Raw genomic sequence first — 144,179 nt, 5'->3', positions numbered from 1 at the left:
AGGCCGCTTCATAAATGTGACCAATTATTCATCTGGGTGTTATGTTATATATGCATGCAGAGCATAGACCCTCTACTTGTTTTCATCTGTAATATTTGTGTGAAGCAGAGCTGGGCAAGTGTGTTCAAGAGAAAGGTCTACAGTCATTCTCACTGGATCTTTAAAATATTCATGAACAATTATGATGTTACCTTTAATTTTTCCTTTATTTCTTTCTTACCAAGGCTGCTATGTCTAATTCTGGGTATCAATCCTACTTTAATCTTCTCTTCCCTCTGTTTGTCTCAAATTATGAATGCCACTCCATTCCAACAAATTGTCCTAATTACTGTAAAGGGGGTTTATTCAGGTGTCTATGGAAACAGAAAAAAGAATCCAAATTTGGTCAAGTCAGGTGGGGTGTCAAGGAAGGCTTTGAGAAAAAAGTGACAACCCTTGTGTTCATTTTGAAATATAAGTGACCACTAGAGAGGAACCAAGGAGGGGCTCCGGTGTTCTGCAAAGGCCCTGGGACAGAAAAGCTCGTGCAGCCCCTGGTAGCTCATGCCATGTGCAGTGAAGAGCACAATATGAAAGGATGTCAGCTGGGACTGGCAATAGTTGGGACTAAATTTTGAAAGATTCTTGAACCTATGCTAAGGGAAGTGAACTTTATCTAGAAAGCAAGAGTGGAGTGAGCCCCTGAGGGTTTGAAGCAGGGGGCTTGCATGATCATATTTGCATTCTTTTTTTTTAATTTTATCGAGGTCATGTTGGTATATAACACTGTGTAAATTTCAGGTATGCGTCATTATATTTCAACTTCTGTATACGCTGCATCATGTCCACCACCGAAAGTCTACTTTCCATCCATCACCACTCATATATGCCCCTTTACCTCTTCTGCCCTCCCCCTACCTCCTTCCCCTTTGGTAATCACCAATCTGTTCTCCGTATCTATATGTTTGTTTGTTTGTTTACCTTCCACATAAGAGTGAAATCATATGATATTTATCTTTCTCTGTCTGACTTATTTCACTTAGCTTAATACTCCCAGGTCCATCCATGTTGTCACAAATGGCACAATTTCATCTTCTTTAATGGCCGAGTAGTATTTCATTGTGTATATATATACCACATCTTCTTTATCCATTCATCTGTTGATAGGCACTTGGGTTGCTTCCAATTTGCATTCTCAAAGAATCACCCTGTCAGTGGCACTGGTCATAGATTAGAGAAGTGACAGACTGACAGTGGGGAACCACAAATTAAGCAGCCCCGCTGTTCTATAATGGCCTTATTCACCAACATCTTGCAATTTCTGAGTAATCGACACTCATGAAATAACAGATAAGTAACCACATATTCCAGATTAAGTTTGATTGGGAGTGGGTAAATAGGCAAGGGTGAGAGAAGAGTAAAGTGTGATTGGCAGATCTTGCCATCCATTGCCCTACTAATTGGCTATTCACATCTTGCTAGTTTTATGGGCATTTCCCATTTGAGAACAAATCTAAAGCTTGATTTATCCCCTAATTATCAGTGAGAGAGGAAAACAAACATAAAACAAAGACCTCACTTGAATTGTTTATTTCTTTTAACTACCTAAAGATTATAGCCACAGGCTTTTCACTAACTTATAGGAAAGGAAATACAATAAATAGACAGGTGAAGACTACTCCTCTAGGGGGTGTTGTGAAAGCAATCTAAAGCAATGAGTGTGTTGTGGAGACATTCAATATGCATCCATCTGCATATCTAATGAGTACCATATAATCAGCTTCCGGTACTAAAGGCACATTTCTGAAGCTCTCTTCCACTGTTCAGTTTGCAGACTGTCATGAAACCCCATCACATAGGACAGTCTTGGATAAAGGGGAGATGGCTTTAGTATTTAAGGAATTATAATGTATATGGGTGTTTAACCATACTGGTAAGTGATTAAAAAAATACTGAAATATAAAATAATTATAATAATATAAAAAATAATTAAAATATAAATGATATGCATATCTTGATTTTTAAAAATTATCTAATGATGAGTATTTACCAGGTGCCAGGCACTGGGATAAGTACTTTGCACTCATTATATCATTTAATATTTAAAGAAGATACTATCACTCCCATTATATAGATGAGGAAACTGGAGGTAGAGGAATTGTCCAAAGTCATCTCTGTCATTGGAAAATGACAGAATGTGGTTTCAAGTTCAGGTAAGAGACCCTTCTCTTAACTGTTGCTTAATATGGCCCTGAGTATGGGACCCTATACAGTCTGGATCCACTTAGCTTTCCACAATCTCCTGATGCAAACTTCTCTCCTCTCAAGAAGGTTTTGCATTCTATTCCTTGCTACTTCCATGTAATAAATTCTCTTTCTGGACTTCCCTTGCTGCTTCTTCATTCATCTGGTGATCCTCTCTTCTTATTTCAATATTCAGTTCAGATTTTATTTATCTCAGAGGCAGGAGTTCTTTACAAAAAATGACTAACTAAATAAATGAACTAATTAACCAAATTATTCCCTCTTCCACTTCTCAAATCACAAGTTAAATCATGGTTGGCATCATGTCTAGGACAACTGAATAAATATATATGGGTATAGAAATTAAATTTGTATATTGATTAACATAATAAAAATGCTAATAGATACTCCAGCCATTACTTAAATTAAAATTTTATGAGGAGTTTACAGCTGAAAAATGTGTTTCAAGAGTTGATATTTGCAGTCTGATGGTTCAGAAACGTAAAAATCCACAGAACAACCAAAGATGGGTGAAACTATTAAAATCACTCTTCCAGATGAAATATTGGCTTTATTTTAGGCTTTCCTTCAAAATCTGGATATATCCATTTATCATTTAATATTGTTGTGTAAAGATGAAAAAAAATTCAGTTATTTTCATATGTTTTCAAGAACGGATCAACAAATATTCCAGGAGACCCAAATATACCAGTCTGAAATGAGAATTGTAGATACGCTACTCAAATCCTAAATTAAGAAAGAACTCGTTGTCCAGGTGCAAGCACTGTGATGAGCCAGCAGCCTCCAGCTCTTAGCTTCATCAAGGTCATATGGGCTTTAGGTCAAGGTCCTACTCTTCCGCAAGCATCTCCTCGCCAAGGCCTGAGCAAAGCTGTAGTATAATGGCCTAACCATTTCTAACCTCTGTTCTGGAGCTCCAGGTGTTACTCCACAAAACGCTTTTTGTACTCCTTACTCTGTCTTGTCTTGTTTCCCAGAGAACCCAACCTGTACCTATTAGACACACAGACACACACACACAGACACACACACACAGACACACATACACACATTAGACCAGTAGACAGGGATGCCAAGATGGAAATCCAGGTTCTGCTTTCCTCCTCTCCTCACAAGAGACTATCTTTCTTGTCCTCATCACAGCTAGAAATGTGGATAAAAATATTTCACTTTGAATTGTTGTCCTGTGATCTGTTTACTTACTTTGCCCCCCAATTCCTTGTCTGTATTAAAGCAACACCAATAAAAAAAACCCCGCTAATTCCCAGCTCACGTAAATTACCAAAAGCTAGGCTGGCATCTAGCATGCACTTAATACAAATTAGCTCCATTTTTCCTGGAGGAATTACTCTCATTTCATCATTTATTGCTCAGATATTTCTATTAAGTAATAATAATTTTCATAGTATCAAAAGTATCACATTCTATACTTCCTCCTTCTCAACTCTAGGTATGGGATCTATTTCGATAATATCTGTGAGTTATCCAGTTTTTAATGAAATTGATGTAAGCTAATGGGATCTACTTTGCTCCCCAGAGACCAATACTGGCTACTTACAAAAACCTCCCAGATAACTCACATTAGCGGAGTTTTTTTATGTACACATGGAGAAAATAGAAATAGCTGAATAGCTGAATGTGCTAGTTGTAGTCTTATCACCGAGATCCTTCCGTTCCTTTCTCTTTGGGGACCCTGATTCAGCAGCGAGGAAAGATGAGAGCTGTCCTGGAGCAGGAGCAGAGTCATCTTTCTGCCCAATGATAGCCCTTTGATTGAACGCCCAGCAGTTGGAGGTAGCCAACTGGCTACTTACAAAAACCTCCCAGTTTTTCTCATCTTTCCTCCCTGCTATTTTCTCTCATTTGTTCATTCCTAATTCTATTCCTTCAACAAAACATTTTTGAGACTCTACACATGCCAGGCTGAGTGGTGGATACTGAGTATTCAGAATTTTTAGAGTCCTTGCCCGCTTTGAGTTCACACTTTAGAGAAGATGATGGTCTTATTCTCCATGTTGAACTAAAGAAAAGAAACTTTATTTATTTTTAAATATGTCCCAGTGTCTTCCCACATGTTGTATTTAAAAACTTTTACTCTACTGAAAATCTAGCATTTAAACTTTGACAAAATTTAAACAATGTAAGAAAAAAAGGAAAGTTTTCTCCTTCACTCACCTCCTAGCCTCACTCCCCAGGGCAGTCACTGAAGGAATTTGATATGTACGTGTGTCCATGAATATGTGTACATATGTGTACATACGTGTGACAAAAGATGGATCCATATATTTTTACACTCAGGAATATATTACGAATGTCCTTTTGTATTAGTATATGTTTACTCAATTTAATTGTACAGCAACATTTTGAGGTAAAATTTATTTCTCATCTCCATCCCCCAGCCTCTCCTCTCGCTCAACCTGACGCTTTCGTCTGTAATAGGTTTTCCTCTGTGTTAGCCTTCTATTTCCCCTTTGGCCAAAGAATCAAGTAATCATGACCTTAGGGGTAATTTTGCCAGAGAGAGAGAGAGAATATCCAATAGTCCTCTTTGCTATGTCCTTAGGTTTTTCTTTTTAAAAATTGTGTCTGAAGTCCAACTTCTGTTCCTAGAGTTTTTGCTTCAATTGTACTCTTGGGGCCAGAAATCATAATGTCATCTCTCACAAGCACCTCACACAAGAGCAGGAAAATTTGTCAGCAGGGCAGATTTGTATCCCCTTCTGACTCCGCACCTTTGCGTCGGCCATATTTCCACCTTCCCTGATCTAAGGATGTGACTGACACAGATGTCTTCGGTCCTGAGCTGGCCAGTTCAGGCTATACTTGAAATTGGTGCTTGTCCTCATTTCAGCTCAGCTGCTCCCTGAAAACGGGGCCCATCCTCTACTGGGACACTGCAAAGAGTTTACAGTCCTAACCTCAGCTGTAGCTCCTCCTCCTTATTAACAAGGAAAAACAAAACGAGCAATGAGGAAGAGAAAGGGACACCTTTATTTTCTTTTCAGGGCCTCTGGAGGTTCACAGGGCTATTTAAAAAAAAAAAGAAAAAGAAAAAAGAAAGAGTATGGCTTTTAACTCTGAAAATATTCACCTTTTAACACAAGGACTCTGCCCTTGAACTTCAAAACTGTGTCCTGCCTAAAAGACCAAAGGGTTTTTAAGGTAGACTTGGCCTAATGGTTTCTGAGCACTTTTCCCGTCGATTTACTATTCTCATCTTTACATTTTTTTTCTGAGTGATCTATAGAAAGGATTGAACTGAAAGATAAGGAGCGCTTATAACAGATATTCAGAGGCATTTAAGAGGGAAACCCTCTGACACAGATCTGACATTCTCTCCATTTATACAATTGAGAAAACAAAGTACATGAAGGTAAGAAGCCTGTATCAAGCTTGGTTTCCAGCCTGCCCACCAGTGGGATAAAACCCAGCTTTCTGGTTGGTTACAGATGTGTGGGTGTCTTCTTTTCTGGTTATTAGTGTTCAAGTATATTGTGAGGTTATTGACACAGCATCAGACTGTGTAACATGCATAGTTTTGTTAATAATTGATATCGTGGATATTAAAAAAAGATCATTTCAAAAACTAATTCGGTAAAAAATACTGCAATTATGATCCAAAAAAAAAAATCCCAGAAAAGAAGCAGTATGACAGATGTTTCCAGGCACCAGGAATGTACTACTTAATGTAGTTGAGGCCTGAAAAGTACAGAGGTTCGCTATTGCTGTTATATCATAGCTGCAGATTGATGGTTGGTAATTAATCACTCATTTAAGTCAAGTTAAGTCATTAAGTCATTCTAAGACTTCACTAATTATAGAAACATTGCACTAGAATCTCATTTAGAGCGTATCCAGTCTTAAAATGTTTACTCTACCATGCCATTTCACAACCGAGGGGCCTAACACCCAAAGACAGTCGATGATTTGCTAGACATCTTTGGGAACATTTGAGAATTAACAGGTGGCAGTGTGCTGACACATCCACATCCCAGCTTAACTCACCTTGTAATTCTATATATCTACATAAAAGCGTATTTATGCAAAAGTACGTTGGGAATACAATACACTGCTTAAGAGCAATGACATTGATGATTCGGTCCAGCATTGATAACACCTCTAGGGCTCACTCGCTTCGTGGTCTTAAGCAAGTTAGTCACACACACACACTGGCTTCGTTTACTCATCTGTTAAATGGAGATGTTAAGTTAGCCTTACAGACTCGATGTGCTGAACTGCTCCATTCCATTCACATGGACCCCATATGGAAACGAGGCCTCGGGAAGTTCACCCACCTGACCTGCTTGCATGTGGCCAGTGTCATCATTAACTCTGCAACAAGGCGCACAATTGTAAACTCTTCAAAGTTGAAACTCGGAAGGGCAGGTAAGAGTCCTCTCTCCCACTGATCACTGTGAGCATAATCCACCATTATGGTATCAAGCTGCTGTACTGTTGGGCAAAGCACTTGCATTGTCTGCATCTGGAAACCTGTGCTAGTGACTTGGAACCTAAAGATCTGGGATATAACTCACTGTAAGCTACCAGTTTTGTGACCTAGAACAAGTCATTTTTTCTTACCTTCAATCTCCACTTATGATAACAGGTGATATTACCTGCCTAGTAGAAAGCTTGGGACAGAATAGGTGATCACTTATGAAATAAAAGCCCAAATTGACTGTTTCTATATACCACTGCAAGGAGTGCTTCGCATGTGCTGTTTCATCTCATCTTCACAACAATATGGGGTAGGTATGGTTTGTTTCCTGATCTATAAAATGGGGATAATGAGGCTCAGAAACGTTAAGTAATTTCCCCAAGGTCACACAGCAGCTTAGACTTCTTAGACTTCAGCTCCAAGAACTTCAAACTCTGAGCTTTTATTTACCATAATATACTTCTGTGGCTAACTAAATAAAAGAAAAAATGAGCTCTCCATGCAACAAGGTTTTTGGGTGAAAAAAATATTTCTTTTATTTAAAAGAACTTCATAAATGGAAGGCGTTATTATTATTATTACCTATCTGTTGGGACAAAAAACGAAAGTGTTTGGTGAGTGAAGTAAATGCCTACATTCCCTAGGCAGTGTTGGACCTGCCTGAAACTTCTTAAACTAAGGAAAAGGATAAGTTTGATTGCAAGGCATCCCGAGCTCAGAAACACTGACCGCATGACCGACGGGTCATTTCTATTTGATGTCAGATGGAGGTGTTTAAATTCTCAGTTTCAAGATTGATTGAAAATCAGATCATATCATCCTGTCTGCCAAATCTCAACTTTCAGCTATTATTCTCCTCTTAACTTTTTTTTAAACTTTCTCCTACAACAAAAGGAGAGATCTATTCTCTTATTCTTCAATTTTCAACAGCTCTTTTCTGGGATCATAAGCAATTGACTAAAGAAACAGATATATTTTTTTATAACGTGGTTTCCTCCTAAAATATGTGCTCTGTTGAGCAGTTTAGGACAAATCATAACACTATCATTTTTCAAATATTTAACCAAAGCATCCAAGGAATTATTTTCAATGCTTTTCTGACCTGAGATGTTTGGCCAGATTATACTATTTCAGTTTATAAAAACTATGACCAGACAGTAAAAAATAGCCAATTTACTGACCACTTTTATCTATCTCGAGGGAAAGGACCCTGGATTAAAGAAAAGTCCTTCACTTTCCACTTCAGAAATGACTATCTTAAATGGCACTTGCTTCACTTTAAATTGACGTTGTCTTTTTATTGCTGATATCCATGAGTTTTATTTGGCTCATCTCACAATTTAATCTTTATCCTCTTTGAACAATGTGTGATTGCTGGGTGGAAAGGTGGTTCTTCCTCACTCCAGAAGCTCTGTTCCATGTGTTGGGAGCTCTTCCAGCTTCTCTCCTCCTGCCCTTGACTGGGTCCTTCTCTTGTAGATAAAGAGGAAACTCTTGATGTGGGAGTTTGGGAAGACGAACTATGTGTGCATAATTTATCCCCTGGCTCTTTCCTGTCTTCCTTCTGGGCTCAAGCTCCCAGCAGAATTCATATATTATACTCTCGCCTTCTGGGCTTGGGGCTTGTCTCAGACCAGTGTTGTGTGGGACTGGATGATAAATTTGTTTAATTTTAGGTTTTACTATTTGAAGGACATTCTTCTGGAGACATTCTCTATATTCTTTAATATCAGCTTGCATTCATGGTAAAGATATTTTTGTCCCTATCTATCTTATTCCTTCTTCTTGGCACACCTTCAGTTGGCACGAAGCTGCAATGAGGTAGGGGGCTTCTATATATGAGACCACTCAACAAACCTCAACAGGGCCATCCCTGGTGGCCTAGTGGTTAAGTTCTCTGTGCTCTGCTTCCGTGTCCTGGGTTCAGTTCCCGGGCATGGATGTTAGTGGCCATGCTGTGGCAGCAGCTCACATACAAAAAAAGAAGGAGATTGGCAGCAGATGTTAGCTCAGGGCAAATCTTCCTCAGCACACACACTCAAAAAAAAACCCCAAAACAAACACCTAAACAGAGAAACAAGTGTTCACAACCAAAATAGGAGAATTTCCTCTTTGTATAAGCATCAGAATTCCAGAAAGAGTTCAATGGAAAAGGAAAATATAGGTCAGTAATCTCACGAGAAAAGAAAATAAACATTTGTCCCAATGTATTTTGGAACACCTGTCTCTAATCTACCCCCCAAAAATTGATCTCTAATAGTGGGGGAGTGGGGGAGTGAGCATGGGGGCTTAGAGAATAAAGGTTATAATAAGATAAAAGAAAAAGAACTCCTCAAGTCCAAAAGGGGAGGAAAGGCTATAGATTTTCCATATTTTATGTTCAAAGTTGTCAATACATCACAAACAATGGTACAGTAAATGAGAATATTTGCTCTGAAGCCATGATGGCTAGACCCAAATCCTGGCTCTTCTACTATGTGTTTGGTCTTGGGCTTTTCATATCACCTGTCTGAGCTTTAACTTCCTCTCTTGAATAGGACATAGTATCTACTATATAGAGTAGTTGAGGAAGTTTAATGAAATATACGCAATCAAGCATCACGCGTGAACATACTAGGGACTTCTTAAGTGTTGCATAGCAGTATTGTTACATTACAGGGTAGGATGGGTTTGTTGGTGGTTGTTTATTGGAAGTGAAGATGAAAAGATGATTGATGCAATGTTTGGTCTTTCTTATCATTTGGATAAGATGGTCATGATAAATCCATGACCAAAACCAATAATGAACTCAACACATAAAGCACACCGAGAAATTTACCCACAATGTTGCAATCCCAACTTTTTAAAACGATATTGCAATCCCATTTTTCCCTGTTTTATTGAGAAATAATTGATATACATCACTGTATAAGTTTAAGGAGTACAGGATGATGGTTTGATTTGCACGTATTGTGAAATGATTACCACAATAGGCTCAGCTAACATCCATTTTCTCATACAGATGCAATAAAAAGAAAAGAGGAAAAAATTTTCTCCTTGTGATGAGAACTCGTAGGATTTACTCTCTTAATAACGTTCCTATATATCACACAGTACTGTCAGCCATAGTCATCATGTTGTACATTACATCCCTAGTACTTTTTTATCCTATAACTGGAAGTGTATACCTTTTGACTACCTTCTTCCAATTCCCTCTCCCCCCACACTCCACCTCTGGTAACCACAAGTCTAACCTCTTTTTCTATGAGTTTGGATTATTTTTTTTTTAGATTCCACATATAAGTGAGATCATACAGTATTTGTCTTTCTCCGTCTGACTTCTTTAACTTAGCATAATTCCTTCAGGTTCCATCGGTCTTGTCACAATGGTAGTATTTCCTCATTTTTTATGGCCGAGTAATATTCCATTGTATATATATACCACAACTTCTTTATCCACACATCCATTGATGGACACTTACATTGTTTCCATGTCTTGGCTGTTGGAAGTAATGATGTTCTGAACATGGGGGTGCATGTATCTTCTTGAGTTAGTGTTTTCATTTCCATTGAATATATTCACAGAAGTGGAATTGCTGGATCATATGGTAATTCTATTTTTAATATTTTGAGGACCCTCCATACTGTTTTCTGTAGTGGCTGCATCAATTTACATTCCCACTAACAGTGCACAAGTGTTCTTTTTTCTCCACATCCCCACACCAGCATTTGTTATCTCTTGTCTTTTTGATGATGGCCATTCTAACAGGAGTGAGGTGATATCTCTTTGTAGTTTTAATTTGCATTTCCCTAATGGCTGCTGCTATTGATCTTCTTTTCACTTACCTGTTGGCTTTTCAGTTTTCTTCTTTGGAGAAATGTCTATTCACATCCTTTGCTCATTTTTTAATTGGGCTATTTGCTTTTTTGTTGTTGAGTTGTATGAATTCTTTATACATTTTGGATGTTAGCTCTCTATCAGATATATGATTTACAAGTATTTTTTCCGTTCCATAGGTTGTCTTTTCACTTTTTAATACATTCTTTTGCTGTGCAGAAGCTCTTTAGTTTGATATAGTCCCACTTATTTATTCTTTATTTTGTTGTTTGTGTTTTAGGTGCATATCCAAAAAGTCGTTACCAAGACCCATGTCAAGGAGTTTCATTCCCACGTTTTCTTCTAGGAGTTTCATGGTTTCAGGTCTTACATTTAAGTCTTTCATCCATTTTGAGTTAATTTTTGTGAGCGGTGTAAGATAGGGGTCGAGTTTCATTCTCTTGTATGTGAATATCCAATTATCACAGCATCATTTATTGAAAAGACTGTCTTTTCTCCACCGAGTATTCTTGCCTCTCTTGTCAAATATTAGTTAACCATATATGCTTGGGTCTATTTCCGGGTTCTCAATACTGTTCCACTGGTCTATTTGTCTGTTTCTATGCCAGTATCATACTGTTTTGATGACTATAGCTTTAAAGTATAGCTTAAAATCAGGAAGTGTGATGACTCCCAATTTGTTCTTCTTGCTCAGGATTTCTTTGGATATTCAGAGTCTTTTGTGGTTCCATGTAAATTTCAAGAGTATTTTTTCTACTTTTGTAAAAAATGCCATTGGAATCTTGATAGGGATGCAATCCTAATTTTTTTAAATGAAGTAGTTACATTTAGATTAAGAGAATGTATTAGACAATATGATGGTATTTCATATCCCTGCAACTTTGCTTGCCCTCTCCACTTCTGCCTGGAATGTCTTCTTTTCACTTTATGATCTGCTGTATGAGACCAAGGTCCACAAACATCTTTTCTCTGAAGCCTGGCCTGATATAATTAGGGATTAAATTACAAATTGTTAAAGAAAATACAAAGCAGAAAATAATGAAAACGATATTCTTTAAAGAAGAATATGTATTATAGGTATCGTTTTCAAATTCTTTTTTTAAATTCCTCATTAGATTTTCTTTATACCACCAGCAGCAGTTGTGAAAACTTAAGTTGTTTCTCCGTAAGTGATAGATACTTTGGGAAATGCATCTGATAAAGACTTTGAAGCTCAATTATGACTGGAAAGCCAAATATATAGAACATGTCGTGCATGCTCTTACCTATTTAGACAAGACAAAAATGTGCTCTGGAAACCATCAGGTTATGAAATAAATAAAACTTTCTTATTTTCCCACAATATGGATTATTACAGCACTGCATGTGTCTGTTCTATTTTTGTGTTGCTTCATTCTGGTTCCTATTAATTCTTCAGATCCAAAGACTTCCTCTAAGAAGGATAAAAATACAATCTCTCCCAACAGATGTGTAGAATAAGTGCTTGTTCCATTGACTCCTAGAAGAGTCCTTTAATTCCAACCAGAAACCCTTCTAAATAATTGTTAGACTTTGAGAATGCTTGAGGAAGCAAGTTATACTGAGAAAAAGAAGTTGGAGTACATGACTTTTTTTATTACACAAATGGATATGCAGTTAACGATTCTGGTTGCTTCCTGTATTTTGGCAAGCTTGGATCCTAGGCCCTCAAAGATCTTCTAATATAGAGGAATTGTAACTGGAGTCTGTAGATCTGTAGAGGGTTGATAGATGGGCTTCAGATGGCCTATTTTTCCTTCAAAGAATATTTGATGTTTTATGTGTTTGTATGACTGCATTTATGAATTTTTCTGGGAATATTTTGTCAGGAAATTGGCATATACTGCAAAATTAAACAAACAAATGTACATAAAAATACATAAAGAAGTTAAGTACCACTGAATTATGAGTCCACTGAGCCCACTGCTACTGAGCCCACTAGATCTAAGTGATGAAGTCCCACAAAATATTAAGAAATCCAAATTATTTGATAAATCACATGAGATGAACCTGCAAATCAGTAGTGGGAGAATTCATATTGAAAGGGAAATACTAATAGTATTGATTTTTATCTATAAACAAGTTTTTCCTATGTTCATAAAAGTTCTGTATTATATCTACAGGGTGAGCTGGAACTGTTTAACCTCATAATTCCAAAACAGAATCACGTGTTTCTCGTCTTTGATTCCATCAGGTAGCTGGCTGTGGTTGGAGAATTAAATAGCAGTTACTAAACACATCTTTGGATTTGGGATAATTATTTAAACGTTAATCATGAAAATTAAGAATCCAAGTGTCTCAACTATGGGTTGCAGATTTGGCATGCAAGCTTCTCCATAGGTTTGAGGATTTGCTTGGGGTAGAGTACAATTGCCCAATATTCCAAGAATATAGACTTGAAAGGGTAGCTTTTTTCTCTCCCAGGAAAGCAGTGTCTGGTGTAAACACTCCTCTAAGCTTCAGTGAGAATAGAACTAAAAAGGAAGTGAGCTTCAAATCCCAGGCTTCTGGTTGTAACAGCAACACTCTACTTTCCTTCTATAAATAACAATTCGTGTAAAACAGCAGGACTGTGCTTGGCACACAGAACATAACCAATGTGCAATAAATGGTAGCTTTTCTTGTCATTGTTCTATCATTCTCACAATAATTCCATTGACTATTTAGCATTATTCTAATTTTACAGATGAAGAAACTGAAATTTAGGACTCTCAGGTAACTTTAAATAAAGCACAAAACTAAAAAGTGTCAAAGTTATGATATGAACCTAGACTGAAAGAGAAGTAGCTTTAAGAGGAAGAGAAGTGGAGATTGAGGTTTGAATACGTGAAGTTGGAGATGGCTGTTGGATATCCAGGTATGGATATTGAGTAGGTGATTGGGCCTGGAATTGTTACTGAACACAAATGCAGGTTTGTTTACCCGCTGCACAGGAGGGCTAAAAACTGGAGATGCCAAGCTTGTGGCAAAGAAAGAGGTTTATTATCAAAAGGCAGACAGGTGAGGAGATGGGAGTTAAAACTCACATCCACCTCCTCAAAGGGAACATGGTAGGGGTGTTTATCTGGGGTTTTAGGTAGGGGAGGGGAGCATGTGCTGGGGTTTTAGGTGGGGGAAGGGAGCATGTGCTGTGGTTCTAGGTAAGGGAGGGGTGGGTGTGTTGGGTTTTAGGTAGGGGAGGGGAACATATGCTGGGTTTTAGGTGGTGGAGGGGAGCATGTGGACCTGCTGGTTGGCACCTTCCCACCAGCCTGCATTTGGCCTTGAAGACTGAATTTCTTTTCCCTTGACTGGCTGGAATTTTCTGATTAGTTCTCATCTTCAGCCTGAGTTTGGCCTTGAGGCTGAATCTTGATGTCTGGACCTTGACTTCCTGGGAAAGACAGCTCACTCACATACTAAGGAGGGACAGAAAGACCTGGTTAGTTTTAAACAACAGTTGATTGTGCTGAATATGCACAATTGTAGTTAGCAAGGCTCATCCCAAAGGTTTTGCTCTCGGGCAGATTTTGTAACTTCCTCATTCATGGTTTCAGAATTTAGGAGATTAAGTTGGAGGCACAGACTCAGGAAATATTTGCATGTAGGTTGTAGTGAAAGTAAGGGAAATGGTTGAAATGGAGAAGGGTTAAAAAGGAGAATGCGGAGAATGCAGAGATTAAGAGAAGATGATCCATAACAGTATTGGCAGATGCCAACATTTAAAATACTAGCAGAAGAGTATCTCAGAAACTGCTTCAAATAAGAAAAAAAATCAGAGAGGGAGGAGAGAAAACAAGAGAACCTAATATCAGAGATGCCAAAGGAAATGATAGTTTCAAGAAAGGACTCAACAGCATCCAGTGCTACAGAGAAGTCAAATAAAAGAGAACTGAATTGAGTCAGTTGAAGTTGGCAAACAGAAGACAGTTTGCCAGAGCAGTTCTAGAGGTGTAGCTGGGGGAGAAAGTATATTGCAGTAGATTTAAAAGAAATGTAGGCAATAAAGTTGAGAATACTGTTCATAGCAAGAGCTTGCTAATGACGAAAAGGAGAGAGATTGGAATTTTAAAAAAAGAAAGAGAAAAAATATCCTCTTTGATCTTATTTTCACCCTCACAAGAGGAGAAAATAGACTTCAGACTGTGGAGGAGAGACAGATGAGGGACAAAATTAAAAGGGCAGGAGAGAATGAATCATCAACCAAACAAGCTCGCGTAGGAGACACAAGGAGTGAGGTCAAGAGCAGAGGAAGGCAGATTATCCTCTGTCCAGAGAGAGGCTTCTTCTCTGAGTGTGGAGAGTGAGGGTGCAGAAACAGAAATGTCTATGACATGGCAGCAGGCAGGATCATGCTGTCCAACCTCCATTTCTGAGAAGGAAGAGGCTACGACACTGGATTAGAGTCCTACAACAGCAAGTCAGAATGAAGTGATTAAAGTTTGGAATGGATGCTTTGGGACATATGGGAGGTAGCTGACCAGAGCTCTGTGAAGGATTGTGAATAGCTCTTAGGGTACATCTGAGGATAAAGAAGGTACATCTGCAAAATTGTGTAATTCCCTCTCAAAGCACAGCAGTCAGTGCGTAAGAATTGAAAAGGCAGAGTGATGTCTGACTGGATATTTAGTGCTCAAAGCTCTCCTGAAGGAAAGCATTATTATTTCCTCTTTGCACATGGGGGAAATGATGCCTTACCTAAGTGATGCAAAGAGCAATAGGCAAAATCGAGCTCTGATCTCACGTCCTTCGCTGTGGCCACACTTTCTGCACAGGTGTTCATCCACCGTGTTAACCTGCACCACCGGTTTTCAATAAGAGTGTTCAGCTTGCATAGAAGATGAATATTTACCTTGAACTAGAGCTTCTAATAATTATGTTCCCAGAAAAGGGCTGGCTTTAAGGACAATGGAAATGTCAGGTACTTCAGAAGATTTGTGTGTGTGTGTCTCTGTGTATGCGTGTTTTAATTCTTTTGTGAAAAATACATCTAATGTAGTGGAGCTTGCTTTGCCTTCAGTGGGGGCTTCTTTGGTTCAGGTTTTATGGGGGCCTCAGCCACTTCCCTTTATTTATAAAAAACAAAGAAGGAAATGTCTCTGGGTTTTCATCACTATTTTGTGGTTAAATCCCAACCTAAGGGATTACGAGTGCTTTTGTCTCTCCAACCCCATCCCATCTGATTCATTTTAAGATGATCTCAAAAACAGATTTCTAACTAGGAAAAGAAGGTAGATTGTAATGTATCATTTTTAAAAAGGATTGAAAAAAAGACTCGATGACTTCTTTAAAAATCAAATATTTAGTCAAAGTATTTTAGGCCGTAATAGCCTTTGACATGCACAGGATTCGTGTTATTAGTCAGGACACAGGATTTCAGCTGTTAGAATAAACATTCCCTAAGTCTCAGTGGTTCACATTTGCTTCTTGCCCATATGAGTGTGAGCAGCTCTCTTGGTGCCTCTTCTCCAGCGATGACTCAGGGCCCCAGGCTCTTTCTGTGCACTGTCCATTATACATGGATTTCACGGTTGCCATAGAATGGAAAGAAATAACATGGAGGATCATATGGATGAATGTATTGCCAAGTCTATCAGTGTAATACAGTACTTCTGCCTCCGTTTCATTGGTCAGAACCAATCATATGGCCCCAATCCAACTGCAAGGGAGGCTTGGAAATACAGTCATCCTGCATGCCAAGAAAAATAAACAAGATTGATGTACATTAGGTTAATCTCATCCACAAGCAGATGACTAGACTACTGTTCTGCTATTATGGTATACATGAGCAAACTTTAAAGTTATACAAAATATCTAACATTTCTGGGTGATTATGTGCACTAAATAGAATGAATGAATTTCAGTGACTTGGTTTTTATTGCCTCTCTTCCTTGCAAATGATCACCTTCTATCTATTTCAACTTGGGTAGATTAGACGATGAAAAAGAGAAGCTGTTAGAAAACTAATGTTTACTGAGAATCAAAATGAGGAAACAAAGTCTCAGAAAGACCAGTGAAACCTCCAAGGCTGTTAAGAACTAGAGCTTGGATTGTACCAATGCCTCTAGGAACCCACAGCTTTGCATGCAATCACAAGCATTAGAAGGTTTTTTTGTGTTGAAATCTCACCCACATTTTAATGTTCACTTTAAGGTGTATTCGAGCCTTCCTATAGCCTTCAAACATGCTGCTCTCTATGTCTAGAATGTTCTTTGCTTAGTTGCAACTCATTCATCAAATCTCAACTTAAAGAAAGCTTTCCTGAAAGGATTACTCTTTTAACTCTATGTAAGTGCCTGTCTCACTTTACTTTTGTCTCTCCCAGCATCCTTTTTGCCTACTTACTATCAAGATGTAATTTAAAAACGAGAAAGCACCACAAAGAGGAAAATCATGTCTTCTCTACCTGAATGAAAGTTGGGATGGTGCCAATATCACTCTTTCACACCCCTATACCCAGGACTTCCCAGAGTCACTAGCATTTAGACGCTTGATAAATAAATGAATTAATATGTTGACAGGTTTAATACAGTGCCCGGAACACAGTATTTTCAATAAAGATACTATAATTACCAGATAGGAAATCAAGTCTTGGAAAAGTTAAGTAATTTGTCTGAGGTCCACTGCTAAGAAGTGATGAATTTCTGACTCTGAAGCCCAGGATTTTACGCTACACAATATGGACCGGAATATTTATTCTGGTTGTCATGATCTCTTTACAAGGGCATGGTAAATGATGAGTCCTGGATCACTCGTACGTTTGCTTATGAGCCAAAAGTATGCCGTGGCGGAGATGGTTCTGTGTCCGACTTTAATGCTAAAACTACAAATGCAATTTGACTGATCTCTAAATTTCCTTTTAATCTTCTGTGGCCATTTTGGGAAACACAATTAGGCACATGGCCAGCTGCCACACATCCCACTAGGTCCCTTAGGTGTCTTTGTAAATCCTTATAATAGCCCTTTGTGATGATTTTAAAGAGGAAAAAACTAAAGCTCAGAGAATCTAACTTTGCAATATTTGAAAATGTATAAAGTGTGGTGGTGCTAGGATTCAAACCCAGGTCTGTATCCGAAAGCCATAATTTTTTCTGTAAGCACAGACTGTCTTTGGATCCCTGTGACTATCTCTGATATTCATTAGGCTGAATGGTCTTGATGGCATGCGGCAATTTAACTCTGACATAGGGGAGACCATTACCTGCACCCACCGTTCCCCAACTTATTTTTTTTTAAAGATTTTCTTTTTTTCTTTTTTTCTCCCCACAGCCCCCTGGTACATAGTTGTATATTCTTCATTGTGGGTCCTTCTAGTTGTGGCATGTGGGACGCTGCCTCAGCATGGTTTGATGAGCAGTGCCATGTCCGTGCCCAGGATTCGAACCAACGAAACACTGGGCCACCTGCAGCAGAGCGCACGAACTTAACCACTCGGCCACAGGGCCAGCCCCTCGTTCCCCAACTTTTGACATGCCTGAGGACAAATACATCTTGGGAGGCAGTAAAAAGATTTATTTTCCATTTCCCCTTTTGGTACTTCTTCTCAGATAAGCACAGGTAGTTGTGTGTGTTTCTATACGTCTGTGTGCTGTTCATGTGCATATTTAAGTCTTAAAGAGTGATAACAAGATACATGTCTTTCTGTTTCAAATATTGTTCATGAAACCTTTAAAGAAATGGAGAAAAACAGAACCATTTCCCATTTTCCTCTTCCATTAGGAGTTGTTAGACAGGTGGTCCTAGTAATAAATGCATCATTCTTGTGACCAAAAACCTGAAAATCGTGAGGAATTATAAATCACAAGATTACAGCACATGTCCCAAGGAGAGGGCCACCATGAGGGCTCTTGGAGTTGACAAGTATTCATTTTACACAACAGCCTCCCATTCTTTTTAGCAGCAGTTTCTCTTGTAAAGTGATTGTACACAAACATCACAGAGGTGAGACTCAGGATAAAGTGGATTAAAATAATTGAGGGATCCACGGTTGTAAAATCATTTTTATATATGTTCATTACATATTGACAACAGATTAAAATGGACTCCTTGAAATGACTATGACCGTAGCATTCTAAGCATGGGCATTTGAAATGCTTCATTTTTAGGGAATTATTACATTTAGAGAGTATTACATTTTTAGGGTAAGACATCAAATATGTCTCTGCTCAGCCATTTGACTTGGTTTTCTGTGTGTTGCTAGAATTCATTAAATTTCTTTATTTATTAAACTATTATTTCATTAGTACCTAGTTCCTAGATTTCCTCTGTAAATTCTATGCTTGAGGTGAGCTCTAAGAATAAAATAAAATGTCTGCCTTGAGGATTTCTCTATTTAATAGTGACACAAGAACAGGCACATGAATAAATCATTACGATTTTTTAATAGAGACCACTTTAAGCTAAATCAAGACAGGCTTGTGTCATGCTAGGTATTAATCTTGGGCCTGGCATTTATTTCTATGTGACCCTAGGCAAGTAATTAAAACTTGCTGTGCCTCTGAAGTACCCTCCACAGAGTAGGCAAAGGGTATTTTCCATTGATGTTAGTCTTGGTCACTCATCCTGCTTTGGGTAAAGGACTCTTAGGAGACACCATATGAGCAGAGGCTTTAAATGAGCTGTGTGCTTGGCTTGGCCTCTCACTCTTTCGCCATCTGTCCTGAGGAGAACACGTGTCAGGTGGCTGCAGATCCAAGGTGAATGAACAAACAGGTAGAATAGATCTGAACCCAACATGCAGCCCAGAGCCAAGCTCAGCAGAGCATCAGGCGATATGCAGATTTTTTGGACAATAAAATATATGCTTGTGCTATAAGCCACTGAGATCTTATGGTTGGTTGTTACCCATCAAAAGGTGATAAATACATTATGTATCAGTATAAGAAAAAGGTGTTTTCAAATGCGTAGAGGGGATTGGTTTTCAAATGCATAGAGGGAATTGGTTCTCTTTTTTTCTCCATTAGCTTTCTGACGCTTACATGTTTAGAAAGTGACATTTTTACAGCCTTTAGTTAATATCAGCGTGAGATCTTACTTGTGCTGTCTGAAATGCCTAAAATATGAAATTCAGTATGCTCAAAGCAGACAGTTAACTAGCACCCCCAAAATTGTCAAAGCTAATTTAGCAGAGAAGATTTCAAAGAAACTTTTGAAAATCTAGAACTGGATCATCAAAATCTTAAAAATAAATTTGATTCCAGTTTGGAAACGATGTTTAACACTTTGGAGATGAAGATCTTTATGTGAGCATGGGTGCTATATTAATAAATTGCCTCTAGGAAGCTTTCCTTGCTTATTTGGAATGTTTTAATAAAATCAAGAAGAAATAGATGAAGTACTTGTCCTGATTACTGGAGAAGGATATCTACCTGGACACAGCGATCTTTGTTCGTTTAAAAATTTTAAACTATGCAATCCAATATGCCTGAAAGGTCCTTGGCATGTGCCAATCAAAACCCAAGAAAATTGTGTCATTATCCCTCAGTTTCACTCTCTCCCTCCTCATGTTATCCATGCACATAATAAAACATTAGGAGAATTTTTAAAAAGCAGAGAGAGAGAGAGATGAAACATCCCAGAAGGTCAGAAATCAATGATCCTTTTATAGATGGGCCTCCTGGGAAACCCATATACTTTGCTTTTAGCCAGGGTCTCAGACTGCTTCTTAAATACTTGGGTTTTGATGATATAAATCAATAGTTTCTTTAACGGAGGTCCTCCAGGGACCAAAGGATGCTAACTTTGAAATATCAAATAATCTCTGCCAGCACAGGAAAGGCTTCTAAGCACATTCTGTGGTTATGCATTGCTATTTAACAGGCAAGAATTAAATTTCAAGAAGAATATTTTCACTTTAAGACACACTGCCTTATTTGGGTTGGCAAGGAGGTGCAAAACAGGAGTTCTTACATGCCGCTGGTGCAAGGAAACCTTGCTAAATCCTTTCTTAGCATAAAATGTGAAAATTCAAATCACGCATGAAGAGAAAAACTGCATACACTTTGACCATTGGCTTTTATCCCAAGCGAATAGTCTTCGGTGTTGTGAAGGATGTAACTTTATGAGTCCCGACGGCAATATCATTTATTTGGAAATAGCTAAAAGTCCCACTATGGTGTATGGGGTAAATTCTCTGTATAAATTCATAAATCAGAACACCGTCCTCCAGATGATTTTTGCAGAAATGATTTAGTGATACTGAATGGCATTTAAGCTATAAAGAAGCAGCAAGCTACAAAATGTGTTACCAAATATGCATGCAACAATCCCATTTTTAAGAAGTTTAATTAGACACGAAAAGGGTTAGTAAGATAGAAAAAATACTAACAGAGGTTATCTCTGGGTGTGGGATTATGAACGATTTTCATTTCCTGCTTTGTGCCCTTATTTTGTTTCTCATCAAACGTGCTACAATGAATATGTATATCTGTAATTAGATAGTATAATAAGTGCTACTTTTAAAAAATGATCCCTAAAGAAAGGTTTCTAAACCTCAGCACTATTGACATTGGGGGCTGAATAATTCTTTTTTTTGAGGGCAGCCTGTGCACTGTAGGATGTCTAAGAGCATCACTGGCCTCTACTCACTACGGGTCAATAGACCACTGCCACAAACACACACACAGTTGTGACATCCAGAAATGTGGCCAAACATTGCCAAATGTCCACTGGGAGAGGGGGGCAAAGTCACGCCCAGTTGGGAAATCATTATCTTAAAGTACCTACATATGAATAAAATTCAAAAGTCATTAAAGGTAGAATCTAAAACAAAGAACCATTACTAATGATTGTATATTTCTGATGTTCTAGTCTGGCATAAAATAAAGGCAGGAGGTAAGGTAGGAAGTGAGGGGTGACATCAGTTTGTTAAATTCAGTCTCCATGATGATTTTGAGAAGGAGACAGTCCTCAACAGGCAGAAACCAGCCTTTGTGGCCTCAATTTTCTTCCCCCATATTAGCTCATTGTTGTACTCCAGAGAGACTGCATGATGTTGTGAGGTCTTTTGTAAATCAAAGATACTCCCATAGGGCAGCGGGGCATGAGGTTGTAGAGGACACAAGCACCTGAACAAAGGGCTCTTCTCCTTGGGTATTTGTTAATTACCTATAAAACATGGTTCCTGTGTCACAGGAAAATAAGGTTACTTGTCCAAGTTGCCATAGCTAGGTTTAAATTCTGATTCTTACTTAGGCTATTCAACCATATTAGACTACCTTCTCAATTTTCATCTCCTGACATGAAAAACACATGTATTAAATGGTGTGCTGCCCACCTCAGGGGGCGCTGAGTTGTACACAAGCATGTGCGTGGGACCCTTTCTGGCAAACTTCAAAACACTGAAGAAATTTAAGGAATTGTTATAAATACTGTTATTATTTTTACTCTGTGGTAGACACATTTCTACCTCTAACGCTAGGAAAATATGTAGAACTTCAATTTGATTGCATATACAGAATTAGGAAGTTGGATAAGAAAATGGTTTTTAATCCATGCCAGTCATTGTTCTGGGTAAATTCACTTGTTTTGTTTAAAGAAATTTAGTGTCAAATGTCCAAAATGAGCAAACTTTTCCCTAGTGGTATCTTTTGCAAATAAATTAAAATGTGGAAAGATATATGAACCTGGAAATTGAAAGACACACAAATTATACTAGTGAACAAATGGTAGTGTAGTGGGTGGGAGGCTGAAGTTTTTAAAATAGACACCGTTATGAGACACTTTCACTGTTACCTCGTTTCTGCTCTATAAATCTGCTAATATAATATATTTGGCCAATCAAGCTGGTGTTATAATGAGTAACCATCAGATTCAATTAGATCATAGTTATAATGTCACCTTGCATTTAAAGACTGTAATCAGTGCTTTATGCTCTTACAGTATTTTTTTATAAAATATTTGTTGACTTCCTGGCTATTCTTTTTTTTTAAGGTACACTTTTTGTGTGTGTGTGTGTGAGGAAGGTTGGCCCTGAGCTAAGATCTGTTGCCAATATTCCTCTTTTTTTTCCTCTCCCCAAAGCCCCCCAGTACATAGTTGTATATCCCAGTTGTAGGTCCTTCTAGTTCTTCTATGTAGGACATCACCTCAACATGGCTTGATGAGTGATGCGGAGTCCATGCCCATGATCCAAACCAGTGAACCCCCAGGCCACCCAACCGGAGCATGCAAACTTAACCACCTGGCCACAGGGCCAGCCCCACAGTATTTCTTCATCTTTAAACACTACTGGGAAGTACTCAAGGCAATTCGATTGCCAGCATTTCAGTGCTTATTCATGATGGACACACATCAGGGGAGCATACCTCTGACATTTACATCCTTCTGGAACCACATTTCCCTCTGCAATTGCCATTGGCTGGGCAAGGACCCTCAAACATGGGGATGCACTACCCCAGGACTTACAACTTATTTCTGTGGTGTTACAAATCTCCCAACACAGTGAGGTGCGTTCACATGGCTACATGTCTCTATCCATCTTGCTGGCATTGCCCTCACAGACTAGGAAGAAAATTTAAGCAAGTTTTCCAGATCTGGATAAATGAAGCAGAGTCTTCCTGGAGGGAGGCTCAGTGGTATGTCACAAAGGTATGACAACAGAAAGCTAGTACTAGGCTGGCTCTGGACTTCTTTTATTTCCTCCAGCAGACAATCCTAGCAGTCCTCTCCAGGCTTTCATGTGCCCTATTCACTGTGTCTGGAACCTCACCCAACCCCCACCTCCGCACCCCTTACCCACCTTCATCTAAACAATATCAGCTCGGCATCAAAGTTCTACTTTTGAGGCTTTCCTACACATTCTGCAGCTCAACTCCCAGCCCTGGGTTGGGTGTCCTAGCTCTGTACTCCAATGTCCTCTTTTTATGATATTTATAACCCTCTAGTGTAGTTGCTGGTAACTTGGTTTCCAGAACAAACTGAAGGAAGGAAAACTGTTTGTCTTGTTTTCCAATATTTTGCACAGTGTCTGGCAAAATGATAGATTGTGAGTATAGATGTATGGATGATTCCAATACACTCCTAATCCATTTCATTATCTGGCTTTCTACATTAGTTGAATTTTGCTGTTTAGAATAAAACCCCCAAGGCCTAGTGGTTTAAGACAACAATTATTCCCTTAGCTGGAGTTTCTGTGGATCTGCTGGGTGATCATTCTGGTCTGGACTGGTCTCCACAAATCCCTGCTGGGATCCCCGATGGGTCGGCAGCTGTCTAGAGGTGAGCCTGAGATTCTTCACAAGGTAGTTGCAGAGTTCCCAAGAGCCGCAGAGGAAGGAAGCCCCTGCTGTGGAAGTACTTCCCCAGTCTCTGTTTGCATGAGAGATGAACCATTGGCCACAGCAGCACACGTGACCCCAACAAATCCTTGTGAAAAAGGACCACCCGAAATGTGGCAACAGTGAGATGTGAAAAAATTAGGCATCAACACTGCAGCCTCCCCACACTTTTGTTTCTCAGTGAGTCCTGTAACTGATTATGTCTTCCTTTCTCCAGATAGCCGGGTGTCTGCCAACATGAGAACCTTCTTTTCTTTATCAATAAGAAAAACAACTATGGCTCATTAATACCAACAGTGATTTACTCTTGAGAGCAAGTAGTGGTGGGGAAGAGAAGAGGAAATAAGATTTTGAGGCTACTTGCTAAATACACTATGTGTTTTCTACTAAGCCATTCTGCAGGAACAGTAAGAACTCACTTTACAAGATTTTTAAATACAGTTGTTTGTACTATCAGAGCAAAATTATGTACGTTACTTGAAATATGGTGATTCACCCATTCTCTTTTACTTGCCCCAGACTCTTTCCTTAACCTCTGATTAAATAAGCTTGTGACAGTAAAGTGTACACTTCCAGCAGTGGCTGCTCAGTCACAAATTCTCAATACAACTTTTTTGGTAAAGCTGATTAAAATGAAAGTGTATTATTTTAACTGGCTCCCTCCTTTTCTCCACACATCCTAAATCCCTTTCATTATCCAGCTTTTCTTTCCCAAGAAATTACAGGGGATATTTACAGCCTTAAGTCTCTTTAGCCAACTTCAACTGACCATGTCAGCCTGTGTTCACAAGCTGATTTCAGAGAAGCCCCTGAAACATAGAAGGATGTGTTTACTAGAATGTGGTTCCCTGGGGAGGCACCAGGCACATCTGTAATTCTAAGGAGAGTGTAATGAGGAAAAACTAGTGGCATCCTGAATGGCTCACAGCTGTTCTGGAAGCTGATAAATAAGACGCTCGACAGGAGATCCCTAATTGGAGCCAGTTTTTCTTAAGTGGATACACAATACGATGCAAGACTGGGTGTTGAAACACTGATAGTGTTGTTCACATGTAACTTAGTTTGTCTTGTAAACAGCTCCAATTTCAAAGGTAGCGCCTTCTTTTTTCAAAAGGGAAAAGATGTTCACTTCATCAATTTTTTTCACACTAATTAGAGGCAAGCTAGCATTATTTTTCCTGGTGTTTTTCTCCACAAAAACTCTGTTAGTTTGGTCCCTTCCTTTCCTTCTTTCTCTCCTTCCTTCCTTTTCTCTCTTTCTCCTCCTCCTCTGTCTTCTTCTCTCCACTTTCTTCCCTGCTTCCTTCCTTCTTTCACTCCTTCCTATCTTCAGAGATCCCAGTTCTTCTTCTGTGCTGGCATCAAAAGCATTTTGAATTCACTATTCCCTTTCAGACCCTGGCCACCTAACTCTAGTGGTAGGACTTACTTGCTTGAAGATTGTGGCCTTGCGGCCCTTTTGAGAGAATGTCTGTAATATTTCAATTTTCATCAAAGAAATGGCTAAATAGCTTCTAATAAGAAGATAAGAGATTTCACATGCAGAGAAAGGCTTGAATGTATTTCTCTTGAAACTGTTTTTACAAAAGCTGCTGGGAGTAGCTTTCCTCTCCTAGGTCATATACCTCCTTTGCATTATAGGAGAAGGCATTGCCCTTCTGAGGGACTTACCAGCCCCTCCTGGACCACCCGCCGGGGACGTTGACATTAGCACCATTCTCCATCAGACAGCTGTTAGAGAACTGGCTTAGAGACAATTAATTTTTAAAAAAAGAAAAAGAAAAACAATAACATGACCAATACACTATATAAAACTCACTATGCTCACATCTCCTGATGTTTAAAGACCGAGAGAGGAGGGGAGAAAAAAATCCAGAACTTTTTCAACAAGATACACGCCTTCCTTCTACAAATGGAGGCTTTTACTAGTTCCCATTTAAATAAAATAAAAAAATTCCTCCCAACATAGGACATTTTTGCTTTTAGAAATATTAATTGCCACAGAAATATTTTTTGTCTTTCCCCATTTCCATTCTATCCAGAGCATTTCAACCCTTCGCTCCTGGTATGAAATGCAGTCTAAATTCCAGCATTCAAACTTCATGTGACAACATGCATAGCTTCAACCATCTCGGCCATATTGCCCTTCAATAAATACAGTGCACTAGAACAATGATATGTTCACACTTTCGCAGCCCTCCAGTGCTCCCAGATTGGGGTGGGGGTGGGCATTCCATTCTTCTATACATTTAGCTGTGTTCAGAATGTGGAGGCAGAGTGAGCATCCCCATGAGCAGATATAAATCTTGAACTAAATGGAGGTTCGTCAGAAGTAAGGATAGCATCCTTCTGGCACTGATCCCTCTTTCCTAAGTTCCCATGTGAAATACCATGTGGAAAAGCAGAGTAAAGTAAAACTAACTTCAAAACACCAATAGAGTCCACAGTGTCCGTCCATTCATCAATTGTCAAAGTATTGTTTGTGGTCTAGGCACTGCTAACTGCTACCGATACAGAGATGAGGAAGATACTGCCTTGCCTCAAGAGTTCCACGGTCCAGTGAGCTGTACCCTGGAAACTAAGGTCAGAAGAGAAAAGAAAATACCAGCAGGTGCAGTTAGATGGTCTTAATGGTCCCTCTGGGAGTAGCTCCTTCTGATTTGGGAGGTAAGTTCTTTTGTGAGCAGCCGTAAAGTTTAAGCAGGAAGCGCCTGCACCCCTGTCCATCATACCTCATCCCCAAGGAAACACATTAGACAGGGTTAATAATTTTAAATACTTATCCAGACTGGTGATGATTTTTCTCTCATGTGGCTTGGATCCATGGAAAAAATGTTTATACCCCCACAAGGTCTTGACAGAAAGAAAGAGAGTTCTGGATCCTGACGAGATGCTGATTTTGGCATGACCTTTTAGAAAAGATGCCATTTCCAAGGCTGGTGGTGGACTGAAGGACAGTAACCTCTAGTATTGAACTAGCTAGAACCAATCACCAACTTGCTGATACATGGAAGTCAAGACAGATTTAGACAAAATGTTCCTGAGGAAAAATAAAGTCATAGCCATGCCAGTCAAGGGCTCAAAGAAAAGCCAGAGAGGCAGGAATTGTGAAATTTCTCTCCTATATCAATCGTTAACCATAAATATAATACTCTCTTCTTTCTCTGAAGGCTAGAGAGTATAGAAAAAGATTTTCCTTGACTCATTCTTCTCAACTGAAAAAGAATCTATATAGTGGGATTTAGAAAGCTAAGCATCCTTTGACAGATTATTTTCAATGAAAACATTTCTTCACCTCTAAAATGAGAAAAAAAAATTCTAGATGCTTACCTCACAATGGCTGAGGCTCAAATAAAGTTGTCATCCTGATATATATTTGGCGGTTACTATGCATCAGGGGAACTATTTCTTTTAATACCATCAAGAGTTCTATGATATATACGTTGTTATTATCCCCATTTGTATATGAGGAAACTGAAGCTAATAGAGAGCTAATAAGTAACATGCATAAAGTTAACAGCTAATAAGTGACAATACAGATAATAGAATTCTACGCTTTGTGAAGTTGCATGAATCGGCTACACGAAGGCCACATTCTGCCTTAAATAAAACAATAAAGCAAATGTTGGTTCCACTTTAATTTTAACATTCTCTGATGAGTTAAAATTAAAACAGGAACACGAGGACATTTATTATTAATTGCACATTCATTCATTTTTCATTTGGGTAGACATCATCAAAAGCCAAGTGGTGACTTCCTTGCACACTCATTTTTATACTGTGTTTATAGCTCTTTTAATAATGCAAATATTTATTATGGGCATCCCTGGAGAATCAAAGGTGCTCAACGAAGGGATTTTTAAATATCACGATCCACTGCCGAGTAAAAACACCAGGATACTTCTACTGTTTAAAGGGTCAGAGCCACAGGGTCTGTCAAAAGGGTCACTCAGCACAAAAACAAGGCAGAAGGTTATCCAGTTTCTGGAATAAAGTAGCAGCAGGTGTAATCTTCACCAACAGAGAGAAAGGAGGCATGAGGAGAATTTCTCCAGGGTAAGCAAAACCCCATCACAGGCCAGAAATGGCACCAAAGACAGTATTACACAATGAACTTGAAGACTGTAAAAATTCAGCTTTCCAAGTATTATTTCCCATGCCAAAAGTTAATTCCATTCAATTTTAATAAATATTTCAGGGTTTAATATATATGAAACATCACAGTAAGTCCTGGGCACTTTAAAAGAAAGCAATAAATTTAGTCTTCCTTCAAAAATCTTAGTCTAGTGGTAGAAGTAGGCAAAATTGAGCTTATAGAAGGACTTGCGGACTCTGCTAAGGATTTGAGACTTCATCCTAAAAGAAATATTAGTTAAGCCACTTAAAGCCTTTTCTTTTTTTTTGTTCAAGAAAAGTATGTAATTATCTAGTAGCAAAATGGAAAATGAAATGGAGCATGCCAGGCTAGAGATATGGAATCCCCTTATTGCAATGGTCTGACCAAAACCTCATGAGGACCACACTGCAGCAGGAGCCACAGGGACACAGTAGACACAATGGATTTGAGACACATTTGAGGTTAAAAGCAGCTAATTCGTGATTATTTGATGTGAAATATCCAAAGAAAGAAACGCTTAGAATGACTATAAGCTTTCCGTTTCAGGCACCTTGGAAGATGATGTAGAAAAAAAAAATGGAGACAGAGAATGGAGGAGAAATAGTAAATTGTTGGCTAATGGGAAAGATGTTGAACTCCATGTTGGACTTGAGTTTTGATGTGCCTGGGGGCATCCAAAAGGAGATATTCCGCAGGTATCTGAGTATAACATAATATCTGTTAATATTTGAGTATAACAAGTTATGACTTGTTCCAAAAATCCATTCCTTTGATATTTTTTTCTAATGAATTGTTCTAACCCATATAAGCCTTATTAGCAGGAGACCCACATCCTACCTTTTGAATCCTCTAAGAAACTTGGGAACTTAGCCCAAGGGAAATCAGTCACAGTTCCACACAGCAAGCAAAGGGTATGGTCAGTTCACTACGCTGTTTCTCATGGCTGCGCGATATCCCTGGTCCCTCTTGGCCTGAGAGATGATGTTTTTCCACTGCCAGAAAAAGGTCTCTGAACAAGCCTGCAAGGTGAGGCCATTCCTCTTCCCCAAAGCTAATCTTGTCAAAGGGTGATACGTACTGGGACTTCCAAATGAAGACCTTCAGTGCACTCCAACATTCTCAACTTATTTCTCTCCGAGCCCAGTTGAGCCAGAGTGGCTCATCACATTAGCTTCATCTTGGGTCAAAGTGCCTTCCTCCAGGTCATCCAGGTCCTTCAGCTACTCCCGGTGATCCAGTCTATGTACTCCACCTTCTCCTGATGAGTTTCTCTCTTTCTCTGGCAATAATCTTGGTTGGGGCTATCCTGGTTAAGAGGAAAACAAGAGCCCATTGTGAAGCACAGAAAGAACATGGTAGGCTTTCAATCTTTTACTTCCCAAAAGTCAGTAAGACTTGGTTTCATAGCTTTTCATACTTGGGGTCACAGAGAGCAACATCCACGATCAAGTCAGAAAAGCTCCAGATCCAACTGCATTTCCATGGCAAGCGTTCCTTATATTATTACTTTTATCACTGAGAGAAAGTAGACTGATCCTCAACAGGAAAATAGCATAAGCTTCTACAACTGACATGGACCAGATGCTGCCTCAAGATGTTCTTCCTTTAATAACAGATTGGACACAGGAGAGTCCTATTCAGTAAGTTGCTTCTGGTTATTTGTTTATCCTCCCGTATTTCTGCCAATGGACTTGCTGGCTATGGAAGACTGTGGACTCCCATGTATAAGCCTGAACAGGACACTCACTCCTGCTGTTCCCTTGTGGCCCAGGCCCCCTGCACAACGCATATATTGAACAACTAGAGGAACAAGGCCTATCACTTAATGAGCAGCTCTAATGTTCCGGGCACTGTCCTCAGCAATCCAGAGCTGTTGATAAAAGGCTCCCAAGGGGCATGTGTGTGCATGTGGAAGCAGGCTGGGTTAAGAAGGAGGCACATCCTTTCTGAAAACTACCTGAATCTTGACAACGAAGGCAGCTCCATTCTATCTTTCAGGAAAACATCCTCATGGTATAGACAGTAGAGGGAGCAATTCTGCAAAAGAAAGGAGAATAAGGGTGTGATAAATGCAGAATGTGTCTATGGAGGATATTTCTTTGTGAGAGCTTTGGATTCTCAAACTACAGAGATAAAACACTGCAAAATAAAATCGCTAGAAGAAGGGGTTAGCATATGATGCATATTAACATTTGACGTTTTAAGATTGAGACCCTTTATTTCAGTAAATACTCCATAAATCTCCTAGGCAAACCATCTCCATTTCCTGGATCTTAATTGACACTTAGCTCTTCTGCGAAGCCGCGTTTGCGGGTGTAGACCATCTGAGAGCACAGGCCTTCCATTCAAGGAATGTCTTCTGTGCCCACTCTAATCTATCTTCAACAAAGCAACAAATTCCTATTTAAAACTATTTAGCTAAATACTCCAGAGATCAAATATAATTTCCTTTAGTTGCTCTCACACTGTCACAATTCTAATTATGACACTGCTGGGAATACTCGCTTTCTTAAAAAATGTAAAATGCAACATAAAAATTTATGAAGCGAATTATTGCAGGTATTACTATTCAAGGGTGCAGTGGTCTCTCTGTAACTCAGTTTCCTCAACCAGTGCCCTTTTACACTTCATTTTATGGTCAATGTGACGCCTCACCGAAGAAAGAATATTAAAAATAATTTATTAAGATTAAATTGCTTCTTCAGAAGGCATGATTTTATCTTTCTCATTTTATAAGAATTCTATTTTAATTCGCTTCCTATGCCATCCCTAGCATGAACTTAAGGATTTAATGGAGTAAGGATTGAAGGCTGATATTGATAAAATGATTAATTTTATATTTGAAGGATTGGTTTGTTTGATTTAGGAGAGAATGTCAATGGTCAATTATCCCTGGACTCTATCTAGTACAAAGGGCGGCCAAATAGTCATTCTCATTCATTACTCACCAAAGTGAATTGGCAAAGGCATCTTTGTGATTACTCTTGATATATTTAAGGTTAATATTGGATAGAAATACTGTTGCCCCTTCCACAAAGAGAGAACAGATGCTTTTCCTAAAAAGGCTAATTTTTAAAAATATTAATACCTTAAAACATAGCTCTCCGAATACACTTAACAATGTTGACCACATATTCAGTCAACTCTACTTATTAAGTATGCCATGGCTTATCTGTCATCTTCTGAGGACAGTCAGTGTACTCAGTAATTGACTTGTTTTATTCGAGGTCTTTTGTGCATCCAAGTGGCTACATTCAAACACACATCAAAATTAGAACGGGTTTTAGTGCTTTAAATCAAATTCAGTGAGATTTTATTTCAGGCTTTAATAAAAGTGATTAACAAAATTATCAGAAACAAAGTTGACCAAAATGATGGTAGAGTGACTATTGTGGGCACACAAAGTCATAAGCTTTTTTTTATTTTTTTGGCTTGACGTATGCTAAAAGCATGTGAATAATTTGAGGCCATTTCTAAAGTGACCCAGAATCAGAGACAGTGAGGGAACCTAATCTAAAGGGATTTCAACAGATAGCCCCTGAATCCCAGAGAACAAATAATGTGTCTAAGTGTATGTAGAAAATGAGCGATAAAACTGGCCTGGAACTCAGATAAAGAACAACTCCAGAATTCCATGCTATTCTGTTAATTTAGATGGAGTGTTACCACAGGGAAAAATAGTTGAATAGAAACGTAAATTAGTTGTGCCCATTAATAGGAATTATTTAATATGCATTCATGATTCGACAGATATATGGAGAGCAGCAGAGTGACCAGGAGAGACAGAGAGAGAGAGAATCTTCTATGTACCAGGCAATGAGTCCTTACCTTTAAGAAACTTGCGATCTATTGGGAGATAAATCAAGAATATATGAATTATAATGCAGTGCCCTAAGTGCTCTGACAGGGAAATTTAATGTGATACAAAAGCACATGGACTGATATCTTACCAGACAGGGTGACCACCTGTCACCCTAGATCTTAAGAGGAGCTGATATAGCAGCTAAAACTTAAAGGATGAGTTGGAATTAACCAGTAAGGGAAAAAGGAGGAAGGAGTGTTTCACAAAACTACAAAAGTCTGCAAGAAACCAGGAATAATGTATCTTTGATAAAGTATGCTATTATGGGGGAATCAGAGTGTGGGCAAGAAAGGCAAGAGATGAGATCAGAGAAGAAAGAAAGCATTAGGTTACGAAGGGACTAGTAAACCATGTTCAATAGCTTAGATATTATTCTGAAAGTAATGCGGAACCATTCAAAGGTTAGAATAGAGCAGGACATTATCATATTTGATTTTCCAAAGAATTTTCTTTTTGGAATGTGAAGAGTAGATTGGAGGGGACTAGAGGTGAAAGGCAAGCCTTGCAAGACACAGAAATGAGCTTGAAGTCTGATAAAGACATATAGGCAAGATATTGATGGTGGTCTAGAAAGATCTTGTCACTCTGGATATGCAAAAAGGATTTGAAAATACATAGGAAATAGAGTGGACGGAACTTAATGATGTACGTGGTAAGGTGTTAAGGATGAAGTCCAAGTTTCTTGACTGTGCAAATGGAATGACTGGACCATCCACTGAGATTGACATGGCTGGAGAAAGAACTACTTTCTGGGACAACAGACGTGCTCAGTAATTGACATGTTTTGTTTGAGGTCCTTTGGGCATCCAGGTAGCTACATATCCAGTGGGCAGCTGGAGGTACACATATGGAACTCATTAGAGAGATCTGGGCAGGAAATGATGATTCAGAAATGACCAGCCTGTAGATAGTAATAAAAGCAAAGCCAGTGGTCAAGAACAACCAGAGAGAGTCTGCAGATTGGAATGAGAAGATGGCTAATTGCAGATCCTTCAGGAACAACGCGTGAGGCAGACAGCTTCAGTTATTTGGGAAAATCACTTATAAAAAAATGGAATTCCTTACAGTATATATTCTCTACAGATCAAATCTAGAAGTAAATATTTTAGTTCAATTTGTACATTGGTCTCATTAGTGATGGTTAGTCTTGAAAAGTCTCTTTTTGGAGCCAGCGGGTTTAAAAATAACACAGAATGCTAGGCTTTAATTTGACTACTGGATTTAATACATGTGACAACTTGTAGAAGTTAGATAGCCTTCCTGAGGCTCAATTTCCTCTTCTATAAAAGAGAAAAATAACCACCAACTCAGAGAATGGCTGTGAAGATTACGTTTTGTTGCAATTGGCAGAGTTGGAATCACTCCACATAATACCTGGAACATAACAGAAGTTCACTAAATATTAGTTCCCATTCTTTCCATTAGTTTATCCAGATGGGCCAAATGAATTAGTAAAACATATATACTGTGCAGAGCAACAAAAACTTTTATTTAACTATCTTATATGTTCATAGAAATAATTTTTAAAATTAGATTCAGTCTCAGTTCTTGAATAGTTTCCCCATATTTTAAGAATATTTGCTTTTTACTCCAGCTCCGAAAGAGAAAGTGGCTATTTATATTCAGGGTCGACTTGGTTTCATGAGCCATAATAGAGTCAATTTTTGCAGTTCATTGACTTGGCCATTGGGTAAGCCAAATCACCCATTAAAATACCATGGTCTAGTTATTTAAATTGCACAGATATAGCTCAACTAAAAAAAGTGAAATAAAATTGTATTCTGGATTATGTAATTGGATTTGGCATTTTACATTTTGATTATTTTGCTACAGGTTTGAGATTGGTATTACCGACCAGTGAACATATCTGCTATTCAATTTAAAATGCTGAAAATGAAAACATGTTGTTTTGCGTGGTCCAGCATATGCACAGTAAATTCAGGATAATAATTACAAGGCTTTAAAAGTAGGCATAACTCAGGTTAAAGGTCCACTGCTTCTCAGTGACCCGAGTACTGGATTTAGGGAAGCCATTTCCACGAAAGATACTACATTGGTGATTCTCAAATCTTTCTGTTGATAGAGCAATTGGAAATTATGATGCTCTGCAGAACAGCATAAATTATAAAATGTTAGACTTAAAAATAGTTAAATACATTATTCCTATGTAATCAGAGACTATCTTATATTAGCGGGAGGTAATATACAAGTCGTTACGGTCACAAGTTCCAAAATCAGACTGCATTTTACATATGGGGAAACTGAGGCACAGACAAAAAAAGCTCCTTAGCCAAGGTCAAGCAATTATGAAATGGCAAAGCCAAAATTCAAGCCCAGGCAATATTAATAGCAACTCTGTTGAAAAGTGTTCGTAAGATTTGATAAGATATGTCATGGGAAGTGTTTAGCACAGTGCCTGGTTACTACTATCTATTGACTCTTTACTAATACAGACAAGACATTGTACATGCCAATATTAAAAAATAATAATAAAGGAGGAAAAACCACAAGCGAGGGAATTCCATTTCCTATATTAATTGTCCTCCTGAAGTTTTGGAAAAGTTTTCTTTCATTTAATGGCAGAATGGTATTGCTACTGTATTTTCGTATGTGGTTACTTGCATAGCAAATATACGCTATTTGATTGCAAGACTGAGTTCTAGAAGGAAACTGCCTGGAATCTAATCACAGCACTGACATTTAACAGCTGTGTGACTCTGACAAGTTACATACACTCTCTGGGCTTCAGTTGTAAAGTGAGGATAAATATAATCTAGAGAGGATTAAATGAATTAATATGTTAACATGTGTACAATAATGCCTGGGATTCATAAAGACTCAATTAATGCCATATATTGCTACTATTACTGTTTCCAGCGGAGTCCTCGTACAATGCAGAATCATTGTAAATTCAAAGATAAAGAGGAATAATTTCTGATACCGATATACAATACACATGCATGTACATAAAAAATCAGAAACTACTTTTCTACTGTGAGTAATTCACATAATTAAAAAGTCAGGCTACTTCTATATTTTTCAAATTAGAATTTAAAAACATACACTAACTCACTCTTTTTCACACAGGCTATAATGATAAAGAAAAAAATTCTAAAAGGTGCAAATGACATAACAAAGAAAAAAAATGAAATTGCAAATACGTTCTAACCTGAAAAGCCAGGAGAAATATTTGTGCTTTATGTCCTCCTCTCAGGAGCGCTTTTTCTCCCAGTTCTTCACAAGTCTGTTTTCTTTTTATCCTACAAGTCTTTCTTGAATATCACTTCTCAGAGAGAATATTCCTGAACCTCTGTTTAGAAAAAGCATCCCCTTTTCATTCACAATCAAACCTCCCTCCTGTTTATTTTCTCCATGATGCAAAAGACAATCGTAATTATTTGATTTATTTGTTTTTTTCTTCTCTCTCTTACTAGAACAAGAACTCAATCAAGAGTAGGATTTTTCTATATTGTGTCACTGCTCATTGATGACTTGCCTAATCCAGTATTTGGTATACATTGGCACTTAACGAATATCTGTTGACTAAATTAATAAAGAGCGTAATATCTTTATATGCAATTCGTGTTTGGTGCCTTATCTGCACAAAGATCCAATAACTTGGCCCTGAATTCATAAAATAAGAGATTTGGACATTTCTGCTTAACTGTGGGAGCCTCTTGGCTTGCAGGGAGCTCAGGAACCGGAAGGAAAGGGACGGTGGGACCTGAGAGGATGGACAGGGAGGCCCCCGTGGTGAGAGTGGTTGTACAAACACACAGGGAAATTCAAACGAAAGTCCACAGGCATTGGGATAATTAGAGGCGCTATTAGCTCCTGCCTCATCCTGAAATAGATTCTTAAGTGGTCTCTGTCTCTGCTTCCTCCCCATGCCTGCTGGAGAGGTCTTTCTGAAATAGAAATCTCACCAAGTTTGCCTGCTTAGGGCTCTGCACTGGCTCCACAAGGCCTTCTGAATAAAGAACAGGCCGTGTCGCGGGAACGTCAGGATAGGCTTTCTTTGTCAGGCTGCACAAGTCGCTAGTCTTTTGTTTTCACAGATTCTCCACGGACTCAGAATCATTATGATAGATTCACTGAGTAGAAGATTTGCAATTCCAAGGACTTCCCACTCTCTCCCATTAATCCATCGTTTTGCACACAGCATTCTTCTGCCTGGAAAACTCATCCTTATCTTTCAAAATTTGTTTAAGTTCTTCCGGTTCAGAATGGAATACTGCACACTGACATTTGTCCTTAGGTGTGGCTTACAGATATATTCCCTCTTTTTTCATAGCCATCATTTGGACATACATCATTTAGATGAAACACACACATACACAAAGACCCAGACGTCCTTACTAAGAATAAGCATTAGGACTCTGAGAAAGAGGAGTCAAAAAATTCACATTCAAGGGGCTGACCCAGGGGCATAGTGGTTAAGTTCACGTGATCCACTTCAGTGGCCCAGAGTTCACAAGCTTGGATCCCAGGTGCCGACCTACACACCTTTCATCAAGCCATGCCATAGTGGCATGCCACATACAAAATAGAGGAAGATTGGCATAGATTTTAGCTCAGCCACAATCTTCCTCAAACAAAAAGAGGAAGATTGGCAACAGATATTAGCTCAGGGCCAATCTTCCTCACCAAATTAAATAAATAAATAAAAATAATTCGCTTTCCGGGCCAGGCCCATGGCCAAGTGTTTAACTTCCTGTGCTCTGCTTTGGTGGCCCAGGATTTTGCCAGTTTGGATCCTGGGTGTGGACCTAGCATGACTCTTCAGGTCATGCTTAGGCAGCATCCCACACAGCAGAGCCAGAGGGACCTACAACTAAAATACAAAACTAGGTACTGGGGGGCTTCAGGGAGAAGAAGAAGAAAAAAAGACTGGCAACAGATGTTAGCTCAGGTGCCAGTCTTTAAAAAATAATAATAATTCACATTCAAGAATAGAAATATTGTCCTAGCTATGACATAATCTATACCACTCTCCTGGTTATCAGTTGATATAGTATTTTATATTATTATGTAGAGTGTTATCAATTTTCTTTTTCTCAATATTACGCTTTCCAATTAAACTCTGAAGGCTCTCATTGGAATTTCCACCACAGAGTCATCTATCCCTTGATGGCCATTCCCTAGTTAAAACACAAAAAAAAGTCAGAAACTTTGAAATTAGTGCTGCTATTATTGTCATCATTATTTTTGTTGTTTCTAAAGCTAGTTCAGATTTTCAGATAGGACATTCTTCCGTAGTTTCTGCAGATGAAAAAAAGCCAGGGTAAAAACTCTCATATGTATTCACATTTCAGTATTCAGTTATTGAAGAACCAAATATAAGTCATTGTATTATATAGGAAAGAGGAAAACTGGAGAGAGAGAAGGCATAAGGGAGAAAAAACAAATGCATGGAAATACACATCATCGTGTATGTGTACTTGAGTGTGTGTATGTATTTCTAAATTGTATATGTGAATTGTATTAATATAAAAACTGGATAAAAATTGCATATACAGACATATATGTATATACATATAGAGAGAGTTATATACATATATATACAGATGGTTCTTGTTATTTGCAGTAGTTATGTTTTATAAAGTTTCCATAAACACTAAATTAGCAAATACTGCACGAGTGCTCCTAGGGTAAATACAAAGTTAGGTTCCTGTGAGCCTCTTGTCACAACATTTTCGTCAACTGATTAATACGTAACCTTATTTAATGTGTGGTTCTGTTTAAAGACACCTTATTTAATATATATTGTTGATTTATTAACGCTAAATGCACAACCAACAGCATGAAGCTTATCTAACACACATATTTTCCTTGTAAGGCACATCCCAGCCTTCTTACTCTTAGGAACACTGGACAGCACTTCAGCACTATGCTTGGGCCCATCTTAAACAGTGAAATCACCAAGAAAAGGCACGAAAATGTGAAAAATATGGCACTAAATAGACCATGGAAAGGACTTGTTTACAGTATGAGAGCTGAAACGAGAAGGCATTGGGTTGCTCTGTTCTGCCTCAGCTGGGAATGTGCACGCTGGGTCACTCAAGTTCTTTTGCATGTCCACAAATGACCATGAAAGCACTTCAAGTATTGCTTTTGGGGTTACAAATACATTTTCAGGAGTAGGTGAATTTGCTAATACAAAAATCCATGAATAATGAGAATTGATTGTATGTAGTAGTTCCCCCTTAGCTATGGTTTTGCATTACATGGTTTCAGTTACCCAGAGTCAACCACGGTCCAAAAACATTAAACAGAAAATTCTAGAAATAAACAAATCATACGTTTTAAATTGTGCACCATTCTGTGTAGCTTGATGAACCTCCTGCTGTCTCACTCAGTCCTGCCCAGGACATGAATCACTGTGCATACTACCTGTCCATTAGTCACTTAGTAGCCATCTTGCTTATCAGATTAGCTGTTGCAGAATCACAGTGCTCCTGTTCACGTACCTCTTATTTTACTTAATAACAGCCCCAAAGCACAAGAGTAGTGATGCTGGCAATTTGGGATATGCCAAAGTGAAATTATTTTTTGTTAATCTCTTACTGTGCCTAATTTATAAATTAAACTTTATCATAGGTATATATATACAGGAAAAAACAAGTACAATTATGTGCTGCATAATGACGTTTTGGTCAACAGTGGACCACATATACTACGGTGGTCCCATAAGATTAATAATGTATAGCCTAAGTGTGTGGTAGGCTACACCGTCTAGGTTTGTGTAAGTACTGTAGAGGAGGAAGAAATTTTCCTCTACCCTTCTAGGTTCTTCTGGTGGTAAGAATTAAATTGAATTGACATAAGACAGATTAACAGGAGAAAAACAAACAAAAGTTTAATAACATGTATACATAGGAGAAACCAAGGAAAACTGAGTAACTCGCCAAAATAGCTGAAGCCCTCACCTTAAATACCATCCTCAACTAAAGATGAAAGAAGATGTTGGAGGTGGAAGATTCAGGGATTTCAAAGGGAAGGAAGGCAATACCCAGGTAGGTGAATAGGAGCAAATGTTTGGAAAACAAGAGTGTGTCCACAGCGGGGAGCCCCACACACAGATTTTCCCAGGTTGCTGCCCATCTGCCTCTTAGTTTATGTTATGCTAAGGTAACAGCTCATTTCCTGAGATAGATTTTTTTTACCTAAATTCATTTAGATCATTAAGGGGAAGGTGAAAATAAAAACTTTCAGAGTCTTTGTTTGTTAAAAGTAATCAGACTAAAACAATCCTCAGGTTAAAGAGACACATTTTGGGGTGGCAAATTTTGTTCCCTTTCAGTACCCACTTTGACGTTTGCACAATGATGAAATCACCAAAGGATGCATTTCTCAGAACGCAACCCTGTCATTAAGGGACACATTACTATATATATAAGGTTCAATACTATCTGTGATTTCAGGCATCCACTGGGGATCTTGGGACATCTCCCCTTTGGACAAGGGGGATTACTATGTATATATATATAGATACATACACACACACACATTATTATATACAACATACTACATGCAATATATATTCCATATAATACATATAACTTCTGCATGAATGAAATCAACAGGGTCAATGTTCATCTTGTATCCTATTTGTTTGATGTATAAGATGAGCTAAAAAGTGATGCAGGCTCCATGAGCCAAGGAGTCAAAAGAAAAATTTCTTGGATTCTCAAGGTCTGACAGTAGTGTTCTTTTATTCAGAGGACAGTATGGAGACAGGACCCATGGGCAGTGAAGAGCTGTAATGTGTTGAGGGTTAGGGCTAAATTTATAAGGCATAGGTACGTGACTCATTTTTACCAGACAAAGGGAAGATGATGTAAAAAGTCATTAAATGGTATCAGCGCAGGTGGGGTCTGGTTATTGTGTGGTCGTATGACTTCAGATATGAATCGGGTCATATAGATCAGCACATAGGCCAGGACACCTTGGGCTTCTCTCCCTGGGGCAGCCTTGATCTACATCAAGAAGTATCATTAAAATAAAGCTTAGAATAGAAACCTACATGTATTTCCAGGTAATCTATTTAATCATGGTCCTTGAAATGGTGGTTAGAGGCTTTTTTTCAGAGAGATTAGGTTTCTATTACTTCTTCTTCTTTTAAAATGTATAACACCGCTGCTTCTTTTAAATAATAAAGATACCTATTATCATTGGCAAAATATGGAAAAATTTAAGAAACATAAAGTACAACTCACCAGTCTTCCTACGATGAGATAAAGATCTTTAAAAACTTGATGCATTTCTTCTCAGTGTCTTTTTTATGCAAGGTGTGTAAACATCTTTAAAAATAAAATTGGAATTATACTGTTTTCTATCCCGCTTTTATTGTTGTTTATTAATGCTATATCAGCATCCCCTCTTCATTCTATTTCAGCTTTCCTTTCCTCCCAATCTCTCTTCTCGGAAGGACACAGCCCTCTGAGATTGCTAGATGCAGTCCAGGCTCAGCAATCTGCTGCCTTTGCTGAATCAATGCGTGCGAGGGCCTCTGCTGGGGAGACAGAAGAAAAGTAAAAAGACTGTATTGCATGACTTTTTTCTTTAATTTTGGTATTCCTTGAGAGATTCTCACTTAGCTAGAAAGAGAATCATTTGCAGAGGTGCAAGGAAGCTTACCCTAAAATAGATTGCCTATATCATAATTGACCTTTGCATAAATGCATGCATTTCATAGCAATTCGGCTCAATCAAATTTCCTGGGCAGACATATTCACACAATTTAAACACCAGAATTAAAGTTTTACAATGTACATTTCAGTAACTCTCCAAAAGCCAAAAAGTTCAATCTCCATGTTCACTCTCTCATGACATTATTGTTTTCCAATACAATGAGAGTTAATGGTGGACTTTTCTGTCTTTGTGCGCTACAAGAGGTATTCTGGGCTGGAAGAAAGGAGCAATTCCCACTCTTTTGTTCTCTTACATGTTGCATGATTATCTTACAACAGACGATTACTAAGCAAATTTAATCAACTGCAAAAATATATAACACTATCACAGCAAAATTCTCAGATAATTGATATTTTCCTTTTCTAACACTTTATTCTTTACCCTAACAAAAAGAAACTACATAGTTCCAAAACCGAAGAAAACCAAGGTATTTATGAACAATTAAGTGAATTGAGTCAATTTTTAAAATGCTATAACATATACATAGTTTGTTTATTATGCGAGAAGAATTCATTAACTACCCCACGAGGAAGTGCTATAGACGGAAAAATTAATATATCATACGCTGGCATATTCTGGATTCTTTGAATGCCTTTTAAATTGCCGTGTGGTCATTCGGTAAATGTTGAAATTAAGCTAAGCTAATTTTAGGCTGTTAATCTTAAACTATATCCAAAAAGGTAATCATTAAAAGTTATTTACATATGGAAGTGAATTAAATTGACATGGAAATCATTTTTATTAACTATAAATTAAAACAAATGTTCTTCCTGGTCCCCCCAAAAGTGACAAATAATGCTGTTATGGTATTTAAAAGTGTTTAAAATCTTGTTGTAAATGGCATAGCTCTAGGCTTTAGCTCAATAGAATGGGGTTCAAAACCAGACTGGAAAATCCCAATTCAACAAGCCGGGAAGGTCACTGATTTCCTTTGCTTTTAGAAGCCGTCTTGCTTCCTTCAAAACACTATTTAGCCATGAATGGCTTCTTCTACCCATTCAGTGAAGTATTTGCTCCTTGTCATGGGACATGCCCATATAAGGGATGCTTTTGATCCACCATCTTTGAAACGATCAACAAATCATACTGACACACCCGTGGATTCTAAGTCCTTGACAGTTGTGCAATGTGTGGTCCTCACTCCCAGAGGAAGAGGCAGTGAAGTATATACTTTTACTAACTCTAAACGTATTTAACATTTATTGGGTTCTTATCAACTTTGGAAACTCTGTTAAGCAGTTTACACATATCTCATTCCACGCTCACAAAATCCATACAAGATAATTATTAGTAGTGTGCCTCTTCAGGAAAGTTAATTAAAATTTGTAAACTTTCATTTTCTCATATTTAAAATGGGAGCTAATTAGCAAGAAAGCTGATTAGGTAGTACTAAGTGAGAGAGACAGGATTCCCATGCAGGCCTGTAGGTCCTGTGAACAAGCTTGACGTCAACCTATCTCGGTCATTAACACTTTCAACTCATTCACTCTGGGTAAGTAATCTGCCGGTTATCACGACTGCACGATAGAGATAATGTTACTCACTTTACAGGAGTATTGACAGGATTAGATGCCATACAATGCGTGGATCACAAATCAGTTCATGTGGTGCATCCTTGGAGCTTCGCATGTGTTAATTCCCTTACACAAAGAATTGGGCTATTAGTACCATGACTATAGTCAGCAAAATAACTGGGACACATGGCATAACAAGTATGTATGCTACATGTGGTGAAAACACAACCAAATATTTGCAACCAACACCGCCTTCGGCACACTAGTTTACATGTTCAACATGGCTACTGGGCGCCTATGAGAGGGCTGAAGTGGCTGGAAACGGTTGTATGTTGCAGAACATCATGTTGACAGTAGGGACTGTCAAAGCAAACACTGCACCAAAGTCAAACAGACGGAAGGCTTTCAGTCATTGCAGTAAGTGCAGTTCTCAGTGGGAGCTCACCTCCACTGAAACAAAGAGGGGAACTTTCAGACCATCTTGGTGAGGGTAACACCAATGAAGGTGGGACAGCTGATGGGCGGCAGCTCCACCTTCTCCCCATATCCTATACCTGGCACCACAAGCTATTGCCATCTTTTCAACTCTTGTTTCCATAACAGAAAATAAATAGAGAATCTAACAAGTCATTTCAAATAAAGAGAAAAATAATCCAAAGAGCTTGATTTAGTTACAGTTACTGAGGTCCTTAAATCACTTAATTACACAACAAATTTAGGTTTAAAACATGCGCATTGATATTTGTTATACAATAGCACAATGACATCCATAAAAATATTCCAAAGAGCCATCAACAGAGTTAGACATAAACAGAATATATATTAAATAAATAATGGAAATAGCCAAATCTTTTTAATATTTTTCTAAACAAATCCATATTAAATGCCTCTGTCACCAGCATGTTGATTTATGGCGATATTTAGTTTGGTGCATAAGCTTCATTTTATGACAGTTCAGTTAAGGAGACATCTCCCCATTTCTGAACTGTGTTGACTAGAAGTCTCCTGTGGAGTCAGGTTTGTCAGTTGGTTTATTAACCAAGTGTCATTTTATACCCTATTTTCTAAATTTTGGGCACCCAAAAGAGCTCAGTCTAAGATTCTCCTCTCTATCAGGTATCTGCCTAATTAGTCTCATTTTAGAATACCTATTATTCAATGCACAATAGAACAGAACAATTAATTTGGACCACATGCAATTATGCTGAAAGGTCAGGTGCTACCCATAATAAAACTCTGTTCAAAAGTGTGTTTGGGGAGAGCATTAATATGGTTATCCAGGAGACTTGAAGGGGCAGAAAATCTCCAAATGCAATTAAATGGGCTGTAAAGTAATCACTTGCAATTTTTCATTTCTAAAGCAGAAGACTTTTTGAATGTTGGGCAAAATGAATACTTCCAAGACCAATCAAATTTGGGAGATTTACATCAAGAGGTGACAAATTCACACTCTAAAGAGGAAAGCACATTATCTGGCCAGCAACTTCCTGCGTGAATTTCAAGTTGTAAAGAGCCTTCATCCAGCAGTTGTTACAAACCCCTCAAATACAGTTAATAATGAAAATGCTGGCTTTATCCACCTTGGGTAATTTGAACTGTATAGCCATAAAAATTACAGTTAGAAGTATGGATGTGTGGATTATAAAGTATCCCCAGTACCCAAAAGTCCATGAATTTATAATTCCGGGTTCTTCAACAATATTATGTTTGCCTGTTAAATGCGAATTTCTGAAGTAAATTTTACTCTGGAGGCAGTTCCAAAGATACCTCTGTCACTATTAAAGGTATATGTATACTTTATAGCCCTAGGCAGGTTTATAAAATGCTCATTGTTTGCTCCATGTGGAGAAGCTTTTGCTGATAAAAGAAAAAATGGTAGAGGGACAGAAAGGCAGACAAGTACACTAAGAATTGACAACAAAATGCTTTTTTCTGCACCAATCTATTATAGCATACATCTAGAGACAAACAACATTTTGGTTTCAGAATAAATAGAAAAAAAATATTTACAACATGAGTGATGGAGGTATTTTTGCTTATTTTTTTCATAGCAACAGAAAGACAGTACATCTGGAATTTTTATACATTTAGATTTCATTCAAGAATTGCCCATGCATTAAACCAGTACCTATTATGCAACGCAGTAGACTGTGTGAGATAAAAGCACGATTAAGGCATAGTCTTACGTCAACGATTTTCCTTTAGAATGGAAATACTGAGAGTGCATTTGCACACCAGAAAAAGGCTTGCACTCTGAAATTAACAGATCTCAGTTTCAATCTTGATCCAATTGTTTGACTAGCTGTATGACTCTGGGAGAGTTCCTTAAGCTCTGTGTGCCTCGATTTTCACATCCGTAAAATGATAATTTAAATAATAGCAACTACCCGGTACTCTCAACTTGTAGTGACAGGATAATTAGCTCAAACTAGCTTAAGCAAAAGGAACATTCATTTATTCATACAACCAAAGTGCAGAACGGTAAGAGTAGAATCATCCCGAGAAGGACTAGAATCTCGGACTCAAATTCCCATGAATTTTGGAATTCAGCAGCCCATCTCTTTACTCGTAATTAGTACATTTTCATTGGGACAATTTGCCTCTTTCTGTTTCTCAACTCTAGCGGTGTTTTGAAAGCTCTTGTTCCACCAAATCAAAGGAAAGATCCTGTTTTTAAAATACGAAATTAGATACCAATGTGAATATTTATTTAGGAGGGGTCCATGCAAATAACCTGAAAGTTACCCTTCGTTAGGTTCTTGTAAATCCACCTAAACTGTAAACTCCTTAAGATCAGAGAATTTTGCTTCTTTAAACTATGTACCCATCTTTTGTTTACTGAGTAGGGCCCAAATAAATGCCCCGTATTGTGTGTGTGACTGTGAGTATGTGTGTGAGTGTGTGAAGAACCCCAGATTAAAACCTCTCAGTCTCTATATTTCATAGATTACAACATCTAATCTCCTCAGAACAGCATTCAAGATCCTTAGCGATCTGTCCCAAAGTTTACCCTCTGATGCCCACACCCTCTTCACTCACTGTGTACTTCAGTTGCATCTAATTAACTGACATTTTCGAGTATGCTGGATACTTCTCCATCTCCAAGCTTATTCTGAGCATTTCCTTCTCCTTGATGTGACTTTTCCCATTTCTGCCTTTCAAAAGCCCCCTCTATCCTTCAGGGCCCGGCTCCGCTATGATCTCCACCATGAATGTGCTCTGATCTACCTATTCATAAGCTGTTTGAACAGGCATATTTAGTACTTCCAATATCCCCAGTGTTTGAGGTAAAGGGATGAATAGGTACGCTTCTTCCTTTGAGGGATTTACAGTTTAATGGGACGGGTTTTTCTATTACAATGTGATAGGATCCGATGAAGCCATGTATAAAGTACAACGGAGTCAACCCATCCAGACTGGGGCGGGCAAGGGCAGACTTCCTAAGGATGTACTGCCCAGTCTGCAACTGCTGCTTTCCTTCTACATTCCTGTTCAGCCCCCAAAAGAAACTCGACAGGGTCTGCAGCGCTGCTAGATGTTGACGTGTCTGGCTTTTTTTTAATCAAAATATAGTAATAACATTAATCATAACATAACAAGAATAAATTACTTTGGAGTACCTATTATTTGCCACTCCCTATACCAATCTAAGGGCCATCACTGTCATCTTACCTTAAATGTTAATGGCTGGTCTAATCAGAGAAATCCTTCAAGCAGAGACAGTGATTGGCTCAGGGAAGGTCACATGAACTGAGCTGGACCAATCAGACGTCATCCCTGGGATTGCTGTAGAATTCAGAAACCTCCCAGCCTTTGTTCTGGCTATTTCATCTGCCTGGAAGACCATCTCTGCTTCATCTACCTGGTGAATTCCTGCTCATTTTCAAAATGTGGCTCTCATTTGTCCCCCTGTGATTAGTTTCAGACCCATCCACACACTGTTCATCTCTTCCTTTTTGACCACTGCTGTTTCTTAAACCCGTCTCCACCATGGCACCATCCATATGGTGTTACTTGCACCTCTACTGTACACTAAAACAGGATCTGCTTGAAGGCAGAGCCCATGGATTATTTACCTTTTCATTGCCAGTCTTAATTCCAGTGCCTGGCACACCTTTAGTAAATGAATTAATGAATGAAGTTATAAGGCTCAGTTGGATACAATTCCCTATGACATTTATCAGCAATAAATAGGTTCCCAGCTAAATGTCATCTCATAATTTCTTAAGATGCCTTGGGGTCATTTTTTCCCATTTCTTCCCCACATGCTGATTTCTACTGACCCCCTTACACCCCCATTTTTCTATTTTTCTATGTTACATTTTTAAATATCATGATTGCTGCTATATTCCTGCTGAAGTTTTCATTAATTCCACCCAACTTGCGGAATAACTGCGTTGAGAAAAGAACAGTGGTCTCATCCTCAGTCCCTCCTCTAACTTCCTCAGAAAAATATTAGAGACTTTTGGTGCCAGGCTTCTCATTTAACAACAAACTTAGGGGATAAGACGTCAGAATCATGGGCTTTTATCTGTCTCATTGTTAGTCTTCCTCCGTGTAGAGGAGAATATTTGGATTATTCCAAATGAAAGACAGTGAAGTAGATGTCTCTGATGCATGAATCCACCGTATCCGAATTTCTTAGCAATGATAATCCTGTCACAGCTGTTTGAATTTATTCCTTTATCCATGTGACATTTTAACATGAGACAAATCCAAGTTATTATAAATAGATATAAACCAGCCAGTCCAAAATGGCTGGTATTAGCAACTTCATCCTGCTGACAAGCCTTGTTTCAGAAATGTGTAAACATTATTCTTGAGCATTTGACTTTTTTCCCCCCTCCACAAAGCTGAAACTGCTTCAGGCTTTTGTCCTATAAAATTTAAAACTGCCAGTTTAAAATGTTTATTTAATTACATGCTAGGATGTGAAAGATGGAAATGTATAGCTATTTAACTAGCCAAGCGATGGAGAAAAAGGTGAGCGGTTGCTATTTGCTTGATTTTAGTGTTCTCTCAGTACCAGTGGCCTTAGTATCAAACAGGAGAGAGAGCTGCGGAAATTGAAGAATAAATTGAATGGATACCTGGGAAACGCATTTTAGTGGGAGGAGGGTAAGAGCTTTCAAGCAAATTACTAGTGTATGTATATTTCCCAGATGACTCTGAATTCTTTATTTGAACCGACATGGGTTGGATAAATATATTACTATCCTCCTTGCCTGGTACAAACAAGAAACAGACAGAAAAGGTGTAAAATTTAAACAGCATGTGAAGAATAAACATATGCTAGGGGACAGCCTGCAGTTCCTAGTTCTATAATGCTGAAGCATCCTCGATACATATGCGCGGCCCTACATAACATTTCCATTCTTATTTCTCTCCTCCTGGTGGGTAAGTGCTCAGCTAATGAACCCATGATGATTGTTGAATGAATTACACAGAAGAATGGCTTTTTTTCCCCCTTTATTTAGGCAGACCTGTTTTTAAACCAAACATAGAGCAATAAAAGCTATTATAAAGGTAGAATAAAATGACATATGCCGGGCAGCATTAAAAGACAGAAATGCCCAATGTTCTAAGAAATTGTCATCGTAGGTATTTATACCTGGGCACCATTTGGGCTTCCCAGGCAGGACTTGCTTGCACTGAAATATAGTCCCTTGAGATTTTCTGACTACACTAGCAGAAGGATGAGTTGAAGTTAAGGCCAAGAGACAGGTGGCACCAGGTCAGTGAATCAGCAATCTGTTTGTTTCCAGGTTGTCCCTCGGAAGCCAAGATGTCCACCATTCCCTGGCTTAGAATTTTAGGCGTATTTTGTGTTATGCCCAATCATAGACAGAAAGTAGCTGACTCCCAGTCTCTGCAGGGCACAGGCTAGTGTCCCCAGGCTATCAGAGGCCCCGCAAAGCCAGCTTTGAACTAAGACGGTGATGTTCACATTTATTAGTTGTGCCACCATTTAATTAAACGTGATTTTTAAATGGAAATTGAATGCATAAAACATATAAAGTGAAGACATGGATCTGGCGGATGCTGACCAGATCCAATTCTTCACCAGCTCCTTCCTCCCTGAGGGAAGCTGTGCCAATCCCAGGCATATCTAAACTGCCAAAATCACATCGGCTATGCAAAATTTACTGTGCAAAGAGTCCACATTTATACTGAAAACCAGTATAATGACAGGATGACTGGACTGATATGAAACACCAGGGTTTAAGTCCTGGCTCTAACATGGACCTGATAATGAACAGTAACCATTGTAGGGCCCTAGAGAAAAATATATAAGGCAGCCGTGCTCACCTTTATTTATAATTTTTCTTTTTCCCACCATGGAATTTACTTGCATTTCCTCAAATGTTGAGTGACTTGGCCAAGGTCTCATAAAGAGCAAGTGATTCAAACAAGACCACACCCTGATCTTGCCCATTGAAACCAGGTGCTCGTCACAGAATATCCACTTATGTCGTAAAATTCACAAATACTTAGTCATCATATATCTTGGAAGAGAAGAGGATCTTGATTTAGAGGCTTTATTTTATAAAAGAAAGAAAAAGGAAGAAAGGAAGGAAAGAAGGGAGGAAGGAAGAAAGAAAGAAAGTGAGAGAAAGAAAAAAAGAAAGAAAAAGGGCAACATCCTACCCTGTATCTCTGGCCTAGTGAGCTGTCCTTCAGTAACAATTCCTGGACTGCTTTCTGACACTCAATCCTCTTACATTTTGCCCCTGAAATCGCTAAAGTAAATGTAACAATAACAACAAAAAGGATAACAGTGACTCTTTCCATATGAGTGATTCTAGGCACCACAGTAGTTACTCTCAATATGTTTAGAAGAAAACCAGATAAGGTGATATTTTACGTTTTCAATTGTGAGAACTGGGGCAAAGGAATGGTATTCAAGTAGTTAGGAGACCCCTGATGCTCACCCACCCAGATCCTTTTCTCTGGCTGTTGCCCCTATGCCTCAGCTGTTTTAAGGGTTGACTGCTACTAACTCAAAATTGCTCTCTTCTGAGAAGTGCCTTCTGCTGATGGGAGCCATTGTGTGTAGAAGTGTCTAAGAGGCCACATCTTTCTTGCTGGGCTGGGCCATAAATAATGACTGATAAAAGGGTACAAATAAACAGCTCCCCTTTCCTCAAGGTGAGACAGCTCTGTGATTCATCCATGGGATAGGACTTCCAATGAAAGAGAGTGGGGAGGTTGACAAATTTTCTCCCCATAAAGCAAGTATGAAGCTGGACAGGCCAGCCAAAAATAACCATTTCAGCACTCTGGAATTTGATCAAGGCAAATAATAAGCTCTCATACCCTGGAGTGTTCATATCAGCCCCACCCCACCCTCCACACACACCTCCCTAGCTTTGTCAAAGCACTAGTTCAACCAGGCTAGGCAGGCCATGAAAACCATGGCTTTGCTTCTGCTGCTAGAGAGGGTTCACTTGCTTTGGAGCATTGTTACTTAAAAGGACAATCTTGGTGTCAATCAAACAGAGAGGGCAAGTGCTCCCGCTGGCCTCAGACTGTGCTCCTGTCTGGCGGAAGCAATGGACCCAGCCAGGGGATTAAACGGTGAAGCAGCCATAAGGGGCTGAGAAGCTCGTCACATCTCCCAGGCTGATCAGAGGCTGTGCGCATGTACAGCAGAGATTGGAGAGGGTCCAACCCATGTACATAGTGCCCGCTAACGGAACACAGATGCACACATGTAGGAGATGCAATAAAGCCCAGTAGAAAGTAAGCATCAGACCAGACTTAAATACATGCTAATGTTCAAATGTACTCCTGAGCCCACCCACAAATCCGTCATCAGAGAGTGGAAACTCCACTGGTTCAAGTGTTTGAGCACAACCTCTGGCCAATCTTTGACTGATCACTGAGCTATGCAGACATAAGGGTGACCCCCCAGGAAGACAAAATTTAAAATAAAAGCAAGAGAAAAAAACTGAGCAAAGGCATCAGTGGCCACACGATACAGGAAAGACAGACTTCACAGATTTAGTTCGGGCAAGTTACTAAATAAACAGCAGCAATGCTCAAAGGGGAAAGAGAATCCAGAATTGTTACAATGTATTATCTAAAATGTTCAGTATTCAGCAAAAGATTATGAGACATGCAGAGAAATGAAAAATGTGACCTATTTTTAAAAAAATAATAAAGCTGTCAATAGGAACTGTCTTTAAGTGTTCTCAGATGTTGGATTTAACAAAGATTTCAAAGAAGCTATTAAATATGTTCAAACTAAATGAAACTATGTTTAAATAAAGGAAAATATAATGACAACTCAGTTAATAAAGAATCTCAATAGAATTAAAATCATTTAAAAAAACAAATGAAAATTCTGGAGTTGAAAATCTCAATGACGTTAATCCACAGATCCAAGAAGTTCAATGAGCCCCAAGTAGGATAAATATTTGAAAAATCCATACCAAGACACACAATCAAACAGAGACAATCTTAAAACAGTCAAAAGAAAATGACACAACACAGAGCGAAATTTACAGCTTTAAATACATATGTAAGAAAAGTATCAAAAACAGGGTAATAAAGGTAATAAAACAGAAAAATAAAAGCAAATTAAACCCAAAGCAAGCAGAAGAAAGGTAATAATAAAGATCATGGTGGAAACAATGAAATAAAATACACAGAAAAAGATAGAGAAGATACACAAAACCAAAACTTGTTTTTTAAAAGATCAACTGACATACTTTTACCCAAACTGACCAGTAAAATAAGAGAAAAGATTCAGATTATCAAGTTAGGAATGAAAGTGAGAATGTTATTACTGACCCTACAGAAATTAAAAGGTTTTAAGGGAATGTTATGAACAACTTAATGTCAATAATTTAGACTACTCAGATGAAATGAACAAATTCCTAGAAAAACTCAAATTACCAAAACTGTCTCAGGAAGAAAATAGACAACTTGAATAGGACAATAACATGTAAGTAAATTGAATTAGCCATTTAAAATCTTTCCACAAAGAAAAGCACAGAAAATTTTGCTGGTGAATTCTCTGAAATATTTAAAGAAGAAAATAATCCTTCATGAATTCTATCAGAAAATAGAGAAGAAGGGACCACTTCCAATTCATTCTGTGGAACTAATATTAGCTTTCACTAAAGCCAAACAAAGATATCCAAATAAAATCAATATTCCTTATGAATATTAAAACAAAAATTCTAATCAAAAACTGAATTCAGCAACATGTAAAAATGATATACTATGAATAAGTAGCATTTATCCCAGAAATACAAGGTTGATTTGACATCCAAATTTCAATTAATATAGTACATCATTTTTTTCTTTTTTTTTGAGGAAGATTAGCCCTGAGCTAACATCTGCTGCCAATCCTCCTCTTTTTGCTGAGGAAGTCTGGCCCTGAGCTAACCTCCGTGCCCATCTTCCTCTGCTTTACATGTGGGACGACTACCACAGCATGGCTTGCCAAGTGGTGCTGTGTCCACACCTGGGATCCGAACCGGCAAACCTCAGGCCACTGAAGCGGAACGTGGGAATTTAACTGCTGCGCCACCAGGCAGGCCCCTAGTACTCCATATTAATAGAATAAAGGACAAAAATCACATGATCATTTCAATAGATGCAAGAAAAACATTTGACAAGGTTTCTGGGGAGTGCTATCGATGAGTTTCTGAGATGACATTGGGGATGGGGGACATCATGGTGACTGCCAGGTTGATAAATTGAATCTAAAAGAGTGGAAGTGGCAAATGTCCTTACATATGGTGACAATGTGGACTTTTGAAAGGCAAAGAGATAAGGTCTACCTCAGAATAAGAGATGCCTGGCTGAGTTGCTCCCATTCCTGGATGACAGTGATGGGAGAGTGGGGTCTGCTAAGCCTTGTCGTGGAGGTCCTTCCTCATTTCACGAGCCTTCACCCCTCCCTAGACACAAGTCCATCCCAGAACTGGTCTCAGGTGAGGCTAAGCCATCTGGTCCATCAGTATCCCAGACACTCAAGTCGTTGTCCTTTCTTTCCCATCTCCACCTCTGTAACTACCATCCCTAATTTTGTGGGGGGTTTTACCAGCTTTACTGAGGTATAATTGACAAATAAAAATTGTATATATTTAGAGTGTACAACGTGATGATTTACTATACATATACATTGAGAAATGATTACCACAATCAAGTTAATTAACACATCCATCACTTCACATAGTTCATTTTTTCTAAGTCTGCCACCAGTAGTTTTAGAGTGCAAGCAAACAGGCTCTTCTCACTCCCTCTCTCTAGTAAGCATAGAACATCTTAGCAGAAATTCAAGTTTGATCATTTACAAAGTATTGAAAGTACTGAAGTCTGACTCTCAATTTGACTCACTACCTGCTGTGTGACCTTAAACACTCTAGACCTCAGCCTCCATATCTGTAAGATGACGATTGTAGCAACAGTACCTGCCTGAAACATCTATTGGGAAGATTAAGTGGAATAATGCACATAAATGCAAAACATGTAAGAGTTAAGACACTAGTAAGACCTAAATTAATTTTAGTTATTTTGTTATTAGGTACCATATTAGTCCCTGAATGTTAAAACTTTATACATGCTTTAAAGGATCTTTATATTCTGGTCTGAACACTTCTTTCCAAATGCATCTCTTACTAGATATCTCCATTCGCCCTGAACCCCAACCTAACGGAACTACTCAATATTACTTGGATAGTGTATAACGTGACTGTATGGAAAATACGACAGCATCCATGAAGTTAAACAAACAGTTTCTTAATATTACTTTGCACTGAGCAAAATGTAATTAAAGTGATTTAAAGATACCATGGATTTTTGACAGCTGTCTCCCCAGGGGGCTAGTTTGATGCAATATTAAAATATGTTTCATTATATCTAGTGGAAATTCAAGAGGAATGCTCTTTGCAATTCAAAAGGGACAAAAATCTCAAAATAAAAAATTCATTTCAATCCCCGCAGAGTTCATTATGAACAACAGAGTGCGAAAAAATTAAAACATTTAAATGTATTTAATAAGGTTCTATAATGGAATGACATTTATGTTTAGATAGATTCTCTAGTCTCCCTCTCTTTCTCTTTTATCCCTCCAAATTCTGTGCTTAGGGAAAAAGTTAACTGCTGATGTAATTTAATTGGTTAATTATGACTAGATTCACCAGTAAAGTGGAGAGTTGAAGCAATTATCTAGATTATTAAAAGTTTAGAAGCCCCACACCCCCAATATCTTGAAATTCCAATCAAAGTGGGTTGTGATTGTTACATTAATTGAGACCAAACTATTCACAGTTGTGGCAATGTGCATGCCTGGAGAATAAAATTGGAGTATTTAGGCCAGAATTAATGGAATCAGAAGAGGAAATTAAGGCAACTTAGTTAGAAAGTTGCTTAAATTTTTAATATTTTCTCATCCCTTCTCATATCCTGTACTTGAACTCAATTATGTATGTGTATATATGTATTACTGAAAGAAAAATACTTTTGCCTAATCATCTATAGAATTAGCTTAAGGCTATTCACCAATACAGTTTGTGGTATTTGTTTTGAAACGTTAAAAAAAAAAGGGTTTTGAAAACTTTTAAGCGTTTACTATATATTTAATATAACTATTAGGGTCAAATATATACTAGTAAAAAAAATCCTCAATATTGATCATACCTCACTCCCAGGGCCTTGGTATAAATGTAGGCTGAATCCTTTGGTCAACTTTGAACACAAAATGTTCCTATGCCATGTACCACCTCTACATTATTCATCTTCACACAACTGGAGAAGCTTAAGCGTAAATCTAATCCAATGAATAAAATGTGTGTACTTTATTTTCCTGTCCTTCTATTATATAGCTTCTGCATTATACTATTTTTTTACAATTTTATTTTCCCTTTTTCTCCCCAAAGGCCCCCGGTACATAGTTGTATATTTTTAGCTGTGGGTCCTTCTAGTTGTGGCATGTGGGACGCTGCCCCAGCGTGACCTGACGAGCGGTGCCGTGTCCGTGCCCAGGATTCGAACTGGTGAAACCCTGGGCCGCCGAAGCGGAGCGTGCGAACTTAACCACTCGGCCACGGGGCCAGCCCCTGTATTATACTATTTTTAAATATCAAAGAAAAATAAACTTCAATAATCAGATTAACTATAATGATCAGAATTTGAAATAATCTACTCAAACTCTTTATCCTATTTAGGTTCTAAGTACCAGTCCCCCAAATTATGGTTTAATTAAAGCTGAACTTAGTTAAAGGGCAAGAGAAGATATAATATCCACACACCTGGTAGTCATTATTTGCCAGTTTGTACTTCACGTAACCAATTTTATTACACACACAACACTTCTATTATCAGTCAATATTCTTAATTGTTGTGAAAAGCTTTGGGATAGATTTTTGGCCAGACTTTGAATCGTAATCTCATCAGGAATGTGTCTTTCTCCCTCACCATCTTTTGATTCTACATTCTATTGTGTTAGAGTCACAATCAGACAGGTTGCCCTTCATGGTGGCTTCCGGAATCCCTAGGTTTACAAAATGTTTCAGTAACTTCTGAGTAAAAACAAGTACCTATTTTAGCATGAAGATACTTTTTTTTTCTTTTTTCTTTTTTTGAGGAAGATTAGCTGTGAGCTAACATCTGCCACTAATCTTCCTCTTTTTGCTGAGGAAGACTGGCCCTGAGCTACCATCCGTGCCCATCTTCCTCTACTTTATACGTGGGACGCCTACCACAGCATGGTGTGCCAAGTGGTGCCATGTCCGCACCCGGGATCCGAACCAGCAAACCCAAGGCCACCGAAGCAGAATGTGTGAACTTAACCAGTGTGCCACCGGGCCGGCCCCACAAGTACCTATTTTAAATAGTACCAACGGGGGTTCCAATGTTAAATCCCACTGATCTGACTTAGGTTCCAATTTCCACGCCCCAACCAATTACTTGTATCCAGAAAGATGTAAGACTTCACTGTTCCATGTTTACTCCTAGACCTGGCATTGCAATGAGCCTCCCTCAAAACCTGCTATGTCAATCAGATTTTCTTATCTTGCAGTAATAGAGACTTTAAAATCACAGCTTGCAACAACAAAGATTTATCTATCGTTCACTTTTAGTTTTTAAAGATTGGCACCTGAGCTGACAACTGTCGCCAATCTTTTTTTTCCTTCTTCTTCTTCTCCCCAAAGCCCCCCCAGTACATAGTTGTATGTTCCAGTTGTGAGTGCCTCTGGTTGTGCTGTGAGGGACGCCACCTCAGCATGGCCTGATGAGCAGTGCCATGTCTGCACCCAGGATCCGAACCAGTGAAACCCTGGACCACGGAAGTGCAGCGCTCGAACTTAACCACTCGGCCACAGGCCCGGCCCCCTCTCATTCACTTTTGATGTCAGCTATGGATAGACTGTGGCTCTTTCCCACTATGTGTCTTCTCCATTTCAGGATGTAGGCTGAAGGCACATCTACTAGTTAGGACATTCCATCCCTGAGGTAGAAGATGAAGACAGAGAAATCTTCTTTCTTGTAAATGACTCTGAGTTTTCTGCTTGGCAGTGGCATGTGTTACTTCAGCTCATATTTTATTGGCCAAAGCAAGTCACATAACAAAGCCTAAGGATGGAGCTGGGAAATACACTTCTCCCACAGAAAGAAACTACAATACAATCTACCATATACACAGCTAAAGAGTAGGCAAGGGTTCATCCCCTAAGGAGATTTCCAACAGGATTACAACAGCTTTCCACTACAATCATCTACTCTCATAGTTTCAAGCTCCAACTCAATTTTCAATGCAAAGTATCTCTTTATGCCAACAGACCTAATGTTAAGATCATCTTTGTGAATATTAGAATGTTGGGCAAGCCTTCCAGACCAGATAGGGTGATGCTTAGCAGCATGAAAACATGAGGGGGAAAGATGTGCTTCGAGAGTTATTTACAGGCAAAATGTGGAAGACCCAGACTGGATAATTAGACAGTGAAACTTCAAAGGTGGACTGAGACAGGGCAGAGAGGTAGACCTACATGACTTGATTTAGCAATGAGGGAACAGTAAATAAAAAAGGCAAGGTGAGCATCAGCCCCAGTGGCCTAGTGGTTAAGTTTGGGCCACTCCACTTCAGACAGTCTGAATTTGGCTCCCAGGCGCAGACCTATATCACTCGTCTGTCAGTGGCCATGCTGTGGCAGTGGCCTACATACAAAAAGAGGAAGATTGGCAACAGGTGTTAGCTCAGAGTGAATCTTCCTCAGCAAAAAAAAAAAAAAAAAAAGCAAAGTGAAACAGGAAGAATGACAAGTTCAGGATTAACTTCCAACATGCCTTTAAGTTTGAAGGATCTTGGTGCATTTTAGCATTTCCTCTTTAAGGTATACAAAACATTATTAAAGGCACCATTTCTTCCAGCTTCTGTAAAACTTTTTCCTTGGACCCAGGGACTACTCTCCTTCTCATTCCGTTTACTTGATGTCTAATTAATTGCTTTAATTGATTGATATCCAAGATCTAACTGGCCTAGTAGATCTGTGTATCTGATGCAGCTCCGTCTATTGCACGCAGTAGAATCTTTTTTGTAAATCAGTTGATCATATGCAAATGTCTGTTTCTAGACTCTCTAATTTGTTCTACTTTTCTATGTTTTTATCCTTGCATCAGATCCACACTGTCTTGTTTACTATAGCTAGAAATTTTTGATCAAAAATGGCACTCTCAGATTAATTTAAGCATTGCTCCAATTAGTTATTCCCACAATGGGAAATTGCTCACAATTAAAGATCTAAACAGCCCAGGAACACCATCCACATATTGCCGAATAAAACACTTCTGCCTAATAGTAAAGCTTTGAGGAGGGCAGGAATTTGATTGTGACAGGCATTTAGAAGTCATAACATGAGACCACCAGGCTCTAGGGTTGCCGTGCTAATTCGGCTCTTAAGGAATCATGGTGAAGAAAGCAAGCACTCTTACGGAGAAAAATAACCTTTCTATTCTTGCAACTGATTGCTGATGGTGTTTACATCAGAAAATAAATAAAGCTAGCCAACTTGAAAAGGAAAATTTAAAATAAACAAATAAATAGCTGCCCCTTTCTCAATGGGACCAATAATTACAGGACCACATAGTTTGCTTGGCTACCTGCATTACCCATATTTCACAGCCAACATTTTTGAGAGCTTTCAGCACTTTTAACTATTTTCCAATTGATCTGATTCTTCTAGGGAGTTATATAGGTCTGAGATGAGTTTTTTATTTGTTTTTGATTGCCAACAGGCTGCAAACAATAATACTTTAAAACACCTGAGTTAATTGAAGAAGTTTTTTTAGCACTTCTCAAAGCTTAACATGCATATGCTTCCTGAGGATTGCGTTACAGTTCACACTGTGATTCTATAGACGTGGAATGGGACCTGAGATTGTGCATTTCTAACAAGCTGGTCTGACGTCTATGTCCTTCTGCATCTTTTGTCTCTAACTCATAACAAGGACTCTGTGAATGTTTTTTTAACTGAGTGAATGAGTTAAAAATTAAACTCATGTAGGTTATATAATATATTTTTACAATGAGGAGATATAACATACAGATAATTCAGGCCTTTCTCTTCTCCACAAACTGTTACTTAGAAGAAACTGGGAAGATCATTTTATTTAGACAGACAGTAAAAAGTGAGCAAATATAAGTAAAACTGTTACAGAATAAACCAGCGCAGTGCTGGGCACATAGTAATTACTCACTGTATTGTAGTTATTGCTCTTATTTTTATTTAGTCTACAGGCAAAATCTACCTCTATTGTCTGTATTTCTTAACCATCCCAAGTCTTTCTGCTGTTGTTACTTTTTTATTTCCCTTGGGGCCTACATTTTTTTAAATCTTTGCATTACTATTTCCTTCCACGGTTTGACAGGTGACACTGCGTCTTTGACCAGATGCTTCAAAGGATGGCTCCCTAGTTCATTTATAAAGACATACTAAATCTTTGATAAGGCCTTGAAAAGGGACAGAATCTTTTAATGCCTGATCAGACTTTAGTAGCTGACCTATTTAATTGGGTGGCGAAAGGGAAGTGGGGAATGTCAAAGCTATGGGCTTGAATGTGCTGCAGTGAGCTCTGGATCACAGAGTCCTTGTATCTCAAACCTCCTAACTCAATGGAATGAGCCCAAGGCATGCATTGCTTTAAAAATAGTAGGGGGTCAATAAATGTGATATAAGTTAAACAAATGATTAGTTTCACGAAAGAATATAAAAATCTTGCTTCCAACGGCCACTCCAAACTGAGCATCAAAAAGTGAATCCTAAGGGTTAAAAAACAAAGTTTGGATTCTGAGCCCTCTTAAGTGACATCATTGGAAACTAGGTTCAGTCTCTTTCCCCAACAGATACCTGGGGACTCCATGTCTCTGCGATGCCGTAGCTGTGCTTATATTTCCAAGTGTGGGGCAATTAAAATAAAATGAATTGCAGACATCCCAGGTGATCTGCTTGGCTCTCCTATGCATCCTCTTCTACTACAAGTGCCTGGGTCACACCCTAAATCCAGCCAAGGGAGAGAAAGAACGAGAGAGGGAGGGAGCGGGGTAGGGGGCACTTACTGATGTGGGAGCAGACCCTGATATGTCTTTCCTAGAAATGTGGTTCACCCCTATATAATAGGTGCTAACAATATATTATTTAGACCCAGGGAAATCTGTCTTCACATTGTTACAACCTGACCTTCAATAAGTGTCTTACCTTTCACGAGCCTCATTTTTTTCGTCTGCAAATTGGGATAAATATATCACTTTGGAGAATGATTCGTGAGGATTAAATAAGATAAGGTGTAAAGAACACCGTATTAGTCAGGGTTCTCCAGAGAAACAGAACCAACAAGATGTGTGTGTATATATAATGTATACACATATATAACAAGAGATTTATTATAAGGAATTGGCTCGTGTGATTATGGAAGCTGACAAGTCCCAAGATCTGCAGACAGCAAGCTGGAAATGTAGGAGAGCTGTTGGTGAGTTCAAGTCTGAAAGCAGGAAAAAAACAATGTCCCAGCTCAAGGCATTCAGGCAGGAGTGTTAGCTTACTCAGTTTTCTTGTTTTATTCAGATCTACAACTGATTAGACGAGACCCACCCACAATCGGGAGAGCAATCTGCTTTACTCAGTCTATCAATTCAAATGTTTCTCTCATTCAGACTCTAGCAGATACACCCAGAATAATATTTGGCCAAATTTCTAGGTGCCCTATGGCCTAGTCAAGAACACATAAAATTACCCATCACAAATATTTAGCATTTTACCTGGAACTTCCTAAGATCAATAAATCAGAACTGTTATTAGGATCTTGAATTCAGGCTTCAGGAAGACTTCCTCCTTTCCCTACTGGTTAAAGAAGTTATCTTCCCCAGTTCTCTTATCCATATGGATAAGATGTCCATCTAGGACAATAGAGACCATTCTAAAGCAGAATGTTTAAAGCAGAGAGAATTTAATACTGAGAGCCAGATGGGTGACGGAAGAGCTAGGAGACCAACCGGGTATGGAGCTGCAAGAAGGGGACTCTGTTCCACTCCTGGGCTGGAGAGACACCTGCCCCACAGGTAGGGGCCTGTGGACACTGGAGCATAATAGGCCTCTGGAAGGAGCTAGAGGCACAGAGAAGATGTGACCCCAAGCAGTGGGGCAGAGGGAGCATGGCCCTGGCTTCACCCCTCTTCCCACAGCCGGATCTCTGACCAGTGCCCTCAGTGAACGAGGCCAGCCAGAAGCTAGTTGACCCCAGACCTGGGAAAGTATCCTGTTACGGTCTGTCACTATAGCTGGCAGATTGGGGCAGGCTTAAGACAAGGGATAGATCTCAGGAACAGAACCACACAAGCCCTGACCACATGCGCCCCACTTGTCTGTCATTCTCTTGATGCCCCACTAGAGTGTAAGCTGCTTTGGGGCAGGGGCTCTACACACTGAGCCCTGAGCAGAAAAATTTCCAGAATAGGTTTTTCCTGAATGTACACAGATTTGGCTCAACTCGTTGAGGCGTCTTTGAATTCTCTCCAGGCAATATTTGTTCTGTTTCCCCTTCTGTATGTTTAGTACAAGGTTGCCAAATACAAGAGGCCCGATGAAACTTGAATTTCAGATAAACAACCAGTAATTTTTTGGTGTAAGTCAGTCCCATGCAACATACTCAAAGATTATTCCATTAGTTGCTGTTTATCTGAAATTCAGATTTCACTGGGCCTCCTGTATTTTTATTTGCTTAGTGTGGGAAATGCAGAAAGAATGTATCCCTGGCTATTTGGGATGTCTCTGCTTCACCTTGGGGTGTGGATCCTCCTTGCAGGTCACTTACTGGGGAGATAAGGGGCACCACGAGGCGTGATGGTAAAGTCATTGTGATGAGGGCAGCAGGTCCTCTGACATTTTTCACAGTCTTTGAGAAGGTCCAGCTGGTACAATGAAGAGCTTCAGCAACTCTCCATGGCGATTGAATGAGGCCAGGCGTGTCAAGTTAGGATGTTGTCCCTGGCATGTAAAAGGGCAGGACGCTTACTGTGCTTGTTCACAATTAATTGAGGCTGACGTGCATCAACTGACAGCGCTTTAGGACTCCTGTAGACGACCCCAGCTTCTCTTCATGCTGTCCCTCCACCACCATATTATGCCCTACCTAACCCACTTCTCCTGGCTGATTTCTATTTGTATGGCATGACCTAGTTCAAGTGGGCCTCCTACAGGAAGCCTTCCCTGATGCCCCTTTTTGCTACTATGCTGATAGCCATCTGGTATGCGCATGACAATGTTATCCAGCCTGCCTGCCTCCAGCCCCGGCTGCAAGCTCCTTGAGGACAGAGCTTTTATCAGCCCTCTAATCTCAATGCCTAGGAAATTTCATGGAATGTCACCATGTAATAACAAACATTTGGCGAATGAATGACCCTGACTGACTGTCCCGTATATAGGAGTAGTTCGAAGTCATAAATAAGAAGGATACTAAAAATATTAACAATAACACCTACAACAACTGACGTATGCCAGACAGTGAGCTCAGACCTTCATATTTAATCCTCATAAACCATCCTATGGCATCACCAGTATTATCATCCCACTTTACAGGTAAAGAAAGTGAGGCATTGAAAGGGTGAGTGATTTTTCCAAGCTCACACAGCTAGAATAATGACGACCTGATATTAGAGAATAGTGATCCCTTGGAATCCACGGGGGATTGGTTCCAGGACCCCCACAGATACAAAAATCTCTCAAGTCCTTTATATAAAAAAAGCATAGTATTTACGTATACTACATACAGCCTCTCTTATACTTTAAATCATCTCTAGATTACTTATAATGCCTAATACAATGAAAATGCCATGTAAATAGCTGTTATACTGTGTTGTTTAGAAAATAATGACAAGAAAAAAAGTCTGTACGTGTTCAGTACAGATGCAACCATCGTGGGCCTTTAGATTCACAATTGGTTAAATCGCGGATGCAGAACCCCGCAGATATGGAGGGCTGCCTGTAACCTGAAAAGTCATCGCATCTAGGCCTCAGGGGAATACATATCTACTTATTGAAATCTCAGCTCTGACAAGCAAGGGAAAGATCAAAAGGAAACCTGGTCTAAAATGTCATTGAAACCCAAACACACAAGTCCTCCTGGCTAAAGGTGGAGAACGCCACCAATGCCCACATTGAAGCTACCTGAATTCCACGTTTGGGGGACTCCACAGATCGCCTCTCACTTGCATTCATATAATCATGAACTAAGTGAGGGATGGGTTTCCTGGGTCCCGCTATCTTCTTGTTCTCCTTGAAAACACCTACATTTGTTTTCCATTTCATCTGTGAGTACCTTAGGGCTTCTCTATGTATCTATCAGTTTTCAAAAGGAACATTTCTTTGTAAGTAACACTTGCCTATTAAAAAAATGTACTTTCTTCTTTCACCTTGATTCTTACTTTAGTTTCTTTCAAACTCTTTGTGAAGTTCAAAATTCTAAGAAGAAACCAATATTCCATCTCGCAGCCTCGCCGGCACAGTATTACTGCTAAATCGAACTGTGCTTACAGATAGCCATTCTCCTTTTGCTTGCAACTCGCCATATTTTAAAAAAGTAAATCCTTGTCCTTTCTCTGGTTTTTCCAAATTATTGGTGAAATGAACTGCAGACTTGAATGATACTACATACACCATCTCCAAGCAAAAACCCGTGTGTGCGCACACAGGGGAACTCACACACATGCAAACCATATGCACACACACACTTCCTCTTTCTTCCTTTTTTTTTTTCCTGCTGAGGAAGATTCTCCCTGAGATAACATCCATGCCAATCTTCTTCTATTTTTTTTTTTTTAAGTATGTGGGCTGCCAGCACAGCATGGCGACTAACAGAGCAGTGTAGGTCTGCACCCAGGAACCAGGCCCAGGTTGCTGAAGCAGAGCACGCTGAACTTAACCACTAGGCCGCTGGGGCTGGCCCCACACTTCCTCTTTCTTAATACCTTTATCACTGTTAGTTTGTCAGTAAGAATCATGGCATCTCAAAGTGTCTAGTGTTATGAACATATCTGTGTTGGATGCTAAAATGTCCCAAAAGCTCCACAATATATTCTAGCACCTAATTTTCTTACAGGAAAAAGCACAGCTTAGATACATAATATTGCAGATCTTTTTCTTTTTTTTCTTTTTTTTTTTTTTTGCTGGGAAAGATTGGCCCTGAGCTAACATCTGTTGACAATCTTCCTCTCTCTTTTTTTTTCTCCCCAGTACATAGTTGTATATTTCAGTTGTGAGCCCTTCTAGTTCTTCTATGGAAGCTACTGCACAGCATGGCTACTGACAGATGAGTGGTGTGGTTGCCTGCCTGGGAACTGAACCCAAGCTGCCTAAGCGGAGTGCGCTGCTAGGCCGTCAGGGCTGGCTCTGCAAATCTTTGTCTTGAAACCAGCTTCTGGATTCCCCAGTTCTACAGGGAAATAGACCTATAAATGGTCAGAAAAAGGAAAAGGTGGCTCAACATTTTTACCTTTCTGGGGCTGCAGAATATTTTCTAGTGTGTTTTTCTTTTCTAGGGTTTTCTTTGTCACCAACTTTGGCTTGTAAGTAAACACCGTATACGCAGTTACAGTGAATACAGTATTCATATTTTAAACTTGCGTGATTTTGAGCGCTTCTCATCTCCAAAGTGTTACTTTTTTTCCTTAAGACACGCCTCTACTCACTCTGATCTGCTGCTGGAACAGCTGAATATAGCATTAGAGGAAACACACAATGCTTCATAACTGCTGTAGAGCAGGGTTTCTCAATCTTAGCACTGTTGGCATTTTGGACGGGATAATTATTTGTCGTGGGGACTGTCCTGTGTTTATAGGATGTTTAGCAGTATCCTTAACCTCAACCCACTGAATACCAATAACACTCCCCCAAGTTGTGACAATCAAAAACGTCTCCAGATATTACCACGTGTCCTCTGGGGGAGCAAAATCGCTCCCAGTTGAGCATCAATGCTGTAGACGGAAAAAAATGGGGAATCAGGGTCTGATGAGCACCCATATGTGCTCAGCACTTTACCTATGTTTTCTAATTCTGGTCTTCCCAACAACATTCTAAGATAAGCAGTAATGTCCCTGCTTCACAGATGGAGAAAATGATACTCAGAGCAATGCAATAATATGCCCATGGACTCACCACTCAAAACTAGCAGAGATGACTAAGTCTGACTCTAAATCCTCTACTCTTTCTAGTCTCTGCTACCTGAATGGTTTGTCCACCATCTCATGAGAACTGCCCACCATTTCAGCGATTCTAAACCCTCTTTTCCTGCCAAGATACACTTGGCAAGAGATAGTCCCATAATCACCAGTAAATTTTGCTGTAACTCTATACCTTTCTCTCTTTGTCAAAAGGATATCTCATACTTGAAATGTTAGAGCAAATAACTATGATGATAATAACACATTTCAAGTATATAATGTAAATTAATCCTAAACAAAATTTTAATAATCTTTAGTTCAGAGAGGATGTGTGCCCCATCTTAATCTTCTTTTCCAGAGTTCTTGCAGATTAGGGACTCATATTTGGTACTAAACCAAATGAGATCAGTGTAGGAACTTTCTCATCGAAAGGTTTCCTAGAAGACTATTGAAGGATGTTTTGAAAATCTGAGACACTGGCTTCCTGTCTTCTACTCCCCACAAGCTGAAGACTTTCTCAATCTAGCAATCAACAGAGTGTGTTCAATAGAACTCTAGGATGATCCATGGGATAACAACCAGCTTTCCTTTTTAAAAAAATCTTAGATAAGTGTTTTTGGGTAGTGATTGAAAAGAGCAACAGTAAACACAGTTCGTCTTTTTGTGTTGCATGCACATTTAAGAAGAATGTTTACTGGTCTATGGGTCCCAAATTTATTTGATCATGGCTTCCCCTTCCCATACTCTGAAGGAATTGTGCTTTGAAGAATATATTTTGGAAAAGATTGTATCATATTTTCTCTTCTAAGAGTTTATGTTTTGTTCTGAATGAAGTCCTCTGGAGCTCTCTGACCCTAATTTTTTCAGCTATTTTTATCGCAATTTTCTGCACTTATTCTGTTTCATCAAATATTTTAAATAAAGGAACATAAATCACTTTTGGCCTAGCCATAATCCATGGAACCTTTGAAAAATCAGATATAAAGCATGTTATTCAGACAAACAGGGTACATAATGTTAACCTCCCGCACCAAGCAGGAAAGCTTACTGTCATCTTTCTCATTTTTAGTTGACAGTTTCTCCAGCAGAAACCCTACCCCTGCAAACCCACAAGATGTAGAGAGATATAGTATCAGTTAAAACTCATCTTTTGTCAGAGCAGATAAGCTATCAAATACATATGGCCTGCTGAAAAGATATGGAGATTAATTTTTTAAAACACATTCAAATGATTTAATACCCATCGTCACTTACATTCCATCTTTACTGATACAAATGATAAGGGTTTATGAAGGCATAAAGATAGAATTCAGACCTCAACACAGACATTTCTATTCAAAAAAGGTGCTAAGAGGGTAACCATATTTTAGCTGCCGAAGCAGTTAGTGTTAGCCAGCATAAACAAGAACCACATCAGGTCAGCAAGTCTTACGCCCCTGTGAACACAGAGCTTCATATTTAGAGAGGTATGTACTTTATGGTGAGCCCGGAGACACTCACCCAGGCCTGTGGATTCCTCCTTCCTGGTTGAGGCAGAGTGCAGACGTGATAAATATCATCACTGAATCCAGAGAAACATCCTTCTAATATGATAATACTAGAAATTCAGGGTTTTTTGCCTAGATCTATCTGTCTTTGTCACTGCATCTTACAACTGTGTCTGGCTGGATGGTCACCCAGTTTGGAGGGCGTTGTCTGTTTGGAATATGAACTATGTAGCCTGGCAGTGGGTTATTTATCTAATGAGTGAATTATTTGCTTGAGTACATTGTTACATGAGCCAGTTATAGCATCGCTACTGGTACCATCATCAACATTACTACTACAGAAAGCAGGAATGAATATCACTTGATTTTGGGGGGTCCGAGGGGGGTCAAGTGCATTGTAAAGTGTTCATTATACACATTTAGTACATTTAGTCTTTAATCTTCCCATGGTTATGATGATTTAATATATTGATCCTGCTATTCAGATGATGAAACTCAGCGTAGAGCAATTAAGTACTGCCCAAAATTATATCGCCATTAAGTGTCTGAGATGGGATTTGAACCCAAGCAGCAGCTTTAGAACCTATACTCTTAACCACAAATTGATCTCAATAACAAGCAGTTGGACGTTGTTCATGAATTTAGTGGCCCGGGTAGAATGGGGTAGATGGCTTCATTTTTCTAATGAGGGAACTTCTGAAAAGTAAAAGAAATTAAAAAGTTTATTTACAAGAAAAGTAAATACACACTAACACCAGAAAGAGAGAAAGGGGTATTTTGATCAGTAAAGCCTAAATCGACTTTGAAATAAAGATTAAGGATATATGTGAATTATGGTGAGCACGTTTAGGAATGGTGGTCCTCAGTGCTAGACCTTGCTTGCCTCTGACTATCCGTAGAATCTTGGACAAGTCACTTCCACACTCTGGCTGACTACTAATAACACTAATAATAATAAATTAATTGTTCTAGAAATATGTCTCTAATTGCTTTCCACAATGTTTTCGCATTTATACTCCTCAAGAAAGAATAATATGGAAACAGTTTCATCATTCAGGAGCGATTTGTATGGCAATCCCAAAATTCAGTTTACAAAAAACAAACTCACATGCTTAACAGAGGAATCTCGACTTCCACTGCAATTTTAAATTACTCAGAACTTTGATAAATCAAGCCTTAATTCAATTCGTCATCCGTTCAGCCTTCTCTTGCCTGTAACTTCAAATCTGCTTTGCATTGTTGTTCTTTCTCATCAGTGATTAAGCAGATATCACACTCTCAGCTATCAATCCTCTTCCTTGATTCTGATTCTTCTTTTACCTTCCCACACTCTCTCTCCTCTCCCACCTGTCCGAATGCCCCGGAATTGTCTACATTCATTGCCTCTATGTCCTAAGCCCTCTTTCATCTCTCAAACTTCCATGGTCATATACTTCAACATTCCAATGGAGTCACTTTTTCCAAAGGTCACCAATGGCTTTCTAACTGATATGCCAAAAGGATCTTTACCATGCTCACTCTCCTCATCCTTCTTGTATTGGGAGACTATCTTACTTTCTGGTTTTCGTGGCCTCTTCTACTCCACCATCTCCAAATTACTGGAAGCCCTAGGAACGTGCACATTACGCATAGCCTCTGGTGAAGGCCTCTGGAATCTAATCCCAATTCAAATCTCTAACAACATGTCCTGCTCACTCTCCTTGAGTCTCAGTTCTGTGCTACACATATGCAAATGGACAATTGTAAAAATCTCCCCTTTTTTTCCTACATTTTCATTTCACTTTTGTCAGCTCCATTCCCCTAGCGAATAAAACCGGAAATCTGGTAGAACCCCTTGTTGCCTGGCTATTACTTTCCCATACTGCAATCAATAAGTCTTGATGATTTTACTCTCATTATATTCTCAAAGCTGTATCTTCCTCACCATCTTAATTTCCATTGCCTTCATTCAAGCAGTCATTATTTTTCTTCTAGACCACAAATTGTTCTGCTCATCTTCAGGCAAGCTCCTCTTCCTCTTCATCAGGACTTTTAGAATCATTCACAAGTCTGCAGAAGCAAAGAGGGAGCTAGAAGCTATGGGTTTCCGTGACATGTTACAAGGTTTTTTCAGAAGGTGACAAAATCTATGGGAAGATTTTAAGCATGAGAAATATGCTTGTATATTTCAGTTATATGATTATATGATTCAGTTATACGTTATATGATTACAGTTGTCTTTTATTCCGGCCACTCCGACCCTCACACTTCACACTCTGGCAACAGAAAATGCAGTGATGTCCTTCACCTTCACATCTGTACTGGTTCTTCTATTTTTGCCCTTCCAACTTCCCTCTCCACCCTTCTCTTGCTCAGAAGAACCAGGTTTCCACACCCTTTGGCTTTGTGTTTGGTTCAGCCTATGGGAAACTTTAGAACATCAGAGAGATGGAAGAGAGAGAGGTCAGGGTACTTATTTCCCTGGCTTCTTCCTTCCAGGCCATCGTTTGGCAATGGCTGTGTTTCCCTAATGAAGGCCATATTCCTCTTTGGAGCCATGGCTACAGGTCTTGTTTGGTTTAGGTAATTGCTCCTTCCTCTTGTTCCTTCAAACCTAACAGTGGTAACAGCTTCCAGCTTTACTTGACCTGAGGTTGCTTCATCATTCCTTATTGATTTTCCTTAACCCTGTATTTAGATTCGTAAATGGTCCCTTCATTAAAATCTCTTGGGGTACCCTTACTGAGTGTGCTACCTGCTGAGATCCTGACCTGTACAGTGCCTTTGACTAAAACATGTTTCCTACCTCCCTGTTCCCCACGCTTTTTATATGGTTAGTGTGTATTTATCCTTGGGTGCTCATCTTAACCTGAGAAGCCAGAAAAGGTTACCTATAAGGAAAAACCTTTGAAATATATGCCAAATGTCTTCTGATATCTCTATCATTGTACTTATCACTCATTATCTTAAGATCTATTTCATCTACTAGAAAGTGAAATTCTTTAAGTTGAAGTTACAAATAGGTGATATTTGTTTTGTATACTCTGTTTGTAACTCACTATCCCATACATAGCAAATTTGCTTGAATAAATAAATGAATTATTGAAAAAGGTTTTGATCAGATTTCTAGGTTTCAATGACCTCAGTTGATATTGTCCTCCTGCCATATAATACTTTCTGCAGTTTTGACTCAGGTCTCATTAATTGGACATCTCTGGGAAATCTGATAATGGACATTCATCTTTAAAACTGAAACTCTCACTAGAACATTAAGGGGATATTAATCATTTATATATTGGTATGAATTAATTTAATAAAAATCTCGCCATTAAACATTAACTGATATCTGCTATAGTGGTAGAATTAGAAATTCATTTGGGGTTAGGAAATAGTTATTTGGTGCCATTAAGCACTTTGAAGTCTCAGTAGGGCACAGTGGAGTATTTTGTGATGGTCCAATGGTCAGTAATGAACCTATATTTCTGAGCATTGGCATAGAGGATCACAAGAAATTGAGCAAAGGGACTGAACTGTAAGAGTGCTGATAGGTAATTTAATCTTCACCTATTACTAAATATTACAGATTTGATCTAGGGAAAAACAGACCACCTTACTTTTTCCTCCTTCTCAACTTGGACTTTGGTTTTTTGTTTTTGTTTTGGGTTTTTTTTTGCCTTTTTGCTCTGTTCGTTAGTAGTTAATGAAGTGTGAAGTCTTTGTTCTTCCTATTACAAAGATGGCTTTTAAAACCCAATCCATTTATAAATTGGACTGCCTGTAGTTTTACTTGTTAGAGGAGGACAGATGGGAGCTACACAATCCTCCTGTCCACTTCCCCCATCAGGTTTCTTGATTTAACCTAAATGTACCTTTTAGCTTTGGATAGTGTGTGGTCCTCCTTTTGGTCTGGGTAGTGAGATGCAGCCAACCAACTCAGTTCAATACATATTAATCGAGTACATCACAGGGTAAGTAATACGCATACAAAGAGGAAGCTGCCCACATCCACACTCAGCTTAATGATCTTCTTCAGATGGCTGGGTCATAGTGCATACTTAATAAAGGTTCAGTGCACTTTATTGACTTCAATAGAGGAAGAAGTGAAGTAGAAAGAGGAAATGGCTAAAGTATGCAGAGCCATCTTAAGGATCTTCCAGAGAGGCAACCCACTTGTGAGAGAAACAAATATTCCCACCGTCCTTAGGATCCAAGCCTGCACTCACAAAAAGTGTACGGGAAACTTTGTGGAGATCTGGAAGATGCAAACCAGGGTTGGATAGTTTCCCAGACTTAGGTAACAACATTGCACTATGTGAGCCATTTTGTGGAACTTGTGTGAAGCCTTTGTATTTTGTCGTGGAATAGCATGTATGCATTTTACAAGACGGACTGTTTTTTTCATGTAGGATTTGGAATTCATCCCTAGACCATAATAAAGAATATAATATTCAAGTCGGCTCAACTTTGTGTTATTGTGATATTGGAGTTTGCTCACTGAAAGCTCTGTTAATCTCCACTAATTAAAAGTCTTTGTTTTGGGGGCGAGGGGGTGGGTGGAGGGAATGGGCAGATTATTGCTTACTAGAGTATAAAGAAGGAAGAGCTGTGCCTTCTAATAGAACCACCAAAACAGCTTTCAGAAAAGATAGGATATTTTTCCCCTGCTGTGCAGACATTTGAACTTGCTGAGGAGTCCAGCTGTTTAGCCTGTATGGAGGCTGAAATATCAGCAGCTCCGAATGACAATGAAGTCACAATTGGGAAGGGCATTAAAATGGGAACCACTTGAAGCAAGTGGCAAAGGGAAATCAATCAGCATTGTTATTTTTTGCTTCTCCTGGAGAGCTAGCAAGGCCATGCAGGAAGACAGTGGCAAAAATTTGCCTTTGAAAAATCTCACTATAATTATCTGTCGAATGGCATAGCGTAACTCCCATTCCAGGAAAGGGCAACATCACCTCTGGGTGTCAGGTCCTGCATTTCATGATGACTATTAATCATTATAATGGCCGTAATACCACTGTGCATCTGTCTAGTGCTTTGGCTTTTACGCTGCACTTTCACAGACATTACATCATGGAGAAGCAGTATGGTGAAGTAGAAGCATGAAGCAGTGTGTGGCAGGCTTTGATTTGAATTTCAACTCTGCTGTGTAGCCGAGGTAACTGTAAGCAAATTGCCTACTGCCCCTATGGCTCCTTGGCTGGAAAATGAGGATGATGATGATACTGATTGCAAAGGGTCATTGTGAAGGTTAATAGATAAAGTCTAGAAGGTACCTGTAATATGTTAGGTACTCAATAAAGAATGACCATTGTTATTACTAGTATTGTCAGATCTTCAAAGTTTAAGTTTCAAGTTAGAAAGAACATCAATAAAATATTCAGAAATAAATATGAGAAAACTGATTTCAATAGGATAACGGTAATTGCCTAAGATAACGTAGCTTGTCAATAAAAATATCAGAATTCCAGGGGCCGGCCCCATGGCCGAGTGGTTGAGTTCGCGCCCTCTGCTGCAGGCGGCCCAGCGTTTCATTGGTTCAAATCCTCGGCACGGACATGGCACTGCTCATGAGGCAGTGTCCCACATGCCACAACTAGAAAGACCCACAATGAAGAATACACAACTATGTACCGGGGGGGTTTGGGGAGAAAAGGAAAAAATAAAATCTTTAAAAGAAAATTTAAAAAAAAATATCAGAATTCCAATATAGGACTTTCATGTCCTAGTCTTGAATCCTTAGGAAACCAGTATCTTAAATGACTTTTCCCATTGGGAGAATATTGACAATAAGAAGAGTTGTTACAAGAGAATGAGGACAGAGAAAACCCTCATCACTTTTCATTTTGAGAATATATATTTTGTATGAAATTAGAGTAAGCAAGCACACCGCATATTCCAAAAACAGGTCCAATTTCCACGTATTAGGACGCCATTTATCCCAATGATGACCTTAGATAAATAAGTTTTTATATGTGTATAAACCATTCTGACACAAAACAAAAGAACTGCATTGAGTTTAAGCCCTTTGATTCATCTAGGAGAAATTTTGTTTGTCTAGGATAAGTTATCTACATCTAATTACATCCTTGCTAGCCAAGAAATGTTGTGCCAAATTAAGCCATATAGTATGTTCCAGAGATACACACTATCTTGAGAAGCCAAGTGCCACACATCATACTGTCCTTCAGTTAAATAACATTTATTTGGTCTAATGCTATCAGTAAATTGTATAAGTGAAACTGAAAATATAGGCAATAGAGTTGAGTGAGGGGTTGGAAGGAAGCTACTGACGATCTTGTTAAATTATTGATTTACAAAGTCCACGCATAGCAAATCATTATTTTCTTACCTTATAGATCTGCAGGTCTTGTACTACAAAAGATCTTTTAAGCAGCAGGATTGATGCTTTAAGTTGGGAAACAGTATATCAATACAGGTCAGTGGGACAATATGATTTATTCAAATACAATGCTACTGCAAGAAGTCAGTTTTCACATCCCAGAATAAATGGCAGGTATTTTTTATTTGTGTTTAGTTTCTCCAGAAAACTTGTTTGAAATGTTTCATTATTTATCATTGATTTTTAGAGATGAAAGGAACCAATTTATTTACCTTTCATGATCAACTGGCCAGAGAAGGTAGAGACCTACAGCAAAAATCAATTGGCTAATAAAATAGTTAATTGACTAAGTGCACAATCAAAGTAAGGATGCTTAATTAAAATGGAGCTGACTGTATTTAATGAAATTCTGCCATGTAGATAGAAAGTAATGCTGGAAAGACATCTGCATTTATTGTTATATTGCAGAGAAGATGCAAATTAAAGTAGCCCGATTAGGACTTTGTCTTAATGTGCTCCACATAGGGGCACTTGTGGCCAGCACCGCAGTTACAAGAAATTCCAAAAATCATTGTTTCTCAAAATACGAGAACCCATTAGTTACATATTTCACATAGTAATATGGCATATGAAATATAAACAGGGACAAATTAGCTAAGAATACTCTAATTTTATATAAATCATATTTTTATTAAAGATACATGGTGATGAGGTGTTAGACACGGTATGGTGAAATTTGTGTGTATGAAGATTTTGCAAATTTACTTTTTTCGGTAAAATAGGAGAACGCCTGCAAATGACAACAAACCTTGCCTCCTCATACATTATTAGCCGTATCATGGCAATATGAGTGATTTTTCCCTAAGATTGTAAAAAATTTCTAAATTATCGGAGAAAACTTTTGCTATATATATGATTTTTAAATTTTTTTAATCAGTTTTACTAGAGTAAAACTTACATATGATAAGATTCACCAATTATGTTCTACAACTTGAGTTTTTTAACAGCATTATTGAGGTATGACTGACATAAAATTAACTGCTCATATTTAAAATGTACATTTAGATAAGTATACATCTCTGAAAACATTACCACAATCAAGATAATAAATATATCAGTCACCAACAAAAGTTTGCTTATCCCTTTTGTAATCACACCTTCAGCACCTAAGTTCACCCCACCCCATTTTCAGTCAACCACCAATCTACTTTCTATCACTATAGATGGGTTTGTGCTTCTAGAATTTCAAATAAGTGAAACCATACAGTATGTTGTCTTTGTTTGACTTCTTTCACAGCATAATTATTTTGAGATTCATTCCTGTTGTAAATCTTCTTTGGAAAATGTCTATTCATGTCCTATGCCTATCTTTTGATTGGGTTGTTTGTTTTTTTGATACTGAGTTATGATTCCTTATATATTTTGAATATTAACCCTTTATCGGATATATCGTTTGAAAATATATTCTTCCATTCAGTAGGTTGCCTTTACGCTCCCTGCTTTCAAACTATACCACAAAGCTATAGTCATGAAAACAGTATGGAACTGGCAGAAAAACGGACACATAGATCAATGGAACAGAATAGAGAGCCCAGAAATAAACCCACACCTATATGGTCAACTAATTTACAACAAAAAAGGCAAGAATATACAATGGGGAAAGAGTCTCTTCAATAAATGGTTTTGGGAAAACTGGACAGATACACGCAAAAGAATGAAACTGTACCACTTTCTTACACCATATACAAAAATAAACTCAAAATGGATGAAAGACTTAAATGTTTAAGACCTGAAACCATAAAACTCCTAAAAGAAAACATAGGTAGTAAAATCTGAGATCGATCTTAGCAATATTTTTTTTGAAACTGTCTCCTCTGGCAAGGGCAAAAAAAAGCAAAAACTAACACATGGGACTACATCAAACTAAAAAGCTTTTGCACAATGAAGGAAACCATCAAAAAACGAACAGACAACCTACCGAATGATTGATTTTTAAACGTTAATTCAACCTTGTTCTCCTGGAATAAACTCCACTTGCTCATAATATATTATACCTTTTATATATTGCTGGATTCTATTTGCTAAAATTTTAAGAACCTTTCCATATTCATGAGGGATATTGCCCTGTAGCTTTCTTTTCCTGTACTGGGTTTTTCTGGGTTTAGTATGAGTGTAATGCTGTCCTCATAGAACATGTGGGAATATTTTCCTTCTTCTTCAAATTCCTGGAAGAGCTTGCAAAGAATTGGTATTGTTTCTTCCTTAAGTTTTTGATAGAATTCTCCAGTGAAGCCACATGGGCCTTGAGAGTTCTTTGTGAAAAAGTTTTTCCTACAAATTCAATTTCTTTTATAGGGATAGGCTTATTCAGGTTATTTCTTTCTTCTTGAATGAACTTTGGTAGTTTATGTCTTTCCAAAAACTTGCCCATTTCATCTAATTTGTCACATTTATAGGCATAAAGGTGTTCATAGCATTCCCTTATCCCTCCAAGATCTGCAGTAATACCTATGAGATACTATTCTCTTATTCTGGGCATTGGTAATTTGTGTGTTCTCTCTTTCTTTACAGATCAATCTGGCTAGAAGTTTATCAATTTTATTGGTCTTTTTAAAGTACCAGCTTCTGGTATTGTATATTTTTCACAATTGTTTTTCTGCTTTATACTGTATTGACTTCCAGTCTGATTTTTACTAATTCCTCTCTACTGCTTCCTTTGAGTTTCGTTTGCTTTTCTTTTTCTGGCTTCTGTTTTTTTTTTTAAAGATTTTTTTTTTCCTTTTTCTCCCCAAAGCCCCCGGGTACATAGTTGTATATTCTTCGTTGTGGGTCCTTCTAGTTGTGGCATGTGGGACGCTGCCTCAGCATGGTTTGATGAGCAGTGCCATGTCCGCGCCCAGCGTCCGAACCAACGAAACACTGGTCCGCCTGCAGCGGAGCGCACGAACTTAACCACTCGGCCACGGGGCCAGCCCCTCCATCTGTATACAACACTATTAGTTTCCAGATATTTGGGGATTGTTTAGATAACTTTCTATTATGGATTTTAAATTATTTTCATTGTGATTAACGGAATAGACTTTCTATTACTTAAAGTATTTATAACACTTTTTGCATTTAAACTTTTTGAGCCCTGTTTAATGGACTGAAATATGCTCTGTCTTGGTCAGTGTTCCACGTACACTTGAAAAGAATGTGCATTCTGCTGTTGTTGGCTGGAGTGATTTATAACTGTTGATTAGGTTAGGTTGGCAGATAATATTGTTCAAGAGTTCTATATTTTTATTGATTTTCTGTCTACTTATTTTATAAATTATTGAAGCAGGGATATTGACATCTCCAATCATGTTTGTGGACATGTCTATTTCTCTTTGCAGTTCTGTCAGTTTTTGTATTTTGAAGCAAAATATTCTCTTATTAGGTGCATAAACACACTATTTCTTCTTGATAAGTTGATGCATTTATCATTACGAAATCACCTTCTTTATTGCTGATAATACTCTTCACTCTGAAAGATACTGTTTTTTTTAGATTGGCCTCAAGCTGACACCTGTTGCCAATCTTCCTCTATTTGTTTTTTTTCCTCCCCAAAGCCCCAGTCCATGGTTGTATGTCGTAGTTGTAAGTCACTCTAGTTCTGCTATGCGGGATGCCATCACAGTATGGCTTGATGAGTCATGCATAGGTCCACACCCAGGATCTGAACCAGCAAACCCCAGGCCACTGAAACAAGCACACAAACTTAACCACTCTGCCATGGAGCCAGCTCCTGAAAGATAATTTTTCTGACATTAATATAGCCACTCCCTCTTTATTTTGATTACCATTAGCATACCACACACCTAGGCTGTATGATACTAATCTTATGGACCCATCATCATATATGCAGTCCGTCTCCTTAGCCAAAATGTTATGTGGCGTATGACTGTACTTTTACTTTGAACCTATTTGTGCATTTATATTTAATGTGGGTTTCTTATAGGCATATAGTTGCTACTGTATATTTTTTCACTGTTCTGACAATCACTGCATTTGTGAAAGGGGAAGGGGGCTATTGATATCATTTATATTTACTGTGATTAGTAGCATAGTTTGGTTCAAATCTACCATCTTGCTATTTGTTTTCCATTTGTCCCATTTGGTTTTTGTTCCTTTTTTTCTCCTTTTCTGCCTTATTTTGGATTGAGCATTTTTATGATTCTATTTTATTTCCTTTGTTGATTTGTCAGTTATAACTTTTTGTTTTGCTATTTTAGTGGTTACTTTAGGGTTTGCAGTCTCTGTCTTTGACTTATCACAGTCTACCTTCAAGGGCCATTATACCACTTCACATATAATAGAAAAACCTGACAATATACTTCCACTTCTCCCTCTCCAGGCTTTGCCACTTTTGTTGTCATACATCCCACTTCTACACAGGTTATAAACTTTATAGTACAGTGTTACTAGTTGTACTTTAAAATAAGTTGGTTAGATTATCTTTTAAATAGATTTGGATGATAATAGTAACTCTTTATATTTACCCACATAGTTACCATTTCTACTTGAAGAAATTCCTGTACAATTTCTTATAGGGAAGATCTGCTGATGATGAAATCTTTCAGCTTTCGTATGTCTAGAAGGTTTCATTTCACCTTTGTCTTTGAAGGACATTTTAGCTAGGTGAGAATTCTAGGTTGACAAGGGTTTTTTCAGTATTCTAAAGGCATTGCTTGACTGTCTCTTAGGTTGCCTTGTTCTCAATGAGAAGTTCACTTCCATGCTTATTTTCATTTCTCTGTATACAATGTTTCTTTCTCATCTGGCTTCTTTTAAGATTTTTCTCTTTATCACTTTTTTTAAAAGCAGTTTGATTGTCATGTGCCTTGCTGTAGTACTCTTCATGTTTCTTATATTTGGGGTCCATTGAACTTCTTGGTACTATAGCTTTAGAATTTTTATCAACTATATATAAATATATTGAAGAAATAACGACTATAATTTTTTTCTAATTTGATAAAAATGCTAAATATAGAATTTCATACTAAATATAGAATTGCTATATATATAATATATATAAATATATTATTGAAATTTTCCCACAGCTCACTGAGGCACTGGTTTTTTTAGTCTTTTTTCTATGTTTATTTTGTGTAGTTTATATTGTTGTATCTTTGAGTGCACTAATATTTCCTTTCACAATTTCTAATCTGCCATCACTCTTATCCATTTATTTCAGACATTGTAATTTTTATCCCTGAATGTTTTATTTTGACTTTTATATCTTCCATGTCTTTACTTAATGTGTTCAATCATGACTCTAGTTTCTTGAACATTTCACTGCAGTTGTACTGTTTTAATGTACTTGTCTACTAATTATGAGTTGTTTACCACTTATTATGGGTAGAATTTTCCTGGTTTTCTTTTTCATATCCAGTAATTTTTAATTGGATGCAAACATTGCAAGCTTTACCTTGTTGGCACTGAATGTGTTTTGTATTCCTATAAACACTCTAACTCTTTGTTTTGGAAACAGTCTGATACTTTTGAGTGTTGCACCACCACATCAATTACATTATGCTATAAAATAGATGAATAAGAAGTGTCTATCAAGTTAGAAGCCTTGGGAAGTTTCAAGTGCTCTAAAGGGGGAAGATAAACTCTACAAAGTTTTAGATCCTTGATACCTAAGTAAAATTTTAAGGATCTCATGGTCAGGAGCATGCTGGGATATCTCCTCCAAAGTAAAGGATAAATTATTGCAACTTGTACTTTACTCCACAAAGAAGGAAGCCTAACACCTAGTGAGACTCTTTGAGTTCTGGAGACAGCATGGTCATTAATTGGTAGTACTACTCATCCATATAACAAATGTCACAAAAGGCTGTCATCTTTCAATGGGACCAGAGCATGAAAGGACTGTGCAGAAGGCCCAGGCTGCAGTGCAAACAGCTCTGCCCCTTGGGATATTTGAGCCAGGAGAACATGTTATTTTAAAGGAATCAGTAGTAAAAAAACATGTTGTGTGGAGTTTATGATAAGCCCCAAAGTGAAAAATCCCAATGAAGAGCCCTAAGTTTCTGGAGTAGAGCCATGCTGCCTAAAGCAAAGAATTACATACCTGTCCAGAAAAAAAAAAAAAAAAAACCCTGGCATGCTTCAAATCCCTGGTAGAGAGAAAGAGTGCCTGATCATGGTGTAACGCTGTCCATACAGCCAGAACTGTCTATCATGAGCTGGGCTCTGTCAGACCCACAAAGCATTAAGATAAGACTGGCTAAGCAACAGTACGTTGTGATATGGAAATGATGCATCCAGGATTGAGTACAATCCTCTAAACCAGAGGGCACCAATGAGCTACCCATCCAGCAACCTAGACCTCCCAGGACTGTACCGGTGCTTCAGTCCCTGACCGACAGCCATAGGGGGTTTCCATTACGACCACCTGTATCTTATAATCAACAAAGATTAAGTGAGATAAGATAGGGTAACTGTTAATGGCAATCAAATTTATAGAAAGTTTTTAAAAGGCATACACATTTGATTTTAGTTATTTACAAAGACAACTCTATGAAAATAATTGAATTGATGCTCACAGTAAATTAATTTAAGCTTTTTAGCAAAGATGACAGTGGAAAGGGAGAAGTTCTAACATTCCAGGCTGTTGATGAAGCACTGATTATGTGCCAGAACCTATGATGGGCATGTGGTATATCTTATCTTGGTGAATCCATGAAACAAATCCTAAGAGGCAACTATCATTACCATTCATTTGAAAATGAAGAAGTTGACGTTCAAAGAAAATAAGAAACCTAAGTATACACAGAATGTTAAGGTGGGAGGAAAACTCTATCTGCCTTCAAAATAAATTGTTCCTGTACACCATTCTAGTTAGTAATGCAGGAATCGTTAAAATATAGTATGATATGTAGAGAACGCTCTGCAGTCATAAGTAGAGAGTTTGCTGCCAAGAACACGTCATAAGAGTAGGATTGCAGAGGAAGGACCTCGAAGACTGAGTCCCCACCTCACTAGTAGCCATCAACTCAGACACTGAACCTGATACCAACAGAAAAGAGCCCTGCAGTCATGGAACAACAGGCCCAGCCACCCTGGACCCTGGTCTCACAAAGCCAAGGTGGTGACTGCATAGTGGTTCTGGATAATTCTGCTGGGTGAAAGTACATCTAAATTCATGGGTGTTTGTCTTCTGGCATCTCATAATATAGCCCTATGCCGATCTTTCACAGTCCAGTAGGGCCAATATGTAGGCCCTACCTCTGCCTCAGAAGGCAATGGGTGAGAATCAGCATGTCCACCAGGAGGAGGAAAATTTACAGCAGCAGAAGATAAACAGAACAAATCGGGAACGGGGAGGGGAAAAGTTTTCTGCTTGATAAATAAAAAAATAAATATGTATAACATGCTATTCACTAATTGACCTTGAGACTTAAAAAATCACGTACATAATAAATAATATAACTAAATTACACACATGCATGCACTTTACACAGTTTAATTGGGGAAAGGGATATTTCATCACATTCTGAGACTTTCCCATTGTTATCCCAGCCTCCATTCTGCTCTTCCAATCATTCTAACGACTACTCTAGATTAATCTTCCATAAATTATTAATTTTAAGATAAGCATTGAGACTTCTTTATTTGCGTATTTCTTTTAGAACTTAGAGCTCCATCATGTTTGATTTGTTTAATGCATGTTTTTAAAACAAAGTTAAAGATTCTAGAAAATGAAGTCATCATATCTACGTTATCGTGGAATTTTAAAATTGAGAACTTCCTTGTAGACTATTAAGTACAATTGTCATACTTCATGATGGTGAAGAATTTAAATGTCACTGATTGGCACAGGATCACAGAACCAGGTAGTGGCAGAACTAAATTCATAAACAAATATTAAGCAAGTAGCTACATAGTACCTACTTGTTACTATGTAACAAGGCCTGGGATTATAACAAGGTCTTTCATTACCTAACTCACTACTCTTTCCAAAATACCTACGAACTAGTTTTCAGTTGCTCTTACTATAATATAAGCTCCAAGAGAGGAGAGATTTTTGTTCTGCTCACTTCCATATCACCAGCAAATTGAGCAGTACCTGGCATCTGAATATTTGATGAATATTTGAAGAATAAGTTAATGAACCCTCAATTTTCAGACTGTGTAAATATCTTTCAATGATCTACGAGTTACTTAAGAATCTTATTAGTTCATCGTGGGAATGTCAGTGATTATCGTCCACTTCAAAGGTGGAAGACTTCTGATCAAGTGAGTTTCTCTTTCTCATAAAAGTGGCATATACTATAGGCGGGAAGAGAACTTCGGCTGTGTGCACTTGGTGATTGCATTCAATATAAGCAAGAGTTTATTCCTTCTTTTTCAAAAAATGTTCATGTTTGGGGTGAATTTTTTGTTTCCGTCCCTTGTTGGGGCATGGCGCAAACACAGCCGGAATCTATAATTGGCCGTGCTGTGGCTGAGCCCTCACTTACCCAACGGAACATCAGCTTTGTGAAAGCAGCCTGGCTTTTCATGTTCACAGTAGTGTATGGAGTTTTCTAAAATGAGGCCCTTGCAAACCATTATCAATGAGAAATAATAAAAGACTAGTGGGGACCAGGTTTGCATTGCTTCTTTTTAAGGCTTTTCATAAAGGTATACTTGGGAATGCTGTTTTTCAAAATCCTGTCCTGACAAGTTAAGTACTAGCAATTCTTTGTTGAAAGAAAGATCTTTCATCTTTTTTTTCCTCCTTTTTCTATTTAGGAAAGTTTCCTTCCTCTGAGATAGCCTCCTTTGGTCTGTAATACGCTTATTGTATGGCAGGCAGAAATTCACAGGTTCATTCCCCCCACCACCCTTTATGCTGAACATGGGGAAATTGTTAGCTATATGTACTGCTTGAGTCTAAAGACAGGCCACATTCTTCATGTTTCAGTAATATTTATTAACTACTCATAAACATTTCCTGAGTGCCTAACATGTGCAAAGGGGCTAAATAAGAGGCTACAAAGATGAACCAATCCTTAAAATAATGGTACATGTTCAATGGAAATGACTTTTACTGCCTGGGTTATATTCCAAACACTAAGTGGACCCCTGGCGTTATATTTTAATATTCAAAACACCCCCGTACATTAGGCATTAAGATTCTTGTTCTCAAAAAGAGATCAGAGAGACTTGGTGAGATTAAAAAGCTTTCCAGGGGCCGGCCTGGTGGCACAGCAGTTAAGTTCGCACGTTCTGCTCAGGCGGCCCAGGGTTCGCCGGTTCGGATCCCGAGTGCAGACATGGCACCACTTGGCAAGCCATGCTGTGGTAGGCGTCCCACATATAAAGTAGAGGATGATGGGCACGGATGTTAGCTCAGGGCCAGTTTTCCTCAGCAAAAAGAGGAGGATTGGCAGCAGATGTTAGCTCAGGGCTAATCTTCCTCAAAACAAAAAAGAATAAAAATAAAAAGCTTCCCAAAGGTCACAGGCATAGAAGACTGCATACTCTGATTTCAAACTGGTCTTCTTGCCCACAATCCACAGGTTCTCTCTGCTGTACAGATTATTCAACCTTGAGAACTTCAAAAAGGTAAATACAGACACCACAGGTCTGCAGCCTCAAGTGTGCGTATCATTGGATTACGTACCACAGCAAAAATATAATGACACTGTATAAATAAAATTTATGAAATAAGTTAAATGTATAAAATACATGATAAAATAAATTAAATTCATTTTAATTTGTAAATAAATTGTACATTTACAAATTATTAATACAATGAAAATTACTTAATTGATCCTGATAATTAAACCCCATGGCTTTGGGGATTTATCAAGCTGCTTTTAAAGGTTTGACTGGACAAGATTTTAGATGCGCTGATGAGAAAGAGAACGGTGCTTGAAAATTCTATCCAGGCAACCTCCAGGCCCCAGGCTTCTGATCTGCAACATGAAGATGCAGGCTCTGTCACTGGTTTGCAAACTGGGCACCTCAGAGCCCTACTCTCCATATAGGTGCCTGAGGGACTGGGAAGAAATCAAATGACAAGTACCCTGAGCCCTCACACTCTGATCCATCCACCCCCACACCTCCAAATTGAACAGCTGTACTTTTACCGGTTTGATATATTGGATTTCCGCTCCAGATTATCTTTAAAAAAATTCCAACTTCTAACAATAAATTTAAAAAATCAAGTTTGATAGACACTTAACTCGAAGTTTTACAGTCTAAGGCCTCTTCACATTCAGTGATTCTAAAGCCTGTGTAAGTAGTAAAATGTGTCCGAAGCAGCAATCACAAATTCATATTCCATCAGGGGCCAGGTAGGACCAATAAACTTGTAAAAAAAAAAAAAAAAAAACAAAGCCTGGTTTGAGACTATACAGGTAATACTATTCTGTAGCAACCTGAGATCATATACTCTACTTAACAAAATTTAAACTTTAGATTTTTTTTTGTCTTTAACACTGTGATGACAAACGAGTCTGGATCTCTGAACATGTGACTTCCAGTCTAGAAATCACTAGAATGAGAAACTCTGTTCAGCAAGAGCTCTGAGTTACAGAAATTGTGAAGGGAAGGATTATGTCCATATTGACCATCTAGGTTTGAGCAAGCATCATTATTATTTCATTTAAGATGAACCCAGTGAAGACTTAAAATGCGACTATGGTCTGTGAACCTTGTTCCCAAATGTCCACATTGGGGGAATCTAAGAAAACAGATCAAATGCAAACATATGGGAAACTTATTACTCTTTATTAACCCTCAATTTTCTCGTAGGTAAAAAGGACTCGACACCTAGCTCTACCATTCCCATTGCCCAGCTTGTGGGATCTCTGTCTCCAGTTGTGGTCTTGGGTGGGTTATTTTCGAATAACAGGTCCTGGACTCTCCACAATCTTTTGCTAAGGATGAAGTGCTTGCATGTGTCACACACACACACACACACACACACGCACACACACAGAAGTATGAGGTGGATATGCTGAGACTTAATTCCTGCTGCTCATTGTTCCCCGCATCAAAGGGAGCCCGCCAGCCTCTTCTTTGTGAACGCGCTAGTCTCAGAGCAGGGTCAAGAACAGCCTTCTTCCTCTGGCTCTCAGCATTAGCTGTCTTATGTTTGACACCTCGTGCTGAGAGGCCTTACTTGGCTGAGAGCTCTGCACTAACTCGGCTCAGTCTGATGAGCCACTTGGAAGAACCAAGTTGAGGCTGTCTCGAAACTGCAAAAAGAGCCAGAGGGTCAGTGTAGTCAGTTTGTAAAGAATCAACCTGGCTAATGGAGGGGCCAGGAAAGTCCAACTTACTAGTGTAAGGATGTCTTCTGATCCTGCAGGGGAAAGGAATTAACACTTTTATTTTACAAAAAATGAGCTTAGTAACTCTGAATCTAATTTTTGGTCCATTCCATTTTATTCCACCTTGGAAACGGAGAGGTTTGCACAGAGTAGAAGAGGATGGGTAGGATTATGCCAGCATAGTAAAGCGGAAAGGCCTTAGAGGAATAAGGAAATTGTGCACTAAATTGTGGATACAGGAGAGTCAAAAGCATGTTTGGGAAGGGTACACGTGGGGGTCAGAAAATATGTCACTGACCATTGTTTACTCCTAGAGCATAATGATAGTTACAATACAGGGTTATCATTGATTAAATTAGATGCTGCAAGTGAAGAATTTCACAGTGTTCTTGGTTCATACTAAGTACTTAGTAAACATTGATTATAATTTTTTTGTCAATATTATTAGTGGAAAGAAAAGCTTTGACAACACACTAACAAAATCAATGTTTTATAAAACTTATTAGGTGACTGTGTAAGCATCTTACATACATTAACCTATTTAAGTCACATACAACCCTGTAAGGTAAATACCATGACTATGTCAGATGAGGAAATCAAGGTAGAGAGAGGTGAAATAGCACACCCAAGATCGTCCAATTGCTAAGTGGGAGCCAGAATTCAACCCAAGGCAATGTGCTTCTGAATCCTTGTTTTGATCACCAGGCCCTACTGTCTCTCCAGAGCTTGAATGGCCAGGAATGCCAAGTTAGGGAACATCAATTCCCTTCTCTCTTCAGTGAGAAGCTATTTATGAGTTTTTGAGAGAATTGAAATGGTTAAACCATGCCAAAGTGGAAGAAGCATTGAAGAGCAGAGAGACTACAGATACCAGAATCCTTTAGGAGGTCATTGAAGGGCAAGAGAAGGCACTGATCAAAAGCAGTGATGAGATGAAAGCAGAAAGGAGAGAGACAACAGAACCAGTGCAACTGACCTGAGGAGTGAGAGGCAAAGGAGAACCTCAGAGAGCTCTGGAGCTTTGAGTTGGGGCAAAGAGAAGGAGGCGGCACTGTTGCCCCTCCCCCCTCCAAAAAATGGGGAAATAATCAGGATTAAAGAGAATAAATTTAGTTGAAGTGGAAGTCCTAGAAGGGTATCACATAATGAAATGAAAATACTGAATAAAAAGTAATGATCACTTTTTTGAAACAGTGATTTGAGTATCAACACTTATGTCCAACTTACGGGAGTTATAGCGAATGAAATAAGACAAGAAAAAAGGCATAAGGATTAGAAATGATGAAATGAAACAGTCATTTTTCACAGATGACATGATTTTAATTTATAGCCAAACTATTAAAATGAGTGAATGTAAAAAAATAAGTGAATGTAGCAAAGAAGTTGAATATAAGGTCAGTATATAAAAATTATACAACAAAAATAGAAAAGTTAATTTGTACAATAATATCATTTACAGTTGCCCCAAAAACATTAAATAACTAAAGGTAAATCTAATGAAAGATGTGCCAGACTGCTACATTGAAAATAAACTTTACTGAGAGAAATTAAAGAAAATATAAAGAAATTACAGATAGGCAATGTTCATGGAAATTCAATATTATAGACATGTCAGTTCCCTCTAATTAAATCTATACATTGAATCCAATCCCAATCAAAATCTCCACAGGGGTGTGTGTGTGTGTGTGTAAAATGACAGGCTAAGACTAGAATTTATATAGAAATGTGAAAAGACCAAATATATTTGAGACAATCTTGAAGAAGGACAGAATTGGAGGATTTACATTGCCAGATATCAAAATTTATGAGGCAGTGATTAATACACTGCAAAATTGGTGCAAAAATGGATAAACCAACCAATGGAATAGAATACCAAAAAATAGACTCACACATAACCATTTGTTTTCTGAGCATGTTTATGCAGGACAGTGGGGAAAGAATAGTCTTTTCAGTAATTAATGCTGGGTCACTTACATATCCACAAGAGGAAAAAAAGTAACTGTAACCTCTACCCCACACCATACACAAAAGTTGATTCCAGATGGACTGCAGATCTAAATATACAAGAAAAAGATTTAATAAACTTTTAGTAAAAAACATATGAGGAAAACATCATCACTTTGGGATAGGCATATATTTCTTAAACAATTTCCCCACCATTTCTAACCATAAAGGGAAAAAAATGATAAACTGTACCTCATTAAAATTAGGAAGTTCAGTTCATCAAAAGAGAACATAAAGAACGTGAAAAGGCAAGCCAGAAACTCAAAAAAGATATTTGTAATACATCTGTAACAGGTTGAATAGTGTCTCCCAAAAATATACATCAAGTCCTAACCTTTGATACCTGTGAATATGATCTTATTTGGAAATAGGAAATAGGGCCTTTGAAGATGTAATTAAGTTAAGGATTTTGAGATGAGGTAATCCCGGATTTAGGATCCATGATCCAATGCCCCATTCTGGATCCAATGACCAGTGTTCGTATAAGAGAAAAGAGAGTGAGAGTAGAGACAAAGCAACACAGGGAAGAAGGCCATGTGCAGATTCACGTGAAGATGCAGGCAGAGATCGGAGTCACGCAGCCCCAAGCCACGGAATGCCTCCAGCTGCCAGAACCTGGAAGAGGGAAGGAGAGAGACTCCCCCTAAAGCCTCCAGAAGAACCACGGCCCTGCTGACACTTTGATTGCAGACTCTGGCCTCTACATCTATGAGACAATAAACTTCTGTTATCTTAAGTCACCAAGTTTGTGAGACTAATACAACACACAGTTCACAAAGGACGTGCATTCCAAATACATGTTCCTTTAGATATATCAATGAAACAAACAACCAACATAAAAATGGTCAAAACGCTCGAACAAGAAACTCACATAAGAGGGTATGCAAGTGGCCAGTAAATATATGAAACGATGCTCAACTTTTTTTACCATCAGGAAAATTAAAATCAAAATGTGATAAAACTAGACCGGAATGGTACAAACAAAAAAAGATAGGCAATACGGAGAGTCAGCAAGGATGTGGAGCAACTAAAACTCTCATAAAGTGCTTGTGGTGGGAGTATAAATAGACACAACCACTTTAGAAAACTGTTGGGTAGTATTTACCAGCGCTAAGCATACGCATAACCAATCATTTAGCAATTCCATCCTCCTAAGCATTTTACATAATTCTCAGGCTGTCCTCACAGTAATCCCTGAGGCATATCTATCCATTTTACAGATGATGATAAAGGGAGTTGAGAAAAGGTGAAACAATTTCCTCAAGGCCTAGGATTCATGCCCAGGTCTGTCTTGTTGTAACATCCCTGTGCCATGCATAAGATTTTTTCTCAGAGAACACATGAGACGTTCGGGACTACAGATCCGGAGAAAGCCAAAAGCCCCACAGTAAAAAGAGGTAAAGCCAGGGAAATGCACAGTATTTGAAGTGAGAATAAAAAATTATAAATTCTTTTTACTGGAGGAAATCTCTAGAATCATATTGTTCCATACCCACCCCTTCACGAAACAAACAAGTCTTCAATCACATGGCCAACCAGCAAAAGAGGTAGGTTAAATTCCATGTTCTCTGACTCCCACCTCCATATATTTGCTTTTTCCCCGTATAATCCTCCAGTCCCAGACCCTCCCAATATCTATACCTTGATTAAATACCTAGTTACACAGAATTGTCGTAGAAGTTTCTCTGTATATTGTCAAGATGGACAAAGCAAGCAAACTGACAGAAAACCAGTGTTCTAATTCCATCATCCGCTCTGATGATCAAATGGGATAGATTACGTGTGAGGTGACTGACTGCTTGTTAACCAGTCGTTGCTATGAGCACATTACCATAACTCAATCTGACCAAAGGCCTTTATTCTTCCCTCCCCTGGATGTCTCTATCTGGTGCACGTTTCCTCATAATGAGTCATATCTCTGGATCTCAGAGCACTTTTAAAACATCGCACTTCTACTCTGAAGCATTTTCATTGCATTTCTGTGGACCATTTAAATCTCTTCTAAGTTTGTCATAAATTGAGGTGATCCAACAGTTCCAACTAGAAGGAAAAAGTTGAGCCCAGTAGGGGAGGCATTAAACCTCCTTGCAAGTCAGCAAAAGCAAAAGTGACAGCCTGGTAGCAATTTAAAATTACTCTGAGACCACAACTGCCAATTAAAATAGACTTTCATGGTAACAGATGAACATCTGGTATCTTCCGTGTGGAAAGAAAAATTAAAAAGAGTTTACATTTCTTAGTAATGAAAAACTTAGATATAAGCCTGCAATGTTTTAGTTTGGGCTTTGCTGAAATTATGTATTCTTTCATTATGCCTTCCAACAGCGCAATGTTTCTTTTTTTGTTGTGTTTTTAATAGCCACAAAATGTTCATAACAAAACAGACGAGGCAAAAGTCAGAATCCATGATTCATTCACAGTCATTCTAAAAGCTGCACATTATCTTCCTCTCATCCTCTGCAAAAATAGATTTGGAGGAGATTATCCTAAAGATGCTATTTTGATGAAATGTATGTGATCTGAATTCTGCAAAAGCATTCCTGGAAAAAAGACTCTCAGATCTCAGATAAAGAAAGAGAGAGGGAAGGAGGGAGGGAAGAAGGGAGGAAGAAATAGATACGCGTGCACACGCGCGCACACACACATACACAATCTAGACTCCTATGAATGAAGCTTGATTCTTGCTTTATACTCTAACGCCCTGTATATGATCAAGTTTTTAAACAAGTGCATTCTTTAATAAGTTGTAGGTGACTAGAGGAAACAACACCAAGCATTATCTTATCTTTTATGATAAGGATACCGTGATAACTAACAACCCATTTAGAGAAATACATCTATGTTCAATATTCAAACTTCTCTTTTGAAAAATCACCTCTTACCATCTCAATTCATCCATTACATCCAGCAATACCCATATATGCCTCCTTTATAGCAGTTAATACTGAACCATATTTCTTATTGTCATGTCTTATTGTCACGTGCCCCTTAATAAACTTTGACATAATTCTTTCTACTTCCTGTCTATGACCAAAACTAGTACCTAACTCAGAAAGGACATCAAATAAAACTTTGATGACTAAATGAATAAATGCTGTCATGAAAGTCCAACAGAAAATTAGTAGGAAGGGAACCCCAGTCATTTCTGCCAATCAATTACTGGTAAATCTCTTTGATTTCACATGCAAACCTCAGTTTCTCCTCGTCCTCAGAACCTGCGTTTTCTATTTTTTCCGTTTCTTTATTAGTGCATAGTCTAGGTAAATTCAGTAGTATTAACAGGCAGCATGTTCCACACTTCCTTGTCACACACATGTGTACAATGTACTCCTCTAGAAAAGCTAGACTTTGCCCATCTTAGTTAGGTAGCATCCATTCCCCCCATATCTTTTGCTTGCCACCTGCTCAAAAACAGTTTTTGATGTCGCTTCCTTCCTGGACATGCAATCCACCTGTCTTTATTTTGCTCAATAAGTTCAGCCTTTCTTCACACTGCTCCTCAAGCCTGTGTTGAGAGGAGGAGACAAGGTCTGTGAACCAAAAGGATAAGAAGCAGCAAAGAAACAGGCAAAGCAACCATGTGACATGAAATTCCTTCTGGCTGGCACTGTGTGTCCAGTGTGTGGGGTAAATTACATCACCTCTACCTTTGCATACAGTAGTATTAAAATACAGAGAGAGTAGGTAATTTTTCTACACATGAAGATCTCAAAGATCTATCTTTTGGTTCACAGAAAATAAATATGAAACCTTATCTGCCTCTATTAAACCATAAGCTCCTTCAGTGCAGGGGCTGTGTCTTATTCATCTTTGTACCAAACCATATCAGTTAATCCGCTCATGATTGTTAAACGAACGAGCAAAATGTGCCCAGCATAGGACTTCCTGAAGCTGTTGCACCTAAAAACTTTACCCTCCCATCGTCTCCTTCAGGGAAAATGAAGCATTTAATGTCTACAGTTATGGTCACATATTATTAATGTCTCCATTTTTTTAGACAAGAAAGCTGAAGACCAGAGAGTTTAAGGAATCTGCCTAGTGTCACACAGCTAATAAAGGACAAAAACAAGATTCAAACATTAGTTCTATCTAAATTCCATCATGCATGCTCTAAACACTTAAACTTTTTCTGTTTATTTTCTGAACCATTCATACAAAGACATTTATATTGCCTACAATTGCGTACCCAAACACAGATAGGCCCTAGCCTCAGGCTTATCCCTTATTGATCGATATACAAGACACACACGGTTAAAAGTTACCTCATTAGACCCTACTCATAGGTGGGTATCCAACAGACATTAGAGAAAAAAATTAGTCCAATCTCTTTGTTTTACCCGGATGGCAATAATGTTCCTGAGAGATCACGTGATTTCCTCAAGTCCCTCCAGTATGGGATGCTAGAAATAAAAGTCAAACCGAGTGTCTGTTCACAAGTCTCGTCTTCATTCTGCCACACCACTCTGCTTCTGTTAGTTAATTGCTGCTTCTCTTATTAAGTTAATATCAGAATGGCCTTGATTTAATAATTCAACAAAGCATTTAGAGCACCTTTTGTGCTAGGCACTGGGATTGCTGATAGGGGAGATAGAAACAAGACGTGTTCCCATTTCATGTTTAACTGGCCCCCTTAAATGGAAAAGAGGTCAGCCTTTGTGAGTTAGACAAAACACACACATACACACACACACACACACACACACACGCTCTCCTTGGTATTTAAAGGAAACATCTCATTCATCCTTAAGTTTCTTGCCCCTGTCCATTGCCTTCCTCTTTATTCTCTCTGGCCAGAGTGATCAGGTTAGGAGGCTGAGCTAATCCTGTTAGTGCCGAGATGACTTTTCTCACACTTGGGTGTCCCATAGCTCTTAGAAAGTCAGAAGGAATTACTGGGCATTGAATTCACCTTGCCAGAAAGATGACACACAGCGGGCGGGAGGGACGGGGAGTGTGGATGCCCAGCCGACCTGTTCTTTAACCTTTCCCTCTGGAAGCCATTCTTCCCTCTGCGGGTGTCGGCGCAGGCCAGAGGCATGGCTAACTCTGCCCTTGAGATACAAAGAGAGCAAAGTTGACGTCAGCTGTTTCTTCCTGAGCAAACATCCCACTAATTCCACAGCCAGACAGCTTGCAAAATTGCCTTTGTAGGACTGCTGAGGTCTCCTTTCCCGTCAAGTTCACTTTGTATTTATTCAGCAAAGATGCACCTACCACAGGGTGCACCAGGAGACACGGTGTCAGAGTCATGGCGAGCCCACTTCACGGATGATTAGCATTCTCTGACCCAGCCACCATCTTCAATCACTTGTAACTGTAGACTTGTGGCTGCAGCAATTACTTCTTTTCTTCAGAACCTTTTCCTCCTCAACATCAGAATAAGTTTGTTAAAGCACTCTGCTTCAAACGGTGCTCTGCTTGGAGCAGCTCTCTTTGACACAAAGTCTATATCGAGATATACATATTCTAAACACACTCTGCAGAAATTTGAATTCTGTGGATCCCATGCATATCCCCCATTAAGAATCATTGAGGGGCCAGCCCACTGGCATAGTGGTTAAGTTCACATGCTCTGCTTTGGCGGCCCGGGGTTCACAGGGTTTAGATCCCAGGTAGGGACCTACATAGCACTCAGCAAGCCATGCTGTGGCAGCATCCCACATACAAAAAATAGAGGAAGATTGGCAAGAGATGTTGGCTCAGGACCAATCTTCCTCACTGAAAAAACAAGAATCATTAAATGAGATGAGTGACAACTTGTGTATTTGATTCTCAATCTAAAGCAGAATTCCTAAAACTAATTCAGTTGATTTTTTTTTTTTGAGGAAGTTTAGCCCTGAGCTAACTACTGCCAATCCTCCTCTGTTTGCTGAGGAAGACTGGCCCTGAGCTAACATCCATGCCCATCCTCCTCTACTTTATACGTGGGACACCTACCACAGCGTGGCTTTTGCCAAGTGGTGCCACGTCCACACCCAGGATCCGAACTAGTGAACCCTGGGCCACCAAGAAGCGGAACATGCAAAGTTAACCTCTGCGCCACCGGGCCGACTCCTCGCTTGATTTTTATTGACATCTACCATGTCCTAGGCATTGTGCTAGATGAGTGTTTCTCAAAGTGTGGTCTGAAGATAGCCAGTATCAGCAGCACCTGAGACTTGCTAGAAATACAGATTCTTGGGCACCACCCCAGACCTACTGAATTAGAATCTGGTGCCAGGGGCCCAGGATACTGTGTTTTCATAGGCTCTACAGGTGATTCACATAGGGCTTGAGAAGCACTGTGGTGGACTAAATATAGCTCAGCTGTCAGTGGGAAAGCTATCTGGCCCCTGAGATCTAATAATTGTTGAAACCTGGATTCCATGGCCTGGTTGGATTCCTTTGCTGGGACTGCCATAACAAAGCGCTTCAGACTGGGGACTTACATGACAGACATGTATTGTCTCACAGTTCTGGAGGCTGGAAGTCCACCATCAAGGTATCAGTAGGGTTGATTCCTCTAAGGACGGAGAGGGAAGGATCTGCTCCAGGCTTCTCTCCTTGGCTTGTAGATGACTATCTACTCCCTGGGTCTCTTCAAAACATCTTCCCTCTATGAATATCACTATCCAAACTTCCCGTTTCCACAAGGATGCCAGTCATACTGGATTAGGGCCTACCCACCCTAATGACCCCACTTTTACTTGATTACCTCTGTAAAGACCCTATCTCTGAATAAGGTCACATTCGGAAGTACTGGAGGTTATAGGACTTCAACACATGAATTGGGGGCCGGGACACAATTCAACCCGTAACACTGGGGAATTTCCTAAGTTTAAGTAGTCTGATTTTACAAATATTGAGCACTGGGTTAACACTGTGGCTTTTGCCTGCATCGCCCTGGATGTGATGCTAATCCCTGTCTTTGGTTCCCATGTGAACTCTAATAATGCCAAATTTTGGGTGAGTTTTTGTAGATTTTACTGTGTCCTCAAGGTGGATGTCATGGGGAGAGGAGTGTTGCTTATGGCTTAGCATCTGCCCCTTACTCTTTCCCTTCCTCTCTCTGTCTTCCATTCTTTACCCAATTTTTTAAGCACAAACTCTTTGCCAGCATCTGTGCTGACTACCAATGACTCAAAGATGGAAGAGATACCACCACGATCCCTCTCATGTACATCGAGAGGCTGTGCTTTAATGTTATCACTCCTGATTTAAGATAACATGGTTAAAATTGGTGGCCATGTAACATTTGCTCCTGATTTGCCTTAAAATTTGTGGCACAGATCTTGTTAATCATGCCACTTATTTCAAAAATCACATTCTTCCTGATGCAAATAGTTCATGGGCTACTGACTTTCAGATGCTTGAATGTTGTGAATGATCACGAATTTCTTTACAAGGAGCTGAAATGTAAATCACATATTCCAGCACAGCTCTTTATTGTTAGGGTGAGTACTTTCTTCCTCCTTCGATGAACGTTGATCTTTTATTACTACTTCATTAGACGCATTGTCAGTGTTAACATCAATGTAAACCTCCTCAACTTTTTGGTGGGTGAGGATTGTGATACAAATAAATCTCATAGAGCCCTTTAAACACGTAGTAATCAAGCAACATCTTGTACCAAGCATAATACCTCAAACTTAAAATGCCCCAACAGAACTTATGACATCACCCTCCCAAAATCCCTCCCTCCTTGCCTTTCCAAATAAATGGCACCATCATCCTCCAGGCGTTAGCACCAGCTTCTCACCTTTTCTTCACTTCCCACATCCAATCCATCAGGAAATGTGTGCGATATTACCTAAAAAATAGATCCTCAATCGGGTCACTTCTCTCAGCCTCCATTTCTACCGTAGTCCCAGGCACCACATTTATTGACTGGATGTCTCAACCAGCTTCCTGGCAGTTCCATTTCACCTCTCAATCCCAACCTTTCCATTAATGCACTACTGCCAAAGTGATCTTTGTAAAACTTAAAACATGCCACTTCACTTCTTTACTTAAAACCCTCCACTGCTTTCCTAGTGCATTTGAAATAAAATTCAAACTCTGTACTCTGATTTACAAAGCCATGCACAATACTTCCCTTTCTGACTTCCTCTTATATGATGTTTGTTAGGCCAGACACAGTACTAAATACCCAACAAGGAATGTCTCCTTTGATCATCACAATAATGCTTTGCTAGAGTGGGTGGTAGAGAGAACACTAGAGATGAAGATCGAATAAAGTTAAAAAACTTGCCCAAGTGCACGTATCCAGTAAGTTCTGCAATTAAGATTCTTACCCAGTTTTTAACAATAACCAACACTAAGTGCACACTATGTGCCAGACACTGGACTAAGTCCTTTATACATATTTTCTTATTTAATATTTATATCAGCTCTGTGAGCTATTGTTATGACCCTCATTTTATAGATAAGAAAACAGAGACTCAAGGAGGTTTAATAACTAGCTTATGGTCACACAGCAATAAATGGCAGAGCTGGGATTTGAATGTAGGCGGGTGACTCCTAGTTCATGCTGTTAACGCTAGGTATATTGCTACTGTCTTACTACCACTTAAATTCTCTACACTTCAGCTTCCTCATCTTTAAAATGCAGTTAAGCTACCTACCTGTAAGATTGTTTAAGGATTAAAGGGACAAGTATACATGAAATTGAAAAAAATAGAAAATAAGTTCCATTTAATCATTAAAATGAGAAAGAGTCTGTCCCAGGGCGTAAGTGTGTGAGATAAAATAAGAAACCCAAACTTCCCTAGCCAACAGTAGATTAAGACAGGTAAAGGAAGTAGAAATAACATCATCAAGAAGATAAATACAGATTCATGCAAACATAGTTTTCACACAAAAGGCCCTGGGGAGAAGGGTGGTCAAACTGAGACATACGTGATCTAAAGCCCAATTTCTTGAATATACTCAGCCCAAAGCAATTTGGTTGAAGAGAGATCATGGTTCTACAATGCTCATTTTCACCTCTTCTGTGTCCTCTCCCACTGCACTAAATACCCAGCCTTCCTGATGCAAACCTGCCGCCAGAAGCGCAGTGTGATCCCTGGAGGAAGCCACTTGGCATCTGACTCAGACATGGTGCAAAGTCCACGTCCTGCTGTCTTTCACAGTTTTATTTGGAGATGATTCACAGGATGGCTCCTGTGGTTCCTGGTCCAGCCAGGGGACACAAGAGTGGCAATTTGACTTGCAAGAAAAATTAATTTTTCTATCTAACTTGGCAACTACCATGACCCATCAGGCACCGCCTCTCCCCAGCTGCACTCCACAAACTATGGAGAGGAAAAGACAAAACTGTCTTCGCAGTCTCTCTCTACATAACGCCCAAAAGCTATTGCAGCAGGTGTTAGTAGCAAAAAAGGATGATTCATCCATACTGATGCTTTTGTAGCTGCCAAAGAGTTCCCTGTCTTGGTCTGCTCCTGCCACTCTTCTCCTCTGCCCACTCTGTGCAAACAAACCACCAGTCTTCTGTTTCTCCAACTCCCCAAGCACCATTCCAGCTCAGGGACTTGAACACACGTTTCTTCTGCTTGGAACACTACCCATCCTGCTTTTTATGAGGTGAATTGTGTCCCCCCCCAAAAAAGATATTTTAAAGTCCTAACTCCAGTACCTTAGAATGTGACCTTATTTGGAAATAGGATCTTTATAGAGATAAGCAAGTGAAAATCAGGTCATTAGGTTGGGCCCTAATCCAATATGACTAATGTCCTTATGAAAAAGGAAATTTGGACAGAGACAGGCACACACAGAGAGAGGACAATGTGAAGAGACTCAGGAAAAAGATGGCCATCTACAAGCCAAGGAATGCCTGAGCCTACCAGAAGCTACGACACCTTAAACAAATCCTTCCCTGTTTCCTTTCCCTATTTCCTCCAGAGGGAGTATGGCCCAACTGACACCTTGATTTTAGACTTCTGGTCTTCAGAACGCAGGACAACAAATTTCTGTGGTTCTAAGTCACCCGGTTGTGGTACTATGGTACAGCAGACCTAGCCAACAAAGATACTGATCTTTGTATAGCTGTCTTCTTTTCATCCTTCAGCCTCACCTTGGCATTCCCTGACCATCCTACCTAAAGTAATTCTGAATTTCTGTATGTCTGCACCTTTTTGTTTCCTTCAAAGTACTAAGCACAGTTGATACCTACTGAACCTCTCTCACTTGCTCTCTCCCTCGCTCAGTGTGTGTGTGTGTGTGTGTGTGTGTGTGTGTGTGTGAATGTAAATTTTATCAGAGAAGGAACTATGATTTTCCTGTTCACATTTATATTCCAAGCATCTGGCATAGCTTCTGGCACCTAATAGCTGCTAAAGAAAAAAACATATTTAATGAATGGAGAAGAACCTAAAAACAAACACTGAATGAATTAAAAAAAATAGCAAATAAATAAGTGCAAATAATGCCTTCTGAGACATGTCCTAGAAGCTTGATGAGCCTTTCCCAAAAGAATGCAATTTAAAAATGTAGCCCCAATGAAAATTTGCCCCAAAATCTCGATAAGAGCCTTCCCTTTCTCTTGGCATCAAGTATCTCAGAACTTTTTGACCAGGTTACATTTCACCAGACTAGTGAGTTTGTGGGGAGCCAGTCAATAGTCATTTGGAGCCTCTGAGAAGTCATGCTGAGCCAGGCTCTGTAGGCTTCTTCCTTACTAGGTGGGAAAAAATTGATCAAACAAGAGAGTGCTTCATGAGATGTCAGGGAGAGTGAAGGGAAAAGGAGAAAAGGTTGGTTGTGTTATTTACCAGCCCCTGCTAGCACCTTCATGCCTGGAAAATCAGCATCAGGGGAGAGAAACTTATAAAAGCTGCCTCTCATTGCCCACAGCTCAAAGGTCAGAATTGAATAAATGCTAATATTGCACAGAAAATTGCCTCTGAAAAGTTCCTCTCGGCTTAGATCTATACCCAACATGCAAATACAGTAGTGTCTTATTTTTCCTCTTAACTGCTGAAGGTTGTAGACATCTCACTTTCATGCCTACAGTGATGAGAATTTTGATCTTGAACTCCAATTCTGGATCCCACAGTTTAAAAGTCACATGTCCGAAACAGGACACAATCAGAGGAACGTCATAGGTAAGACTATAGAAACAAAGGTAGAAGGAGGATGTAAAACCATGGAACATCGTGATGACTGAAGAACATAATGATACTTATCCTAGAAAACAAAATGTGTTATGATCTGTGGTTCAGGAGGAAAGAACCAGGGCCAGTGAATAGGACATTAGATTGAAGAGGACTTTGGCTCAACCTGTAGAACCTTCTAAATTACAAAAAGATCTTATATTAAAATGCACATGCTTAGGAGCAGCTGAGCTGCCTGTGTAAGAAGAGGCCGCTCCCTGGCCCATTCTATAGAAGAGTCTCATACAGGAGTTGGACAAGGCATCTATTATTCACCTCTAAATGTCCATTAGCTACTATATCGCCATGCACAGACACTCAATAAATACTTTAAATAAATCAAACATAATCAGAGTAGCATGAAGTTGAATATACAGTTTTTCAAGCCTGAGATGACAGCCATTCTATAGATTCTAGTAAAAGACACAGAGTAGATTTTTTTAAAAAGTACCGTTTGTAATTCAGTAAATTGATATATTGTCCCTGGCATAAATATTTTATTGTTCTCAAATTATATTAATGTGCTTAACTGGAACAATATTATTCATTCTACAATATCAGTATTTTTGGTCACATATTTTGCCTTCCAGCTTTTCTTCTCTCCTCTCTTTGATTTTTGCTCTTTCTGCCATCCTTCAATTTCTGCCATTGCCCATCTCTGGAAAGTAAGCTAAGCTGCTCTTCACCTCCCCTTGAAGTCTTCCTTTCTCTTCTTCTAAAACATTTTTAAAGTGCATATTAGATGCCAGAAAAATTAAGGAAACATGCTTTTTTTTTCATTTAATGATCTTATCATCTAGTGGAAAGAACAGACAGGTGAAGCAATAACTGCAATAAAATATGCTAAGTGTGGGAGCAGGGAATGGTAAGGATAGAGGGCCACAGGAGCACTGAAATGGAGCACCAACCTTAACAGAGATAGCCCAGGATGCTTTTTAGAGGAGGTGATGCTCAATTCCATTTTAATATCATACCATAAATTGACTCGCCCAAACCCTGGTACTGGAAACAATATCTACTATAAATGGAAGGTTAAGGAAAAATCAACTTCCATATTCTGAAGGAACAAATTCCTAAAACACTGGCTTTGGAAGTCAGAAGTAGCCTCTATTCCCGTAGGAGCCTATAATAGTTATGCCTTTTCATTCTAGTCATCTTCACAATGGGTACTAATTGCTGAAGGGCCATATTAATCTAGTAATTCACATCAGCTATTAGGAATGGCTAGAGAGAGTGAGAGTCAATATGACCACAGACTGATTTCTATAACTTAAACGTTCAACAATTGAAAAATTGCCTAACTAAACTGCAATGTATCCCTAAGATGAAATCTTCAAAATTCAATAAAAAGAATGCCACAGATCTACTTTTATTAACTTGGAAATATTCCTATGACATATTTTTGAGTGGAAGGGCAGTTCCCAGCACAGCGTATATAGTACTGTTTTACTTAGGTGAAATGTGCACAATCATTGAGGTCACAGAGACATGGAAAGGTATATCTGAGTAGGATATTAATCAAAATGCACCATTTTTGCATACCCTGGATGGGGAATTTGTGTTGCATTTATCTTTCTTCTTTGTGCAGTTGTGGATTTATTTGATTTTTTTTTAATTAGTATGTCACTGGAAGAGAAGCAGTAGCATTTAAGAACAGGGCTCCAGGATCTATTTAAATTCAAGCTCTTTCGTTTGCTAACTTAGAGACCACAAGCACATAGCCATCCTGTTTAGGCTTCAATTCCTCATCTGTGAAACAGGGAGAGGAATAGCCTAAATATTGAGAAATATGTGCAATATGCTTAGGATGGTCCCTGTAAACAAGTGTTTAATGAATTTTAGTAATTGTTACAAAGATTATTTAACAAAAACAACAAAATTATAATTTAAATTATACAGCTTACTCCTTTACCTTCTTCAAATCTTGAGTCAAATTTTGTCTTATAGAACACTCCTCCGGCCAACCTAAAATTGCAAACAATCCCATCCCCATCCCCACCAACACAGACATCGTCTCTCCCTCTTTTTCTTTTTTCTCCATAATGTCTTTCCGTATTTTATTTTTCTCCTTAGCACTCATCACCACCTAATACACTATGTTATTCATTCATTCTGTTTACTATTGGCCCAACAGAATCTCAGGCCCCTGATGAGAAGGCTTCTTGTCTACTTTGTTTATTGATGCATCCTCAGCACCTACAGCAATATTGGCCCATGGTAGACAGTCAATAAACATCTGCTGAATAAATGAATGTTAATAGAAAGTTTGCAATGGCATCATAATTGGTATATACTGGACATATCCATTCAACTTGTCCTTTTAGTAGAAAGTGACTTGATCAGAAAGACTCAGTGAAACCCTATCAGGCTGTTGTACATGTACTGCCACTGACTGAACTAGAGGAGCCTGATCCAAGGGGGGCCCGTGAACCAGCTAGGGGATGACGCACAAGTGATCTCGCTCTCTTACTCAGTGAGGGCAATGGTGAATAATAATGCCAACCATACTGGCTTCTTCTGGAGCTTTTTCTAGAGCCTATGGCAAGGAGGAGCCAGGTGATGAAGGGAAGAGAGTAGAGTCACAAAAGGAAGGAGAGAGACCATAGAACAAAGTCAAGAGGGAGAGAGCAAAACTAATTGGAGCTGCCTCAACCTCTAACAACTCTCAGTTCCAAATCTAGGCCAGAGCTACCTTTCAAGAATGCACACCCACCTTTGGTTTCTGTTTTTTGCTTGGTTTGTTTCCTTTAAGTGAACTGACTTAGTCTCTGATCCTTGCACTCCAAAGAGCTAAATTAACAACTGAAAACGGGTTAACTAGAATAAGTAGTTTACAAAATTGTACACTGAGTATACACAGTTATTATTATTACTTGCAATAAACTTAGAAATAAAAGACTAGACGTAAATGATCCATCATGTCATGTCACAAATAGTTTCTTCTGAATAGTGGGGTTAAGTTATGATTATTTTTCTTTTGTAATATATTTTAATATTTATCTTCCAAACTTGCTACAGTGAGTATGCTAAGAGCAAATATTTTAGGCACTTAAATACCACTACATAGTGCCTAAATATGTATCAGTACTCAATACTTACATCATTGTTTGTCCATTTATTCATCAAGAAAACTCAAATGAAGTTCTGATCATTTGCCACCTATCTCTACGGAATAGTAAGTAGGGTGATGCCATTAGTAAGTTTCGAGAGTTATTTTGAATCACTGGCCAGAATATCCTTACAAATTAATATTATATTTTAAAATTACTGTGACTTCTAATAATACTTTCTTACGTGGAAATTAATTGCTTTTGAGAAGGACAAGGTGTAGAAAGACTTTTTCAGCTGTACTTTCAGGGATAATGCTCAGATTTCGATGTTTTTACCTGTAGGAATAAGATGAAGGTCAAAGGGTTAATTCCACTATCATTAATATTATGATTCTAATTATTATCATTATACATTTCTATAGCACCTTTCATCTTAGAGACTTGCAGTAACTAACTGCTTTGTCTGTAAGCTGATTAACTCTCCACTGAGTCTGATGAAAATTTCTAGATGAAAAATAAAGTAGATTGTCATAATGGGGTTCACATATTTCCCCACAAAGAGGCATGAATCTAATGTGGCTGGTTTCACCTTCTTTGAGTTTGATGTAATCTGAGCTGAACAGAGACTGACTGAAGAGCCCTGAAATTATCTCCCCCAGAATGTGAAGAGTGACAGTATCTGATCCAGCGGTTCCAGCGAGTGCATTCAATTTTGAAAGGCCAGTTAGATAAGGGAATATTGGCACAACTCTCCAGATGTCTGTTCCCCAATTAACAATGTCATTTTCTGTTTTTCTAAGTAGAGACCGGGAAACTAGTTTTGGCACTACCAGCCTCTGCTTGGAGCTTATCCTTTTCACAGATGGTGATTGCTCCAATTCCACAGCTTTGGAAGGATATAGGGATAGCGATGGAAGGGGATGTAGAGAATGAGAATAATAATATACAAATACCTTGACCATAGGATTCCTTCAGGCCCTACTATGCCCAAGTTTCTACTTTACGGGAGCCCATAGTTTAGTAAGAAGACAGACTCCTCTCTGGACACACTAATGAAAGTCAACCACATGGATTTTCCTACTGATTTTCTTTGACTTTATGTGGCGTAATGAATAGATACCTGAGGAAACAAAGAGGGAAATAAAGGATCAAAACTAAACCGAGCTTTTCTGTTGAGGAATTTTAAACTTGGAACAGACTTCAGCAACGCTGTCGGCTACTCCTTTGCGGCAGATCACAGACATATCACAGACACTTGGCAAATTTTAAGCTTACGTATGTTCATCTGTGTGTGGTGTGGGGGATATATGGATTTAAGTGCTAAAACAATTACATGTATAAAGAATTTAAGATGCACATCCATCCTACTCTTTGCCCCAATAACCTTCTTTGCAACCAAGGATAGGAATGAGTTCCTAATGTGCAAGATATTAGAGAATTACCTCAAGAAAAACATCAAGACAGGGGACTGTTGTTAATCTACAATGGTTATTCTGGTCTGCATATAATGCCTTAATCTTAAATCCCAATTATCTGCCCTCTTATTATACCAATCAATGGTTCAGACAGCAGTCTACCTCAATACTTACCAGCTGTTTGAATTCTAGCCAATAGCCTACTTTTCCACTTCCTCTTTTCTTGATAGCTATTGGAGAAACAATTGCATTTCAGTCCTGGACTGATCTATGAGTACATGGCCAGGGGCCATTTTTTGTGACACAGTTTTTCTATTCGGTAGTAAGACTCTAACAAAGAAACTGTTAGAGTGTCTGGTGTCAGAAACTTTGACATCAATTTGCATGTAACCATCAGACACCAGCCACTGAGCCTACTTTTGGCTCTTCCCAGAAGGTCAGATGCTGAACCATCAATAACTGGCAACATTGACAAGAAGATAGAGCTATCTGATTAAAACTCCATGGAAGCTGTCATAGGAAAGAGCTTATCTTTGCTGAACACACAGCAGTGTTTCTCTTGTAAAATATGTCTTTTGGGCAAAAAGTAATCATGTCCACTTGTTTAATTGATGGGGAGTATTCAAATTTTATCTGGACAAACCTAGAAAAAGAAATAGACGTTGTCTGTATATTTGTATGGCGATGGGGCTAAGAGGGTAAAAGCGTGCAAACAGGCTGAATTTTTAGGAGCCAGACAAAAGCAAGTTGAGGAGACACTTAAAGACTGATACAGAAATATTCAGAACAGCTTTATTTATAAAAGTTAAGAAGTGGAATCAACCCAAATGTTCACCAACAGGAGAATGGCATATTCATATATGAATATACATTGTATGAATTATTGATTGATTCATACATTGTATGAATAGTATATTCATACAACTTGATATGTCATGGTTTATTACTATGATGGCACACTATGCCACAATAAAAAAAACCCAGCAAGCTATTGATATATCAGCAACACAGATGACTCTCAGAAATGTTATTTTGAGAAAAAAGTCAGAAACAAAGGAGTACATACTGTATGATTCTATTCACATTGAACTCTAAGAACAGGCAAAAAAATTTTGAATGGTAATCCTACTTGGGGCACAAATAGTTGTACCCATCATTCTACACATAATGAAAACTGAAGCTTCTGAAGCAGATTGGCAAGGTTATGAGAATAATTAGCAACAAAACTGAGATGTGGATTCCCAGACATAGGGTGTCTCCTCTCGGCTCATATTACTTCAGTCAGCATATGTTTATGGAGCCTACCCTTTGTTCCAGGTGCAGCATTAGGCATGGAAATCAAATGATAAATATAAAATTGGCTATGCCTAATTGGCAATATAGCATGGAGAGTAAGAACATATTTATTGCAAACCAAGTGTTTTGGATTCATAGTATGGACTCAAACTTCTTAATAGGCTATAAGTTGTTCATCTCACACCCTTAAGCCCTCACCCTTACTCTACCCAAAAAGAGAGGAATTTACTAGGCAACAACTCAGTCCTCGGGTCCTGATTTTCTCCAAAGAGGATACAGAGACTAGAAGTCTGTCCTTAAACACACCCGTGTGAAAGGAGCTCGCCATTTTCTGCCACATTTCCAAATTTCTCATCTATTCCACGAAGTAAAATCTCCCATAGTTTGGGAAATGTAAGAATTTATTTCTTCTCTCTTTATTAAAGCTACAGTTGTTATTAGCTTGTTATTCCAAACTATAGTTGTTTTAGCATCTACTTGTTTCCCTCACAATACTGTGAACTCCTTGAAGACAAAGTATTGTTTCATTCATTCCCATATCCACTGAGAATACACCCTCACGTCCCTATTGCCTGAACACTACACTCTGCCTGGCAATCTGGACCCTTTCCATCAGCCACTGCTATATTCTTACTCCTATTTGATACCTAGGCTCTATAGCCGTATGTATATGCTCTGGGGGAACAATGGCCCCAGTGAAGGCTTAGATCTAATATAGGTTATGTGTGGGTTGTTCTCGATTTAGGCCAGAGTCCCGAAACTTCCTATGTTCTCCCATGACCTCAGAATCACCCATTCTAGTTCATCATCAACCCTACCTCATTTAACCGAAAGATCAGGTCAAATATCAGGCTCTTAAAAGAGGGAGGCAATGTGGAAAGGATAAAACTTTATCTGATTCAGCACATTGCCCTTGACCTCCTGGAACCAGCCACCTGAGCAAACAAGGAAGCAAATATCCCTCAGGGCTAAATTCTCAAGTTCTGACGTGAAATTACAAAATACAACAGAGTAGAAATGGAAGGCAATTCTTGGAAGATAATTCTCATACGAGATGTCAAGTATTGAGCACACTATGACAAAAATAGCCAATGAAAAAATAGACAACTCAAACTGACTGTTTGCTGTCAGAAAGACACAGAAAAGCCGGATACCTGAAATTTTCTTTCCTTTTCTTTTCTGTTCAACAGTGTTGAATAGGTAAGCAACAGAACAGATAGAAAGAACAGAAGTGATGCATGTGTCCACCTAGCACCACTAGATTAATTAGATGGGAGAGATTATTTGCCAAGTTGCTGTGGCCCAAGAACTGATGCTTGGAAACCCTCCTCCCACCCCACATGCCCTCTTCTACCATTAGACAACCAAAAAGTCAGATGCTGCAAAGACAACCTACCTTGGAGCCTCAGGCATAAGAAAATAAAAAAGGGTTTAATATTTTTTGCTATTGTTGTTTGGTTTTGTTTGTAATTTCTTTAAAAGCATAGCATATCATTGAGAGCACATTTAGATTTCAGCATAGCAGTCAAAACAAATAAACTTTTAAACCCAGCTGTATTATTACTCTCTTGCCATGAGCATGTGTTCAGCTTAAGAATATTTATTCAGGACCCAAGAAATAGCTCTAGGCTCTTCTTTTTTTTCAAGTTCAGTCACGAGTTACAAAGAGCCTTCATTATGAAAATTTAATTGAGCCACGTGTTTTTGTGTCAATATGCACTGTGAAATATTTTGCTTCTGCCGGTTGGAAAGACATTATTCTTAGTTAAGCTTATAAGATTCTACAACTTTAATTCTCCTCTACCATTCTGAAACAGATCTGGTTTCTGGCAAATTGCGTCAGTAAGTAGAATTTATTTTTTCCTTGCAATTGTTTTATTTTCCTAAAAGATATGTGCAACATGGAAAATGAAGCAGGACTAGAATAAATGGCTGTCAACTCAACAAACCTTAAGTAAATTTTATGCCTGGTGCTGCCATAGGTATTCAATATCACTAGATATCTTACCTTGAATAATTACTGATGGACATTGATTTTGTCTTCACTCTTCACAGCACAGAAAAATTAATGTGAAAGTCAGACTCAAATGAGTCCCAATGGTGTCCTCCGATCTCTGCTGAGAAGCACATTTCAAATACAGAAGAAACGGCAACCAGCTGAGACCTAGTGTATCTTGGATTGTAACAATTAATGGATATGAATGGCCCTCACAGGAGAGCTTGGCTTACCTTTATATCAACTTTGGAGGTGAGAGTCTGAAGCAGTTCATGCAGGTTAATATGTAATGGTTTTATGATTTGATTAATCCTCACCAATTAAAATGATGATGTTTCTCTTTTTTCACATTATATCTTCGTAATTATTCTTTTGGGTATGTGGATGTAACAGTGAAATGTCAACAAGGGGGCAATAATTGTAGGAGTTTAGAGTCAGGGAAAAAAATGTTTTCCTGAATGTAGTTTAAAAAAAAAAAAGAAGAGAAAGATAGACTGTAATGTTGTGCTTAGTGGAAAAGCAGCTGTGAATACAGAGAATGGCATAGCTCTTTACCCTTGATTCAAGAAGGCATGCTGGTGATCTGTTATGTTAATATGTTAACTCCACTCTCCCATTTAATTTGCTCAGATTAATTCAGACCACATGATAGAAGACTGAAGAAAATATGAGCAACAATTCTAGGTGAGCTTTGGACTATTAAAGACGGTGATTCTTTACAGATAGGGAATGTTTCTTCTTTGTTTTTACATCTCCCAGCACCTACCTCAGTTCACCAGGCAGAGGAGGTAGGTAGGTGCTTAGTAAATTTTGAAGCGCAACCAGTGAAAGACTTGCCTACCATTGTCTTCATGTAGCAGATATCCTTGGCGCCCCATTCCTAAGCCGTTGGCTCTCACTTCTGAGCCCTGTATTCACCAATGGCATTTTAAGGCAAACACTTGCGGGCCTCTGCCTGCAGATTTTTCTCATCACTCAAGTATTCTTAGCCCACGCAGGGCAAGCCGTAAGTGCTAGGTGTTTGTTATCACGAGAAACAGCCCTCAATGAATGACAGCAGGAGTTGGTGGAGAGAGAACTCAGTATCCTCAGATCTTGGGTGAGACCACTCTGAGGGATAGCCAGCAATGGCACCCGGAGTTCCTTAGTGGGAGCGACCCCAGGGGTCACAGCAGTAGTCGCCTGGTTCATGCACCCTAAGTTTTCTTCCTTCCCTTCCCTGTCTCACTTTTGCACTCCCCTACTAGTACCTCCTAGAATCACTTTCCAAGTGCTTCATCTTGTCACAGGTCTGCTTCTAGGGAAACCCAAAGTAAGACACATTATTTGGCAACATCCCTCAGGATGCTAAAAAAAAAAAAGATGGTACCTGGCATCCTGTGCCACGCCATGCTTTAAAAGGCAATGCAAATAGGCAGCTGGAATGTTCAGTCAGAGTAGCTGCAGCTCAATACCTTCTCATTACACCAACACGTTTCAAGCATCTATGTTAACTACAAATCTCCTATAGAGATTTGTGTTTACAGCACCTGCTCCGGGACTAAAGCAGTCATCACAAAGGCAAAAACGTTCAACACGGTTAGTCAGAGTGCTTCACCAACAGGAAAAAAAAATCCAAATCCAATCATTTATCTTCAATGCTTTTCTAGCCCAATCTTATCCCTTGAGCTGTCTATGCAACACAGACTGAAGAGGAGACTCTGCAATTATTTGGTGTAATTTAATCAAAATAGACGATAAATCAAATAACACAGGCGTAAAGTTACATGGGGACTTGATTTCATCTTGTTGATGATACAACTGCCAAATTACCACTTTAATCTCTCCTGAATCTTTGCCTCCGTTAAGGGAACCAGTTGTAATATCATCGGATTTTCATTTTACCATTTTCACATTCAACAGAGTTCTGATCAGTTGGATTGATTTTCTCTTTCCCGGTCAATCTCAGGACTTTGAAATATAATTATAAATATATTATGTCAAATGTCAAGACTAGATTATGTTTAAAGTGTATGTTCCCATAAACATCCAATGAAAGGCAAGGGGACAAACACAAGAGAGAGTAAAGGATCTTGAAGCTGCTAATTAAATTAACTACCAATTATGTGACCTTGAACAAAGTTCTTGATCCTTCTAGGCCATTTTTTAATCTATGTACAGGGAATAGCAATACCTAATTTTCAGGAGCTTTATGAAAATAAGCAATCATATATTTAATGCTGCTACCATACTGCAGGTGCTTAGAGCTGTGATTTTTGTTTTGGTAATGCTCAGTCTTTCCAGGCTAATTTCTGCTCCAACTGTATTAATTGCTGCTGAAATTGATTCTGTTTCTTTGGAAAGCTGTGCATTCCATGTTTCTCTCAATTCACATAGGACCAGTTTTAGCCAAAGCTTTCACATGTTTACAATTTAATCAAGTCACAAATAAGACTTTGCATGGGCAGCCCACGAGGTAGAATTGGAGGTATCTGTTTTCCTAAGTAAAATGGTTTCCACAGAAAGGAAGCACAATTTTAAGATAAGCCTAACAATTTAATTAAGTGTAATGTGTCACTAATCTAGGAAGAAAAGTAAATTTGAAATTATTCTTTTGGAGTTTGCATTTTAGAATTCAGCCTATTAAATTGCCAGCTGTAACAAATAGCTATTATAGTATTTCAAAGATTAAACGTGATAACATAATTAAACCACATAGCACAGTAGTTGGCACAAAAGGCATTCAAATAAATACGACAACTTCTTAGCAAAAGGAAAATATGAAATTGCATTACCATTCTTGCTATATCACGGTACAAGATAATTTGGATCGACATATACTACTTTATCCAAACGTTATACATCAGAGATACTAAATATGTAATGCATCCTCACGCATTTAAGACCCAGAGACATCATTTATAATGAAGCAGAATTTTAAATACCTTCTTCACTTTTCTGCCCATAAACCATATTTCCTTTCTGTCTTAAAACTAAACAGGCAGGAATCATTCCAAACCACTCATCTCAGTGATTTAAATTTAAGATTTTTGTTTTTAGGAAGAATAAAGTATGCCAATCTAAGGGCTTGTTTCCTCCTCTGGACTCAGATTGTCAGCATAAGATGCATCCCATAGCACACAGCCAAATTTGCAAAAATGATCCAAGTTCACAAGAAAACCATTTATGTCTAGGAAGCATTCTAAGCTTTCCATTTGGGATTTGTATTCCAAGGGGACATGTATTCCAGCTAAGATAAGACATCGCCTGTATCCTATTTAAACGTCCAACAGACCATGACATTTTATATCTCTGCCACAATAACACAGTGCACACACACACACAATCACACAGACATGCACAAGGCTATAGCAAGCACTTTTATTTAATATGCCTTTCACTTTCAAGCTCTCTACCAAGCAACTGAGTGGAAAATTAGTACTATGTGAGAAGAACCTTTTCTTTTTCTTTTTTTCTTTCTTCCTTTTTTTAGAATAAACATATTCATCTTTATTTTGATTCTTTCAGACAAGCTCTTTCACTACTTGTAAAACTTAGAAAATTGGCACAGTGAGATGGCATCTCCAGGGTCTCTTTAATTTCTGTAAACATACATCAGTTACAAGGTGAACCAATTCAATCAGAAGTACAGGTTAAAACATTAGCTTTCTCCTTGCCTCTTTATTCCGATGAATCCTGTCAGGTTTGTAAAGGAAGGTTCTAGAATTGGGTTACTTGATAAGCTATGAAAACATTTCAGTATGTTGAATGGGTCACTTCAGTGGGAAAAACAGAATTTGCATAAGATTTTCTTGGATATCTCTGTATTTGCATGGCTTGTTCAAAAATTGACCCACACTGTTATTTTTCAAAATAGAATTTTCTCTCATTCAGGCCTCCTCCCTTTAGAGTCTTATTATAACTTGACAATTACGATTACTACAATAGTGATCTTTTCTACTACCCACTATTGATAACAGCAGAGAACCTTCATATGAAGAATCTTCTATTTTCAGTTACGCATGCCCATGAAATAAATGAATATGAAGGTTTGAGTCCTCCCCACCTTCAAATTAGCAGGTATGTTAACTAAATTTGGATGGTAAACCATTTAATAATTCATCAGAAAATAAATATGACATAAAAGATCATTGCAAATTTGTACTGTTTGCTTTCCTCTTAATTATAACTGAAGAAGAGAGTTGGCTCTGTGGGTTGCTAATTAGGGTGGAAATGGGAGTGGGAGCTCATTTTCTAGAAGCACAATTTCTGGGCTTGGTCAGCTTGAACTTCAACACTGAAAATGAATCCAGCAATCATGATCCTAAACTATAAATGCTCCATCCTGGAAGCAGGATGAGAGTCAGGACTCCTTTCCTATTTCAATAATAACCTATTGCCTGGCACATACCAATAGGTACCAAAGCCAAATTCTTTGCAAGAAAATGAATATTACATCTCACTGCTTGAATAATAATTAAATTTGGACGGTTAACTACACTAGATATGACAGTCTGTTAGGGAATGTTCCATTAGAGAACTGAAGTATTTGGATATATTACAGTGACAATGGACTTGAAGGCCCTTTCTGTATGAAAATGCAGATACAATTTCAGAATTCTCTTTGCAGAGCCGCGCACTCATAAACATGCCTAAAGCTCTAAAATATCTGCAGATAAACTGGATTTTGTGATGCCAAACAATTGTCTAACAGGTCAAACTTTTAAGAGAAAAATGTTTAGCAAACTTGTACCTATCTATCTGATTATCATGAAATTCCCTACAGGTTATCACCATTTTAGGGATGAGGAAACTGAGGCACAAAGTGTGTCAGTAACTTAATAAAAGTCACATGATTGAGTAGATTGCGTTTTCCAAAGATATTCACAATAATACCACCATATGCTCTTCTACAATGCAACCTTGAGTTGAAGTCTGCGTCCCCTCTTCTTTTTGGGGGGAGATCTTGTAACTGCTCTAACCAACAGAGTATGGCAGAAGTGAAGCTATTTGACCTCCCAGGCTGGGTCACAAAAGGCCATGCAGCTTCTGCCTCATTTTCTTGGGATGCTCACTCTGGAGGAAGCCAGGCAGTGTATAAGAAGTCCAACTACCCTGAGACCGCCATGTGGGAGAGGTCACATATGGGAGCTCCTTAGACAGCCCTAGCTAAGCTTCTAGCCAACAGCCAATACCAACTGCCAGTCACGTGAGTGCGCCTTCTTGGACGTCCAGCCCAGCTGAGCCTTCAGATGACTGGAGCCCCAGGCAACATCTAACTGCAACTGCATGAGAGAGCCCAGGTGAGAACTTCTTGGTTAGGCCCCACTTAAAATTTTGACCTACAAAATTATAAGCAAAATAAAAACATTTTTTTAAGCCACTAAGCTTTAGGGCAATAATAACTGAGACGTGCAGCTAGCAAATCATCAAGCTAGGATTTGGAGCTATGTGTGTCTGATTCAGGGGTATTGTTTTTGCCAATTACATATTCTCAGGGGCATATAATTCCCATTATTTTTTGCATTTAGAATGTGGGGTTTCAGTGGAGAGAACAGATAGTTTCCAAATCACCTTTCCTTTAGTGAATTAAGTGGTCAGATAGGCAGGTCCAATCAAGTCTAAGGTGCAGCAGAGCTGGCCCAGTGGCGTAGTGGTTAAGTTCCCACACCCCACTTAAGTGTTCATGGGTTTGGATCCCAGGCACGGACCTACACACCACTCATCAAGCCATGCTGTGGCGGCATCCCACATACGAAGAAAAAAATGGAGGAAGATTGACACAGATGTTAGCTCAGTGACAATCTTCCTCAACAAAAAAAGAGATAGAAAAAGAAAAAGACTAAATTTGTAGCAAAGATCAAAGAAAGTATGAGGTAGCTACTGAGACATAACATTCAGTAAACCATTAAGCTAAACCAAAAGTAAAAAGGAGTCTTTAAGGCGCTGGAATCTAACTCAGTTCTTGTGTTAGTGATTAGTTAGGAGACAAAAATGTACCAAAATAAAGATCTCTACCTTCTCTCTACTCCCCCAAAACATCCTCTATTATACCTCTCAGAAATCAAATATGACAAGTAATTGAAAAATAGACAGCTATTTAGATTTTGGCTTCAACACAGCTCACAGACGGAGGGGACAGTTAATGGATGCAGAATTCTAGTGGAGGCAAGCATCTTTCAAAAAGGTGAAGCAGAGCAATTGAATTTGTTCTTGTCAATCATCATCAAACAAGATATATTGAGTATCCATGGTGTACAAAGAATCCTGAGACGGGGGAAAAAAAGGAACAGAACATAATTTCTATCCCCGGAGAGCTCTGGCAAACTTTCTAGGGATAAGACAAGCATATGACAAGTGATGGCACAATTTACCTACTTTCTGCTTAAACATGTGTACTTCCACAAAGGACCAGAGGGCATCACAAAAACAGGGAGAGAAGAATTCTGATATAAGAGAAGTAATCTACCATTTGAGGGTCCAAAGCAGACATAGTTTTTAAAGCAAAACTGTCAGATGATTTGTACTTCTCTCATTTGCAAATAAAAGAACAGAAGTAGAGAAGTTAGCTGATTTGCTCAAAGTTGCCCAAGAGCGTTGGGTTTGTTTTTGGAGCCTGTCAACTTAGAACCACGCTTTCTACTCATTGTGCAACAAAGATGAGGATGGACAAAGATGTAGAGTAGAAACTAAACACCAAGCTCAGGACGGCTCTCAAAATGCAAAAATAAAAAGAATTAATGCCGAACAAATCAGTGAAAAAACAGAAGTGCATCTCTGTTCATCTTGATGATCACTTGATCTTCTGCATCTTTTAGTTTTTTTCCTGCCTTTGAGTTGGATTGAAGCTGGAATTCCCACCACTTACCCTCCTAATCCCTGAGAGCATCTTTATACATGCTACCTTTTTGACCTCTAACTTGCCTCCAAGTCACGTATGCGTAACAAAATCAAGTGCATTTGTAAAAACTTCTTGTGTGCATTTGTGTTAATTCCTTGATGAGAGCTAAGCCTGAGCAGTATCCACGTTCATCTACACTTTACAACTGTTTCCTCCACATTAGACTTGTTCATCTGATAGGTAAGAAACCCACACAATCATTAAAAGAATTCAAAGAGAAAACTGTACCCGGACCTGAACTTGACAGGCATGTTGTCCTTAAGCAGGGCTTGAGAGTGACATCAAAATGGTAGAGTGAGGAATATGCAATAAATATGGAGAGGCTGGAGTAAGGGAAAGTATACAGGTGTGAGGTGGTGGGGAAAGAAAACTAGGTTATATCACATTATGATACAATTTATTTCTAGGATTTTTTTTTAAATGATGGAATGACTTAGATCAACAGGAAATGTGGGAAGAATATAATTTCAGAAACAGGTTGAAGTTTGTTCAGAAACTACCACAAAATTTAATTGTTTTGTCTTTCAGTAAAATGTTGTTTTGACCTAAAATTTAAAATAAAAGAGAAACTTATATCAGGCACCTATTCTGCCCTAGGCATTTTGCTGTGCACTTATGTGTGATTCACACTGATAATTAATAGGGTTTGTGTAGAAATGCTAGCTAAGTGGTGGAGACTCCGTTGTGGGCTAAATTTCAGGACAGGCTAAATCCTATCTTTGCAGCGTGGAAGCTTTTTCCCATCACAAGACAGAGGATGCAAACCCTGCAGAGGTGAAGACTGGAAAAGACATTTGTGTATTGAAGACCTTTTCTCGGATGCCAACTGATGTCTAGGGCAGTTACCTTAATGGCCCCCTCCATTCCCACGAAGTACTTAGTGCTTTCTGGAGAGGTTTTCTATCCTTTTAAAAACAACATTACTGGAATTCTATTTTTACTTTCTTTCAGAGGCACTGAAGAAAGCATAGGTGTTTATAGCTTAAGTTTGGTTGTTTTTTTTTAAGCCAAGTACTCTCTAACTGTATTGACTATACGGGATTTTTTTTTTCAATTCTCTCTTGTAGTTTACCCTTTGGTATCAAATTGATGATGGTCAACACTAGTTAAGCAAAATCTGTCCTATTTTCCCCCATTTGCCTTTTCAACATACTTCATTACCTGAAAGTCGTTTATATAGAATAATAGCATAAAAACATGGCTCTGGAACCAAACTGTCTGAATTACATTCTCAGCTCTGTCACTTATCGCGTCACAAGTGATCTATGGAGACGGCACCGACTCTCTCTGTGCTTCAGTTTCCCTATCTGTAAAAATGGAGATAATAACACTATCTCCCTAATAAGGTCATTTAAATGATTCAATGGGGTAATATTCATAAGTGCTTTGGGAAATTTCCAGCACAGACTAAGTCCTTTACATGCGCTAGCTATTGTAAGTATTGGGGTGGAAGATCCAAAAGGACAGGCATTTTGGTCCATATTGTTCACTGTTGTATCTTCAGTAACTAAATCGTGTCTGCCACATAATAGATGTTCAATACATAGTCGTTGAATAAGTATAGAATTTCATTGGCTTATTTTACTTTCATAATAATAAGGGAGCCCCTGCTAGAATTCTAGTATTCCAGAAAAATGTAAATAAAAATTTAACAAGAGAAAACATTAAATTCTGCTGCAGACTAAATATTTAGACTCAGCCTTAATGAATCTTACCACTGAAGTATTGCTAATGGCCCAACGGAGTAAACATACAGCCCAGGCCATTTCAAAATGAGTTGTAGTAATATTTGTGGTTGTAGCAAATATCTATTATTTACCAAAAAGTAGGTAATTGACATGCATAATCTTACTGAATGCTGGCATAGCCTACGGAGCAAGGTGATTGGTATCCTGATTTTGCAGGTGAGGGCCTTGAAGCTCAGAAAAACTAAATAACTTGCCCAAGGTCACACAGCTAACAAGTGACAGAGCCAAGTGTAGACCTCAAGGATTTCGGACTCCAGAAAACAAGTTTTTAACCACTTCACTGTGTGCTAATGTATTCATTTAATAAACAATGAGTTGAGAGGCTAAAACACGTCAGGCTCTATTTTGAGTTCCCTGCAAATAAAATGTAGTAGAGGGACAGTTCCAAGGAAAAACTGGCAGCGTGGCAACAGGAAAATTAAAGGAGAATGTGAGCATCTTACTTACTAACATGAAGAGATGTCTACACTAAACAGGATGATGAATAAACAGGATGTTGAGATATTCCCACAAAAGCTGAACTACAAAGCGAGTGATTGGAGAGAAGGGAAGAAAGCAGACAATCACAGGTCAAGTGAATTAAAAAAAAAGCAGTCCTGAGTGAAGCCTGTGGCTTGTCTTTGGCTTTTACCTTTTCTGTTTGATTCGGTTTATATGAAGGGATGGCGCTAATCCACAATGATGCTAGACTGCCCTCTATACAGAGCATACTCTGTCAACTGGTGACTCCTAACCCTGCATACATTGAGGTCCCTTACTATGATACAGTTATGATTTGTTCAAATGTTCCTATCTCTCACTAAATATCTCTTTGTGGGCAAGGACCATGTCTTTACTGCGTTTAGCATCAGCTTCTCAACTTCCTCAATAACACAGTTTGTATAGTAAAAGTAGAAAACACAACTGACCGATGAGTTTATTACAAGTTCAGTGAACTCTAGAAAGTTGGAGCGATCAACCCAAGAAGGTGTGGGATACGGTTTGGGGTTGAGCTAGTGCCCTGGCAAAGGAAAGCCATCATGAAAATCCCTCAACCTACAGGAAAGCTTACATGGGCACTGGAAAACCAGATAGATGGATCAAGGCAAATATACCTATGGCAGCTGAGGTAAGAAAATGTTTGTGACTTTTGAGGACATTTTCGATGCAGTGATTCAGCATTCCTTATATAAACATCTATATATTGCACTCTTGCACTCATGTTAGAGTTTAGGGCCAGGCAACATGTAAGCTTTGATTTCATCAGATGGCAGAGCTATGCACGCTCTGACTCCCTTTTCACATTGTCTTCCAGGAAGCTCAAACTACTAGTCTTAGCCTCAGCTGCCATACGTATGTTTAACTTGAATTCCTATTATAATTATCATTTTTTCTCCATTGTCCATTTTAGCTATTCATTTCTTCATTCCCTATTACCTTATGAGGAAAATGTATTTGTAGTTTGCTTAAGATTAGCATCTCCCTCTACCTTATTAAAAAGATAATAAATACTGTACTTGGATAGGCACAAGTGCTATGAAAGAAATTTAAAAATTCCTGAAGTAGATCATGGATTACATGAAAATTAATGCTATTACCTCTGGATCTACATTGAAAAGCTTGGCTCCTTCAACCCTACTGAAACACAGAAGTACATGCTTGAACCTTGAGGACATTGTGCTAAGTGAAAAAAGCCAAACATGAAAGGCCACATATTATATGATTCCATTTATATGCATAATCCAGATAAGCAAATTCATGGAGACAGAAACCAAAATGGTGGTTTGCTTTGTAAAGAGGGGGAGATGAGAATGGATGCTTAATGGGAATGGGGTTTCTTTTGGGGGTGATGAAATGTGCTATAATTAGGTGGTGATAGTTGTACAACATTGTAAATGTACTAACAGCCAATGAACTGTATGCTTTAAAATGGCAAATTTTATGTTATGTGAATTTTACCTCAATTTAAAATAAATGCACATAAATATACTAATGGAATCTTTTGCCCACAGAATTCCCTTTTTAACTTCAACTCCAAAGCCTCAGGATGTTCATCTGAAATCAAACACACTAAAAGTTGCCAGCGTTTACTCATAGAGATCAAGAAATGGAAGCAGAGAAGCCTGAATGGTTTGCGTCTTAAAAAAAGGAAGTAAACCCCTTCTAAAAAGAAAAATCAAAATGTAAGAAGAAATTCTGGGCCACTTTTTTCCAAATTGCTTCCAGCAGAACAGCCCTAGTACACGGTGTATCTTCATTTTCCTAATAAAATCTTGAAAAATACTTTAGGAAAACTAATCTTAGATGGCAAAATAACACTATTTTAAATTTTTGAGTAGTTATTAAAACAGAGAAAATAACCAATATTTATTTACAGCAAATAAACCAAAGAAAAGAATTGGTTACTTAAAACACTTTTAAAAAAATTATCATTATTTACTCACTTTAAATAGTTTGGTCTTCTCCATACTACTAAACAAGTCAAGCTCTTGCCAATTTTTCTAACCCCAGTACATCCCTCTGTCCACAGATATTTAAAGTACTTCACAATGTCCTCCCTCTATCCCAGGTATCCAAGTGCTCCCTCCGCATCTCTGCGTAAGACAATAGAGATATTGGCACCAAAGAAATAAAGAAAGGGTGACGCTCATAAAGAAAATAGAGAAGAGATGAGGGCTAGGAAATGTGTTGGGGATTATGACACTAAGAGCTTAGAGTTTTTTGGCTGAAGAGGATCAGTTGTGTAGGACTGTTAGTCATAGTTGACAGCTCATGTACACAACCTGCCATTCCACAGCAGCATCAATATGTGGGTTAAGGTGATAGGCTTACAGTCAGACACCCCTGGGTTTGAATCCAACTCTCTATGAGTATGGTCAAGTTTTTACCTACTCTCAGTCTCCGTTAACTCTTATGTAAAATGGGACTAATAATATCTATTTCATGAAATTATCATGATGAGTAAATAATGTTATGTTACCAAATCACATAGCATGGTGTAGAGTTCACAGTAAACATTGAGCATTACCAAAAGAAGATAAACATCACCTACTATCATCAACACTATGGAGCTTATTTATCTATGACTATGGTCCAAAGACATTTTAGATTGTTGGCTTTTATATTAATATTTATCATGTTGAACATTTGACAGGCATTCCAATGGCTCTTTTGGCCATTTATAAAGTTTATCTGCCCATTCTATTTTTTTTCTTACCTACTTGAAGGACTTTTACATTTATACGCTCTCCATCTTGTAGGGTATCATTCCTTCTCCCTTTTTGTGACCTTCAATATTCTACCCTTTGCCTTAAGTAGACTGATTTCAGTTTCTCTTGGGGGTCTCACCACAATTTCCCACCATATTAATGAGCCAAACATTAGTCAACTGGATAACTGAAGAGGACAGTCCTTTCACTTCCACTTCCATTTGCCTTAGAAAAGGCTAATAAGTTGATTCACAGCCCATTGCTCAGGGATGAATCTGGAGAGTCTGTTCCCAGCAGGCCGGGCATGTGCCTTCTGTGTAACAGCTGTCTCTTTGTGCTATAACTTCAAGCACAGTGTTGTGCTAAAACAGCAAGTAATGTGATAAAAATGAGACAATTCAGCTTCCCCTCTGTGCACTGGGGCATACGAATAGAAAAAATAAAGAAAAAAATCTGATTCTTCATCAGTGAAATAGAGGAACTGCCCAAAAACAGCTGGGTAGAGGAAAGGTCTGGGAGATGGTCTTTCCATTTCTCTTTTGCTAAAGAGAAACCCCAGTTATTCTCTGGCTTGCCTTCTGATGTCTTGCCAGTAGCATTAGATTCTCTGAAATGAAGGCAAAGAGATACTGACAGCTGTGCCCAGCATGGAAACTGCCAAACTGCAGCAGACTTTGTAGCCTGTCATGAGGCATCAAGCCAAAGGAAGATATCAATGATGCACTTAAAAAGATCCAAAAACAACTCGCACATATCAGAGTATTTAAGGGAAATGGAGGGCAGAGCATTTGGAAGCACCGTGGGCTCTACAGTATATTTCTTTTCTCCAAAACATGAGAATCATAGGGTTTCCATGAATGCGGTAGGTAAATGGATCCAGTAAAAGAGTATATCACTGTGCATGGTATCAGATGAAATTCAGGGAAAAAAGAAAATAATATTTTTTAAGTAATCACAGTGCTGGGCAATTTCACTATATCATTCAAATGATCTTCACGCTAACCTTTTGAATTAGAGAGAACTTATTAGTTGATAGAATCAATTTCAAACTAGCTTACACAATAAAGAGAATTTATTAGCTGGTCTAGATTCATGAATATTAGATACCTTAGAGGACACTCCTGTCAAACTTACATTATTTTGTCCTTGGATAGAATTCCTCCTTGTAGAAGGGAGAGTCAATTAAAAGAGGAGAGTCTTGAGCTTTCTCCATAGTTAATTCTCTCCATTTGGTTTTTGTAAGCAAACTATCACCATTTCTTCCGTATGTCCTCAAGATTTCTATCGCCACACTGCTAAACAAATACCAAAGATCCTTGTTGAAAGAGAATGAGGGAGGAACACTGGAAGAGAAGGAAAGAGAAATGATGGAAAGGTTACAGAAGAAGGAGGAAACTATCGATAGAATGAGAAAATAAAAGAACGTTCCAGTGTGCTCCATTTTCTCTCTAAACACAATTGATTAGGATTTTATTAGTCTACAAGAACATGCTAAATCTGTGCTAATATAGTAGCCACTAGCCAAGGTGCTTACTTCAATTTAAATTAATTAAAATTAAATAAAATTAAAAATTCAGCTCCTCAGCTGCACAAGACACATTTTAAGTGCTCAATAACCAAGTCTGGATAGTGGCTACCAAATTGGACAACAGGAATATAGAATATTTCCACCACTGCAGAAAATTCTATTGGATATCACTGATCTATAAAAAAGAGAAACCAACTTGAGCTTTTTTAAGCCTTAATTTGGTGAGCAAAATAATGAGAAACACTACCCGTACAGGAAGAAACATAGAATTCAGACTTGAAAAACAAAAGAAAAAAACTAACTTTTTGATGGGAGAGGGTACTGCATCAACAAGGTATTAAGGACTAAAATAGTCAGAAAATCAGTAGACATGAAATAGATCTGCCTTTAATGGATAATCTTTCTATACTAGAAAGAAGTAAGAGGTAAGATTAGAGCTGGGAAGTGAGAAAATGGGATCTGTAATATGGGGCCCAGGTGACACATAGAGTCAAAGTTTAATCTCAAACTTGGGGATTAGAGATATGCCACTCAAAGTCAGGGATTTTCATCTGCCTAAAAAAATGCAGTTAGTTTTTTTGTTTTCATGGAACTGGAATAAAGTATACTGTAAATTGGCTAATTGATCAGGTTGCTTTATCAGCTTCATTTCTTGAGATATTTGCAAGACTAGAGCTTGCAAATTTTGTTATAAATTAAATGCTAAATAACGTATTTTCTCTTAATTTTCTTGAGTGAGCAATCACACTCATATGGAGATATTTGAGTAGGCAAATAGTTCACAGATGTAGATAGTCATGATCTTAAAATGGAAATGATAAAAAATTGTTTGAACCCTAGATTTACCATGAAATATGACACCCAGATGTCACTAAGTGTACATAACCTGGAAATTTTATAAATCTAAACCTCTTTGTGATCTGAGGCAAAATTTGTTCTCTCTCTAACCTTCCAGATAGATGACCACATTGACGCTGGTATCAGAAAGTCCTGTGATTCTTGATACACCAACTAAATATGAGGATGAAAGTCAATATTTTCTCTTTTTTTGCGACTAAAGAGTGACCTATAAAAGAAGGTAAAGGATTTTTAACTTAAAGATAAAAATGTATTTCCAATGTCCTTGACAGATATTTTTTAAATGTCAATGTTTAAAATAAACATATTTTTTATTTCTACAATAATATACTCATTATAAACAGAAAATATAGAAAAAAGTAGAATAGAAATAAATATTCAAACATATTCGCACAACTTAAATACAATCTCTATTGACAATTTAATGTTTCTTATTTTTAACTTTTTTGTTATTTGTAGCTTAAATAATGTTTTCTTATCCTATATTTACATTTAGGGTTATTTTTAAGTGCTGTCAATATTAAAACTTTGCTTATATCGTTTTATGTAATATAATTTACTTAACCATTCTCTTTGTATTTTTTTAACTTTTGGATCATCATAAATACAATAGCAACAAATATTTTATGAGATAAAAGGTTGCACAAAGTGTTGATGATGTGCTCTTGGTGAGCCAAGGAGTCAAAAGAAAGATTTCTTGGACTCTCAAGGTCTGGTAGCAGTGCTCCTTTATTCAGAGAATAGCATGGGGACAGGACCCATGGGCAGTGAAGAGCTGAAGCATAGGGACAGGACCCAAGACCCATGGGCAGTGAAGGGATGCAACATGTTGAAAGTTAGGGCTAAATTTTCCTTTTTTTTTTTTTTTTTAAAGATTGGCACCTGGGCTAACAACTGTTGCCGATCTTCTTTTTTTTTTTTTCTGCTTTATCTCCCCAAACCTCCCCCCGTACACAGTTGTATATCTTAGTTGCAGGTCCTGCTAGTTGTGGGATGTGGGATGCCACCTCAACATGGCCTGACAAGCGGTGCCATGTCCACACCCAGGATCCAAACCCTGGGCCGCCGCAGCGGAGCACGCAAACTTAACCACTCGGCCACGGAGCCGGCCCCAGTTAGGGCTAAATTTATAAGGCATGGGTACATGACTTACTTTTAATAGATAAAGGAAAGATGATGTGAAAAGTCATTAAAATGGTATCAGTGCAGGTGAGGGTCTGGTTATTGTGTGGTCGTATAACTTTAGATATGAATCGGGTCACATAGATCTGCACGTAGCCGAGGATGCCCTGGGCTTCCCTCCCTGGGGCAGCCTTGATCCACATCATTGAGATTTAGTGATTTTGTGTTCAAACACTGATGTTAGATTCCCTGGGTTGAAGACCTGACTCTACTATCTTCCATCTGTGGGATCTTGGAAAGCTGCTGCAGGAGTAGAAGACTTTCTCCTCCTTTCCTTCTAGGTTCTTTGGCTGGCCTAATAATTAAATTGATAGAAGACAGATTAACAGGAGAAAAACAAATACAATTACATATGGGAGCCCCATAAAGATTCGAGGAGGAAGAAATATTTCTTTATTAACCTTGGTTCTTCTGGCTGGTCTAAGAATTAAACTGACATGAGACAGAGTAACAGGAGAAAATCAAACAAGTGTAATAACACGTATACATGGGAGAAACCCAGGAAAACTGAGTAAGTCACCAAAGGACTGAAGCCACCACCGTAAATATCATTTTCAGCTAAAGACAAAGCAGGATGTTGGGGGTAGTGGTTTGGGACTTCAAAGGGGAGGAAGGCAATTCACATGGAGATGGAATGCAGATGTTTGGTAAACTAGTGTTTGGCACGCCATGCCGAGACAATGGGACATGGAGAGAACTTTGATCAAACGGGCCTTGCTAGGTTCCTCCCTGTCTACCACACCTAGTTCATATTCTACTATAGTTCTTTATGGTAACAGCTCCTTCCTAGAACAGGCCTTCTATCCTAAACTTTTTTAGGCAGTTGGGGGGAAGTTCAAAATTTCTTCCTGAGTCTTTTGTTCTTAAAAATAATCAAGCCAAAGAGACACATTTTGAGGTAGTAAATTCTGCTCCCCTACAGAGATATGAAGACTCAAAGGGCAGCCAGATAATTGAAGGTTGTGTACCATCCTGAGCTAAGGAAAGAGGTAGGGGTCTGAGAATACAAAGGGAAGGAGACCATTCACAGGAAGGCAGAGGAAATGTTTGAAAAACAAAGGTTGCCCTGTTATGCAGATAAGTTTCTTAGGTAAAAAACTATCTGTGGTAATAGTTCTCTTTCTGATATAGGCCCCCTTTCAAATGTAAATTTAGGCAGTTGAGGGGGAGGTAAAGAGCATTTCTTGAAACTCTTGGTTTTTGATTGCCTTTACCTCAAAATAATCCTTACGCCAAAAAACCATATTTTTGGATGGCAAAATCTGCTCTCCTTCACTGCTAAAATTCTCTGTGCCTCAGTTTCCTCATTTGTAATATTGAATTCATAGGATTGCTTTAAGGATTAAAAGAGATGACAGCACCAGGCATAAAATAGCAGCCCATTGTCTTAATAAATAATAGTCTCTCCATAAGATAGATTCCCAGAACTGAAATTACTGGATCAAAGCTATAAAAGGTTTTAAGTCTCTTAAGAAATCTTACCGGATTTGCTTTTTTAAAGGTTTATGTCAATGGTTGCGCCACCAGTCATTTTTGAGCATGCCCATTCACTTTTCGGTCACCAGCACTGTTTCTACTTGATTTCTAATATTAAGCAAGTAACCATGCAAACAGTAGCCTTTTTCAGCCAAAATAGAAAATAAAGTTCTACAAAAAAAAAAAGCCCAAGTTAGCATCTTGCTCTAAAACACCTGGAAGGAAATAAACGGAGCATCTATTTTTAAATATTGAGCACCCCCTTCTGAGAGGCCTTTATTGCTAATGACATTCTCAGTGGGGAAAACAGTGTCCTAGCAGCAAATGGAATATTGCTGTTTATAAGTAAAAGTAAAAGTATTCAGGGGATTTAGAAGGGCTGAATGGAAATGATAAACATCAATGATAATAAGAGTTTCATCTTTCTCCCGTGTTGCAGCTAAATAAAGCTTTACAGTAGATCCCAGCTGAGGGAATCTACTGGCGGGTTTTGACTTCCCAGAATTTCTATCACATTTCCCAAGGTTAAATGCTTTGCCTTGAGGCAGCTGCTCAAAATGATAAAGGGGACACTGTAGGACAGTGGTGCTCTTTGTAATGTTAATAACCCTTGATTCTGATATCTGATGCAGCTCTGGGGAAACCTGCCAGTTCCAGACATTAAAATCTAACTCAGTTAAGTGCACATTATTGCAAAAAGAAAAAAACTTTTTTTAAATTTGGCAGGAGCAGGATGATAACTTGAGCATTCCACATATTCAGAGGCTTGCTTTATTTATATCACTGTATTGAATTTCCACTGGATAACATGTTGTGATATAAAATTAATGCCCTTTTTTCCTACAAAAACAGATGGTATTTTATTTCAGAATTCACATGTATTTATAGGCTTATTGGACTCATTTTTATGGTATAAGCTAACCAGGGTAGTGATCTTTTATCATATTTTTTACTTATTTATTTATTTAAGATTTATGCCCCATCTGGCTTCAAAGGGGCATGAGAATGTCTGCAGATAAATGCGTAGGTAAAAGGAGACATAAACCCATCGTGAGTTTAATCAAAAAGAGCGGAAGGAATAAGCACATTCAGAAGCAGAATTAATGCAGGTACTGCTTTGGGTAAAAAATGAGGTCCTCTATATTTTCTAATTACTAATTTAGAAAAGAGGGAAAAAAACAAATATTTCGAATCATCATATAAATCTCCACACCCCCCCCCCCCCCAACTTCTTTTAAATAGGAAGCAACATATAAATCTATCTAAAGAAGAAATGAATGTGATGAAGTTACGGGGCATCACAGGGGCTAAGAAGGGAGGAAAAGAAAAGGGGAAAGATATAGTAAGAGAGGGCTCTAAAAGGAAAGGAGCATGGCTTTCATGGGTTATGACGCACTGTGGTTGGTTTAAGGCAGGCGATAATGAATAAATGAATTGCTATCAAGTGGGATAAGGTTTGGCCAATAGCAATTGTTTAGTAAATGTTGAAAGCAAATGAAAGTGGGTACTTTCACGTTATCTTCTTTAAACGACACAACTGACTTGAACTCCCTTTCAAAGACACTGAGTTAACCAAGTAATAATATACTTAACCAGGATTTTGCAGGAGACATTTTCACATTATTCAATTCACTATCACATTAATTCTCAATAAATGTTGAGGATGAAAGGAACACTATAATCTGTATTCTGATGATCTAACTTGCAGGATAGAATTTCGAAAAAGCTGGAGAAATTGATAAAAAATAATAATATCGACTTTCTCAAATATCTACCCCCTCATAAATGATAGAATTTTTTTTTCCGTAAGACGATAGTGCCACATACCAGGGCTCATTCATTCACTTATTAATTCATGGAAAGTATTTCTCCATTTTGTACATACGCTTAGTCATTTTCATCTAGTTATCACCTCAAAATTTGTATATATGCTATTTAAGTTTTATTTTTAAACTATAGCCATTGTAGCCATTTAAGCTGTATTTTCAGTAGTCAGATAAAATGACATCAGAAGATTTCAAGAATAAATTGCTATTGAAGCAGAGAGAAATATGTTAAGACTAGAATACTCATGATCCAGCAAGAGCAAAATTACAGGTCATTTTTCAAAATAAGTCAGAGCTAGCTGATAACATAAAGTTAATCTGGTTGCATTCACCCCTCTTCCAGAGGTCACTAGAGAGAGAGAATGACTTGCTGAAGGTCATGAAACAATAAAAGGAATGCTGGATTTACCATGGAGTTAGACATTACATCTGCCCGTAATCCTGACCTTTGGGTTCTGCCTCTCCCCATCTCTAGGATTATTTGGGGGCTAAAATAACAGGTCTTATTACTAGAAACATGGATCTGCAGCTAATCAGTCTCCCTTCCTTGAGTATGACTCTTTACTGGGGACTCAGAGACACAAATAGTTGCCTCTGAGACCTCACCCATGATACTTTAAAGAGATGTCCCACAAATTTCTGCTCCTAGCGTTCTAAGAATTTTTCAGGCTGCTCTCCTTCCGGAGATGCAAATTTTAGTACTGTGGTACCCTGTCTCTTTCCTATAAACTCCCTTTGGGCTACAGATAGCCAGAGTTGCTTTTGCATATTGCAAACAAAAACCATTACAGTAGTCCCCCCTTATCGCAGGGGATATGCTCCAAGACCCCCAGTGGAGGCCTGAAACTGTGGATAGTACCAAACCCTATATATGCTATGTGTTTTCCTATACACACATACCCACGATAAAGTTTAATTTATGAAGTAGGCACAGTAAGAGATTAACAACAATAACTAATAATAAAATAGAACAATTATAACAATATATTGTAATAAGAGTTACCGTAAATATTTGCAACCTCAGCGGATGATTTTTTCTCTTTCCTTATTAAGTCGAGAGCTGTCACCTTTTCACTTAAAGCACGCACTTTGCAGCTTCTCTTTGCCATGTCTGAATTGCCAGCGTCATTACTCTTGTGTTTGGGGCCATTATTAAGTAAAATAAGGGTTACTTAAACATAAGTAGTGCAATAATGTGATGGTCGATCTGATTACCAAGATGGCTACTAAGTGACTAACGGATAGCTATACAGCATGGATATGCTGGACAGAGACAATTCTTGTCCTGGGCAATATGGAGCGGGACAAAGTGAGAGTTCATCATTCTACTCAGAAGGGCACTCAACTAAAACTTACGAATTGGTTATTTCTGGAACTTTCCATTTAATATTTTCCGACTGCAGATAACTTAAACCACGGAAAGCAAAACTGCAGGCAAGCAGGGACATGATATACAGCCTAGATTTACTTTTTCCCAAAATGTCAGAGGATGCTCAGCATGAGGTAGGTCAAGAAAAGCCACTCTATCTATTATTTTGATTGATTGACTCTAAGGACTTCTTTCTTCTCTTCAACAGTAGAGTCTGGGAAAGGAGCTTGTGTACAAGTGGCTTATTCGGAAAGTGATTATGGGAAGCAGGAGTCAGGACTAGGGAGGATGAAATAAACGGGGAAGGAAAGCCAAGGAAAAAGTACATTATGGAGTTGGCCATGATGATCCCACTGGACCCTTTGGAGAACGCATACAATTACTCCCTGGAGGCATAAAGGAAAAGATGTCCATTGACTCCTGTTGCCCTTTTACTGAGAGTTGCCTATGGGCGTTACTACTTTTCCACAATTCCTGTCTGCCCAACAGTCTCCTGCAGGTATGAAAAGCCATTGAGAGAAAACAATAGCTAAGACAAGAACTAAATAATAAAAGGAATTGATTAAGTGAAATGGTTGTAAAGTAGAGAAAGACAGAAAAATACTCCAAATCTATACATTATCTAATTTAATACTCAGGTGTATATTATTCCAATTTACTGACGAAATAACCCACATTCTGAAAGTTTAAAATGATTTTCTCATGACCACAAGCTCAATAGGTAATGAAGCAATCATTTTATTGTTAAGTTGGGGAAAGTCAATGACCAGTTTCCTCACTGACTCAAGAAAAATATTTTAAAATCTCAAACACACATTCTCCATCTTTTCCCCCTCAGTCTTATCAATAGCTATGTGTGGGGGTTTTCCCCAGTGTCTTTAGGCAGGCATTTTTGTTTTATTTAGCATGACTTTTCTAGTTCTATTAGCTGGGAAATAAAGAGGCAAATAATAACAATAATATGAATATGAATAACATTAATTGAACACTTACTAGACCTAGGCAATGTTGTAATCCAAGCTATTTACATGCATTTACTGATTTAATTTTCACTGCAACTCTATGCCATAGCTCTATTATAATATTTGTTTTATATATCAGAAAACAGGCACAGAGGAGTGAAGTGGAGCCCAAGATTATCCAAGAAGTTCCGTTCTAAAATGGTGCCTTAACCACTGCCCTACACAGCCACATGTTATCCACATATCTGTACCATTCAAAGTAATCCAGTCATGAGAAGTTGAGTGAGAGATTGGGGGAAAGCTAGGGTGTTTTCTGCCTGAGTTCATTTCCAAAGCTATCTTGGTTTTGACCACTGAGTGATTGTTAATATTATAAATTAATACTGGAAATACAAACTTTCAGTACTATTTTTGAGCTCTGGTTATGTGCAAAGTGCTTTACATAACTAACTTATTTCATCTTCTCAGCAGTCTTAGGAGATAGGATTTAGCTAGGGGATGGAGTCCGAGGCTCAGAGACATTCAGTAACTTACCAAAGGTCAAACAGTTGGAATGACAGACATAAGTAAATTAGGATTCTGGCTTAGACTTCAAAGCCCATTCAATAAGATAAGCTACATAACACTCAGCCCATCACATGCTCCATAAATTTTAAAGTTTTTTAACCTCTATCATTATCATCATGAATACCATCATCATCATCATCGTCATCGTCATCGTCGTCATCATCATTATCAACTTTGCCGTAATTAGGCCCCTGCCTACCTTCCAAATCTCACTCTGATGGTCTTATTAATAATGTGACATCATTTCTATTGAAGGCAGAAATTGGCCTAAATATCATGGACTATGCAGACCTTGGTAAAATTATGTAGATTCTAATGAGTAAATTATTATCCCTTGTCAAAATATTTAAAAAGAAAATTTGCATAGTACTTGTGTTGGTTGACAAAAAGTAGACATTCAATAAACGGTTGCTTTGGTTCACGTAGTACTATAAGGTAATATGGAGTCTATCTCCAGTAAGGTCCAGCTGAAAATATGTGGCACTTTGAAACTAGGTTAATTTGAGGAGAGTTTAATAAAGGAGCAATTTTAAAATGTGAGAAAGAGCATATATAACCCATGGAAGACATTACTGTACCTTGGAACTCTATTTTGATCCCTAGGACTGATTGGGTAAGAAGAGGGGACGGTTTGCTGAAACTGGACAGAGAGTTTGCCTATGTGCAGAGAACCATCCCCTGGGAGCTGAGAACTTCAGCTGAAAGAGTGAACAAGCCTGCAGTGAATCACAGCGAGGATCCAGGAGATTAAATACCCCAAACTCACTCTTCACCCTCCTTCTTCCCATGGATATAGACTATACAAGTTAACATCTGATGGCACAAGACAGGGTAGAAAAAAGGCAGAAAATATTCCACTGAGGGTCTATTTAAATAGGTTAGCCTCTGTATATATGCACAGAAACACATAAACATACTTACGTTCAGCAGTGAATTAGATATAAAGTTTTCTTCTATTATATCAAATGTTGTGATAACAGGTTTCCGGTAAATCACCTTAAGAGTCAAATTTGAGTCCACATATTTGTTTTTCTTGTTGTTAATCGCTTGACGGCAAGGACTTATTCCTTTTTGTGTCTTAGTCCTCGCTGACATTCAATATGTACTTAGTTCAATGTAATTACTCCATGAATGCTTATTGTGTTGAATTGAGTTAAATGATTGTGGAAGGCCAACCTTTCATTAAATAAGAAATCTCACTTATATAGTACTTTGGATTTATATCTGGAAAATAACTGTAAAGGAAAGGTTAAAGGATGTACTCAGGACCACAGGGCTGATGAGCCACCATACTGGGTAAGACCCAGGGTCCCAATTTTTTTTTTTTTAATTGTAGTAACACTGGTTTATAACATTATATGAATTTAGGGTGTACACCATTATGTTTCGATTTCTGTGTAAATTACATCACGTTCACCACCCAAAGACTGATTACAATCCATCACTATACACATGTGCCTAATCACCACTCCTTTTGCCCTCTTCCCCACCCCTTCCCCTCTGGTAACCACCAATCCAATCTCTGTCTCTATGTGTTTATTCGTTGTTGTTTTTATCTTCTATTTATGAGTGAGATCATATGGTATTTGACTTTCTCCCTCTGACTTATTTCACTTAGCATAATACCCTCAAGGTCCATCCATGTTGTCACAAATGGCCAGATTTCATCCACTTTTTATGGCTGAGTAGTATTCCACTGTGTATATATACCACATTTTCTTTATCCATTCATCTTGTGATGGGCACCTAGGTTGCTTCCAAGTCTTGGCTATTGTGAATAATGCTTCAATGAACATAGGGGTGCATATGTCTTTATGCATTCATGTTTTCATGTCATTGGATAAATACTCAGCAGTGGAGTAGCTGGATCATATGGTAGCTCTATTCTTAATTTTTTGAGGAATCTCCATACTGTTTTCCATGGTGGCTGCACCAGTTTGCACTTCCACCAGCACCATATGAGAGTTCCTTTTCCCCCACATCCTCTCCAACACTTGTTATTTCCTATTTTGTTAATTATAGCCATTCTGACGGGCATGAGGTGATATCTCATTGTAGTTTTGATTTGCATTTCCCTGACAGTTAGTTATGTTGAACATCTTTTCATATGCCTGCTGGCCACCTGTATATCTTCTTTGGAGAAATGTCTGTTCAGATCTTTTGCCCATTTTTTAATTGTGTGGTTAGTTATTTTGTTGTTGAGATGTATGAGTTAGATATTTTGGATGTTAACTCTTATCAGATATATGGTTTGGAAATATCTTCTCCAAATTATTAGGCTGTCTTTTCATTTTGTTGATAATTTCTTTTGCTGTCCAGAAGCTTTTTAGTTTGATGTAGTCCTATTTGTTTGTTTTTTCTGTTGTTTCCCTTGCCTCGTCAGACATAGTACTTGAAAATATGTTGATAAGATATAGTGCAAGATAATGGTCTACTTTCATTCTTTTGCATGTAGTTGTCCAGTTTTCCAAACACCATTTATTGAAGAGACTTTCTTTTCTCCATTGTATGTTCTTGGCTCCCTTGTTGAAAATTAGCTGTCCATAGATGTGTGAGTTTATTTCTGGGCTCTCGATTCTGTTCGAGTGATCTGTGTGTCTGTTTTTGTGCCAGTACCATGCTGTTTTGGTTCCTATGGCTTTGTAGCATATTTCGAAATCAGAGAGTGTGATACCTCCAGTTTTGTTCTTTTATCTCAGGATTCCATTGGCTATTTGGGGTCTTTTGTTGTTCCATATAAGTTTCAGGATTCTTTGTTCTATTTCTGTGAAAAATGTCATTGGAACTTTGACAGGGATTGCGTTGAATCTGTAGAATGCTTTAGGAAGTATGGACATTTTAACTATGTTAATTCTTGCAATCCAAGAGCATGGAATATCTTTCCATTTCTTTGTGTCTTTCTTTTCTTTCAACGTTTTATAGTTTTCAGTGTACAAATCTTTCACCTATTTGGTTAAGTTTATTCCTAGGTATTTTATTATTTTTGTTGCAATTGTAAATGGATTTTATCCTTAATTTCTCTTTCTGCTACTTCGTTGTTAGTGTATAGGGACGCAGCTGATTTTTGTATGTTAATTTTGTATCCTGCAACTTGACTGTATTCATTTATTATCTCTAAAAGGTTTTTAGTGGAGTCTTTAGGATTTTCTATATACAAAATCATGTCATCTGCAAATAGTGAGTTACACTTCTTCTTTCCCCATTTTCTTTTTCTTGTCTGATTGCTCTGGCTAGGACTTCCAATACCAAGTTAAATAAGAGTGATGAAAGTGGGCATCCTTGTCTAGTTCCTGTTCTTAGAGGGATAGCTTTCAAGTTTTCTCCATTGAGAATGATATTAGCCATGGGTTTGTCATATATGGCCTTTATTATGTTGAGTTACTTTCCCTCTATACCCATTTTATTCAGAGTTTTTTTCATTAATGGATGCTTTATCTTGTCAAATGCTTTCTCTGCATCTATTGAGATGATCATGTGATTTTTATTCTTCATTTTGTTAATGTGGTACATCATGTTGATTTATTTGCAGACATTGAACCATCCCTGCATCCATGGATCATGGTGTATGATCTTTTTAACATATTGCTGTATTCGATTTGCTAATATTTTGGGGGGTATTTTTGCATCGATGTTCATCAGTGATGTTAGCCTGTAATTTTCTTTTTTTATGTTGTCCCTGTCTGGTTTTGGTACAGGGTAGTGTTGGCTTTGTAGAATGAGTTAGGAAGCTTCCCCTCCTCTTCAGTTTTTTGGAAGAGTTTGAGAATGAGGGGTATTAAATCTTCTCTGAATGTTTGGTAGAATTCACCAGGGAAGCCATCTGGTCCTGGGCTTTTATCTTTTGGGAGATTTTTGATTACTGTTTTGATCTCCTTACTGGTGATTGGTCTATTCAAATTCTCTATTTCTTCTTGATTCAGTTTTGGAAGTTTATATGATTCTAAGAATTTATCCATTTCTTCTAGATTATCCAATTTGTTGCTGTTTTCTTTTCCTAGTATTCTCTTATAATCCTTTGTATTTCTAAGGTGTCCATCATAATTTCTCCTCTTTTATTTCTGATTTTGTTTGTTTTAGCCTTCTCTCTTTTTTCTTGGTGAGTCTAGCTAAAGGTTTGTCAATTTTGTTTATCTTTTCAGAAAATCAGCTCTTAGTGTCATTGATTTTTTTTCTTTTAGTCTCTATTTCATTTATTTCTGCTCTGATTTTTATTATTTTCTTCCTTCTGCTGATTTGGGGCTTTGTTTGTTCTTCTATTTCCAGTTCCTTCAGGTGCACTGTTAGGATGTTTATTAGGGAATTTTCTTCTTTGTTGAGGTAGGCCTGAATTGCTATAAACTTCCCTCTTAGAACTGCTTTTGCTGTATCCCATAGATTTTGTTATGTTGTATTTTCTTTTTCATTTGTCTCCAGGAATTTTTTATTTCTCCTTTGATTTCTTCATTAACCCAATCGTTGTTCAGTAGCGTTTTGTTTAATCTCCACATAGTTGTGGCTTTTCTGATTTTCTTCCTGTAGTTGATTACTAGTTTCACACCCTTGTGGTCAGAAAAGATGGTTGGCATTATTTCAGTCTTCTTAAATTTATTGAGATGTTTTGTTGCCTAATATGTGATCTATCCTGGAGAATATTCCATGTGCATTGGAAAAGAATGTGCATTCTGTGTTTTTTGGATGGAATGTTCTGTATTTATCTACCAAGTCCACCTGACTAATGTGTCATTTAATGCCAATGTTTCCTTTTGAACTTCTGTTTCAATGATCTATCCATCGGTGTAAGTGGAATGGTAAAGTCCCCTATTTTTATTGCTATTTCTCATTTTATGCCCATTAATAATTGTTTTATACATTTAGGTCCCTCTATGTTGGGTGCATAGATATTTACTAGTGTTATATCCTCTTGGTAGATTGTTCCCTTTATCATTATGTAGTGCCCGTCTTCGTTTCTTGTTGCAGTTTCTGTTTTAAAGTCTGTTTTGTCTGATATAAGTATTGCTACTCCAGCTTTCTTTTCTTTGTCATTTCCATGAAGTATCTTTTTCCATCCTTTCACTTTCAGTTTGTGAGTGTCTGTAGGTCTGAAGTGTGCCTCTTGTATGCAGCATATACATGAGTCTTGTTTTTTTATCCAGTCGGCTACCCTATGCCTTTTGATTTGAGCATTTAGTCCATTAACATTTAAAGTAGCTATTGATAGAGGCCAGCTCCATGGCCGAGTGGTTAAGTTCACGCACTCTGCTGTGGTGGCCCAGGGTTTGGATCCTGGGCGCGGACACGGCACCACTCGTCAGGCCACGTTGAGGCAGCGTCCCACATCCCACAACTAGAAGGACCTGCAACTAAGATGTACAACTATGTACAGGGGCGGGGTTGGGGAGATAAAACAGAAAAAAAAAAAACATTTCCTTAAAGTAGCTATTGATAAGAATGTACTTATTGCCATTTTGTTACTTTTTTCCTGGGTGTTTTAGTAGTTCTTCTCTGTTCCTTTCTTCTTCTCTTGCTCTCTTCCTTTGTGGTTTGATTGCTTTCTTTAGTATTATGTTTGCATTCCTTTCACCTAATTTTTTGTGTATTTATTAGAGGTTTCTGGTTTGTGAGTACTGTGAGGTTCATATATAATAACCTACATATATAACAATCTGTATTAAGTTTATAGTCTCTTTAGTTTGACCTCTTTCTAAAAGCTCTACTGTTTTGCTCCCCTCCTCCCACATTTTATATTTTTGATATCATATGTACCCTCATTTTTGTGTATGTGTGTCCATTACCCTCTCATTATGGAAATAGATAATTTTAGTACTTTCATCTTTGACCTTCATAATATCTTCATAGGTGGTTGATCTGCTACCTTTACAGGTGATTTTATTGCTTTTTTTTTTGATAATTTTCTTATTCCTATTTGTGGTCTTCTCTTTCCCACTTAAATAAGTCCCTTTAGCATTTCTTTTAAGGCTGGTTTCTTGGTGATAAACTCCTTTAGTTTTTGCTTGTCTGGGAAACTCTTTATCTCTCCTTCCATTCTGAATGATAATCTTGCCAGGTAGAGCATTCTTGGCTGTGGGTTTTTTCCTCTCAGCACTTTAAATATATCATGCCACTCCCTTCTAGCTTGTAAGGTTTCTGTTGAGAAGTCAGCTGATAGCCTCATGGGGTTTCCTGTGTATGTAACTTGTTGCCTTTCTCTTGCAGCTTTTAGAATTCTCTCTTTATGTTTAATTTTGGACACTTTAATTATAATGTGTCTTGGAGTGGGCCTCTTTGGGCTTATCTTTTTGGTGCTCTCTGTGCTTCCTTTACCTAGATGTCTGTTTCCTTCCTTAAGTTGGGAGAGTTTTCACCTATTATTTCTTCAAGAAGATTCTCTTCCCCTTTGTCTTTCTCGTCTCCTTTTTTGGACACCTATAATATGGATGTTAGTGCACTTGATGTTGTCCCAGAGGTCCCTTAGACTGTCCTCTTTCTTTTTAATTATTTTTTCTTTTACCTGTTCAGCTTGGGTGATTTCCTCCCATCTTTCCTCCAGCTCATTGATCCATTCTTCTGTATCATCTACTCTGCTATTGAGTCTCTCTTGTGACTTTTTCATTTTCAGTATTGTATTCTTCATTTCTAATTGGTTCTTTTTTATATTTTCCAATTCTTTCTTGACATTCCCACTAGTTCATCCATTCTTCTCCCAAGATCAGTGAGCATCCTTATGACTTTTAATTTGTACTCTTTGTCAGAGACATTGTTATTCTTTGTTTCATTTAGTTCTTTTTCTGGGGTTTTGTCCTGTACCCTTACTTGGAAGGTATTCCTTTGTCTCCTCATTTTGCTTCTTTCTCTGTGCTTATATCTGTGTATTAAGTCAGTCAGCTATGTCTCCCCATCTTGGAGAAGTGGCCTTATATAAGAGATGCCTTATGAAGCCCAGCAGTGTGCTCCCTCTCTCCACCAGTTCCAAAAGTTCCAGGAGTATCCCCTGTGTGGGCTACATATGTCCTTCTGCTGTGGCAAGGTTGCTCTTGCTGCAGGTACCCAGGGAAGCTAGACTGTCCCCCTGACCAGCTGGTTATAATGTTTAGCTGCCTGTGGCTGCTATGGACCCTTTAGATGTTTTATCAGGCATGGGAAGTCCCAGCACAGTTGGCTACAATGTCTAATAGCACATTCCTGTTGCAGTTTTTCTGTTAAGTGAGTAGGTCCCCATTGTGTCTGGTTACTATGCTGAGGGGCTTACAATTACTGCAGGCCTCCAGACTGCAAGGCTGTTGCCAGCTGTCTCAGGATTGCAAATGAGTGGGGCCAACCCTAGGCTTGGGACTACCCAATTGTTTCAGGCTTTGGAAGGTGTGGTCAGTCCCCTGTGTGGCTATTTGAGAAGCATGTCTTCTGTAGCTGACAAGCCCCACCACCTGCAGGGCCACACACCCTGTCAACACCGTCCTGCCCTGTACACATGCCCACACCACTGGAGCAGACCCAGTCACCCCCTACAGAGGGTTCACAAACTCCACCAATGCAGGCCTGCCCCTCATGCATGCTCTGCCCTACAGAGGGGGGACCCATTCACCTGGATGCAGAGGTTCCAGGCACCCTGCCTATTTGGGCCCACAAGCTGCCCAAGGGCTTGCTCTTGTGTGGGGCCAGTCCCTAGGGCGGGATGCCTGTCCTGGCTGAGCTGTATTAAATGGGTGCTCTAGTGGGTGGGGCATATCCCTGGGCTAACAAGCCTAGAGAAGAACTCCAATGGCTCTGCCAGTGTCTATGTCAGCACACCTGTACTAGGTCACAATAATGGCTGCCGCCAATTCTCAGTCCCTGGGGAGGTCTCACCTCTCACTGTGATGCACCCAGAGCCTATCAAGTGAATCTCTTTTCACCAAAGGACTGTGCACCTTTCTTTCTGGTGAGTTTAGTTTGCTTTCCAAAATAGGTGAATTTTTCACATGGGCCCTTTAAGAGCAGGCTTTTATTCCCTTATGTCTGATAGCTTTTCTAGGCGTATTCCCCATTGAAGTTAATAGCCAGCAAAGCAAGATATTATGACACTTGCCTCAGTTGTGCTAAGTTTAAAAGTTGCTTATTGTGGTAATGCTCCCCTGCTCAGATTCCCTACTCCTCTAAGGAATCCTTCGTACCTTAAAATTGCTCCCAGCCAGCTGTCAGATGCTTCAGCTTTAGGTGTCTTTTTTCTCTCCACAAAGAAATTTCTGCCTCTTCCACTTCAGTCAGCACCATCCCTTGTTGTGAGGGTCCTTTTTATCCAGTCTTCAGTTCTCTCTCAGGGGTAATTGTTCCAAGAGTAGCTGTAAATTTGTTGTGTCCGTGGAAGCAGATGGGTTCAGAGTTCACCTATGCTGCCATCTTGACACCAGCGCCAGGGTCCCAATTTCTGATCCTATCCTTTTCTGATATGCCATTCTTCTCTACATACAAATTCTCCTCCTTTGACGGCTCCGTCCATTCAGCACCATGGACAGTGCTTGGCACGTGGAAATAGACTCGTTCTTGTTTGTTTTCTTTGCTTTCACATCTGTTTTCTCTGTTCCTAGAATAGTAGTGGGAACACTGTAGATGCTCCATATAGTTTGTTGAAAAAGTAAAAGAACTGATTAATGAGGATAAAAAGAGGAAGGAAAAACTTTACTCCAGGCAAAGTATATTATTTCTTCCTATTTATGAGTTTTTCCCCCTAGATACTTTGTTTGGGTGCTTTGCACATACATGCCAATAAAGCATATTGCATCAGCAGCTATGTGCTTGCACAACATGAATTGTTAGGGATATTCTCCATCAGCTGATTTCATGGCAGTGAAAACCAAAGGAAAATCCAAGTATAATTTTATGTAAAGAGACCAGTCATTTTTCTGTGTTCTCTTTCACAGCATTAAAATACTATTCCTTATTTAAATATAAAAAAAAAGTATTTCATGTATAGAGCTCATTCCAGGCTAATCTCCCTATCGATGGGTAGAATGACTGAATCTGGCTTTTCTCTCAATGAAAAATTATTAATGGAAGAGCTTTAGAAATCATTTCCTTGTGAAATAGAAATCTGTCTCTTTGAATAAAGCATTCTGACAGGCAGCCCAGAAAGTACTAATACAAGGTAACAATCTATCTATACTACTGAACTTTATTTGACTGTGAGAAAAACAGTATAAAACTCTATTATGGCACATCAGAAAGGCCTGGCTCTACTCATGCCTTTGTATTTCTTTTACAGAAATCCTCATAAATCATTTAAAATCATTGACCATATCTTACACCTCCCTTTCAGCCATAGTTCAGATGGAAGCTGTGTTATACTCCAAATGGCTTTGCTTCTCAGATGTAAAGCAAAATTTATGTTTACTATTCTTCTTCAGACACCCACACTTTCCTTCTGCAAGATAAACCTTACAACTGCTTTAAATCATCCGTTTTCTTCATGTGATTACTGAAAGAATGGCAGATTTACAGGCCTAAGACCATCTGTGCCAAGAAAAGAAGATGATTTTTTTTCTTCATAGAAGAGATGGCATTGTTTTACTGTCACTTTTATAATCTTGCTTATCTGCACACAAGAATCCTACAAGTTTGACCTACAGGTATTCATTCCACTCACTGTGATAGACTTCTCTACTCTCCTGCTCTCCCCTACGAGACCAACAAAACATACCCATCTTTATGCTAAACCAGAGTTGCTTAGCCGTGGCAGGCACTATTGACATCTTGGTAATAGGCAATTTGATCATTCTTTGTTGTGAAAGAAAGTCCTGTGCATTGTAGGATGTTTAGCAGCATCCTTGGCTTTTACCTACTAGATGCCAATAGCACACCCACCCCCTCCAGTTGTGAAACAAAAATGCCAAATGTCATATTGCAAAATGTCTTCTGGGAGGCAAAATCATCCCCAGGTTTAGAACCACTGTGAAAGTACTGCATACCTGCTTAGTAACTTGTGGAAAGAAAGTTAAGGTACACCTACTAAAGACTCCAATGGAATTCATTACATTCATATACCCATTCATTCATTCATCAACTCTCTTCTTCATTGAGTCATTCTTTCCTGACCATTTGGAGGTTCAGCAGATCTCACCCTCTAGTAAATAAAATTCTCATGGGGAGTTGGTTTTAGAGTTATTTAAAAGGTATAATTATGCATTAAGTCCTAGAAAGGACTTGGTTGTTTCATCCCAGAGAAAGTCAAAATTGAATAAATCTGAATCCTGACTTATGAACTCATGAACTCTGGAAAAAGTAGTCACAGCACTTACGCTCACCAAGATTTTACTTTGCGTATTGGAATTAGAAGACGTAATGCAACAGTGAGTTTTAAGGAGCTAATGCCTCAAAAGATACCTAATGCATCAAATTCCCAATCTCCAAAAAACTACATTTTAGTAAACATATAAGAGACAAATTTGAGCATATTTCTTGAGAAACTTGGAGTCAATTATATAAGAAATAGATAAAACCTGGATTGCAGATATTTTTTCATTTGCTTGACACTCGTCTATAATTTTAAGTTTTTCCACAATGTGTGTGGATTTCTTTTATAATTAGAAAAAATCAATACACTTTATAACATAAAGTTCATTAAGAATTCTAGCTCCTATACGTTTGAAGTTAAGCCCAGTGCACTGACCTTACAGTAACTTGCAGCCTCAGAGGGGATTATTTATGGGCAACCACTGAGTACCCCTAGAGAGCAAGGAAATCAAGTTGACATGACGGCATTTTCCAAATTGCTTCTGAACACAAAAAACAGCAGCAGGCCTTTGAAGACCAGGCCTGCAGACTGCCCAGGGAACGATGGTCCATGTAACAAAGTCATCTCTCTCCAGTCCTCCTCACTTCTCCCCCAAGCGATTTCTGCTGTGGCAGCTAAAGCCTTTAACACCCCCACACCCAAGCCTCCGGAAGGTCACATTTGCATTGGCTGGAAGGACAGTCCAGGTGGTGCTGCCCGTGGATACTGTCTGCTATTGCTTGTTTGCTTAATTACAGATTCTCCCCCTGCCAGCCTTTCCTTCCTGATCACCTCCTGCTGTGTGCTGCTTGGACATTTAGCTGGAAATAGGAAGAAAGGAAAATAAATCAGGGGATGAAGCTATGAATCTGGGAGAAAGACAATCTATAGGTCCATGCTGGCTGCTTGCAGGATACAAAGCGAGGTGGGGGGCAAGGTCACTTGAAGCAAATTATTTCCTTGAGGACATGAATAAAATCTTTGTTGTGATTGTTAGGAGCAGTGTCTTGAGTGCTGTGCTGACCTGGGTTCCAATGCCAGCTCTGCCGGCTCTTAGCTCTGCCACCTCAGGGAACCCTGTTAAGCTCTGTGAATCTAGTTTTCTTCTTCTGAAAAACAGACTTAATAATACCTATCACAATCTTCAAATTAAATGATAACTACTGTAAACTGTATTTAGAGTACTTTTACAAGTCATCCATTAGTCATTCAAATAATTAGCTGGATGTATAGTATGTGCCAGAAACTCTGATACGTGTGGAATAAAACACGGTCAACAAAAATAGAGAGTCTCTTCTCTCAGGAAGCATCCAGTCTAATTAAAAATCTATACATTTAGGAAACATACAAGTAAATATATGATTATAATGGTGATACACACCACAAAGCAGAAATTCGTGGGGGCCATTTGAGGGTACGGAAGACTGTTGAGGATCATCAAGTTGAATCTGGAAGATAGAAGATTTACCAGGTGAAGGAAAGAAAAACATTCCATATGGACTGAACAACATGGAAAAGTATCTCATGACATTCTGGGACATAGGAGGCCCAAACAATTCCCTTTGTATACTCAGTACATAGCACAGTACCTAGCACATAGAGGGTCAATAAATCTGTTAATAAAATATCCACTGATACTGATTGTGCATTTATTTTTCAATGTGTGTACAACTATGTGTGCACATACATCACTTTGATTTAGGATCCTGAGTTGTTTAGGCATCAAAACACAAGATGTCAGCAGCATATCAAACCAAATATGATTCCATTGTCTCTTTCGTTGTACTTCCTGCACTATCCACCAAGCCTATGCCTGTTAACTGTCCTGAAAAAGCCCTGAAATATTTCTACACAGAGCTGATGCTAATTGAGACTGTCCCTTTTCTCTATAATTCAATTTGCTTCTGACAAACAGCAGTGAGGTTCAGGAAGAAGGTGAAGCAGGAGATTTATTTTCTAATTAATTAGAATGTTAATATGGCCACCCCAACATTTGAAAAACAATAGAGCACAGTAAGTGTTGGGAGAGGTAATCTGCCATGGACCTTGAGCATCCTTGCACATTCTTGCTGGGTATGCCAAGAATGCAAGACCTTGACCTTTCTCTCTTGGACCATGTCTCAGGGCTGTTCTAGCAGAAAGCAGCCCTGAGGGATGAGGTAATGTCTCTTCCTCTTCCCCCATTGAAATAAGGCAGACTTGCTTCCACTTATTATGACAGTGGCAAATCCCTTAATCCAGAGTTTCTCTCCTGTAATGGACCCCTTAAACTTAGGTGATGGGAGGAGATGGGGGAACAAGACAAATGAAATAAAGCTCTGATTACTGCTTTTGCTGTAAGTAATAACAACCTTTGTCTCTGAGCCAGGAGTCTCGTGTCTTCAGCTAGTATCCATGATCCTGTAGCAGACTAACTTGCTAGCTTGTAGGTAGAATAAAATCACAAACCTGTCACCCTTCTGGACACTGAATAATAACTTTGGTATTAGGATCTAATATATCTGGGTCCATCTTCCCATTTAACATTTTGGAGCTTCAGTTTTGTCTTTTGAACTCTGAGATCATAACCCCAACCACAAACACTGAGTCCGAATTTTATTCTTTCACTTGCAACCAAGTAGGTCTAACTATAGCATGGTGCTAATGACAGAAAAATACAAGATAAAATAGCCATAAACTTACTGGAAGGATTTGGGGAAATGCACAGAAATAAATAATCAGGTCAAAGTAAAAGCAGAAATAGAATAGTTTTAGATGTCTCAGACATGGGAATTCATGGGCCATGTCTAGGGTTACTTTGAAGGACACAACTCCAATTACCATCTGTCTTTATGTTCAATTCAAATTCCCAGGTGAAGAATATCGATCAGTTGATCTTGGGTCATATATTTTCCCTCCGGCCAAGGTAGTATGATAGGGAGAGAAGATGGACAGGCATTTTACTAAATATTTGGACTGGTTGTAGTAGCAAGTGCCCAAAGAAAAAGCGAAAACCACAGATTTTTTTCAAATATCACTCCTGGCATATGTAAATGATCAGTATACGTCAGGTGTTACTATCTTGTTCCTTAATGTTGCTGTTGTTGCTATTATTATTAATAATAATAAAAATCTTGTTACAAAGCTGTCAGTTGCTGATAACATACGCTCATTAAAAATATCTCCCACTGTTAGAAATTTCAAATCTATCAAGGAGAATGTCATAGATGCAAATTTTAAGAATACTAGATTTTTTTCAATGTTAAGTTTACATTGGTCTAACAACCGGCAGGTGTGAAGGCCTGGACTGACAATTTGTCTCCAATTTGATAAGAATATGAAGAATGTGCCCTTGATTAGGAGTTCAGACTCTAGCTGCTTAGAATCTTAGCCTATCCACTTCCTAATTATATGTTTCTGGGAAATTAAATTACTCTCTCTACCTTTCAGTTTTCTCATATTTAATTCATAGAGTTAATTGGAATAGACAATCCATTTAATGCATTAATATAGTCCCTGACACTTAGTAAATGCTCAATAAATGTTAAATATGGCCATTATTCAGTGAGCTACAGCAGTTCATGTCCTCACCCTTTAAACTGCCTGCCCATCCCATATAAATAATAGGTAGATCTGCAAACTCATGCATGACCTCTATTGAACATTTTTATAAACAAAAATAGTCAAACAGTTGTGAGAACTCTGCATGCTGATAATAAAGACAATGTGGCAACATATTTTTCTGAGGAAAAAAAGATCCAATAAGAAGTTAAATGTACTTGTATAGAAAAAAGTACACTTAAAGAGAGATTTAATTGTTTGGCAATAAAATTCTCCTCTTTTATTGCAATTTCATTGTGCAATTTAAGCATGTGCTTTGCTTTCTTTATTTCTGTATTTCTTTTTTTTTTTTTTTTTTTGCCAAGGAAGATTACCCTGAGCTAATATCTGTGCCAATATTCCTCTATTTTGTATGTGGGTCACTGCCACAGCATGGCTGATGAGTGGTGTAGGTCTGCACCCAGGATCCAAACTCGCAAACCTCAGCCACCAAAGCAGAGAGCGCTGAACTTAACCATTACACCAAGGGGCCAGCTCCTACCTATGCTTTTTGACCTTGTGTGTGTATACATTTTAGTTATTCAATTGTCTTGATTTAGCCATTTGTCTTTGTATCCTTTGTCTTAGAAGTTGCACTATTTTTGCACTGAAACAAGTTTTTTAAAATTATCATAAATATTTATTTTTCATAACCACTGCTGAGGGAAAAAGAAAAAGCTCGTTCACTTCCATTTAATTCTAAAAGGCACAGAGAACATGATGCCTTCTTACTCCTTACATTGTCAGGCTATAGTTACGTAAATATGATCTGTGAACAAGTGTTTACTGAGCTTGCACTGAACACTTCAGCAGAGTAGGACTCAGGAATTATAAGACATGTCAATTTACTGATCTGTAGCATCTTTTCCCGGTTTAATCTACACCTTTTTAAAGATGCATAAGAATCTAACTAGGAGTTTACCAAACTGTTAGTTACATAACAGCTGATAATCTCAGTGGCTATTCACGATTCCTGAAGAAAAGGGAAAAGACCATCATCTTCACACCTCTCACTATCGGGCTCAGGCTTTGGAATTAGCAACTCCTGTGGACCTGGATCCAGACAAACCTGGGTCCAAATTTTATCTTTCCATTTACTCCCTAAGTAACTTCACACTTTAGTTAACTGCTGAGCCTTGGTTCCTAGGGATCCTGGTCTTTTATCTCATTGAGTCTGCGAGAAAAATCATAGAATAATTTTTCCAAGTTTGTGTTTACAGTCCTAATCGTATCAGAATGGTCCTCCCTCTTAGGAGTGATTTCATTCTTAACAATGCACTTGGCCTACATCTTCCTCAACCTTGATACCCAGGAACAAAGAACTAGGCTTCCATAACAAAATCTTGTTATGCTTTTCTTTCTGCCCCTTTAATCACTCCTTTGTGCCCATCTTCATCTCCTCTTCTGCCTACTGTTTAAGCATGGAGAGGCGTGTAACATGATGAAGTCCTTAGCCCTATGTTCCCTTACATCTTCATTCCTGGGAACAACTTTCAAAAATTTTTATCCCACTAATACTTGCTACTAGCTAGAATGACAGGCACTCTGTTCTCACTGCAATTCTACAAGTTAGTTCTAATATTTGATTCTTTTATACATTGCTTTTATTCCTTGCCTTCAAAAGAATACTTAAAACCAGGTTTGTCTGACTCTAATGATCATACTCTTTCACCTATACTTTTTTTGCACTGTTTCTTTATCTATAGCAGAAGGGGAGCAAAATATACCACCCCAAAATATACCTCTTTGGCATATTGATTATTTTGAGCTGGTTACTTTTAAGAAACAGCAGACACAAGAGAAGATCTGAAAACTGAGTAGAAATTATCCTTTTGCAAGAGACATTTACACTTATAAGGAAATCTCCATTTGTAATGGGGTCTCCTTCTCTGTACCAAGAAGAGAAGGATGACTCTAAATCTCTAGAAATTTTTATCAATGGAGAAGGCAAAGACTTAAATCTGCAGAGCAGGTTGTTTACTGTGCTTTTCCTGGTAACTTTCCATAACTGGCCTTTTTCCCACCCCCAGCATCTTTTGTCTTTAGCTGGAGACATTATTTAAAGTGGTGGCTTGGGCCATTTCAGAGAATTAGTCAGTTTTCCTGGGTCTCTCCCATGCATGCAGGAGGTACACATGTTATTAAACTTCTGTTTGTTTTTCTCCTATTAATCTGTCTTTTATTACAGGGGGGTCTCAGCCAAGAATCTAGAAGGGTTGAGGGAAAATTATTTTTCCTCCCATACACACTTCTCAGCTCTAGACTTGGCCACCTGAGTTCTTGGCTTACGTGTACTGCTAATTAGGTTTGAGTGTTTGTAACTGGAGGGTGATCAGTTTCTTACAGACTATGCCCATTCCCTATGCCCATCCCAGTTTCTGTCCATTAGAATTGCCACTATCCTTATAACTTTCTCAGCTGATGGGATAATATAGTACCTACCTCAAAGGGTTGGTTGTAAGGACAAAAAAAGTAAATAGTTATAGATGGAGCAGTATCTGGCACACAGTCCATTCTCAATAAGTTAGTTTTTCTCATTATTAGTATGAGTACTACTACTATGAAAATGCTCTAAACATTTAAGATGTAGAAAAAGAGAAGATAATGCACAGAAAGCAACAATTCAACAAATTAAGTACTCTGATAGGTTTTTGTATAAGATGTTCTATGATCACATCAGAGAATGCCTAAATGTACAATGCCAGCACTTTTAATGTTTGGTGACTAAAGACACACACACACACACACACACATACACACTGCCTATATATGTGCCCCATATTTTGGAGAGACACAGTGTATTGGTAGAAATCCTCTGGACCATCCTCCATGAGGCCTGAAATTCTTAGTGAATGCCACTTCGAGGTGCGAATTTCTATCTTCAGTGAGCAGATTGGCTCCTGAAGTAATTGAAACCTGTGAGCCTTAGATATAAAGCTGCTCGGTGCCATTGAGTATAATAGAGCAATTTAAGTTGAAGCGACAATCCCGTTTTTAAATGGGCAGGTTAGCTCAGTTTAATTTAAATATCTAAATATATATTTATTTAGATATACATATTTTGAAAAGAATTTGTGCCTGAGTGGCACAGCTCCTGAATTTCTCATTGCATTTAGCACAGTTAGGTAGCCTAGCCGTTGCTTCCTGGCCCTTCCAAGAAGAGTCAGGATAACATTCTGTGAGTTTCAGGAAGGAAAGCCAAATGACTCTCTCTCTCTCTTTGAAGAATCCTAAAGCAACAGAGCCTGAATTTGGTCCCATGCTGCTGCTGATAGGATAGTTCCTTCCTGCCACAACCTGAAGGGATGAGAAAGTAACCACTAAATCCTCTCTCCTTTTATCTTCTCAGGATCTGGCAAGGAAAAGGATAGGAGATGGCATTAAAGCTTACTTCTACCTTTGCCTCTCAGAAAATTAAAATTTAATTCTCATTCAGACTAATCCAGAAGAGAAAATAAATGGATAGACAAAGAACCACATGCTTCTTAATAACTTCACTGTCACTAATGCACCCTGACGAAGGCACTAGTGTCCAGCAGTCACGTGAGAGGCAGGCGAGACAATCGTTTTACACAGAGGCACAGTGATTGAGTGGATTTGTATAAAAAAAAGACAAATGAAGGAACTCTTGAAACAGAATTGCTTGTGTTTAAATTCCGGCTGTATCTTATTACTCGGGCAAATGAGTTTAACCCTTTGAATTCCAGTTGGCTCATTTGTATAATGGGGACAACATTTATGTAGATAACTGTTGATAGAATTAAAGAAGATGTATGTTGGCAAATGGTGTAGCACGTAAGAAATATTCAATCAGTTATGGTCTCCTTCTTTGTGTTGGCTACCAATTCTATCTCCTCCAATTATACATTTAAGAACAGTACATTAATTGATACCTCAAGACAGGTTAAATTATTCTATGATTAAAAATGGGGAGGAGCTTTTTGCCAAAAAGCTGGCAATATCTTTTAAAGTTTCTGTTGAAAATTATTCTGAGGTCAAATTAGGACCTATGTGGGTAGAGTGTTTTGATTGGTTAACAAATTCTACACGGACAGAAGAAGGGGCAGTAGCTACTTGCATACCATGTAGTTACAATCTTGGATATAACATGTTTTAGATATATTTTCAGCATAAAACATCAGATTTGAATCACAAAGTCCTAAATATTCAACCACAAAACAATTAAAATCATAACTGGCTTTGACTTTTACTAAATTTTATTGAAAGTATGAAGAGAAACGAGACATGATCTTGTCCTCCATTAACCAGGTGATTATGGATAGAAAAGATATTCTAGCAAAGAAAAAATACAAGGAGCAAAGGTGTGGCTGTGTAAAAGAGCATACGGATTAACAAATATGTGTAAGGAAGCATAGCTGTTCCATTTCATAGAGTAAATAGTTTAAAGATAGTTTAAAGATAGACGTGTGGTGGTTTTAAAACATGGCAAAAGGAAGCAACTTGTTAGATAAAAGAGAACCCCCATAAGACTATCAGCAGATTTTTCAGCGGAAACCTTCAAGCCAAAAGGAAGCAGGATGATACTTAAAAAGTGCTGAAAGAGAAAGTCTGCCAACTAAGAATACTCTACATGGCAAAGTTGTCCTTCAGAATTGAAGGAGAAATAAAGAGTTTTCCAGACAAATGAAAGCTGAAAGAATTCGCCACCACTAGAATGGCCTTAAAGGGAGTTCTTCAAGCTGAAAGAAAAGAACACTAATTAGTAATATGAAAACATGTAAAAGTGTAAAACTCACAAGGAAAAGATAAATGTAGTTAAATTCAGAATACTCTAATGTTGTGATAGTGGTAGGCAAATCACTTATAACTCTAGTATAAAGATTAAAAGACAAAAGCATTAAAATAACTATAACTACAATAATTAGTTAATGAATATACAATACAAGAAGTTGCAAATGACATGAAAGCATAAAATGGGGAGAGGGAGTATAAAAACATAGAGCTTTTGGATGCCTTTGAAGTTATCAGCTCAAAATAGACTGTTATAACTATAAGATGTTTTATATAAGCCTCATGATAAACACAAAGCAAAACCTATACTAGATACACAAAAGACAAAGAGAAAGGAATCAAAGTATACCACTACAGAAAATCATCAAGTCACAAAGGAACAAAGGAACTACAAAACAGCCAGAAAGCAATTAACA

At 38.4% G+C, this 144,179-nt stretch overlaps 1 long non-coding RNA gene across 1 annotated transcript; it reads right to left on the bottom strand.

Annotated features, from left to right (window-relative positions):
* Positions 1 to 27,394: 27,394 nt before the first annotated feature.
* LOC139082196 (uncharacterized) lies at positions 27,395 to 118,036 on the bottom strand. Its single transcript, XR_011537948.1, has 5 exons — positions 117,919 to 118,036; positions 116,577 to 116,785; positions 39,972 to 40,264; positions 29,848 to 29,927; positions 27,395 to 29,196 (listed from the first exon to the last, which is right to left on the bottom strand). It is a non-coding gene; the product is annotated as an uncharacterized lncRNA (long non-coding RNA).
* Between the last annotated feature and the right edge of the window lie 26,143 nt (positions 118,037 to 144,179).

Source organism: Equus przewalskii, chromosome 3 (genome assembly GCF_037783145.1).
Source record: "Equus przewalskii isolate Varuska chromosome 3, EquPr2, whole genome shotgun sequence".
Taxonomy (NCBI): domain Eukaryota; kingdom Metazoa; phylum Chordata; class Mammalia; order Perissodactyla; family Equidae; genus Equus; species Equus przewalskii.
Note: the sequence above shows the minus strand (reverse complement) of the source record. Positions and strands in the feature narration are given on the sequence as shown.